General features: G+C 42.0%; 1 pseudogene; it reads left to right on the forward strand.

The window, feature by feature from the left end:
- Window positions 1-58653: 58653 nt before the first annotated feature.
- On the forward strand, window positions 58654-59105 carry LOC102736077 (small ribosomal subunit protein uS8 pseudogene; annotated as a pseudogene).
- The last annotated feature ends 85074 nt before the right edge of the window (window positions 59106-144179 follow it).

Consider the following 144179-nt stretch of genomic DNA (forward strand, 5'->3'; position numbering starts at 1 on the left):
GCAATATGTTTATTTTTAAGTTGTAATATCTAAATATTCCTAACCACATCAGTCCCTAAATTAAAAAAAAAAAAATACATTCTCTGAGAATAAAATTGGAAATACCAAAAGCCCTAAAGCTATTTCGGCTGACGGATCAGCCCACATTTTCATTAGAAACGTGAATACTGTGCATGACACCATGAATAAGGAATAAGGCTTTGTTCAGCAGAGGTATAACATTGGGGTTTAGTAATCTGTCCCTTATTGTGTGTCTAAATTAGAATGCCTGGATAATAATTTAGCCTAAGCCACCAGGAAGAGATGGTGACTTATATAAATCATACACCACTGAGTATACAGCTCGCTAAACAAATACCAACAGAAAGAATAATGTTTGCCTAATGGTGGTAAAATGTCAGACAAAATGTAGACTCAGCAAAGCAGTCACCATCAGCCTACACAGAATAATCCCATAAAACATCACATTCAAGGGCATGGGCATCTCCACTGTCTTCCCTTCTGTCTCCCAAGGGAAAGGAGGTGTTTGTCCTCAGTTATGGGGAAAGCAATTCTGTTGTTTTATGTCTAGATTAGGGTTTGGTGGGGAAGAGTAGAAAAGATGGACTCAAAGAAAGAGGACTGGGATGGAAGGAAGGAATAAAACAAGAGAGGAGAAAGGAAGAGGACTAATCTTTGATTAAGTGAAACTGATTTCTTTTGGATGGAGGTCATCACTACCCACTAGGATAAAATAAATCAATTTCTGCCCTGCTCACTACTCTTCACACAGTGTGTACTTGGAAGGAAGAAAAGGAGGAAGAGACATTCCAAGAAGATTAAAATGAATTATACCACATGTTGTGTCTCAAATACTCACCAACAATAATACCCTAGTATTTTCTGAGTATAGTTTTAGTTCAGTTCTTATTACTACATTTTTAAAATACAAAATAAAAGATGGAAAGTTTACTCTCTGATCTCTGTTACTCTCAACTCTAGCCTGGATTTGTTGATTTGTTGATTTGAAGACAAATATGGGAAGACAGTGTTCTCCTTCCTAATCACCATCTACATTGTGAATGGCATTTCTTGTAACAATAACGCTATATTCAATCAGCAGTAGCTCATGTACACTAAGAATCTGAAAATTTATTAGAAATGGTTATAGCAATGTTTCTTAGATTGCAAGGCATAATTTTTTTTTGTCTTTTGGGTCACTCAATTTTGCCTTCCACTTGTAGGTACAGTGGGAGATATTTTCTGAGCTGTGACTTTGAGATTTAGACAAGGGGTATAATGTCTAACTATGACTGACATTTGAATCTGAGTTTGAATATCTTATGGGTGAATACCAAAAATATTTTTTAAAGGAAACTGAAATATTTATTGAGTATGGCTTTGTGTCCATCATTATGTAAGAATAAAGTGAAACAAAGTATATTTCCTTTCCTCAAGGATCTTGCAGTCTATCTATGCCAGATGTGGAAAGGTGTGAAACAACATAAAACATTTTACTGAATATACAGAATGATTAAATGGTAAATGATCACAGGGCATATGTGTTCTGAGTCTGTAGCAAGGAGCTAGTAGGACAGCGTTAAACTAAAAATTATCTCCGGATGTTATGGAAAGCCTAATATCTATCGAAAATATAACTGAGGTAGGAAAACATGTTTGGAATTTACAAATAGACTTTCAAGTGTCCCAGGGTTTCATAGTTTGTAATTTGACAGAGGACTATTTAAATTGGTGGGAGGTATAATCCGTTAGTTTTGCAAAATGGATTATTCCATTCATTATAATTTGAGCATGAATCATGAGATAGAGAGGCCATGTTTTAGTGGTGATTATGGGGAAGCACAAAGGAGATAAATCCTACCACTGAGAGCAGTCGTCTTGGATGTCCCGACTGAATCACATGACAGCCGTGCACTTGTGGCCAGATGGTGAGTGGAGCCTGTTGTAGATAGCATTCCATGACCTCCACATGTTCTTAGGTGATGCCGTCTAAAAATTCTTGAACACCAGTGAAAGTCAAGTGAACGGAAGTGATGAGAAACACTGTTTCCCCATCTCTCATAACTCAGTGTCTTAGTTCCCAGCATCCTGAAGAGGAGTAGATGAAATAATAAATGTGAGCACACTGAGCAACATTCCCAGCAGTAGATATACTTTGGATGAATCTTTATTTAATAGTCTTTTTTCACCACCTGGAATGAAATAAATAATTGCACAATTTATTTTAATGTGTACCCGATCTGGAGGTCCAAGGCCGCTGAGTGCACTGTGGTACCTAGAGCACAATCGGTTCTGCTGGATGAGATTCCTGCAAGAGAAATAAGAATTGAAGGTGGGAAGGGAGCAGAGGCCCCAGGCTAGAACAACCACACATCGAGGCCATCTGACCCATTTCTCTTCTTTTGCAGTAGGGGGAGATTGATCTGGAGAGATCAATTAATCCTCCACACATGTCCACTCAGTCGGAAACCCAACTGGGTCTAAAATCCAGAACATCCAACTTCCAGTGCTGTGTTCCTTCCTCTGATGCCACTCATTGGCTCTCCACTAACTTCATGCTTAGCGCAAAATTAACAGCACAGAATGTTCGTGAATGTCATTATGGATGACAATACTAGAGTATAAGGCAGGAAAGTTGTACAGTTGATATGAAGTAAACATGTGCTTTCAATGAAGATTTATGGGCAATAAAAGGAGAGATGTCTGAAATAATGAATGTTCCACAGTAGATTTCAATGCCTGTGTCCACTCTGAGTTGGGTGGGGTGAACACACCTGATACATGAGCCTCCATGTTCTGATCATATTTTCCTCAAGAAAATGGTTTTGCTATTATGAGAGCTAATCCAGGGTAAGTGGATGCACTTGTGAGACTCTACTGATCGTGGTGAAATCTCTGGTCCCTGTGAGAATTATCCTTTTCATTGAAAATCAATTTCTCATTATGGTTTTTTAACTGGCTTCTTTCTCAGGAAACTGGTAAGAAAATTAAGGAAATGGTACCGTGAATATCCCTGTCTATAAGGACAGGTGCATTTAACATCTTAGTTAATAATTTGGCTTCCTGGGCTTATACCTTGGTCTTGCGAGGTTGGTGGATGTGAGTCCATAATGAAGAAGTAAATAACTTCTGAGGTGCTCAGAAGATGCATTCTGGGTTTGTCAAGCTAAAGGCCAGATCATGATGATGGTAAATTAATGAATGCATATAGTTAGAACCCCTTTGGTGATTCATTTGGGAGGCAATGACCAAAGTGTGGTGACCAAGCTTCCCAACTTCTGGAGTTACTTTGTAGACAACTGCACCTGGCCCCATCTACTTCCCAACCGTGTGTCATGCTCCAAATTCTGGGAAAGTGAAACCTAGCACTGCTTCCTCGTTACCTTATTTAATAATTACTTCACTCCCCTAAAAGGACCCCATCCTGTCAGAATTTCTCACTTTCCCCTGAAAATGGAGAATCAGTTAATTGACTGGGATGATACTCTTTGTCATCAGACATTTTGAATAAGTAACAAGCTTGTGTCTGGGAGTAAAATCATGAGGAGTCCACGCTTAGGCTCTCGTTTTTCATCAGAGCTAATTGAAGGACCTAACTCTAGGAGACCACAGCTAAAGGAAAGTTTCTTTGTTTTGTTTGGTTTTCCTTAGCAAATGTTTCCAAAGAAAGACACCCATGCTCAAGCTGGAGAAGCAAGTATGGGTACTTGCAAATTACCGTTCTTTAAATTATGCAGGTCTGTTACATGGCTTTTGTATATATTCTACATTTCATTAAAATATCTTTTTAAAAAGCAGCTGATTTGTTTTTCTTGAGCACAGCACTATTTTTCAAGCCAGGCGTGTAAACATTACCATAGTCCCAGTAGGAAAGTGCTATTTGTAGTACCTGCAGTGCCTGGGGCTCCAAAAGCACTAGATCGATCTATTTATTAAACTCAGTAACAGACATCTTTTGATGTAAGACGAAAGATGTTAGCTTGCATCGTGATAAATGTGCGATTCTCAAAATATCTGTAAACAAGAAAATGTCAGGGCTCCTGCATGGCAGTCTAGGTAAAAGAATTCACGCTGTATTTGGGATAGGCATTGTGGGTGGCCATCCAATCCCTGATCTTGCTCCAGGGTCACTAAAGAAAAAGTGATCATTGGGGTCCTCGTGGTCCCCTGAGAGGCGGGCACAGCTGGTAGCAGAGTGGCTAAGAATGAGGTCTGGAGCTAGGCTCCTAGCTCCAGAACTCTGCTCCAGGATCCCATAAGCACCGTGAGTCTCCACTGACTCAGCTGTGGAATGGTGATAACGATGAGATTCTGCTTCTTAAGTCATTAACCTAGAGCCTGGCACAGAGTAAGGACTCAAGAAATGCTAATTAGGCCATTAGCAATTGTTTGTTGAAACACGACTGTGCTCTACAGTATATATTATGGAGAGCAGCTGAGTCAGATTAAACACAAATGGTGATTTTAGAAACAAATAGCCATGCAAAATGCCATTCCGCCAGACAAGTTTAAAACACATGAATCGTCGGTATATTACACTGGCCATCAGATATCACTTGGAGCACGTAAAGGCATGGAAGCCCGGAGGGGGCGGAGAGTGACATAAGCGTGCATTGAGAAGCATTTGCGCTGGACTTCCAAGGATGGGTAGGATTTGCATTAGCAGAAGAGAGACTATCCAGGAAAAAGCAAGTGATTGATGAAAGGTACAGCTTTTCTGTCATCAGATATGTGGATCTGGAGAAGTCCAAACTGGAAAACTCTGGTCCAAATCAGGTGTGGAGAGGTTCATTCCAGTCCTGTGGGCAAGGAGCTTGGCGGGAACGTCCCCATGACCCAGTGGGCTTCCTCTCTCAGAATTTCCAAAGCTTGCAATATTTCATAGATCAGATGGCAGTTTACGTCAAGAGGAGAACAACACCTACTGGTTTTTATTCCCTCGAGATTTAGAGCCCAAAATTATAGTCCTCAGTTTAAACTTCCAGCGTCAACCCCAAAGTCAGTTTGTGGTAACATTCTCCTAGTCCAGGGACATCACAAGAATTCAGCAAGGTCACTTCCGGTAGCATACAAACAGGAAGTCAGGCATAGAAGCAGAAGTGAGTAAGAGATGCAAGGACACCATTGCATAAAATCACCCAGAGGCTGGAACCCCAAATCTCTTATGCAGGAGCTATACTGGGTTCAAATTCCAGGCCTATAGCACCTGCAAATCTAGTGGTCGACATGTTTTTGTTTTTGTTTTTTCCCTGAATTTCTACAGGGTAAGGCTGGCACGGTCACAGACCCCACAGAATGTTAGACTCCTCTTGAAATTTCACTTGCTTGCTTAATCTTTCAGTCGAGCATTATTTTTTTAGTGTCTCCTGTGTGTGGAGTGTTACTGGGAGAGGAGGCCGTGAAGCTGAAGGAAAGAGCGAGTTGTACGAGCAGATTTTAGCACCAAGAGGTACAGCGAAGAAGAGCTCATAAACTCTAGTGCATCATCATAACTGGCACATCCCAGGTCTCGCCGCAGCAGGCTGTAGGGACTTGGACTGAACAGCGGTGAAACATGTAATCACACAGATCACAGTGTCATAAACCTGAACATTATGTTACCTTGCACTTCAGTAAAAAAGACCTAGGCATTGTTGTAATACTTACTGTATAACTTTAAAAACAAACATTCAGGAATCCCTGCAGTGAAAATGATACAGCAATTTTTACTGTTTAAAATTTACTGCAATCCAAAAATAAAATAGAATAAAAAGCTTGACATCTGCTCATATTCCTCCCCCCCGCAAAAAACATGATTTGTTATTGCTGTTTGTTCAACAGAATGCCTAACATTATAGCCCTATCCAAATGAATATCTAAGCTAGTAATTTTGTCTCTCCAAAGTAATCAAAGCCTGGATTGCTAAGCAGGTAAGATTCCCATAACAGTCATTAGGACTGTAAGGCATGTTGGAGTGTTTGAACACCACAGGAGTAGCACCCTCTTACTTACTGTGCTCTCCAATGGTCACCCTTTACCATGCTTTCCTGATTGCAGTCCTTGCTACCCACGTTTACCTAATTTGTCTCTCCCTCCTACCTCTAAAGATCAGATTACTCTTCTCTCCTGTGCATGTACTCTCTCCAGTGATTCTCCGTTAAGTGAATGAGTAAGTGATTGGCATGTGTGGACCTCTGTAGCCTCATCTCCTTCCAGCTCCCTGTCTTGTTCCTTAGCATTCTTACCCTCTACCGTTCATCTCTAAATTTCCACGTCCTTTCTTAGAACCATGTCCCTGCTGTGCCTACAGTGAAAATTCTTCTGGTGTTTTCAAAACTTGTTGGGCTTCAAAATGTCCCTCAAGATCTAACTAGACTGCAGCTTCCATTGTGCAAGAGCATCTGGCATCTCTCGATCCATGGTTGGCTCTTCCTCTGAGTGCCTACGGTTTTGGGGTTTTGGGCAGAGTGGGTGTGAGAGTGTACTGCATGCAATCATTTATTTCCATGTCTGCTTTCTCCCAAGATGGTAACTTCCTTAATGTTGGAAAAAATAGTGTATTGATTGATTTATTTTTATCCTGAAGTTTAGGGTTGCTCTGAAGACAGCGAGGGCACAAATAAATTTACTTCTGTAAATTCTGTATCTCATAGAAGACTGAAATAATTAGCCTAGAAGATTGTATGTGGGAGTACGGATCAGTTCTTTGTGGGATGAAATATGAAAATTAGGCTGCAGAACACAGGGCTGAATACAGGCTTCTCTCCATTCTCTAGGGAGTTGGAGGAGGTGATGGGCCTCAAAACTACTTCTTTAGATCATCCAATAGCTTACAAGTGAGCGTTTCCTAAACCTTTGTTGGGCTATTCTCCCAGGCACTATATTTTGTACACAAATTATTTGAAGATCCTTAGCATTAAAAAAAAGACAACAGCAAAACTTTTTCTTACAGGACTTTTGCTTCTCCATAACTCTGACCATAATTCTGAAATAAAGAGAGAAAATTGTCATATATGGCCTTGACTATGTTGAGGTACATTCCTTCTGAAAGCTTTTCCTTTAAGATCCAGAATAAGAAAAGGATGCCCACCCTCACTTTATTTTTTTTTCTAATCCAATATAGTACTGCAAGTTCTAGCTAGAGAAATCAGGCAAGAAGAAAAAAAAAGGCACCCAAATTGGAAAGGAAAAAATAATATGATATCTGCTTGCAGATGACATATAGAAAACTCTAAAGACTCCACCAAAAAACTGTTAGAACTAATAAACAAATTCAGTTAAGTTTCAGGGAACCAAATCAATATACAAAAACATGTTGTGTTTCTATACACTAACAATGAACTATCCAAAAAGAAAATTAAGAAAACAATTCCACTAACTCCAGGATCGACAAGAATAAAGTACTTAGGAATAAACTTAACAAGGAGATGAAATATTTGTACACCGAAAATTATAATAAACTGATGAAAGAAATTAAAGAAGATACAGATTAATGGAAAGATATCCCATGTCTATGGATTGGAAAACTTAATATTGTTAAAATGTCCATACATTCAAATTGATCTACAGATTCCATGCTATTCCATCAAAATTCCAATGGCATATTTTATAGAAATAGAAAAAATAATCCTAACTTATATGGAAAAACAAAAAACCTATAGCACCCAACCTATAGCATCTGAATAACCATGAGAGAGAACAAAACTGAAGGCATTAGACTTCCTGATTTCAAAATGTACTACAAAGCACAGTAATTAAAACAGTATGATACTGGCATAAAGACAGACATACGGATCAATGAAACAGAATAGAGATCCAAAAATAAACCCACATTTATAGGCAACTGATCTTTGACAAGGGCACCAAGAATATGCAATGGGAAAGGACAGTCTCTTCAACAAAACTGGACACCCAGAAACAAAAGGATGAAATTGGACCTCTATCTTATGCTATAGAAAGAAATCAACTCATAATTGATTAAAGATTTAAAGGTAAGACAAGCACAGAAAACATAAGAAAAAATAGGCAAGTGGGACCATCTTAAACTATATCAAACTAAAAGCTTCTGTCCAGCAAAGAAAACAGTCAACAGAGTGAAAAGGCAATCTATATAATGGAAAAACATATTTATGAACCATATATCTGAGAAGGAATTAATTTCCAAAATATATAAGAAATTCCTATAACTCAATACCAAAAAGATAAATAATTCCATTAAAAACGTGCAAAGGAATTGATTAGACATTTCTCCAAAGAAGACATACAAATTGTCAATAAATATACAAAAAGAGCTCAATATCTTGATTAAACCAGAGAGGGAAACAAACCATAAGAAACTCTTAATCTTAGGAAACAAATTGAGGGTTGCTGAAGGAGAGGGGAGTGGGGAGATGGGTAACTGGGTGATGGACATCGGGGAGGGTATGTGTTGTAATGAGCACTGGGTATTATATAGGACTGATGAATCACAGACCTGTACCCCTGAGACAAATAATACATTATATGTTAATTAATTGAATTTAAATTAAAAAGAGCTCAGTATCACTCATCACCAGGGAAAAACAAACAAAAACGACAGGGAGATATCCCCTCACACCTGTTAGAATGGCTATATCAAAAAGAAAAAGGATAAATGTTGGTGAGGATGTGGAGAAATTAGAACCCTCTTGTACTGTTGGTGGGAATGGAAATTGGTGCAGCCATTATGGAAAATAGTACGGAGGCTCCTCAAAATATTAAAAATAGAATTACCATGTGACGTAGCAATCCCACTGCTGGGTATAGACCCAAAAGAATTTAACTCAGAATCTCAAAGAGATATATGTACTCGCATTGTCATTGCAGCATGATCCACAATAGCCAAAGTATGGAAACAACCCCTATGTCCATCAACAGATGAATGGATAGAACAAAGGTGGTATATACAGACCATGGAAAATAATCCAGCCTTAAAAAGAAAGAAACCCTATCATTAGCAAAATGAATAAACCTGGACAACATTATACTAAGTGAAATAATGCAGTTGCAGAAGGACAAATACCATATGATTTCACTTCCATGAAGAATCTAATATAGTCAAACTCATAGAAGCAGAGAGCAGAGTGATGGTTAAAGGGGCTGAAGGAAGGGGATAAGGGAAGTTGTTGTCCAGTGGAAATAAAATTAACTTACACAAGATGAGTTCTTGAGTTCTGCTGTCCAACACAGAGCCTATAGATAACAGCACGGTGTTGTGCATTTAAAAACTTGTTAAGAGGGCAGATCTCAGACTGAGTTCAGAGGAGGGGGATTCAGGAAATCTTTGGGTGGTGATGGATATGCTTATCACCGTGTTTGTGGTGATGGTGTCACGGGTGTATGTTTGCCCCCCAGCTCATCAACATGGATACATTAAACATGCACAACTCTTCTGTGTGATGTATGGAATTGTCGAATCACTATGTGGTACACTTGAAACTAATAAAGAAATATGTGCACCTCTTTGTATATCTCCATACAGGTGGGGGAAAAAAAGAAAATGGAAAAAAAAATATCAAGAAGGAAAGAAAATTTAACAAGCTCATGACTAAACCAGGACATCTGTCTTCAACGAAGAGGGATGGAGCAGTAGAGGAAGGGGGGCATGCAGGGACAGCGTCAGGTCTACACCTCCGGCCGCTCTGAGCGACCACTGTGTCTCCATCAACAGCAAAGACAACAGGGCCACTGGAGTTGCCCAAGAGGAGCCCAGGACTGGACACCTACGTGGCCACTCTGGGACTGTGGCTTAGCAGTGGGAAATCAGAGTGACGCCATTGAGCCAACCAGAGCATCCCCAGCAACGAACTAATGAAGCTAAATATCAGGTGTGAGTAGTTTCCAAGGTAGTGCGAGTCGGAGAGGGGTAAGTACATGCTGAGTGGAGATTTCTGTGTGCGTCCTTGTCTCTGGCCCTGAGCAGATCAGGAAGCTACCCCTGGGGGCTGCTGCAGAGCACAATGTCTTGTCTACGGCAGATTCAGTTGCCAAGGCAGATTGTCGCTCTGGATCAGTACTCGTGTGGTAAGTTAATGGGAGCATCTAAAGTGTAGAGCAATGATACCCTCTTTCAGCAAAAAGACCTCAGGATGGTTAACACAAATAGCACGGATAGAGTTGGTAAACGGTCTTAAATGTTTACCATTACATTTACAAAATTCACTTCTCATCTGGCTCTGCTGTATGGTACATACAATGACTTTGATAATGACATTCTCTCTCCAGGGCCCCAGGTGCTCTGTTTCAAAAAGATGGAAACCATCTTAATGGTTTGCCCTTTTGAACTCCAGAATATTTGTAAAGTCCTTTGCTTTGGAGGAAGTCTGATCTAAGCAATTGTCTCTCATTAACGCCCATATCTTATTAGTATAAATATGGATGAGGAAGGAAATGTTTCTGGGTTCCAGCTCTATTTCATGTGGCAAGACAAGTGAACAGGGATGCTGAAGAGAAGAGTACTTGTGATTTATCTCGAGAGGAAAATCTCTCCGCTTCAACTGATCACATGCCTCAGAGAGCCGCCTCTCCTGTTCCTGTCTCTACAAACCGGCTCACAACCACTCCCCTTAGTGCTTACCCAGTGAGTAGTGAAATGACAGCAGGGTTGAGCAACAGGGTCTGAAAATCCTAGCCTCTGAGACACTTGAAAACCTGAAAAGTTAAAAAAAAAATTTCCTAAAAAATTAAAGAAAAGCAGGAAATAGGTTTTGAGAATTTTGTAGTACCTGGTCAATATTCAAGCACTTCCTCCCTCCCTCACTCCTTTCTTTCCTTCTCTCTTTCTTTCTTTCTTCTTTTTTCTTTTTTTGTCTTTCTTTTTTCTTTCTTTCTCTCTCTCTCTTTCCTTCTCACCACCTTGCCCAATTACCAGAACAGATAGAAGGAGGGGAAATTAACTGAATGGAAATCTAAGCAAATGAAATGTTTTTAAAAACTTCACTGAAAGAGCAATTATGGATAGGTTGACCTGACTTCACTGAGGGGCTATCTGACAAATACCCTGCAGTTACTCTGCAATCAGTCTCTTCAGGCCTGGGGAGAGGGGGGAGGTGGCTAGCGGCTAGACTGCTAACCTTTCAGCTCCAGGGGGGCAATATCTACACCCAGGCTCTACTTGGGTCTACTGATAACAAAGGCAAGTGTTCCGGAGTGCAGGACGGTGTGCCTCCCTGAGTCCCTCACCTGTGATAGCATTCCAAAGAATGTCATTCCCATAGCCAGCCTCCTTGCACATAAACAAGCAAAAAACAAGTGCAAAAGCAAACTGGCAAATCAAAGCTATCCAAACATGGTGGAAAGATGTTGGAGCCAAAGGACCCTGTCTTGGTGGTATTTAGAAAGAGGGTGCTAACTTTGCCTGAAATTTAAAATTGGGATATTAGTGAAATCTTAGGTCTGAAGCACAGAAATCCACTGATGTTGACAAATCAGGTTGGACGCTGATGACTTACTTGGGAACAGTTGCAGGGTGTTGGGACCTCTGTATAAACTCCTACCTCCCCACAATCCAGCATGTTCCACATTTAGTAGCCAATACCGCCTGAGCACCCCAGACGTGCCAGGCTCTGTTCCAAGCAGGGTAATGCCAAGCTCTGTGAGGGAGAATCTATTACTCCAAACTACGTACAGATTAAACATGGGAGACTCAGAAGGTTTTAAAAACTTTCTCAAGGTCATTCTGTAGTAAACAATGTAACCCAGATTCAAGTTTAGCTGTTTCCAGATGCTAGTCTTAACAATTAATGAAGTATTGCTTGACTAGGAACTGTGTTTCACACCTTCTGACAAGGTGTCCTGTAATGTGACTAAAACAGTATTTATGGCTCCCGCCTGGACAGAGGTTACTAGTGGTTAAGAATATGTAGATCGATCGATTGATCTATCTATCTATCTATCTATCTATCTATCTATCTATCATCTATCCAGCCATCTACTTATCTACCTCCCTACCTACCTGTGACCTCTCTCCATAGATAAAGCTATCTGGCTGCAGATAAATGCACATCCACATCTCTCTTCATAATGACTGTAATTGTATGGCCCAGAGAGATGGGTCTGATCCAGCTCTGGTTAGACATCTGCTGTATGAAGCATGCCACCCTCTGGAAACACACTGCAGTGGTCCGGTGAGCAGACGCTGGACCCAGGTTGGGTGGATTTTGGTCCTATTCTAGCCACTTAATGCCTGAGTGACTTGGAATGACTCAAGTAATCTCTGTGCCCTCTCCTCCTCTCTAGAATGGGAATAATTGCATTAACTCATAGAACCGTCAAGAGTTAAATGATTTAAGGTGCATAGAGCCTTCCCCAAATTTCCTGGCTAATCGTGCTGTGCTTGTGTGACCAGTCATGGAGGAACAGGGAGGGGAGTGGGACTGGGAAGGACCCGACCCATGGGGGGAAGGCCACCAGGCTGTGAAGGAGGGATTCGATTTGGACAATTGAGAGAGAAGAGATGGAAAATTTTGGCAAAGGGGGACAATACAAGAACCCGCAGAGAAATAATTGAGCATCAGATGACAATGGGACAGAGACAGCTCTGTCCAACTAGCAGTGGGTGATTGTGTATAGGCTGGAGGAACACTTGCCGAGCTTGGATTACATTTCTCCCTGAATCTGATTCCAAAAATTCTCTTAATTTTAGTTGGAAACCAGTAAATCAATCTGCAGAAACAGACTCCTCCCAGCCAATTTGTGTTTTAATTATAGCTTTCAGGAAACACAAAGACTCTATCCACTGCAGTGATTTTGATGGTAGGTATTAATTCCTCGTTGGAAGGATTTCTAAACAGCCTCACACTTTTGTGTCTCCATAGATTCATGTCATATCAGCATCTGCCAAGAGTTTTGGTGCCTATGGCTGGGTTGATAGACAGAAAGTCGACTCAGAAACCCATGATTTCCTCCACTTAATTCATCTGTATTCTCTTAAAACAGTGGGGATGAGGAAATGGTGGGGCTTGTCAATTCCCTGGAAATCAAGAGGCCAGCCTGATTCAACTTCTTTCGTTATCACTTCAGGAAAAGAGCAAACAAAGCCACTTACCGTTTGACTACAGTCCAGCCAGGTGTGCAGTTGCTACTATGAATTGTTAATTTTACTACAGGTGTCTGCGAGAGGAAAAGATAATGATGTAACCTTAAAACACTCTCTCTTCTCTTCTCTGTATCTTGAGTTTGCCATCCTCACCTGTGCTCAGCAGGTGATTCGTGCCCCTTGAGCATCCCCCTCCCAGCAGCATAATGGAAGGAGATGCCACGTGGTTCTCTTCCCCAGGAGCACGGCCATTGGAACTCTCCCAATGTGAAACAGAGCTCTCTGTGCACAGAAGACGTTTTTTACAAAGCGATGAGTTAGGGGTCTGCCCCTATCCTCTAGATAATGAACAACTTAGATAATATGTGGGATTCTGATAAAAGCTCCCATTTATTACAAAATAACCGAACTGCCCGTTTGTAAATTTCTTAAGAAAGTTATTGTTTTATTTATTTATTTATTTAAGATTTTATTTGCTTATTTGAGAGAGACAGCACAGTTGGGGGGAGGGGCAGAGGCAGAGGGAGGAGCAGACTCCCCACTGAGCAAGTAGTGGAATGTGGGGCTCAATCCCAGGACCCTGCGATCATGACCTGAGCCGAAGGCAGACGCTTAACCAACTGAGCCACCCAGGAGCCCGGAAAGTTATTGTTTTTTAAATTGTTATTTTTTAATCCTGAGACAGTGCTGAACATGTAGGTTGGTGGTGAATAATGTTGTTCTATTTGTTATAGTGATTATTATTTAAAGTGGAATTCTATGGGATTCTATTTAAGTAATGAAATGAGAAATATGTTCTACAACATTAATTCAGGAAATATTTACTAATGACCTATGGATTTGATAGGTAATTATGGTCTTAGTGTCTTTAGTAGGACCTAAACAGGGGTTAGTCTCCGAATTCCCCTGAAGGTGAAGAAGCAAAAAACTTACTTGATTGCTCAATATTTAGCACATGTGGGTAATAACGATCTCTCACGCCAGGATTGGAGCTACCAAGCATCCATTCTCAAATTATGCCTTTTTCTCTGCATGTAAATTTGTCTAGACACAGAGAAATGAATACACTGAGGGTTGAATGTAAATTTCCTGTTTGGCCGTTGACTTTATTCCTTCAGGTATGTTTAAAAATCTTTGTCCCTGTGCCCTGAGTTTTGTTGTTACAAGTCGCTCTCTGTTTTACTCCCCTTGTGTTTTCCAACAGACCTCTGGGCAACTGCATCTGTCCCCGGGCCTCTTTTCTTTTGCTTGCTCTTTGAACTACTGAAGCTTCTATCTTCTTGGCTCAAGAACAACATATCCACTAAGAGATATGACCTAGATCAGACCTGGCAAAAAATTGATTCAATTCTGGCACATCAAGCTTCAACCCCCAACTCTTCTAAAATGCAGAATTGCAAAATTTCTATGGCATCAGAGAAATATCCAACTGGACCAACACATATATCTGTGTTTATCACCTTATAGAAAACTATATCAGTTCAACATACAGAAAATACATAATATGTCTTATAATCTGTGAGGTGCTATCCATTAAAAGATTTCTAAAATTATGGAAACATATTTTATGTAAATATTTGTGTATACATGGTTTCTTTCTTTCTTTCTATTTTTTAAGATTTTAAGTCATCTCTACACCCAACGTGGGGCTCAAACTTACAACCCTGAGATCAAGAGTTGCATGTTCTACTGACTGAGCCAGCCGGCGCCCTGTATGTGTCTTTCTTATTCATTGCATTGTACCCCTGTTCTCGGGAAGTTCTGATAAAATTACTTTCTTGTTTCTTTCTCCATCACAACCATCCTAAGTGACCTTGCTCTGTAACCCCAAGGTGTTCTTACTTTTCTTCCATCCTCATACTTTCTCCTCCCTGCTTTCCTTAACTATGGCTCAGTCAACTTACAGATGTAAATAAAAACACCGGACACATTGTAGTGCTTCTGAGGATTATTTGAATGAAGAGTTACGTAAGTATTCTCTCTTCCCCTCTCCACACAGACACACGCGTTTCAGCCCAGAGACCACCTCTACTCACTATCACAGAGATCTTACATAAAGGGATTTAGCATAAAAGAAGAAGAATGATTTCATCCCTGAGGCTGAGCATTAGCAGTGTTGTGTTGAGAAATCATGCCCAGAGAGGAGGATCATTTCCCACTGGATTGAAAAAATGTAAAATAGCTATTCATTCTTTTAGATATCTAACCAAAACAGAATTTGAATGTATGATGTCAGGAAGTATGATTTTATTTGGCTTTGGTTTAGACACTATTTCTTTTTAAGAATAATAATAATACGTAATGATAATAGTAATGATGTATTGATGATGATGATGATGAAGATAAAACCTTTATCAGAATCACAGTATTTTAGAGCCAAAGGAAAAGTCAATCTAAAATTTAAATACCCTAATATAAGATAAGTTGGGCTGAGTGAGAAAATTAAGGAAATATTCCATAGTCATTCAGCTATGAAAAGTAAGAAGATAATTTTAAGTTTCCTTCCTCAAATTTGTGTCACACATCATTATTTTCTTTTCTTTTTTTCTGTTATTACTTTCTAGTTTTCATTGTTTTCCCCCAGCTTTGGTCATTCCATACTAAGGTGATCCCTGAATTTTGAGACATTATGTACATGAGTTGAAAAAACAACTAGCTCATCAGAGATATGCAGTGAGAAATGCTAAGGGATTGAATGTCCTGTGTTTGGAATCGATCATCTGGCACCTTGAGGTGATATCTTGTGCCTTCTACTACGTATCTCTACTAAGTCTGTAATAAGTAGACTAATATTTACTGCTATTTACTGCAAGGTATACATTACAAGTGTTACTTGGATATAAAGTCTGTATTATCCATTCTACCACATAGAATACTTCGTAGATTTTATCTTGTTTATTTATTTCTTTAAGATTTATTTATTTATTTGAGATAGAGAGAGAGAGTGGGGAGAGGAGCAGAAGGAGAGGGAGAGAGAGAAACTCTAAGCAGACTCCCCAGTGAGCTTGGAGCCCGACACAGGGCTTGATCTCACAACCCTGAGATCACGACCCAAGCCGAAATCAAGAGTTAGATGCTTAACTGACTGCACCACCCAGGCACCCCTATCTTGTTGCTTTAAAACAAAGTTGTAGTTCATTTGTCCCATTTTCTTCTGCACTAACTATTCAGTGAGCGTGACCTGCCTACTTGGAAAAAAGCTTTGCCACAAGATTCTCATATTAAAGACAAGGCAGAAGAATCACAGCAAATGAGTATTCTTACGAGAGTTTGTATCAGCTCGCTCTGTCAAAATCTCAGCAAGACAAACAAGTAGTACTGTCCATATTTTTAGCCTTAAGTATTGCTTTTGAAATTTTAATATAGAGATGACAATTCATGACATAAACAAAAATATTTCAATCCAAAATTTTAAACAATAGACCATTAAATACACAGAGGCTGTATTTTAAATTTTCTCTTAAATTGTTTAAATGTTTTCTTTCATATTTAATATGAAAACTGAATTGAATACTATGGGAAAGAAAATAAGAAATATCTGCCAAAAATACGTTGGTTACCAAAAAATAAAGCACACGAGCTGAGGTAGAACAGAAAACTAAGTGGGCGCCTGCGGGAGAGAAAAAGGCCAGATGGCCAATGCACACGTGATTGAGCACTGGGGGTCACCTCACCTCCAGCACTGAGACCATACCAGGAGCTGCACTTAGATGGCATCCTGAGTGAAATCGGCTTACGCCAATACAGTGACACCTCCAAGCAGAGTAAGGGATTCTTATTTATTTGGATTAAATCAGAACATTCACATGAAAAAAAAAATCAAAATGTATGATAAGAGTCCATGCGAGTCTGGAGCGCCTGGGTGGCTCCGTCGTTAAGCATCTGCCTTCGGCTCAGGTCATGATATCAGGGTCCTGGGATCGAGTCCCACGTCGGGCTCCCTGCTCAGCAAGGAGCCTGCTTCTCCCTCTGCCTGCCGCTCCCCTGCTTGTGCGCACTCTCTGACAGATAAATAAATAAAATCTAAAAAAAAAAGAAATATAGGGGCGCCTAGGTGGCTCAGTCGTTAAGCGTCTGTCTTCGGCTCAGGTCATGATCCTAGGGTCCTGGGATCGAGCCCCACGTCAGGCTCCCTGCTCCATGGGGAGCCTGCTTCTCCCTCTGCCAGCCCCTCCCCTGCTTGTGCACTTGTGCTCTCTCTGACAAATAAATAAATAAAATCTTAAAAAAAAAAAATTGTTCATGGGTCCATTCAACCTGATGGTGTCCCATGTACCCTGACATTCTGTCCCCGCATATGGTTGTGGGTATTTGTCCTTTTAGGTATAAGCATGGCTCACACACCTCTGAACCATATTTTATCAGAACAATATAGCACAGATCTGTCCACATCCTCACGTGAAGAATGCCTCATCCCTTAGACGGCTGTAGAGTATTCCATTGTGTGGATACACCATGATGAGTTTGAAAAGTCCAGTATTTTAGGGACAGTTCTCTGTCATTTCCATTACAAACAATGCTTTGCTGAATATTTTCTAGAATATTTTCTATCACACTTATTATATGTATCTGGAAAAGGAATTTTCTTAGGTTGCACCAAATTACCTTCATAGAATTTAAATGTTTTACAGCTGGGGTCAGTAATTTGCGGAACATGACCGAAATCTGGCTCTCTATCCATTTTTTCTTTTTTTTGTATGACCCATAAGCTAAGAATCATTTTTACCTTTTTAAATGGTTGTCCAAAAAAGTGTGTGTGTGTGTGTGTGTGTGTGTGTGATTGAGGCCCCCATATAGCTTGCAAACCCAAATCAGAAACACTGGTACATGATTTGCAGCACTCAGTACAAAATGAAAACCCACAGCACCTTGTCAAGAATTCTTAGGAATTTCAAGACAGCAACAGCAGAGCATTAAGCCAAGGGCAGGGCCCCTCCAAGTGAGGATTCTGTCTGCCCGCACAGGCTCTGGGCTCGCACACCGTCTGGCCCTTGGCCCACACCAACACAACCCCAAACGCCATCAGTGACAGGATAGCAGACCCTGTGTCCTCACAACTACTCAACCCGGTTTGCCGGTTGAGTAGTTACTTCACAAGGTAGAAGTTATTTCTCTGGAAATTTCAACTCAGATATGTGTCAGAAACTTCACGTTTCTGTGTGAGAATGTGATAACACACAGCTGGATCAGAGTCACAGGCATGCTCCCAGGAATGTGTGTGCACAAGTGTGTGAGTGTGGGCGTGTGTGTGAGTGAGCTGTGTGAGCGCATTCATGACATCAGCCCAGCGATATACGGAGCAGAGATACTTGTAAACGCATCTGAAAACAGCATGGTCACCCAAATGCCAGTTTCACAGGCATTTCCATTCTGTGCAAGAGGAGAAGGTATCCTTAGGGTCCAAGTATATGTTCTTTCTCCATGAACTGTCTTCATATCACATCTCTGGCCCCTGTAACGGGGGGCATTGTTAATCTCTTTCACGTTACACATGGCAGTTTATAATCTTCAAAAAATCTGTATTTTGTTCATGTGATGAACAACAAATATTTTCCAACTTTTCTATTTGTCTTTTGGATTTTATTTCATTTCTTTTTCCCAAGGGAATGTTACGTGTTTCATGGGATCAAATTAATCAGTGTTTCTCGTCTCCTCAGGGTTTTCACTCATGATTTAAAGCTCCAAGATTCTAGTTGTACGTAGACATGAAGAGCTTGATGGGTTCTTTTTCATTGACTAAGACTTTGAATATCTTGTCTTCCTGGAATTTATTCTGATATTAGTTAAGGAGTTTAGTGTTTTGGACTGAATAATATCCCCTCAGAATCTGTTGACTCCCAGAACTGTATTTGCAGATGGCATTTTAAAAGGTGATTAAGTTCAAATGAGGGCCCCAGGGTGGGTCCTAATCCAATTTAACTAACATTGTTATAGGAACTGGAGGTTAGGACCCTGAAACACACAGAAGGCAGACCGCATGACACGGGGAGGGGACGGCATCTGCATGCCCAAGAGAGAGGCCTCAGGAGATAAGAGCCCTGCCCATGCCCTCACCTCGGGCTCCCAGCCTCCAGGACTGTGGTATTTTGTTATGGCAGCATGAGCAAACTAACAACATGGGAGTTTATATTTGCTATATTAGGGGATACTTATTTAGTGAATCCAACAATATTTACTGAAAAATCTCTATTTCCCTACTCGTTAGAAATGGCATTTTCCATAGAGTCAAATCCCAGTATTATTTGAGTTTATTCCTGAGCATCCTACTCTATTGCGTTGATCTGTCCATCTAGCAAAGACATAATATCCCACAGTGATCATTACAACTTTACTATGTTTTACTCTGTGGCAGGACTACCTTTTTCTAATTATTCCTTTTAAAAATGATATTTTTTCTACTTTTAAGTAAATGCCCTAAATATTTTAAAAATTATTTAGGAAAAGTTGATAACTTAAAGATTTTGAACTTTCCTGTTGGAGAACATAGCATCGATTGCACTTATAAGTCTTCCTTTTGGCTCCTGAAAGTATTTTTCAGTTTCTTTGTACACACATATCACACTTGTTTCTCATACTTTATCCCTAGACGTGCTACTTTTGGTGTTTCTGGAATTTATTTTGTTATTAGATATGAAGCTCATATTATAGTCTACCTTGTTTGCATATATATAAAAATTACATCATCTGTTAATACACACAAACATCTGTTTTCAATAAATGTGCATATCAATTCTCAATATTATTTGGGCATTCTTGTAAAAGTCTATGATGTATTTGTGTACTTCTTAGGTCACCCAGATTTCTTATGGCATTTCAATAGAAAAAAAGACATTTATTTTCACCTTACATGTAGATAACAGAATCCACACAGAGGAATAAGATTTTATAACATCCTTCTAATACTTCTTTTGGATTTCTAGTCTCCAAATGCTAGTTCAATCATGTAAAGATATTATTTCAGCACTTTGTTGCCTAAAATTAAGAGTGCCGCTCTCATCTAGTTGTGATTCCAATTTTGATTCCTACCATTCAGGGACTTCACAGCAGCTAGCCATCTGAGAGCATCAGAGAAGGACCTTGAAATACCCTATTCTTCCTAGGGATATTTTCTTCCTGATGACAGTATTTGAATAAACCTAATTAATCCTTTTCATCCCAAAGTAAATTTGTTCGGCAGCAACTGGAAATCCTTATGTGATGAGAAATCTTACCTATATTTTTGTATCCTAAAGAATCCTAAATAATGATAAATATATACCACAGTATATATATTAATATATATAATAATGATAAATATAAACCACAGGAGAATATGCAAAGTATTCACCAAGTGAGGAAAGAAAGAAAGAGTAGCTCCTCAAGAATCTGCCTCGGTTGGTCTTTATTCCTGATTCCTGATTCTTTCAGCAGTATCTGCAATGGATGTCCCAAATAGGTTTTTGGCAATCTTGTTCTCAAAAGTTCTCACACACACACTTTATATAAAAAAATTAAGACATGGATGTTTTTGAATTAGCATCTTAAGGTATGAAGCTACAAGGCTACTGTATTCCTTTTTAATGATGTAATGTGATAGTATGTCCAGGACAATATTCTGAGTAAATATTAAACAATAATTTATGTATTTTAAAAGTACAAGAAAGTTATACACAATGAATCATGGAGCACTGCATCAAAAACTAATGATGTAATGTATGGTGATTAACATAAAAAAAAGAATAAAAAAAAACAAGAAAAGTACAAGAAAATACAGAATTAAAAGTTTATAAGGCTAGGGGCGCCTGGGTGGCTCAGTTGGTTAAGCAACTGCCTTCGGCTCAGGTCATGATCCTGGAGTCCCGGGATCGAGTCCCGCATCGGACTCCCTGCTCAGCGGGGAGTCTGCTTCTCCCTCTGATCCTCCCCCTCTCATGCTCTCTGTCTCCCATTCTCTCTCTCAGATAAATAAATAAAAAATCTTTAAAAAAGTTTATAAGGCTAACTCTTTTTCCTGAGTTGTGAAGTCAAATCTCCTAAGTGGTCCATAGAAAGTGAAAAAGAAACTTTGTCCATATTTGATGTTTTCTTGGGAAAATTTGCTTTGTTCATGTCTCCACGGCCCATCTAATTATTTATTCACAACATCCTGCAGCTCGATACTGGGCGAACTGCAATTGTGAAAATGACTCAGAAAAAAATGTTGGTGTGGTCCAGGTTTATTTGTTAAATTAAGGTGAATACAATCATTTGGAATATTTTTGACCCTTAATATAACCGATGGTACTATGGAACAACATGAAATCAATTGTAAAAATACTTCACAAGGTAGAAGTTATTTCTCTGGAAATTTCAACTCAGATATGTGTCAGAAACTTCACGTTTCTGTGTGAGAATGTGATAACACACAGCTGGATCAGAGTCACAGGCATGCTCCCAGGAATGTGTGTGCACAAGTGTGTGAGTGTGGGCGTGTTGTGAGTGAGCTGTGTGAGCGCATTCATGACATCAGCCCGGCGATATATGGAGCAGAGATACTTGTAAACGCATCTGAAAACAGCATGGTCACCCAAAGATATCACGACTTATTAAAATGAGTTCATATATACTCCATGAAATATTTATCATTTATTCTTCTCAAAATGTGTTAATTTTGTTTGGACATAACATTTGCTGGAGAATATCCAAAGCATTTAATACTCTGAACATCAATGTATGGTAAGATTGTTTAAGCAAGGACCTAAGTTAAAAAAAAGTGCCGAATAAAGTTAGAAACTCAAATTATGTACAGGGACCTTGTAAGTTACAGCTTCCCTGTTGGTAAAATGATATTTAAACATGATAAAATGATTTTGCTTGCCAGGGGCTCTTTGGGGTGGGCCACGCCGAGAGGGGAATAATCCTTAGCATAGCAGGGAGGGTGGTCTGGACCCGGTGAATCCCCCTGCTGAGGACCTCTGATCCCACACTGCCCTGCAGACCAGAACCCCTGCACCGAAGTCCAACTTCACAATGTCTGGAAACGACCCTGATCAGGCAATGTGCGCACATCAGATGTGACAGCCTGGAATAGAGAATGTCACTTGGGAGCAAGTGGAAGAAGGGGTATCTAATTCATCCCACTGAACAAAACACAGGGGTCACATTTTTTCCCCATTTCTTTTACTTATTCAGAAAATCAATCACAGTGGAAGGAATATTTATTACAATGAACAGATACTAGGCATCTTCTCTTGGAAATAAAGTATGGGCAATTAGGTCATTAGCAAATGCATATAAATAAATAGAAACATATTTATAATAAATTATAGTATATATTTTATACCCGCTCTTCAGAGGCCCCCGAAACCGTCTCTGGTGGAGTGCAGACAGAGAACCAGCTCAGCACTCTACAGGTTCTGCAGAACCAGGACTGTCTCACTATCACAGATCGATTTGAGGGCAAGTAGTGCTAGTAAACTGGACAGTTGGCACCAGGGCTTAAAGGTGACAAATGTTGCACAGAGGATGTTTTCTAAAGAAAGAAATTTCCGGGTCTTTTCTTCTCAGCTCAGTCAGAATTTCCCAGGTGAAGGTGTGTCCCAGGTACATTTATAACCTCGCTGACACCTGCCCGCCCCTCGTGTGAAGTGGACACCATCAGTCTCCATTGCTCTCCCAGGGTTCCTGCATCTATTTTGTGGGACCAGCTCCGATCTCAGACCAGAGGAAACGTGCTAAGTTAGCAAGCCTCTGCCAGTGCTGACCGTTTGTCCACTGGGGCTCTTTTTAGTAAATGCCAATATTTGGGACACATCCCAGGATGCTTTGTTTCGTTGATCTGGGGTGAGGTCTAGGCACAAGAACTTTCAAAACTTGAATAAGCGTTTCTAATATGCAGCCACATCAGGGAACCCAGCCCATGCTTTGGGTTCTCTCGTATGGACAATTTTATCTTGCTTCTCCAATGAACTCCTTACCCTCAGCCATGGTTATTCCATATTTCTTCCATCTCTGGGCTTCAGTTTTTATATTAGAAACCCAAAATATTGCTGCACTTATTCTAAGAATGGATTGCTTTGCTTATTTTATCAGGATGCTTGAAAAAATTGAGATTCCATTCGGGCTTGGAGTCTACCTCTCTGGTATCCATGACTTTTCTACATGTATCGTTAAGCAAAGCTTTATCTTTGATTCTGCATGAATCTCACCTCCTCACCACCTACCTATTAAGATAAGGGCGGCTCAGTTGGTTGGGTGGCTCAGTTGTTTAAGCGACTGCCTTCGGCTCAGGTCATGATCCCGGAGTCCTGGGATCGAGTCCCTCATCCGGGTCCCTGCTCGTCGGGGAGCCTGCTTCTCCCTCTGACCCTCTCCCCTCTCATGCTGTTTCTCTCTCTCTCTCTAATAAATAAATAAATAAATAAAATCTTTAAAAAAATAAGATAAGGACCATTGAGGTCAATTATTTGTAAATTACCATTTTTGTCTGGAATCTTACTTTTTTTTTTCTTCCAAACTTGACCTTTTCCACTTCATGTTCCAGAATCCATCTCCCTCCCTCCAGTAGGTAGGTCTGCTTCTGTCACACTCATGCTGATGTGCTCAGTTCAGGCACAACAAATGAGGCCATGACCAGGGGTGCCTGAGATGTGGCAGCAGGAAGCATCTAATACAGAGTCTCGGGGAGCTAGAGGGGATGCCCGGGCAGCAATGCAATGCTGCAAAAAGAGTGAACGTGTTTATGGAAATGGAAAATTGCAGAGTTCTCCAAAGATGAGCATCAGGGATTCCTATCTCGATCTGCTCAGCTGTTGTGGAAAAGACGTGCGTGGGCAGTACATCTCAGTGAGGCAGGTGGTTGGCTAGGTGTCTGCTCATCTTCATCTACTTGCAGAGGTGTTCTTATCAAACCACATGTAGGTAAACCGGCAGTAGAGAGGCGGGTTACAAATCTTCCTTTCCTTCCCATTTTTTTTTCTTCTTTAAATCTTAGCCAGCCATGAAAATGAAATGAGCTTAAATCTAACAGTTGAACGATTTGAAATCATTTAAAAATATTTAGGTCAAATGCTTATCTTTTAGACAGATTGAAATCTCTATTAAAGGAGGCCGTGGAAGGACGAGCAGCACCAGAGCCTCATTTTTACATCACATTACGGAATTCCAAAGTTAATTGTGTCTTTTAACCCTCCCTGTGCCACATGGTAAAATCCAGGACCTTTGCGTCTGCAAGCAAACGATTTTTCTGCCGTGGCACGGGAAAAGGGCTAAGGAACCAGAAAGGCAGGAAAATTGAGTTGGCATAATTCTTTATTTAATGTCACATTTCTAGGGACAGAAGAATTTATAGAATTTTGTCAGATGGAGATGAACTTCGAATATAAAGAGGGAAGTAGTCCATGTGTAAATAACAGGACATTGCAAAACAAGACACTGAATGATTTTAAGAGATTTAGAGCACGTTTGTGTCTTCTATTCTGCAGGACAATAAAAGAACTTTGATCAACTCATCTACTGGTAGGTACCTCTTTTTGTCTCTGGACATGCCTTAGATTTACTAGATGTCTATAAGTGCCTCGCCCCTCGTGCATCCTCTGTCTGCAGCCTGGGAAGGGCTGGAGGTGAGCACTGTGCGGACTGCATGCGCACTGGACTGCAGAGACCTGGCGGGACTCCACACTGTGTCCGGCATCTCTACAGGCCGTCTTCAAATTCTCTCTTGTTACAAAGCCACATATAAATAGAATGTGAATAAATACATAAATGCATTTGTTCGTGGAAATAGAATTAGCATGTATACAGGAATGTGATACACTGAAAAGTAAGAAAGACCAGTGTCCATTCCTATTTTTCTCTCATTTCTATATCACGTGCCACGTACAGGGTGAGTGCATGTCAGGGAATTTCTAACATCCTGAAGCCAGGCGCAGTGAGAGATTCATCACAGGGTGCCACTTAGTATATTGGGAATATTTTCCAAAACTAATAAAAATAATTGTCTGCATCTCCGTGGACATTTCAACATAGTGTTAACTCGGACCTTGACATGCGTACGTAGGTCACACACAGTACTTTCGTCACCAGAGTGTGCTTGAAGACAACGCAGTTTCCCGAGTGCTCTCATTTTGGTAATTTTTTTAAAAAGTTTTAGAACATAGTGCTAAAACAACAGGGCTGTTTAGAGCTGTTTAAAAATCTACTAGCTCTTATAAATTTATTTGGAAAAGCATTTTCGAAGGACTAAATACATCTATGATTAAGATAAAAGGGGAAAGTGAGAGACATGTTAACTCTACCCAAAGAAAAAGAGTAGACACCAAGGAAAATACGCAGATTTTATGATTTTTTTTTAAAGTGCTTTAATCCAGAAATCCTAAATTAAAAGAAAATTCTACAAAGAGCTATTCAAACCTCAGGGATGGTGAGAATTGAAGTCTCTTTGGTAGTCTTTACCTGAACTGTTCTCGGACATGCATGCATTTTTCTTTACTTACTAGTTTCTTGCAAACTAATACTTTTCATGCCCACATACAAGTCATTGCACAAACTGGGAAGCTACAGTTTGGCTGAGTAATTCCATGCTCACGTGAGGACTGTTATACCAAATGTCCACATTGCTCTACGCCTGGGCTGCTTCCTTCATGCCTTTTTTCTTTTTTTTTTTTTTAATTTATTTGACAGAGAGAGACACAGCGAGAGAGGGAACACAAGCAGGGGGAGTGGGAGAGGGAGAAGCAGGTTTCCCGCGGAGAAGGGAGCCCGATGCGGGGCTTGATCCCAGGACTCTGGGATCATGACCTGAGCCGAAGGCAGACGCTTAACGACTGAGCCACCCAGGCGCCCCCTTCATGCCCTTTAAATCCATGTAGAGTTCCATTACTGAGGAAGGAAAAATTAGCCATGGTCTCTGCTCAGGGTGTTCCATAATTTGATAACCTCTACTTCTCCAAGATTTTCTCTCTATGCAAGGGGGGGTGTTCATTTTTCATGTCTTTCTAAATATATTTCCCCTAACCAAAATTGCTTTTGATAGATTTTTTTTTTTAGAGTTTTTAAAAATTTATTTATTTGAGAGAGAGCAAGAGCGAGCGCGAGCGAGGGGAGGAGCAGAGGGGGAGGGAGAGAGAGCATCAAAGCATGGGGCTCCATCTCACGACCCTGAGATCATGACCTGAGCTGATATCAAGAGCCAGATGTTTAACCGACTGAGGAACCCAGGTGCCCCTGGATAGGTTTTTTTTTCTTTCCTCCTTTTCTTGAAGTTCATAATTTCTGAACTGTTCCCTCAAATTGTCTAAGAGCCTATGAGCTGAAGAAATAAGCTGTGTATAAAGGTGATATTGGTGCTGTTAACAAAGTAATTGCAAAGGCAGCTAACATTTAGGAGTGAAGTTTTTTGTCAGGGCACTGGGGCTTATGTCTGTATTCTTATTCCCAGTCCCGGGTGGGCCCCACGAGCCGAGGCTGTGTCTTGGGGCAGCTTGGAGGTGAGCACACAGCTGAGTCAGCCTCGGGCCCCACTCTCACTGGACGTCTTCCGGGCCGAGCAGACACCGTGAGTGAAATGTGACACTAAAAAAAAAAAAAAAAAAAAAATCCTGCCTAATCATCTTTTCTAACTTGGTTTCTTTGTAAGGAAATTTTAAATCATTTTGTGAAACCCGAGCAGGACTATTTATGACGGATCTGGCCTCATTAATATGATGATCCAGCTTATGGGTTCAGTTTGTTTTTGAAAATGGTCATTGACCAGATATTCTATTCAGTGGTTTGAAATAAATTTTGGAGAGGAGAACCTTATGATCTCATAAAGACATATATTAGTCAACCCAATCTTTTTTTAATAACTGGTTTAAGTTCCATTTTAATTGACATTCCAATAAGGTAGGGAATAAAGATTCAATTTCCTGTGCTAACATCCTGCTGACTTTTAATATAAAAGATTTATATAGAAACACTTGTTCTGTAGAATATATTTTGTAATTACACACTAAAAAACACATTGATGACACCTTCAGTGTAGAATTAATGATATTACAATGCTTCTTATTGATTTGTATAATGGGCAACATAATAAGCATTACTGATTTTCCCATTACATTCCAAATAAAAATGTTTCTCCAATAATAATACAAAGTCTCCTTAATGAAGGATTGTTGAGAACTTCAACTGAATCCACTGTGCTTTCACCTGCTTCTGCTAGCTTCTGGATGGAGCAACCAACCCTGAAGGCAGTCAAGAGAATGGTTTAAAACCAAGCATGAAGAATTTGCAAAGAGGGTGTTATCTGCTGAAGGAAGTTTTGAAAGTTTCTTTACTGAACAAATGACATAAATGAAATAATGTCCATGTTCTAATACACGCATCCTATGAATGTGACCTTGTTTGGAAAAAAAGGTCTTTGCAAATGTAATTAAGTTAAGGAGCTTATGCTGAGATCACCCTGGATTATCCAGGTGATCCTAAATCCAATGACAAATGTCCTCATCAGAGGCAGAAGAAGAGAAGACACACAAAGAGGCTGAGGAAATGTGACCATAGAGGCAGAGAGTGGAGAGATGCACCCAAAAGCCAAGGATGCTGGGGGGCCACTGGAGGCTGAAAGAGACAAGGGAGGATCCTCCCAGAGTCTCCAGAGGGGTGTGGCTCTAAAAAAAAAAAAAAAAAAAAAAAACTTGAGTTTGGACTCTTGGACTCCAGGACCGTGAGAGAATCAACTACTGCTATTTCAAGCCACCAGTTTGTGATAATTTATCCTGACAGGCACAGGAAACCAATCCCAGAAATGGCTCCCATCAGCGGCATGCCCAATGAGACAGACGGATCCTCTGAAAAGCTGGTAAGGGGCTTCCAACATGGCTCTGCATTATTGTAGAGTCCCTAAAGCTTTCTGGTGTATGAGTCCTGCAGAAAAAAATACAAACAAATTAAGAAACAACTTGATTTTACCTGCACAGGTGGGAGATTTAATGCAGCAGAGGCATTAACGAGACTGATCAGAAAAAGCAGAAGGCTGATATTAACATGGAAGGAAAGATAATACTGTCAGTTAGACTAGTATGTGCATTCCAGTGAAACCCCAACATCGTGTTCCTATCGGGAGCCCTACATGGGAAGTCAAATGAAAACCAAGAGGTTGCTTATTGTGCAAACATCGGAACAAGGGAGATGAGTTAGCCAACATCATTTGATGACACCCAAAAGCTAAATAGCCCAAAACATCTATTTCACTGTAACAATTTATTACCAATAAGATTGGGATACTACACATTCATTTTTAAGGCTGTCCTCTTTGATGTCCCTGGAAATATGTGTTTCTGGGTGTTTTCTCTTTCTTTCTCAATCCCCTCAATGAGAACCACAAGACTCCCTTCTGGGGACCCCTCCACTCTTGTGGCACATGGTTACCTTCATCAGACCCCTAACTGGTCTTCCTAGTCTAGGAGACCATTCACAGTCTTCAAGTGACTTCACAAGTTTTCTGTGCTGACCTGCTAGGAGTTCGCTTCAGAGCTCACCCTTCGGAGAGGTCTCACTGGCAGCTGTCCTCCACCCGGGCTGCCCCAAAACCGTGGTTTCCAGCTGCCAAGGCACAGGGGCCTCCGGCAGTTCTCTTATCTTCACTCATCGCTAACCCAAATCCAAAGTCACAAAATTCTGAAGATAAAATTAAATTGGATAGAAAAGGTAGCTGACCTTCAGATAAAGTCATTTTAAAGAGTTTTCAGTTAGATGTGACAAAATAAGAAGCTACAAATAAGGCTGCTCCAGAGGGAGAACTGATAAATGGCCAGGAAAGAAACGTCTTTCTCTAAAATTATCGAGTCTTTGTTATCAAGAGAAAAATAATCACGTATTAAGCCAAATATGCTCTTTGCACATTTCCTACTTTGAAAGAGGAACTCGTTTTCCCAGGAAAATACTACTGCACCTGGAAATACAGTTCATGCCATTCACAAGAGACATTTAAAGTCTTATTCATAAAAGGCCAAATATTAAGTATGTGCTAAAAACTGAAAATTAAGTTTTTGTTTTCAAAGAACTTCTTTGGCTGTCGTATTTACTATATTCTGGCTCTGTAATTATTCCGAATTTACCATATAAAAGACTTTCAATTACAGCTTGAGGATGAAGTGACTAGTTAGCGTGCATACAAATTGAAAATCCTAATTTCCTCTATTCTAAGGCCTTTTGCTGATGAAATGTAATTCTTATTTTTAGGTTTTAGAAGATGGAAGTTGTGGTCAGAAAAATTGCTGGAGCGTATTTGCGGTTCCACTTAAATTAAATGATACCCTATTTATTTCTCAAGTAAATTGGTTTTCACAAGTATCTACCAGCAGATTAGACACAAGCTTCTTTTCCCCCCACACATACATAATCTATTTTTGGTGACATTTTCAATCAGTGGTTAGGCAGAGGGGCACAGAAATACACTACATCATCAGAATATATTAATTCAGAATCTCCTCAGAAAGTAGTCCTCTGTGATGTTTCTCCTTCCAAATGAGTAGTCCAGGCAAAATAGCCTGGATTTCCTGAACATGCATTCTTTTTCCCCCGAAGCCTCACTCACACACACACACACACACACAAACACATTCAGGGCACAAACTCCAGTCGAAACTCAAATTGTATTTATTAGGGTTATGGTATTTTTTAGCTTTATTGAGTTATAATTGATATTCAGAAATCTGCACACATTTAAGGTATACATCTTGAGTCTGAACATATGCATATACCTGTGGTACGATGACCACAACCAAGGTACCAAACATATCCATGACCTCCAAAAGTATGGCTATGTTCTTCTGTGGTGTGTGTGTTTGGTGGTGAGAACACTTAACCTGAGGTCTACTCTCTTTACTTATTTTAAAGTGCAGAATACATTGTGTTAACTAAAGGGACAATGACGCAGAGCAGATCTTGACAACTTATTCAACCTATGCAATAGAAACTTTATACCCACTGAACAAATTTATTCTTCCCTCACTCCCAGCCCCTGGCAACCACCACTCTGCTCTCTACTTCTCTGAGTTTGACTATTTTAGATACCTCATATAAGTGAAATTGTGCAGTATTTGTCCCATGATGGACTTCTTTCATTTAGCATAACGACCTCTAGGTTCATCCATCCATATTGTGGCAAATAGCAGGATTTCCTCCATTGACTACATCAATGGAGGAAGCTTCTTCACAGCAAAAGAAGCTTTTTCACAGCAAAAGAAACAGTCAACAGAGTGAAATACAACCAATGGAACATGAGAAAATATTTGCAGATCATCCATCAGATATGGGGTTAATTTCCAAAATATATAAGACATTCCTACAACTCAACAGCACAAAGAACCCAAATAACCCAATTAAAAAATGAGCTAAGAACTTGAATAGACATTTCTCCAAAGAAGACATCCAGATGGCCAGCAGGTACCTGAAAAGATGCTCAACATCACTCGTCATCGAGGAAATGCAAGTCAAAACCACAATGAGAGATCCCTTGACACCTGTTAGAATGGCTAGAATCAAAAAGATAAGAGATAACAAATTCAGGTGGGGACGTGGAGAAAGGGAGCTGTTGGTGGGAATGCAAACTGGTGCAACCACTCCAGACAACAGTATGGAGCTTCCTCAGAAAGTTAAAAATAGAATTACATCATCATCCAGCAGTCCCACTTCTGAACATTTATCCAAAGTAATTGAAATCAGGATCTCAAAAAGATATCTGCATTCCCATGGTCATTGCAACATTTTTACAATAGCCAAGACCTAAAAGCAACCCAAGTGTCTGTGATGGGTGAATTAATAAAGAAAATGTGATATATATGTATATACACACACACACAGACACAGTGGAATATCATTCAGCCTTAAAAAAAGAAGGGTTATATTCCCTAAAAACTGGAGTGTATTGAAGCCAACTCGTGTGTTGCTTTTTGGAGGAAGGTTTAGACGTGCTTTAACAATTAGACTTTTGGATGCTTAAATCTATGTGTAGCATGGACTGCAGTAAGGACATGAGGATCCTCAGTGCTGTTCCTATAATAAAGACGAGGTTTGCGGACCTACATAGCTTAACTAAGTCAGTTATCTGTCATCACAATAACACTGCCAAACAAACAACCACAAAAGCCCTGTGAAGTATCTAAGTACGCCTGTGGGCAGTTCTCACGGTCGCAGGTGGGCCAGCTCAAATGCCAATGACTGACTGACACACGTTTCTCTTCTCCCCCCCACCAGGACCACCAGTACAGCGGGGGCACGGTGGTCTTGTAACGATGGCTATTGTCAGCGGCGAGTACAGACCCAATTGTGCAAACACTTCCCCAGCATTTCTTGCATCATATTTGTGCGGCCAAAGCAGTCCCATGACTGAGGTCAGGTCTAAGGTGGAAATCACAGCAATGTCCCACAGGGAAGGGCAAGGATGCCAAGAAGGACCATTGATTTCAATTGACTAAGTCTGCCCACAACTATTCACTTTGCTTCCACTTGGAAAATATGCTTAAACCCATCCCCAGGATTGTCCCAAACCTCATCACAGTATTAAATGTGCTGTCCAGGATCTTGTGACTTCTTTTAGATCCATGTGTCTGCTCTTGACCCAAAGAACTGTGAACTATAAAGACAAATGACCCAACACTGAAACACCCAATACATGTGGTGCAAAATGGGCAAGATAACCATGGTCCACATCTTCACTCGATGGGAAGACAGAGCTCCAGAGCCTCCCTGGTCCACAGCTCCTCCCTGAATCCTGGTAGGGGTGCATTGCGGGCCCTCTTTTATCTTGGGGTAGGGACAGGCTCTGCCCTCCGCCCAGGCTTCTTGCCTGTGTAGGTTTTCTGTGTTTTCGATTTAAATTGTTTTCCACATACTGAAAGACTTAATCTTCTGGTGTGTGTCTGTGTGTCTGTGTGTTTCAGTGCTTCTCTTTCTAGACACCACAGAGCTACTCTGAGTATACCAGGCTGTCATGGGACAATACGGTTCCTACAACCTCGTTCTGCTTCAGATGGCGGGTCTACTAGACTAGCTTAGTTCTTTCAGATGACTTAACAATAAAGATCATAGACTTTATTTTTATCCTGATGCTGTATTATAACTTAAGACTATTTTCTTTGTTGGAGAAATTGAAGGGACACATATTTTCCTTTCGCCCTCCCATCCCAATCCCAGAAAATCTGGATGTAGTAATTTCTCCAGATTAAGCCTTAAAATTGGCCAATTCTTTATTGTGTTCATCTCTTTCCTGGAGTATTTAAGTATCTTATCATAGGCAGCTAGTAAGAGACAAAGACACTTGCAGCCACCTGTTTAGAAGTCCCCTCGCCCCGTGCAAATCTGATGGACTATTAAGTCTGTGTGTGTGTGTGTGTGTGTGTGTGTGTGTGTGTGTGTGGTTTTCTAAGCTACCAATGCAGTATTCCTTCAGAATCTTCTGGACCATCTAAGGAGGAATAGCATTTTTTCAGCTCACTGTAATAACATTTTCCTCATGATTTCCCAATGTTCAATTAGTTTCTTCATCACTTTTAACTTCCAGCAGTCAACTTGTCCCAAAGAAAATGCCAATTATTTTAGGCATGTATGATGGCCCTTCGGTGTGATTGTATTACTGCTGTATTATATGTTGATCATCATGGTAGTGCTGCGTGAGAAATAGCCATAAGACTCCAAGGACATAAAATGGTAAGTTCTATTTCTCTCAGAAGCATGAGAGCTACTGTCTAGGCTGGGGTTGGTGGCATGTACTGTGGTCCTTGCTGGTTAGCTTGCATCCCTGGGAGCAGACCGCTGATTGTCCAATGGGCTCAGTGGGTCGATGGAGACCATTCCACTCCACTCATTCCTCCCAGCCTTCCTGGCACCTGCAGGCTAGCCTTGACATGTCCTTCTCATGGGCATGACAGAGGGCAAGACTAGCCTGTGTGGACCTACCCACACAAATGCTCTGCAGGGTTCAGCTTGCATCACTTGGCTGACATCCCATGAGCCAGAACAAGTTAAGCGTCAAGCTCAAAATCAGATGAGGAAGAAATGCTTCCTGACAAAGGGTGAGGGCGCAGGAAAAGAGGAAAGATCAAGGCCCATTTTGTAATCGATCACATAAATAAAGTCAGCTTCCAGTTTCTAAAGGAAGGTGAATTTAAACGCATTCATCCAGAGGAACTCAGTAACAAAGAGCCCATATATAATGACTGACAATACTACATCCTTAGAAAATTCAAAGAAATGTCAGAAGGCAGTCAATAAGGCCGAGGATGTCAAGTACACAGAAGCCATCTACACGAAGAACATCAAACAAAGGCCAGTAGAGCACAACCAAGTTCTTAATAAATTCTAGCGGGTTTTTCTTTTCATTCTAAAGGAATAAGTCTCTACTAAGTCTGCTCCTGCTTCACAGGAGAGGCAAAAGGCCCCAAGAGCACCTCGCAGACGTTTGAGCAAACCCCCAAGGAAAGAGGAGCAACTCTCATGGAGCTCCTTTAGAGCCAAATGTGGGTCGCTTGTGTTTAATGAGAAGACCGAATTTTGCTTTCTCTCTGAATTCACATATGCTGTCTAGAAACATGGGATTCGATTTTACCTTACATTTCCAGATGTTCTCACAATCCCTCATTGACAGCACTTCTCCTACAAATTTGTGGCCCCCACACACAGAGTTGCGCCTTGAACAACATGGGTCTGAAGTGTGCAGATCTGGTTTCCACAGATTTTTCAGACAAATACAGGTCAGTACTCTGTATTTTTTCTTCCTTATACTTTTCTTCATAACATTTTCTTTGCTCTAGTTCACTTTATTGTAAGAATACACTATTTAATACATACAACATACAAAATATGTGTTCATTGACTACTTATGGGATCAGCAAGGTTTCCAGTCAATAGTAGGCTATTGGTAATTAAGTTTTGGGGCAGTCCATCATTAAATGTGGATTTCTGGCTTAACCAGGGATGTTGACACCCCAAACCTCCAAGCTGTTGAAGGATCAACTGTGGTCATGAGTGAACATAGCTTTTTTTTTTTTTATTAATTGGGAATTATTCTCATGTGTTCCTCAGAGCACCTCAAATTCATATTTTTCAAGTACCCATACTGATGTAGCAAAATTCTAAGGAACACCTCAAGGAGAAGTCATTAATGCAAGCATAGTTTTTAAAAATTTCTTGTTTTTTATCAATCATGTAGGCCAAGTTTCTCTTCTACCTACTCAATTGTACAAACACGCCACATACACTCTCCCCAAATCCTCATTTGAAATGGATGTTCCAGGGAGAAGCCCTATATTCATCCTTTCTGCTCTTCTATTTCTGGGTGCAACGTGACCCTGATAGAGAAGTCTGATCAAATATAGGAACATCCAGAAACATATTTAAATGTATGAATCAAAAATTTTGCACATTTTATCATTATAAAGAAAAGAAAACCAAGATAAAGAAAATTACATTTATCTATAGTCCTAACACCAAATATACTCATTAAGTTATTATTTCTACAATGTACATGCCTTCAAACAAGAGAACTGAGGGTATTTTTTAACATATAAAATCCTTCAAAACTATATTTTAACATGATGGGAAGCAGTTCCATGCTCCAGTATGCCATTGGGAGATTTCTTTTTAACCCTGTTTGCCTGAGAACATAATGGCTTAGGCACATTATGGGCAATCCCATTGATTTAATTTTCTACTTTGGTGAATAGTTATCTCACAACTAATTAATTAATTAATATTTAAACTCATTTTTCATGTTTCCTCTGTTAGTCCTTCTCATTTCTTTAAACAAAAATACTCCAAAAACATTCTTTATTCTGAGACATTGAGATGGAGAACATATCCAGGGCAAGGGTTTTGTGGGAAGCCGGGAGGGGAGAACAGACAAAAGATGAGCCGCCACAGTCTGATCACAATTCTGACCAATTGTGACCAGATGCCCTCTTCCCTCGACACCTTTACCACCAACTTGAGTATAAAGGTCTCTGTCCTGTCTGAGTTGTATGCAGCTCATTCCCCTCATCATCTTCCCGACACTCCAGCGAGGGTCTCTGTCCAGAGATGCTGCCTCCCATCCCCCAGCCCCTCCACCCTGGATTGGGGGTCCCTGCCCCTGGAGCCTTGGGCCGGCCAAGGTTCCTACAGAAGACAAGCTTGAAGGCCCCTGAGGGTCTGCACATCCACCTGCGGGCTCCCCGCCCAGTCCTGGAGCCTGGCATCAGCACCATTGGACTCAGTGATAGGCACTCATGCTGGGCACCAAACTATTCTCACCCGAAACATGCAGATAGTAGCAAAACCTACATGGCGGGGTCGCTTTGAGGTGTGTGCGAGTTTATATCTGAGAAGTGCTCAGAGCACTGTCTGCATTATAGGAGTGTCACCTGTTTTAGCACTAAAGACAGGACACTGTGGCCTCAATCACCCACGGCATCGGGTGGAGGTCACTCACCCTCCTTTTCCTCTGGCCCATGGCGGGGCATATGCCTCCGGGTCCCGTTCTCAGCTGTTTGTCTGGGCAGGCATGCTGGTCCAAGGTTCCCACTGCGGTCTCTGCATGTTCTGTCCTCCTGTCTTCCCTTCCATCCCTGCCCATGTCGTCACCCTCTCTCCTTTGTCTTCTCCTCTGCTGTTCCCTTCCCCTTTGGTCACACACAGACTCACTCACACAGTCATACACACACACACACACACACACACCCTATATTTCAAAGAAGAGGTTAGGAGGATGAGGCTCATTCCTACTCTGAGTTGCTGCTTACTGCCTTTCTCTGCTCAAGTCTGTTCACATCACATGAGCATTAGGTGGCCTCCTGTCTCAGGAACAGACCTTGCTCTCTTCCCACAAAGACTGAGAAACCACTACCTGGGTTGTGGCTCATTTTGTTCTCCAGAATTCCTCAGGGGACACTGTTACCTCTTCAGAGAGCTTCACTTATAATCTATGGCCTCAAATTGGACTCAATAATTGAAGATGAAGCATCACACAAAATTCAAACCCCATTCATTACAAAAACTCGTAGCGAGGTATACAGGAGAAACTCTGCACCCTGATAAACACTCTCCTTGAGAATCCCTTACCCTTGTCTATACAGAAGGCTGAAGGGTTGAGTGCTTTCTGCCTAAGGGTGGAAGCAAGCATGTCTGTTCTGACTATTTCTGTCCCGGAGGCTAAAGCCAATGGGATAAAGCAAGAAGATCTATAAAGGGCATAGATTAGAAATGAGGAAGCCAAACTGCTTCTTTTAATGGACGAATGACATACACATAGAAATCCCAAGACACTTAAACATATTTTAGAGCTAATGAGTTAGCTTAGCCATGCCATAGGACGCAAGGGCAATATAAAACAATCAGATCTGTTTCTATATACCAGCAAGAGCAATCGGAAATTGAAGTTTTAATAGCAATTGAAATATCAATTTTTTAAAAAGTAAACAAAAGATACCTAGAACGAAATGTAACAAAATATGGATGAGATCAGAAAAGTACAAAATATGCTAAGGAAGTTAATGATGTAATATGTATGTATGTTTTTGAGCTGTAAGATATCTATCTATCTACGGTTCATGAACTGGAAGAATCAGAATACTTAAAATGCAACTTCTATCCAAATTTATCTGTAAATTCAATGCAATTCTAATCAAAATCCTGCCAGTCTTTATTTATATATAAGTCCACAGGCTAATCTCAGAATTTATATTGACATTCTAAAGAACTTACCGTACCCGAAACAACTGTGAAACAAGAGAGCAGACCTGGAGCGCTGATGTTAGCCCCTGCAGGACCGGCTACACAGGCAGGGAGCCACGTCAGTGTCTTATTTGGAAAGAACAGACCCATAGATCAGTTGAAGAGAGTGCAGCAGCTATGTTGTACGTTGGTTTTGACAAAGAGGCCCAGGTAATTCAATGGGGACAGGTAATCTTTTCAACAAATGGTGCTGGAAATAGACATCCACACAGAAAAATAACCCTCAACCCTTACCTCGTGCCACACACAAAAACTAACTCAAAATTGCTCAACATTCTCATGTAAAAGTTTAAATTATCGAATGTCTACAACTGCACTGTTCATCATGGTAGCTCCTAGGCAGGCGTGATTATCTAGCAATTGAAATGTGGCTATTTCTATTTGGGATGTACTAAAACTCTAAAACACATACCAGATATCAAAGATTCAGCTCTGAAAATGTAAAGTATCTCATTTATAACATTTATATTGATTACATGTTGAGAAATTACTCTTTTGGATATCTTAGATTAAAAAAATATTTTATTAGGAAATTATTTTTTTTCTTTTTTTTTTCACTTGTTTTACATGGCTATTAGAAAATATTAAATTGCATATACAGCTCACATAATATTTCCATGGAACACACTGAAGCAGAAGAAACTTGGGAAAACTTTCATGACTATGGGTTTGGGAAAGATGTCTTAAACAAGACATAAAAGCATAAACCATAAAGTTGCTTGATAGATTAGACTTTATACAAATTAAAATGCCTACTCTTTAAAAAGACAGAAAACTTAAGGAAACAAAAAAGCAAGTCACAGACCAGAACAAAATATATGTGAGATATATATCACAAAGAAGATTTGTATGTAGAATATATAAAGAGCTCTTACAACTCAATAACAAGAAGACATACAAACCAACTTTTAAAAATAGACAAGCTATTTGAACAGACACTTCAAAATAGAAGATATATAAACAGCCAAAAAGCACATGGAAGGATGCTGAGCATCACTAATGATCAGGGGATCTGTTTTAAAACCACCATATGGAAACAATACATACCCTTCAGCATGGCCAACAGTAAGAAGACCAGTAATACCAAGTGCTGGTGCAGATAGGGAGCAAGGGGCACCGCACCCTTCTACGTGGGTGGGGGGATTACACAACAGTACAGCCCCTTTGAAAATTTTGACATTTTATCATAAAGGTAAACCTGAGTTTATAGTGTGACTCAGAAATGCCATTCCTATGTATTCACCCAAGAGGAGCAAAAACACTATCACACAAACTCATACTCAAGTGTTCATAGACTCTCTTCAAAATAGGCAAAATCTGGAAACAAAAAATGTCCCTCAACAAGGAAATGGTTTAAAAAAAAAAAAGTTGTCTCTTCATTCAATGGAAAAGTAATCAGCAATCAAAAGCAATGAGCTATGGAAGCATGTGAACACATGGATAAATCTCAACAATAGTTTTCTGTGTGAGTTCAGACACAAAATCACGCACTATTTGTGGCAAACTGTAGACAAGATGAAGGAAATCTGTGCTGACAGCAAGGTGAGCAGCACTTGCCTGGGGCCTGGCCCTGACCCAGGTTTGCAGTAAGGTACCCCACAGAACTCTGGAGGATGGTTTTTTGTGTAAGATCATGGTTACACAGAAGCAAAAATCTAGTAAAACTTATCAAAATGCACATTTAAAATGTATGTGTTTCCAAAAAAATGTACAAAGCACTATACAACTTTGAAGCCCCCCCCCCAAAAAAAAAGTATGTATGTCATTATATGTTAATCATACCTCAAAAAAGCTAGGAAAATAAAAGAATAAGGTAAAGCCATTTCTTTTTTTTTTTTTTTAAGATTTTATTTATTTGACAGAGAGAGACACAGTGAGAGAGGGAACACAAGCAGGAGGAGTGGGAGAGGGAGAAGCAGGGTCCCGGCCGAGCAGGGAGCCCGATGCGGGGCTCGATCCCAGGACCCTGGAATCATGACCCGAGCCGAAGGCAGACGCTTAACGACTGAGCCACCCAGGCGCCCCTAAAGCCATTCCTCTTAGAAGAAAAGCAAAACTTCCCATTGATAGAGACTTTTAATGTCCAAATTACACCTAGGAGGAATGCACTCTTAATATAGCCACGTTACAGATAAGCTGGCTGAGAGAAATCAATAAGTAGCCAGGAGTGGAAATGCAGTATTCAACCTTGCTATCTGATCTCCAGGGCTTAATCCCTGTCACACAACCTTCATGCTGACCTTGGAAGTTGGGCACGATTCTGGAGGCTCTGGAACACTCAGCATATTTTTACTTCCCTGGCTGGGGTAGCCACAGATGTTGCTGGGAAAGCCCATGACATCCTGACCTGGACTGGCAGGGAGTCAGACACACCTATTGAATTCAGTAGCGAAGGAGATGTTAGAAAAATGTAAGTCAGAGCATCTTTTTTCACAGGGGTTTCCTAAAATGGGTTGATCAGGAAAATAGATTAAAAATATAAATAACATAATTGTTGAAGTTGAGGAATAAAGTTTCTTAAAGAAAGAAAAGAAAGAGCAAGTCTCCAAACGCTCAAGTAGTAATTCATCTAATTTCCCAAAGAAGCTTGGAAACATTGAAGAAATTATTTCGTTAGCTGATGGTATAGCTTCTGAACAAACTCATTTCTGTATTTACCATTTCTATAAATCCTAAATTAAATACAAAGCAATAAACAAACCAAGAATCTGGGTCATCTTAAGCCTATTAATTCCTAAATATGAAAACCATGTCTTTCCCATCTATAGACATCCACAGACCTATATGCATCTGTACACGTACCCAGGACTGACGCCAACGAGATAGGACCACTTCACCCCCATCCAACAGGAGAGGTGCAGCATCAGATTGCCAGGAGTCCTCAAAATGCCCGAAACCCCACCAGTCGGCATGGAAGGGTCCTGAGACTCCAGGGAGAGATACACTCTAATTTTTGAGACGGGTGAAAGAAATTGCATTTTGATCTTTTATGAACACAGAGGTTAAAATAAGACTCCAAAGAGAAGTTAAACCAACATAAAGCTCCAAAATACTCTTTGACAGAAAATATATCTTAAAAAAAGTACTTTCTCTGAAAAGCAAAATCTTGAAAATTATATTCTAAATATAGACACCAGAAGTGGATTTTTTTTTTTTAAAGCACCGAAGAAGGTCTATTATGTTGCAATTTCTTCAGAAACAAAGGATTAATATTGATGCCCAATCAATAGATAAAACACCTAACAAGTTAAGTGATTTTAAATTGGACTTTAGGCAATAATACAGAGTCCTCCTAAAGTCCTTGTTCAGGTGGTTCTAATGACGGCATTTGTTAAAAACGGCTTTCATTTTGTAGTTTAGTAGAAAATCAAATATTTGATTGAGTTCTTAGAATGTCTTTCTTGAAGGAGGTAGACTTTTCCATCATTGAAGATAAACCCATGCTTGGGCGCCTGGGTGGCTCAGTTGGTTGAGCGACTGCCTTCGGCTCAGGTCATGATCCTGGAGTCCCGGGATCGAGTCCCGCATCGGGCTCCCTGCTCGGCGGGGAGTCTGCTTCTCCCTCTGACCCTCCCCCCTCTCATGTGCTCTCTCTCTCTCATCCTCTCTCTCAAATAAATAAATAAAATCTTAAAAAAAAAAAAAGATAAACCCATGCCCCTTTTCTTCCTTGCAGCATCTGGTTTATGGGAGCGACATCCAGGGTGTGAGCCGCACTGCCACCATCCAGCAGGTGCCACCGATAAACAGAAGAGGCGCGTGCTCGTAATTAACAGTGGGATCCTGCACCATCTTGAAATCAACACAACACATTAAAAATTAAATGCGCCTCGTGGCTTTGGAGGCAATCATTCTACAAAAGGCTCTGAAAGAGAGAGGAAGTTTTCCAACATTTTATGTTTTCCAAACCCAGAGGGATTCTGAAAATGATTTGTGTTTGTGTGGTTCTTTATGAGCTGTGCCCCAGATCCTTACCTTGGACTGCCATTAAAATATGCAGTCATCTGTATAAAAACAGAAAAACTGTGGACACATCCTAGAGGTAGCCTCAAATTGTCACTGTCAGATAAGTGCAAACGACTTTTGGCATCAACTGTATCCAAAAGGAGCCAGAAATCATGCAGTAGCACTGAGGATAATAAATGCTTTGTGTCAAAAGTGAACAAAGATGAATTCCTGGGCGCCTGGGTGGCTCAGTCGTTAAGCGTCTGCCTTCGGCTCGGGTCATGATCCCAGGGTCCTGGGATCGAGTCCCACATCAGGCTCCCTGCTCTGTGGGAAGCCTGCTTCTCCCTCTCCCACTCCCACTGCTTGTGTTCCTGCTCTCGCTATCTCTGTCTCTGTCAAATAAATAAATAAAATCTTTAAAAAAAAAAAAAAGATGAATTCCTGTTTGTCAGGGGAGGGCTAACGCGCAGCCCACATAACCAGACCTTAACACTCCGGTAAATGCAATTTTGGGGGGATAAATATATGTAGAGACACGCATATATATACAGTGTGTATAGATATGTATATGTAGTTTGTGAATGTACATATACGCATTTTTATAGTATGCACATATGTGTATATGTATCTGCGTGTGATGTCTATGCTGTAAGTGGTGTATATATATGTATACACATTATACATCCAATAAATGTGTATGTGTATATATGCAATATACGATTAAGGTAAATGCAATATATTTTATGACATACTATACGTACTACATTGGATATATATGTATGCATACTATGTACATACACGTACGCACTGAATAGAAGTTTGAAACCAGCCCTGACCTATGGATAGTAGCAGACAATTGTCAGATATGGTTTGACTTGAAAATCACCAGCACCCTTCCCTGCTGTTTCCCCAAATCTTCTCCAGATGTTCCAGTCTTGGCATGAGGCTCGCTATTGAATGACGTCTGAGGACACTTCTCACCAGAGAGCATATGTGTTGCTTTGGAGAGGTCATAGAGTAAAGCGGCCAGCCATTCCAAAGGTTTATAAAAGTGGTCTTGGAGAGAACACTGTCCCTGCGCAGTAAGAGATCCAGCAGGTGCCTTCCGATGAGGGCTGGGGAGAGGTAGTGAGCTGCCACCTGGGCCTGGTCGAGGCTGGGGAAGCAAAGCAAAGGGGAGAAACTGGGTGCCAGGAGAAGTGATCCTATGTGCGCTCTGTGGGGCAAATGCTGCCTGCCAGTATTACCTGTGTGGGTCAACCGAGAGCCCCCAGAAGAAGCTGAGCTTCCTTGAGAAGGAGCCCAGCACCTGTGAACGGAGGCTTCCCTGCGCTGGCCCTTCCCGAGAGCCCACCGGCGGGATGGGGATGGGCCTGACTACCCCACAATCGCGTGAGCCAAGTTCTCCCCCAAAATCTCTCTGTGTATCTCGGGTCGAACTCTGACAGATGCTATGCTTTCAGGGACATGGTTTCACTAAAGAGAGAACAGTCGTCTTCGTAACTCCTATATCACATGACTATGAAATTAGATCTGTAGGTTAAATGAAGAATCATTATTTTGTAAAGCTGCCATGAAGTCTAAATTTTAGAGTTTTGGTTGAAGCCCGAGTCTATGCAGATATTGTGTATCATTTTTATTACTACATGGTACCGGGAAATAAATACTATAACTCGGAGCTAGGAGTCCTGGGTCCATCTCCTGGCCTGAGGACCTTGGGAAAGTCATCGCAGTGCCTTAGGTTAGGTGGACTGACTGGGAAACAGGACGTGTGGCATCCACATCCCAGTCCCGTGAACAGTCTGTGTGAGTGTGTCGTGTGAACAGGAAGCTGCGTGTGTCTCAGTATCGCCTGAATGGGGGCTGGTCTGCAGGCCCCCGAGCCTGGAAGCTCTCCACATGTTTCGTATTTCCAACAGAGGGGGTCCAGCCCCGGATGGAACTGCAGACAGGCCGCCTCCTAGAGCAGAATGGCCCCATCTCTTCTTCAGTTTTGCCTCAAGTTCCCAGTCGGTTTGAGGGGTTTCAGTTCCATGAAGCTCCTGGCACTCTTGAATTCTCCTTGATCCATCCCCAAATTTCAAACTGACCACCGTCAGCCCCCTTCCCTGGATGCGCCGCAGGTGCGGGCTCACCTCAGAGACCGCATCTCATTCTCCGTCTGCTCATCTCATGAGGTGCCGCGCGAGGACCTAACTTTTCTTCTCAATTAGTGGATGAGGAGATTGCTCCCCGGGAGATAATGCCTCTGTTGATGTGAGAATTGTAAATCACCTTGAATCTGGGACAAAATCTAAGAATAGCTTTGTCCTAAGATGTGTGAGGAACAAGAATATCACTTCAAATTTAGCGTTCCCTGATCTTCTGGCTAAAGTGACAATCAGGCACTGGGTAATTTTAGGAAAGTCAAGAGAGAGAAGATGCCTTGCAAAATGCAGTGTTGAGATCGGAAAGACGGAATCAGTGAAGGAGAGATGGAGCTGGTTTTCCTTCCAGAGTGGAGGGTTTCTCAGGGTGAGGTTGACACAGATACTGAGCTATTAACATGGTAAAAGGGTGTAGCTCGAATTTTATCCTAGAGTCAAAGGGGTCATGGAACGTGGAAATTGTAGCACCGTGAGATCATCACAGTGAGGATGCTGATTCCGAGCTCCCATTTCCATCATTCCTCTTCCGTCATTTAGCTAGCGGCTGTCGGGGACCTCTCCTGGGTCACCCCGCAAGGTTCCTGGGAACACAGATGAGAAGACATAATACGTGACCACATAGAAATCGTGATGTACAATTGCTACATTATTAACCTGTGGAAATGGGCATGTGTTTATACGTCAGAGGTCTGGCTGGAAAGGGTGCGGCGTCAGCGGCCTGGAGGTATCTGAATGCCCTTTGGCTCTGAAGCTGGCCATGCCCAGGTGTGGGGTGTAGGGCCATAGGGGTATGGGGTGTAGGGTGAGGGGTGTAGGGCCGTAGGGGTATGGGGTGTAGGGTGAGGGGTGTAGGGCCGTAGGGGTATGGGGGTAGGTATGGGGTGTAGGGCCATAGGGCTATGGGGTATAGGGTGTGGGGTGTAGGGGTCAGTGCAGCCCACACGGAGGTTCTCTGCACCACAGCCATGGGCTTCCCAGTGGACCATTTGTGGGTTTTGTCTTCTCAGGTAGGACAGTTTAGAATTACCCTGTAAAGGCTCCACTTTGGGGAGGGAGGGGAAGGAAATTTCTAGTTCTTTGCTTGTCCTGGTCCCACTATAACTGAGTCACCCCATACGCCCTTATGGGCCGCTCCCCCTGCTCTTAGAGGTAGCATTGTCATCCGAATACTCTCACCCCTACACTCTCTCCCCAGGTGCACGTGTGCACCCACCAGTCGGCATCCTCACTGTCCCACAGGCTCGTCACCTTCCTCAGCACAATCTGCTGCCGTGGAGCCCCTGTCCACTCGATCACCTTCAGAGTCCAGCCGGCTGTCCACCAGGTCCTGGGGTGGATGTGACTCGGGGGCACAGGCTGCTGGTTTGATCCTTCCTTCTCTGACCCGGGAGCAGCGACCCTTCCCTCCTGTCCCCACCTGGTTTCCGTGGATATCACTGCCACCACACCCTCACGGCTCCTTGGACCCGGGCTGTGTCCCCTCCAGGGCTGCACTGTCACCGGGCAGGGACACGGGCAGCAGACTCACCTGCCCTGCTGGCCCCTCGGGCACGTGTGACGGCAGGACTCACCCTGGAGGCGGCCACTCCTGGGTCCCTCCGGCTCCGATCTGCTCTTGGCTCCGGCAGGGCAGTGTGCCTCCCTGAAGGCATCACTCTGACATTAGCCAAAGTGAAGAGTGTTCAGTTTCCAGACCGCAAATTCCAGGGAGCAGAGGGTGCAGAGCTGTGGGACCGGCCCAGGCTCCGTGCAGGTGGACCTGCCCGCTGCCCGGCCTGTCCTGCCGTGGGGCCATGCCAAGTGTAAAACTGCACGATCCTGATGCTTTGTTCTGACTCCCAAAATGGCAGCCACATGTTCTAACGAAACAAAAGGTAAGATATGCTGCTAAACTTCTCTAGTAACTGTATATTTTTCTGACCACAGTTTGCAGCACTTCGAGTAATCGCTAGATGACGGTTGCAAAGTCTCCAACTGTCGCAGGCATTTAAAATAAAACAGTATAAATGACCTAACGAACTATGACGTAGAGGGCCCCCCTCGGAGAGTGTATTCATTGGTAGAGTCACATAAACTATTACTCAACATACTTTTGAATAATTTCTGTGAATATTAATAAAATATTAATCTTGCGAGTCATGGCTGTCATTTTTATACCTTTTAGCAGATAACAAACTATATATTTTCTTGTTCTGTTTAATAATTTTGTGAATTTTCTAAGTGCCATCAAGTCCTGCATTTGATAATGTCATCCCCTTAGACTTGGATCACCTGAATGGTTCACATAGTTATAAGTACGTAAAATATTTTCATGAGCCGGACCTGCCCCCTGGGAATTTAGGGGAGAGGACGAAATGGTGCTGGGAACTGAATATTTGTGCCCGCCCCCAAATCCATATGTTAAAATCTAACCCCCAGTGATGGTGTGAGGAGGCGGGGCCTCTGGGCGGTGATGAGGTCATGAGGGCGGACCCCCCAGGATGGGATTAGTGTCCTCATAACAGAGACCCCAGGGAGCTCCCCCGACCCCTACCCTCATGGAAGACACAGGGAGAAGACCCCATCTATGAACCAGGCAGGGGGTCTCACCAGACACCAGATCTGCTTGGACGTCCAGCCTCCAGAGCTGAAAGGAATATACGTCTGTTCTTTAAGCTGCTCGGTCTGTGGTGTTTTATAGCAGCCTGAACAGATGAAGACCACTGGCCTGGCCTTCTGTACAGATGACTTAGATCCCCCAGACCCCAATCACACACACACACACACACACACATGCACGCGCACACACGTATGTAGGTATGTATGTACATAGATATAGTAAACGTATACATGCACGCACGTCTATATGGATATCTCCTCTAATAGTTAACATTTATTATTTCATGATTTATTTATTAGGATCCTTGTAAAGATACAAGGTGTGTTATGTTAATGAGGTAACATGAATTAAATTATCTGTAACTTAGGAAAAAGTGATCCTTTGAGCACAGTTAACATAGAATGCACACATTTTGTGATGTTGGTTGGGAACCTGTGGTATTAAGATGGTAAAAGAGACTGCTCCCCAAAACCAATCCTGTTCTGTGCTCTGGAGGTGAATGCTACTACACTTGTGATTTCTTCCCCCAGAAGCTGCTCACCCCACAACCCTCCTCTTTGGGTAAACTTATTTCTTTTTCCTAGCGTAGTTTTAGGATCACAGTAACGTTGAAGGGAAGAAACAGAGATTTGCCATATACCTCCTGCCCCCACGTGTGCCTGGCCTCCCCCAATATTAACATCCCCATAAAAAAAAATAAAGTTTAAGTGAATGGGAAACTCTCCTGGCATTTAGGGGTGGGAGCCCAGGTGCTAGGTAGCCCAAGTAATGAACAGCAGTCTTTGGTCCCGCATGATTGGTGAGCATACTGCCAGGCACTGAGGAACATGAAGACGCTTTTGTAATTACCAGAATCTAGGAACTTGCTCTGTTCACATAAAAGCAGGATGCATTTTTGCACAGTTTTAATGAATTGTCTAGGAAGGTAATTTCGGTGCAAATTGAAGGAAAAGAAGTAGACTGAGCTTTATTTTGTTCACAGCATCCCAGGGGCGTTGCCCGTCTTTGTAGGAGATTGCCTGCCCACGGCGACACGGCTCTCGGTACTGCGTCCCCGGTGAAATATGGCTGCATGCGTCAGCTTCACAGCTATGCCAGTCGTGGTGATTCTGGACTCAGATGTAGGCACCTGACTATTTCATTATGATTTCTGGAGTGTTTAGGAACTGAGGAGTTTAATATTGGAATACATATGCTTTCTATGAAAAACAAAGACAAAAGTTACTACATCCCTCAGCAGAGTGGCACGTTTGTCACAGTTGATGAATCGATGTGGACATGTCATCATCACCCAAAGTCCAGAGTTTACCTTGGGGCTCTCTCATGGGGTCGTGCATTGCACGGGTTTGGACAAATTTGTGATGACATGTATCCCCTGGGGACATCCTCCGGGAGGGCGTCCCTGCCTCTTGCCCGCCCACAGCTGATGTTTCTTCATGGACCCTCTTCACCTTTGGGATGTCACAATTGGTTCACTAAAGAGCACATCAAACTGCATGATTAAAACTGTCCCCATCTTTTTTATTGGATTAAGAACACATAACATGAGATCCCTTGCCTTAAGTTTTAGACAAGCACTAACTACAGGTGCCATGTCCTACAGCATATCCCTAGAACTTACTTTGAGTAACTGAAACTTCATGCTTGCTGATTAGCATCTTCCGGTCCCACTCCCAGCCCCTGGCAGTCACTGCCTGACACAGTGAGTTGGACTGCTGTAGATTCTACATATAAGTGGACCTGTGCAGTGTTTGTCCTTCTGTGACTGGCTTATTTCACTGAGCACAACGCCCCCCCAGGCCCATCCGTGCTGCAGGGTGTGTCAGGATAACCTCCTTTTAAAGGCTGCACAACACTCCAGTGTGTGTATAATCCACATCTTCTTTAGCCGTCCATCCGTGGATGCACACTTGGGTTGCTTCCACATCTGAGCTGCTGTGAACGATGCTGCTATGAACATGGGGCACAGATAGCTCTTCAAGACTGAGTTAGTTTCTATGTCTGCCTCCCCGCTGGATAGTCGACACTGTAAATGCCTGGACCTTGCATGGTGGGTTTCTAGCAGTCAGTCGGGAATGAGATGAAGTTGAGATCAGTCCAGTTTTGCTCCACTAAGCAATACCTTTCAGCATGCCCCTGAACTGTGGGCCTGTCTTCGTTCCCCAGCCCCCATCTCTGGAGCACGTGAAGGAAGGGGGTTCCCAGGCGGCATGGTGCACGCCGCGCCGAGGAATGTGTGACATGTGGAACTCGGTATTCTAAGACTGTTCTCTGAATCTCAAGCCCCTGGCGTCTCCCGTCAAGAGATACCTCTTAGGGCACCTGGGTGGCTCAGTTGGTTAAGCGACTGCCTTCGGCTCAGGTCATGATCCTGGAGTCCCTGGATCGAGTCCCGCATCGGGCTCCCTGCTCGGCAGGGAGTCTGCTTCGTCCTCTGACCCTAGCCCCTCTCATGTGTTCTCTCTCTCTCTCAAATAAATAAATAAAATCTTAAAAAAAAAAAAAAAAGAGATAGCTCTTAAAACTACACCTTCAGCCCCCATTTAATCCTCAGTATACCCCAAGTAAGTCGTGCCATAGGGTCAAATTGTGTCTGAGGACAGAAGTGCATTGCTTATAGGGAATTGATAAGCACTCCTTTCCAAATACATCAAAGAACAGAAAGGCTTCATTCAGTGAATATCAATAAACTTTAGGGACCAAACCAATTAAGAAAGTTTATAAAACCCATCTGAGATAATCTTCTGATAGTAAGATTCTCCTTCCCTTATAGTTGCATGTAACATAATTATTTGTTGAAAATAGTTATATCCACTTTATAGTTTTATCTGGAGAGAATCCTGAATTTTACATTATATAAAAAATAATATACAAATTATATATATAGAGAGAGAGAGAGAGAGAGAGAGACAGAAGAAAGTCAGAAGGAGGAGGAAAAAGAGAAGGGAGGAGGGAGTCAGAGGGAGGAGGAGAATCTGAGGGAGGAGGAAGGGAAAGAAGTCAGAGGGAGGAGGAAGGGGAGAAGGGAAGGAGAGTCAGAGGGACATGGGGAAGAATAGAGTGCAGGGACAGAGAATCCCCAAGGCCTTGTTCCAGTCCCCTGGTTCAGTGATTCCTGAACTCCAGTATGTGTCTGTGTGTGTGCATGTGTGCACACGTGTGTATATTTCTGTGTGCGTGCGCCTATGTTCATGCACACACACAGACACTCGGATTCAGCAAGAGAGCTTTGTATTCTTATATTAAATTTGCTTTTTGGTCTAAACAAACTTGAGTCTAGTGTGTGTTCATTTCACCCCAAAAGCAATAACACACACCCTTAAGTATCTTCTTCACACTGCTCCCAAGTCTGCACTCGAAACCGTGGGTCTGGGGCGCCTGGGTGGCTCAGTCGTTAAGTGTCTGCCTTCAGCTCGGGTCATGATCCCAGGGTCCTGGGATCTAGCCTCGCATCGGGCTCCCTGCTCGGCGGGAAGCCTGCTTCTCCCTCTCCCACTCCCCCTGCTTGTGTTCCCTCTCTCGCTGTGTCTCTCTCTGTCAAAATAAATAAAATCTTAAAAAAAAAAAAAAAAGAAACCATGGGTCTGCTGCCCCCATGCAGGAGAAACATTCAGCCCTGAACACAAATGTCTGATTTTGTTCCCTCCTGCCTTCCACTTTGTGGCTGGGAAACTGGGCTGTGCTGGGGACTCTGAGCACATTGCTCTGTCCTTTGAGCACCAGGGTCCTCCATGGAGCTCCTCCTGTGAACACAAAGTGGAATAAGGCAGGTAAGGAGCCTGATCCACTGTCTGGAACACAGTAAGTATAAGATAATAATTATGATTATGATTATATTATTATAATTTGTTCTCATTGTCATCATTTTGAATATAGAGCCCGGCACAGACATATGGTAAGCATTCGATGCATTGTAATTATTAATATTATTATAAAAACATAAACATATTTTATTAATGTAAAACTGAGCTTTGGTTTTGATTCAATATCCAGCATCACACACAACAATGGAAACTAATAAAGACATTTTTATTAAAATCAGAAATAGGGCAAAGTACATAGTATAAATGTAATTATATTTCAGTCAAAATCCCAAATGGCTTTTATTTTGAAACTTGACAATATAATTACACATTTCTTCTGCAATAATAGGACATAATAATCAAGGAAATATAGAAGAAAGATAATGAGAGAGGAATTTCACAGCTAGATATTTCATAAGCTATAATAAGTTTCAAAGAAATATTAATTCAAGAACAGACATATCAATGGAGAACAGAAGTCCTAAAAATAGACCCATTTAAAAGGATATTTGATATATAATGAGTGAAATTTCCAATAATTTAGCAGTATGCCTAGTTAATGAAGAGCATTATGATAATTTGTTCATACATGGAAGAAACTCAATGCTATGACTTTTTCATACAATACATGAGCATGAACTATATAGATGGAGTAAATATTTAAATATAAAAAGAAGCCATGAAAATAATTGTATATTTAAATAGTAATATTTTGGAATGAAGGTTTTCCTTCATTCCAAATGAAGGTGAAAAATTTTCACATATCAAAATCCTTAGAAAAAAGATAATATTGATACAGTAAAAACACATTTCTGCATATGAAAATCACATTAAAATGTAAAGACACTTTTTTAAACAGAAAAAGGTTTAGAATTCTAATAAAAGCTACTTTGTGTCCCTGTATACAAGACCTTACAAAAATGAAAATTAGCAACAAACTATACCACAGCAACAAGAAAACATTGGAAAAGGATGTGCAAACGATTTTTTAAATGACCGTTTATATACATGAAAAACAAACATTTAACTTTACCGGCTAATGCCTACTGAATGTTGTCCAAGGGAGAATTGTCAAAATCTCCAGCTCTGTCTAATCTTGCATCATGCTTTGGAAGTTGTGTTTTTGCGTGCATACGCAATTAAGAAAGTTATGTCTACTCAATGAACTGACACTTACATGATTAAGAAATACTCTAGGTCATCCATGCTGATTTTCTTGGTTTGCTACCTACTTTGTTTGAAATTAAGGTAACACGTCTAATTACAGTTAGACTGTTTGATACTGTCCTGAATTCTCGGATATTTGCTTGTTTTCTTTCTTTCTTTCTTTTTTGACCCCATGCATTGTATATATATGATTTGGATAATTTCAATTGGCTGGTCTCTGATTTACTCACCTACTGAATTTCAGATCCAGCCTCTCATTAGGTGACTTTCCTTCCAGCCTGGAGGACTCGTGTGAGCAATGTGTCGCTGATGGAGGTGATTTCGTGTAGTGTGCCCATGTGTGTGTACATGTTAAAATTCCTCTTTTCACTTTTATATTAAAAACTATTAAAAATTCAATGTTTTCCAATTTTTCCTTTCAGCACTTTAAAGATGCTGGTATGCTATATTATCCTGAGAGATGGGAGCACAAATACATGCTCATTTTAGTTCTTACAACAGAAAAATTCAAACATAAATACGGACACAGGCTGATATATGATTAGCATGTGAACGCCACTGAGGAGGAGGCCAGCAGCCAGGACACCACGGGAGAATGAGCACACCCAGGGCCCACGTCTTTTTCCTTAGATCCTATTTTTCATTAAAGGAGTCAACACCACTTGGAGAAATCACTGGTTCTACGGCCGGGGCCCAGAAAAAGCATGCTGAGCCCGGAGACCCCTGTAGGAGCGGAAAGTGAAGATGTGCTCAGACCGCAGGGAGGCGTGGGGGGCCCCACGGGGGCACCTGCAGCCAACCTCAAAGCGTTCCCACAGCCGGAGCCGCTGCAAGCAAATCCTAACAGTTTCAGACTAAATATCCTTCTGTGTATACTGATATAAATAAATAATCGGGCGTATAAATAATAGATAAATAAGAGAGAGGGAGAAATCCTCTTTTCAGAAGAGTGTCAGATAAAATAGTCTACGTAGATTCTGCCTCCTCTATCACGCAGCTTAATTTCCTCTCCTTCCAAGAAAGAGAGCATGGAAAGAGAAAAATCCTAACTTTACAGTGGAGAAATCCAGCAGACTCTACTTTAACCAAGTGATTAATGTTAAAAACCACTGGTAGTAATTCATATTGATATTACACACTCTGCTATGTGATGTATTAGAGCTCTCCAGAGAAACAGAGGTATGTATATGTATGTGTATATGTATATGTATATGTATATGTATATGTATATCTATCTATCATCAATCATCTCACTATATAACCAACTGCATGTAACAGGAGATCCCCAACAAATGCATCTTCTTCTTCTCTTTCAAGTCTATGGGGCCAAAGCTGCATCTTCCAGAGGCAATGCATGAAAATCAGACCAAAAATAAGCAGCTCCTTAAAGTCTGATCAATTGAGAATTTGGAAGCTTGTAACTCATCCTGTGGAGATTGTTAGAAGTAAAAACATCCCCCTTACTTACAAAAACATCTGGTAAACAACATAGTTAACATACTTGGAAAGTCAGTGGGCTGGAAAACACGGTCCATGCAAGCAGATATGTGCTTAGGTTTGACAAGATCATAAAGGAAACAAGACTTGTTTAATCTAAGATTTACACAGAAATGCAATGCATTTTATCAGAGACCCAGAATAACTAATTAAAATGGATTCGATTGCAATTATTCAGTTGTATCAGAAGAAAGAGGGGGATATTGTGGCCAGCATTTCAAAAAATATCATCAAGCTTTCCAAACATTAGCATGCCAGTATTGAATATGATATTTATACAGCAGGCATTGAAGAGAAGATTAAATTGCCTTTTTATGTAAGAAATTGGATAAAGAACAGGAATCAAGTAAATCCAAAGTGTAATTTTCTTATGAACATGAATTGATAGGATGTGCTCAGGTCAAAGATAATGTGTGTCATTATATAGCTGAGGCAGGAATCTGACATTTCTTTGGCCCTGGTATAAAATTTAAAGTGACATGCCTTTATTTTCCACTGGGACAGCTGTTACAATTCTCCCATGAGAGCTGGCCCCAACTGGCACGTTTTAAATGGAAATACATGTGGATAATAACCACAGACTCTAGAGGAGTGCTGGCTAGGCAGGAATCAAATTAGGGGTAAGTAAAATCTTTGTTTATATTTCTTTTGCTTTTAAACCTTTCCAGAGAGTTGATTATATATTATTAGCATGGATATTTATGGATTAAGGACACGAGGAGCTAAAATAGCACACTTAGCTTCAAGAGATTCCCTGGCTGTGTGTGTGTGTGTGTGCACGTGCAGCATGAGCACACCTGTGTGCCGTCGTACATCTTTCTCAGTGTGCGAAAATAAGGATAGAATTCTCACCAATTTGTTCAGACTTCATCAGTCTGGAGCAAAGCTTATCTAGGACCTAACGCAATGCCTTTGAAATCTACTTTTGATCTACTTCTCTTCAGGAAGGAGCATAGTGTTTTCAGGAAGAGTCTGATACTCAAAGCCAAAGTGGCAGACCAAGGACGCTAGGGGCTCTTATCAACAATGGTGGATCTGGAAATGGTTGATTTTTTTGAGGATGGCTAAGGGTACACCCCTTATCCCATTGCATTCCCTGCCCCAGGAACTCCCTGCCACCCGGGTTCCCATGTGGCAAGTCTTACTTCCGAGTATAAGAGGAGTTCAGCACTGTCACAAACCAGGGGGTCGGTGGTGAAAGGGGCACTTGAGCAGGTGGCAAGTGAGACCCTTTGATTCCATGCTCGCTTTATTCATGCCGTGTCCCTTAATTCCTGTAGTGTACTGATGAGTTACTCCCATTTTACCGAGAAGGAAGCAGGTAGAGAGAGTTTAATTTGCCAGGGTCACACAGCAAGTCCGTCATTTGAATCCAGAACTGTCTAAGCCCAAAGAATATGTGTCTGTACCACAGTACTTTGGTTGTGTACTGTCTAATGAATATAAATTTTCCAGTTTTCCCTGAGTATTAGAAGTGAATAGCACTTGAATATTTTAGGAAACCTTCTTAGTTGTTTTGCAATAAACATAATTTTCCAGTTGACAAAAATAAACAACACTTGGGATATTTCCCCTGTGGGTAGGACTCGCATCAGGGTCTATGATGCTTGGTCGGGAAACATATTCACAGCACAATTAGGCTGAAAGCTGAGTCATTTGCCTTGTCATCAATGAGGAAATGGAGCTCTAAGCACTGTGCCTTCCGTTGCCATCTGACAGATTTGAATGTCCCCATGTGGTCTGTTGAGCAAGGGATGGCTTTCAGGCATGCACCGCTGGGCAGCTCTATGGGATAGCAAAAGTTCCCATCTTTGTGCAGAAGTGTCCCAAGTTTTCTGACTTCGAACCTCTGAATGAGAAGGCATTTTTGCAAATCGTGAATATAACTCTTGACTGCTTATAAATATCTCTAAAATATAAACCGCTCTCTTTTGTCTTGGAAAATGTGGCGCAGAATAGAGCCAGTACCCAATGTTTAGAAGAGTCGTCTCTTAGGATCCTAAGCTTGGTGGAAGACTTAGAGGTCATCGAGTGCACCCGGGTTCCCAGGATACAAGTGCTCGGGATGACACCCTCCTCCAGACGGCTGGTCATTTCCTGAAGGCTTTTCATTGTAAAAGTTTTCCTTTCATGGAGCTCTTACTGACATTGTTTTCCGGAAGATACCCACCTTGTCCTTTGTCTTCCGTTTGCACCACATCAGGTAACAAATATCTTTTGAAAACCAGTATTATTCTTGTTCCCTACTTTACTGTCCTTCAGATGAAATAGTCTTAGTTTTTTCAATTTTCCCACATGGAATTTTGTCCCAGACTCTGACAATTCTTGTCTCTGGCCTTTGCACCATTTCTAGATCCATTTGATAGTACATTTCTTATTCCATAGCATCCACATTAAAACAGAAGTCCAAAAACGGGCCAAAGGGCACCAAGACGTCACCAACCATGACCTAGAAATAACCTTAATAAACAGTGAGTGTAGCAAATTAAAAGGAAAACCTCTTTACCTGTCACTATTTTTGTCTGCTTCACCATGAATTGTGTTCATTTACACACTTCCTGGTATTTCCCATACAAATTCTTATGTCAAAAACAATTTTTTTTAAAAAATTAAGTTTTGAAATTAACTGTAGCAATTTTAAATGCTCTATATTGAATTTCACCTTCAAAAAAAAAAAAAAGGAATCATTGCCTCAACGAATAAAGCTAACTTAAAAAATGCACTTCCCTCCCCAGTATGTACCTTTTCCTATTTAGCTGATAAAGAATGATGATGGACTCTGACAGCAGGCAACCAAACATCTTTTTTGAATGTTTTGGTTATTTTACCCCTTAAAAAAATTCTATTTTTCTTGAGTGCTCAGCCAACTTTACATCCTCTAAATCTCTGTCGCTGTGATATTAGGACCTCTAGCTTAAAGAATTAAGATATAGGTAGACATAGCAATTTCCTGATTTCAGCCCTGTGAGGTTTTTTGTATCACATACATTTCTATCTTTGTCCCTATTAACCTGGCTCCCATGCATCCCCCGGGCTCTGTGTGTGGGGTTTCCTATGGGCAGGCACACAGCTCGTCTCTTACTATAGATGTGCCTCCTTAGCTGTGGTTTCACTTACAGGCGGCCAGCTGGGTCTGGAAGCAGGGGTCCTCCTTCTGACCTATCCTCGGAAGGCCAGGAGTAGCCTAATGCCAGCTTACACTGCCTGTGTGGCTCTCCTCACTTCACCCGGTCCCTCAGGCCTTGTGTCAGCTCGCATCATCACAAGAAGAAGGAGGATGAGTGCAGGACAAGAAGATATTTTGAGAGAGAGACAGGGAGAGACCACATTCACATCACTGTTAGTACAGTTTATTGTTATCTTTGCTCTATTTTATGACTAGTTATTGTTACTCTCATAGTGTATAAATTAAACTTTATTGTAGGCATGCGTGTATAGAAAAAAGCATAGTATATAAAAGGTTCGGTACTATCCATGATTTTAGGCATCTACTGGTGGTCTTGAGACATATTCCTTGCGGATGAGGGGAATGGCTGTATTATGTTTTAAAGTCACTCATTAATTCTTAAAAATAAGTAAATAAACAGAGAAAGAAAACCACTCATTAATTCTTGACAACAGAGTCATCTGCTCACCCTTAATAGTCATGTCCCTAGACTAGCACAAGTCTCATTTCTGCCCTGGAGTCTGTCAATGGCGATGAGATAAATTAAGAGCTTTTCTTTGGGGTTTTAACTGATTTGTCTGTTAGGGAGGGATGGTGATGGACGGGATCACTGGGAAAGCTGACCTCAGTGGGCCGTGGTGTGGTGCCTAAAAGACCAGAGAAGGGTTGTAGGGAAGGGTTGTAGCCAGAATGTGATGTGAATGGAGTTCTTTTTTGCTGCCCCATTTCTCCACTCAAGATATTTCGGTCATGCTCAAAGATGATGTTAGTGTTTCAGAGAACAAAGTGTCCACACAGTGGGGCTCCTCCATGGGCCCTTGCCCTCAATGAAGCATTCTCACCCAGTGACTGACCACATCGTGGCCCGCTCTCTGAAGAAGGGATGGTAAAACCCGGCCAGCATCACATTCAGTTTAGTAATTGCATTCCACACTTTGACGAATCTCAGTCATTGAAGCTGAGTAAGGAGGAAAGTATTTTAGACAGCAGAGCTTTGGAAGTAGCATGTTTTAAAATTATTTTGACTGTTGTTAACTTTTTTGTGCACTATTGTCTTCCAAGTAATAGGTAATTTGAGTAAGGTAGAGGAATATGGATAACGAAAACATTAAATTTGTTGAGACCCCCCGTACACACCTTAAGTGGAGCCTATTACCAGTCTTAGCACCTCTAGATTGAGAAGACCCAAGGGAGAAAGATGTCAGGCCGTATGGCTTGCATATTTAGCTTCAAGTGTTGTGCTCCAGCAGTAAACAAAATAGATCCTTGGGACACACTGGTTTTGCCATCAATACTTTACTTGTACTTGGGGAAACAAACACTGATTTAAGGAAACTGTAGAGTAAGCAATATTGAATAACTCATACCCATAATAGATGATATTAAAATAAACATGTAGCTCCAAATAGACCCGTGATAATTGTTGCATTACCTCACCATCAAAGTGCAGTGTGTTGAAATGTGTTTCCCCAAAAATGTATTCAAGTCCTGACCCACAGCAGCTGGGAATGTGGCCTTATTTGGAAATGGGATCTTTGCAGATTTAACCAAGTGAACACAAGGTCATAGTGGTATAGGGTCGGCCCTAATCCAATATAACTGGTAAATAAAGGTGAACTTTGGACACAGGCACACGTGGAAGCAGAGAGACAGAGACTATAGTAATGTGGCTTCAAGCAGAGGAACGCCAAGCATTGCCAATGCCACCAGAAATAGGAGAGGGGCCTGGGACAGTTCCCTTCTCAGAGCCTCCAGAAGGAACCAACACCGCCAAAACCTTGATCTCAGATTGCTAGCCTCCAGAACTGAGAACAATTTTATGTTGTCTTAGGCCACCCTGTCTGTAGTACTTCATTATGGAGGGAAACTAATCACATGGTAGACTTTGAGCTACTGGAATGAAGACCTGGGTTTTCCTATTAGGGCTCAGGGTGCAGATGTTCTTTGGTTACAATCACACCACACCCAAGTCAGAATTCTGTGCAAGGCCAGACACCTCTCCACACAGATTGGAAATAAAAATATGCAAGCATCTTACACTATGTATTAAATTTGACCATCTAAAATTAAAGCCATTTTATAAATCAAATTCAGCTGCCAGCTCCAGACTCCTACTATAAGTTACATACTGTGCTCCTACAGTACACCACGGGGAATCTAAATGTCACTGAATATTGTATATCTGTTGGTCCTAGTTCAGTACATTACTTCCCATATTCCTAGTACTATTCTTGTTGGTAAGGTGAAACAAAGTCATTCACTATACTGGAACTAATTTGAGGGGTGGGGTCCCCATTTTTCCGAATATTAACAAAAAATAAGTTTCTCTTCCACTATCCTCATCCCTTTTTTCCACCCCTTCCTTGGCCATCCCAACACCAAAGTGTTGGGGAAAGAGGTACCTGTGTGTTGCTTGCATGCCCAGGAGTGAGGAAGTGGGGTGTATGGAGGCTGAGGGAATGGGGGTCATGGAGATTGAAGGAAAAAGAGGTCACTCATGCAAGTGGGACATTGGACATTGAGAAAATAATGAAGTGATTGAACTAATGAGGAAATGTACTAAGGATAATTGCTACCATTTTTCTTCAGGTCAGAGGAGGAAATTACAACCAAGAAAAGAGGAAAGGCTAAATAAAGTTTTGAAGTGTTGGGCTAGAATTGCAGATACAGGTATGAATTTTTTTTTTTAAGATTTATTTATTTATTTGAGAGAGAGAGAGTATGGAGAATAACGGCAGAAGGAGAGGGAGAAATAGTCTGAAGCAGACTCCCTGCTGAGTGTGCAGCCCAACATGCGGCTCGATATTATGATCCTGAGATCATGACCTGAGCTGAAACCAAGAGTCAGATGCTCAACCTACTGAGCCACCCAGGTGCCCCTGAATTCATTTTTTAAAATTGCATAACACAAGTAGAAAAAGCATAGCTACAGATGTACTGGTGTGGACATATGTGTGTGCATGTACATGTGCATATTCCCTAGCTCCACTGCCATAAGCTGTAAACACACCTGAAATCCCGATGTTGGCTTCCCCTAGCCATCTTCCAATGAGGGGGACCAGGACTCCTTGGATAAGAGGCAGATTCCAGGGCTGACGAGGGAAATTGCAAGATGGATTTAGGATAACTTATGCCAGGAAGAACGGCTTCAAAGGATGGGAAGGACACAGGAGCCAACTGGAAGAGGCTTAGCATGGTTAAACTCAGGACAATGTAAGCATGAAAAAAATCAATGATAATGTGTTATGATTTGTTGAATAAAACAGAAATACATGAGTAAACAAACAAATGAATACATGAAGTAAATAAATAATACATGAAGAGGGAAAGCTTTTCCTTATGATAAAATGCCAACTAATAAATGCAGACGGAAGGTTAGAAATAAGAAATGACGATTTATCAACCAGCACAGTGGTTGTTGATACAAGCAGGAGACCTCAATGGGCGCTAATGCCGTGGAGTGGGATTTCTACAAGAAACAGGATATTACCTAAAAGTCTCCTCAGAGAATATATATTAATTTCAAAGGGGAAAGTGGTGACTTCATGCTTAAGAAGCACGGTAGAGGTCCTCTTTCCGCCATCTTTCCATGCCGCCATAATGGTGTGCATGAGTGTCCTGGCAGATGCTCTCAAGAGCATTAACAATGCTGAGAAGAGAGGCAAACGCCAGGTTCTTATTAGGCTGTGCTCCAAAGTCATCGTCCTGTTTCTCACTGATGATGAAGCATGGTTACATTGGCGAATTTGAAATCATTGATGATCACAGAGTGGGGAAAATTGTTGTGAACCTCACGGGCAGGTTAAACAAGTGTGGAGTGATCAGCCCCAGATTTGATGTACAACTGAAAGATCAAGAAAAATGGCAGAATAACCTGCCCCCGTCCCGCCAGTTTGGTTTCATTGTACCGACAACCTCAGCTGGCATCATGGACCATGAAGAAGCAAGACGAAAACACACAGGAGGGAAAATCCTGGGATTCTTTTTCTAGGGATGTAATACATACGTGCAAATAAAATGCCTCAATGGACCAAAAAAAAAAGAAGCACAGTAGAGCTGGTGACCCAGGCTAATATGCCCACTGGTGGAAGGAGGCGACGTAATGTGCCTCTTCATGGGGCAACTGAGAAGGGCATTCAGACCCTCCTGTTACCATGTGCCCTGAGGGGACACAGAAAAACCCCAAATGGACCCTGACCACGGTCCCCTTAAATTTATCAAGGTCAAAACAGGGAAACCCTAAAAAGCTCTTTGAGGTTGAAGGAGGTTGAACCACAGGACCACTGAATGCAGGGCGGGATTCTGGATCCTGAGCCTGGGAAAAGCAAAGGGATGTTGCTGGGAAGTTGGTGGAAGTGTGCATGGGTGTGAAGCATTGCATCAGTGTTGATTTCCTGATATAGAGGCTTATCTGTTGATAATATATGATTGTATCCCTGTTAGTTTGTGAGATACAAAGTAGAATTTTGCGAAGTCTGCTAGAATGAGTCTTAAAAGGTAAATCCATAGTACACTTTCTTTATCTTCATCTCTGCAGCTTGCTCACAGATGATTCTGGAAGAGACCTGATAATGGTGAGTGTGTGTATATGTAGATAGAGATGAAGATAGGATATGGGGGTGGGGAGCTCTTAGAACAAATGTGGTAAAATGCTAACAGCTGAGGAATTAGGGAGCATGAATCACAGGGATGTGGAAGTCCTTGGTACTAATTTTAAATTTATCTGTAAGCTAAAATTTGTTTTAAAAGAAAATGTGGGCATGGAGAATAAAATTAATCTCTTTAAAATGGAATGGCAAGTCAGATGAAATTCTAGACTGACCTAAACAGTTTCCACTGATCCAGAGTCATATGCTTTCTTATGAGGCATACTCAGGAAGGAGAAAGTAAAGCAACCAGAAGCAAGTGAAAAAATAAAGCCATTAAATAAGAATCAGTTTTGTCCCTTAGACGTCCTTATGAGTTGTCATCACATTATGTTCAGTGTTGATTCATATCTATAAAAGGGTTGCTGTTCCTCAGTAAGCCAATATTAAAACTGAATTTCTGAGAACCAGGTTATTGTTGAGGTAAAGTGAACAGATTTTTACAGGACAGACTAATATCATACAGGGAAAAGGAAACGCTGATGACTACACCGCATCTTGAATGTTCTAACATGAATGCAACAATTTCAAATTTTCAAGATGTCATTAAGAGATGAAATGGATGTTCTCTTCTGATTTGTTCAAGAACTCATTTGAATCACTCATATCCTGTGGAGAAGAGCAAACCTCAACCTCTAAATCCATCAAACTGACATACGACAAAATCACGGTTCTAGCCGACATGGAGTGGTCTTTTCCCTTCCAGGTCCTCCTTGTCATAACCGCAGCTCCCACCCAACCCACAACTGCATACAACACACAAACACAGGAAGACTCTACAGGAAGGGACCTCAGGACATGAGACATGACATGGGCAGTGAGTTTCTGGTAGACTCTCCAGGTTTCCAGAGTCCAGAAGGAAGGGCCACCGCCTCCTTCGGTTCCCAAGATGTGACTGGGAAATGTGAATTCTCTATCCAGTGAAATACGCTTCATGAATACAGAAGGCGGGTGGATGCAGACATTTCAAACAAGGAAAATTATCAGAAATTGCTGCTAAGAAACCTACCTAAAGGGAATGATAGAGGAATTTCTCCATGGGGAAAGGAAATGAGAGAAGAAAACGTGGAACTTCAGAAAGGAAAAAAAGAACATTAGAATGGGTAAAAACATCCATAGAAATATAACAGAAATATAAGTAACAGAGTAATATAAGTAAATACAATGACCTATCTTTTTCATGAGTTTTCCAAATCATTTTTGATAGGTTGAAGCACAGATTATCACACTCTGGGATGAGGTACTCAGTATTTGTGGATGTAGAGGAGGTAGTCAAATGCATATTTAAACCATGAAGGGATAAAGGGGGTCCAGTTTCTATATGTCTCTCCAAGTGGCAAAATGCTAATACCAGTAGCCTCTGATAGTTCAATGAGGTCTTGAAACACCAAACACACTAAGAGAATTATTCAAAGTGATATACTCAAAACACCGTAACTAAATCAAAATAGAATCTAAATCTTTCATATTTCTGATCTCTTAAAGATTTTTCATTAAAATAAGTTGTTGAGAAGAATGAGTATGTTTGATGCATAGTAAACTAGAAAACCAGAGAATCCTGGTTGGGGGGGTGGGGGAGGGAGAGAGAGAAAGACAGAGACAGCGATAGAGAGAGACAGAGAGACAGTGACAGAAAGGGGACAGATTGATTTTGTATTTTCAATATAGGGTTGAGAGAAAGAAGTAGGATCATAAAAACACCATCAAAAGCATCAAAGAGCTAACACAACTGTTTTCTGAAGCAGATAATGCATAGGTTACTGGGGCAAGTGTCAAAAATAAATCTATTTTAGAGCTTTATCTTCCTTAAATGAAAACGGTTTTCTAACTCAGCGTCTTTCACTTGTCACCTCCTTTCTTCACACTTATTTATTTACCAAATCCTGTTACTTCCGCCTCAGTAAGATTTCCTGAGTGCATCCCTACCTCTACCGAATTTTAGCTGAAGAAAGTAGAGACAAGCCCCAGCTTGAAGTCGCCTGGAAAGTTGTCACTAGAAGCAGGATTTCCCTCCCGTGGATGGTCTGGCTCTTTCCTCCCCCCACCCCTTCCAGCTGCCACGGTCCCCATGTTGGTTTTCTTCCTAAGCCACATGTTCACAGAGGATTATAGGTGGATCATTGATACCGTAATGTGGGTTTAAATTCGAAGGTCATTTCTTTCAGATGCATTTGCATCAAGAGACTTGTTTTCTCTTATATAAGTTTAGTTACCTGGGAAGATATGGGAGCAATATTTTGGGTTTAGAAGAGACCTTATTTTATTCACTAAAGGTACACCACCTTGTGGAGGTCGACCTCCCCACCTTGCGGCTGCCTCTGTGCAAGAGAGTAAGTCTTCAAGGGGATGCAGGAGATACGAGACTGGACACCAGCAGGCCCACAGAACGCCGTTGACCCGCTCCCTCAGCCATCCTAGAAGCGGGGACAAAAATGTCCTGTGAGCCCAGTTGATGCCATCACACATCTGTAGAACAGAAGCTATACTGTCCTCCACAGGCAGCAACACATAGACGTGGCTGGTCAAGAACCCAGGAGAGGAAGAAGGTTAAGAAATGTCTGCCATTTCCTATGTGCGATGCTCTCCAATTTCCCTGGGTAGTGTGTATTTTGATATATAGCATTTCTGCAAAATAGATCTTGATCCCCTTTGGGAAAAAACAGGGTAAACCACATGTTTCGTTTGAGTGTATCTTCTTGTGGAAGAAACAACTCTATCACCACATCCCAGGAGAAGCTCCCAAAAGCCAACTGTGTGATCAAAAGCACGACCCCGTCTGTGCCCTGGTCTGCCTGTTCCCTGCCAGCCTCCCAGGGATGGCCTTGGCCACTGTCTTCCTTAGCACGTTTGTGCTAATCAGACCATGGGGACCGTGTGAATTTTAAATTTAGAAAAACACTCAAGGCAAACATATCACTTACATAGCTGAAAATGTCGAGAAAAAGTGTGCTGAATTTGGAAATAAGGGGGAAGAAAAAGGCCATGTGGCTTCTCCATGTCACCTAAGGCTGGGACACAGTGTCCAAAAGCCAGGCTTTCTTGAGCACAAAATTTTTCTTTATTTACTATATACTGCTGGTTCAAGCCCTGACTAGGTAAAGTTTTTTTTTTTTTTTTTAATTAATTTTCAGAAAACTAAATTGATTTTTTTGGTAATAAGCAAATAATTTCCTTCCAGTAGAGAATATACTCCTGAAGGCTATGGTTTCACTGCCTTGCAGAATATGATCTGGTTTTCTAAATTAGCAACTGTCCGTCATGGTTATTTTGTGAGCTGACCACATGCATTCCAGCTTCCTGTTTACAAATACACATCTGCAAGATAGACTCTTCCCTCAGCTGCTACAGTCAGTGTAATCTAAATTATGTCTTGGGGCTTGAATGCACACCTAACTGATTTTGATACTTCTAATACCGAGTTTTAATCATCACCCCATACAAAACTCCATCCATTCTTTCTGGTAAGCATAAAGGGGAGAAGTTATATGCAGGACTACCCAGCATCCGGGACAGTAGGAATAAGTTAACTTTTGGAGACTGCCTGTGGCGAAGGACGTTTTGCACCGACGACTAACTCTTCTGGAAGTGCTGTCGGCCCCCTCACATGCTGGTGTGGAGCATCTTGCACGGTTGATAGAAGTACGTGCTGAATTCAGAAATTACGATGGTTCTGTCTTTGTTTCCTGCTTGGTGGGCACATCTTTCCCCTGGGTTCCAACCAGCTACAGAAAAGAGGAGAGATGACCTTTCTATTGATCTCACCTCTACTGATTGCGCTACTAAACACCAGGGCCCAATGGCTCAATGAAACATCAATACAACCGAAAAGGAAGCCTATGTTGAGTAAGAGTATTCTGAAGCATTACGCTGGGTGGGGTGGGGACTCCCCAGAGGGACACAGGGTCCAGGGCAAGGGGGCGGGGCACTGGGGGGATGTGTCCCACACTTTGAGAAGAGAGGGAGTGATTCTGTTTTCTTTGTTTTATTTCATCACCAACATTTGGTACAGTAGCTCTAACACTTCAGTTGCATTTTTCTTTGTGATTCATGATAAAATAAAGACATGAAAGAAATGCTCAGAATCACCTTCCTTTCCTGTAATCCGACAATAAAAATAATGTCTTCCCCGTGAAGGCACAGGAAAGGATGTCACATTAACCATCTGAAATGCATTTACTTTCTTGTCGATCCAGGAAACCATTCAAAGGAGTATTTGATGAGAAAATTGAATGAGCAAAAGGTTAAAAACAATTGGGATTTTTCAGAATTCTAAATTCCATTTGGTATACAACTATTGTTTCTGGGTGTCTCTTCTTTACTTCTATAAACCTCTACAAGGAGCTCTTTTCAGATGCAATCATTTGGTGACGGTATGTATACATATGTATGTATTATATTCCCTCTAGATATCAAGATGATTTTTAAAGATAGTTTCATTTTCTGCTTATGTAGACTACACTTTGGGTTACAATCCACTGTCAGTCCTTGGTCCATGCATGTACAGTGGTTCTCCCTACAACGTGGGGGATGAGCTAGTGCAAAGTGGCATGAACCTGTCCCAGCACACCACTCCCACCTAGGAGTCTATGCCCAGGATCTGTACTCTGCCTTCCCTCCTCTTCTTATACACTATTGAAATGATTAATTCTTTAGTGGATAGTGGAAACTGGGTACCTCTTTTGCACTTTCCAACTCGGGTGGAAAATAATACTGAGCTACATGAAAAATAGAATCATGTTGTGTGAATTCAGATAAGAGAACACGAAACACGGCAAATCGTGAAACTGTAGTTCCCCTGAAGTGATGCCCCATTCCTAAAGCTACCCCTGGGCACAGTGCCCACTGCCTCATGTGCGTTGTTCCGCTGAATCCTCAGAACTGTCCCACCAGACCCTCACTACACTTAGTCCCATTTTGTGGAAAAACAGAAGGAAAACTGAAGCTAAATGAAGTGTAATAGCTTGCCCAAGCTCACACGGAGAATAGGTGACAATACCCCTTAATTTCAAATGGATGTCATAGACGGGAAGTTCTGTGGTTCTCAGAGGGATAAGATAATGGTGGTTAGAACAGACTGAGAATATATGGATAAGACAGGTTTGGGGCTGTGGGTAAGATTTTAATATCTAAATGAGTATATGTAGTTATCAGAGAAAAGGAGTAAGTCTCACACTATATCAGTGTCTAGGGAGTATATTGCTAGATTCCTGTGTATTTTCATCTTTTACTTTTTTTTTATTAAAGATTTTATTTATTTATTTGAGAGAGAGAGCATGAGAGGGAGGAGGGTCAGAGGGAGAAGCAGACTCCCTGCCGAGCAGGGAGCCCGATGTGGAACTCGATCCCGGGACTCCAGGATCATGACCTGAGCCGAAGGCAGTCGCTTAACCAACTGAGCCACTCAGGCGCCCCAATCTTTTACTTTTTTGCACTCACCATATCATCACCCCAATTACACAGATGGAAAAACTGAGACGTAGATGATGAAGTCCAACATCTGGATTCTTGAGGGAAGGAGACAGAAAGCTGAGACATTTACTGGGGACATGCTTAAGGCTTGGCAAGACTTATGGATTTTGTCCTGAGAGAGAGAAGTAGGAAATTAGTGTAGACATTTAAACAGAATGATTAAATATTTAGATGACTATTAAGCTGCAAGTCGAAGGTCCCACTGAAGTTCAAGGATTCGCTCTCAATGCTACATCCCCCTTTGGGTAGCTTTCCTTGGGGGCACGAGTCAGACATTTTCCACCCATGACATTAGTTCATTAGTTCCCAAATATTCTTCTAGACCATGTTCAGAGATCGAGTATTGCTGCCATTCCTCCAAGCTCCCCATAGTTTTTTTTTTTTTTCCATTTACTTAAAATCTACAGTTTCCTAGAAGAGAAGACAGAAATGCAGGAGAGCAAACAAGTGAAGAGTCACAAGAGCCAAAGATATTCCAGAGCAGGTTATCTGCAAATCCTGGGACTTTCTCCTGCACTGTCAGCCTTGGCCTTGAGGGGCGCATGAGAGAGTTGAACAGAAAGAAGATAAAGACAAGTTATCTACACAAGATAATCATACAAAACACATTTTTTTGAACATTGTGTATGTGTAATGTGAATTTGAAGATTGAAATGTTGATCGAAATGTACCGATGATCAGACACTGTGCCGAGTACTTATGTGATTTACTCTGCACAACATCCTATGATGTTGGTGTAACTCTTACGTCTGTTTTAAAGATGCGACCCAGAGAAGGTGAGTGACTTGCCCAGGATCACACAGTCAAATCCCGGAGCAAACTTGGGAGCTCTGTAGCATTATCTCGCTCACACACTAGGCTGTACCCATACTTTCACCATGGTTCAGTTCCACAAAACCAAACTAGTGAAACCTTGCCACAAAATAATACATTTCTAGCCTTCACGTCCGATATCTACCTCTTACTCCCAACTGTTCCCTCTTACCTTGGTTTACCGCAGTCTGCCAAACAAACAAAAGCGGGTCAACGGTAGTAGTTCTTCATGGCGACACCACTGCAGTAGAAAGGAGAGAACACGTAACGGGCAGGAGACAGAGGGTGGGGCAGGGGCAGGTGAGAACCTGGGACCTCCTCTGAGTGAGCAGGCAGAAACACACACAATGCTGAGTGTCTCGGCGGCCGCACTCCACACCCACACCCTCAGGAAAAATGAAGACACAGCGGCTGCTGGGCAAAACCCAAAACCCTGGAGAGGGAGGGAGCCCTTTCAAAATGGGAAGCCAACTGCCAGATGATCGTGAGTTATGAAAAGAAGAACCAGTCCCAGGAGAAAAAAAATTAAACCTTACACCTGAACCAACAGGTAGCTACACCTTCCATCAGATGTCACCCAAAATCACAGAGCATACTGAGACAAGGACAATGTGTTTGTTAAAATGTCATTTTCCTCAGCAGCAAAAAATTGGAAAGAGAGGTGAACATGAGAGTTAGATATATCTCAATTGCTACCTCTTGAAACATTGCTTTTCTTATTATAATTTATTACAGATCCTGTTTTAGATCTCTGTGTGTTTCTTAAATGTATTTACATGCTTCATTGTACCATCTTGAACAAACAATAAAATACTCCCTTTTCTCCACTGGAAGTGAATAATTTTTTCATTTTAGTTGGCCAACACTAACTCTTGGAAGAATCCAAGATTTTGAAAGAAAATGCAGCCGGCCTTGAATACTGTACCCATCCATCTAACCAATACAAGGACTGAGCTAATTGTGGCGTGTTTGGTGGTGAATGGAGTCATACTATGTTTTTGTTTTTATGAGGCTTAGAGACTAGCAAGAAAGAAGTACTTTAAAAAAGTAATTATAACAAACTGTGAAGAGTATCACAACGGGGGCTCGTGTGGCACCACTGGAAGCAAAGAGCAAGGGGCCCATGTGAGTATAGAAGTCATGGAAGGAGTGCCATTCTGAGAACAGGGTATTTGAGCTGAAGCTAGATTAATTAACCATTTGGAAGCAGAGCTTATGGCAGAGTTTGAGAACCAAGTGAAGTCTAACATCTGGATTCTTGAGGGAAAGAGACAGAAAGCTGAGACATTTACCAGGGACAAGCTTAAGGCTTGGCAAGACTTATGGATTTTGTCCTGAGAGAGAGAAGTAGGAAATTAGTGTAGACATTTAAACAGAAAGAATAGTATCAGATTTCTATTGGAAAGAGGATTTGAACAATGATGCAGGGAACGTGTCATGGTAGTTCCTAGGGATACAGCTGGAAGGTCATAGGATCTGTTCAGATAAGGGGGAGATAGTAAATCAGGTGAAGATAGGGCAGGGAGGTTGACAAGAAAGGGATTTTTTTAAATGAGAATTTAATAAAATAATGAATAAACATGTCTGCCCATCAGTAATTCAATAAATGTTACCCTCTTGTTGAATAGTGTCTCATGCATACTATCAACAATTGCTAATGTATATTGAGCAAAGATTTTGTGCCACGTATTGTGCTAAAATGTTTGCATGCCTCGGCTTAATCTTTGTTATTTTCATCAGTGTAATTGGGATATCTCTAGGTTTGAATTTTGAATCCATTAGGGTCAGATCTACCTAGAATTCATTGAGTTTCTTGGATTTCTGCATGAATATTTGTCATCGAATATTGTTTTCTCTTGCTTTATATTTCTCTCCTCCTTCTGGGACTCCACTCATGCATCGGGAAGGTCTGCTTCATGGAGTCCTGCAGGCTTCTGAATCTCTGTGTACTTTTCTTCCCTATTTATTTATTTATTTATTTATTTATTTATTTAAAGATTTTATTTATTTGACAGAGAGAGACACAGCGAGAGAAGGAACACAAGCAGGGGGAGTGGGAGAGGGAGAAGCAGGCTTCCCACAGGGCAGGGAGCCCGATGTGGGGCTTGATCCCAGGACCCTGGGATCATGACCTGAGCTGAGGGGAGACAGTTAACGACTGAGCCACCCATGCTCCCCTCTTCCCTCTTTTTCATTTCAGCTCCCAACACTGGACTATCTCTATTGACTTAGCCTCCAGTTCTGCAAGCTCAAATAGGTCATTGGGCCCCTCTAGTTAAATTTTCATTTACATTACTATATTTTTCAATTCCAGATTTTTTAATTTGGTTCTATTTATAATTTATATGTCTCTGTCAATATTCTCTATTCGGTGAGACATGTTTTATTTTATTTTATTATAATTTGCTAGACATACTTCCCTTTACTTCTTTGAAGATATTTATGATACTTTATTGAAAGCTTTTGTTTACTGTATCTCTCAGGTGCATATTCTGCTGGCTGCTTTTCCCCCCTCTGTATGTGGTGCATTTTCCTGTTCTTTGCTCATCTTACATGTTTTCGTTGTTGAAACTTAACTGTTTTGACAATACATTGTAGCAAGTCTGGTTTTGGATCTTTTCCCCAGGGTCTTTTGGTTTTGGCAGGCATCTTGTGTGTGGTTTTGTTTTTCGTCTGGGTTAATTCTGTAGTTTCTGTATTGCCTTCAGTTTGTTGCTGCTGAGTTTACTGTTTTTTTTTTTTTTTTTTTTTGAGCTTGTTTGATTTTTAAGTCTGGTTTAAACTTACCTCAGGGTTAGTATAATTTAGTTGTCTGCCAATGAAAGGTTGGAAGATTTGTCTCAAATGCTTTGCCTGTTTGTCTCTCACCCTTGGCCAAGTGGATCTATGTGGGAAGGCATGCCTCCAAACTTTGGAAAGATCACAAGACAGCCTTAATGCTCTCTTTCTGCTTGGACAGGGCTTCAGAGTTAGCTAGATAAGCATTGGGAGCCTCCTCCTAACCCCTGTCTTCCGGAGGCATAGACAAGGACTCCCCCATGCACACAGCCTTCTAGATGTCTGAGAATATGTCAAAGCTTTTCAAAGCTCCCTGTGGTCATCAATTCTCCAGAAATTCCTTTTAAATTCCCAGCCAGGCTCCTGTTGCCCCAACAGAGATCCTAGCCATGGGCAGCTGCAAACGGAGCAGATTGCTATTGTTTTGGTAATACCCTTGGATAGGGCTCTTTGTATCCACTGGACTTAGCTCTGAATTCAATAAAATAACAAAAACACACTAATAGATCCAAATCACAGCTAATTATGAATATGAAAAAAGCAAAAATAAAATAAATGGCAGACATCTTTTACTATAGTTCTTATATATTATGAGACTCATTTACATTATCATAATTTTGGTTGTTCCCTGTTCACTATGGTTTTATGGACTCTATATGTTTCCCATATGTTTCATTGTTTCTTACCCTTATTGCACACAATAAAAGATAATTGAGTCTTTAAAAAAAGAACAGTTTGTAATTGATTCAAGAATATCTACTGATGACACAAAACAAAATGGGAAAGATTTGGAACTGAATTAAAATGATCACATATTATTCATTAGACTACTATGTTCATGTACACAGAGAGTTAAGGCTTCCATTTATTCTTGCATTTTTATGCATGGACAACATTTTCATTTTATTGAAATGTACATTGTTCTAGTTATTCATAGTGTCTAACAAATTTCCTAATTTATGTAACTCTGACAAATTGCAAAATAATTGATTATAAACAATATTCTGATTCATGAATTTGAGGCTAATGATGGAAAAAGAAAATATTTGAAAACTTTTTTTCAGCATTGGTTACCCCTAAATACCATTTGTTTCTAATTAAATTCTTACTTGAAGGTACAGCAAAAAATATAGAGATATATATATATTTTTAATTTGATGAAATTTCAAAGCCAGACAGAGTAGATCAGGGTTTACAATTAGATCAGGGTTTATAAATCCAAAATTGTTTTGAGTAGGTAATCCTAAATAGTAATGCTTTCAAGGTGATTTACATAACAGAAATCATCATTTCGAAAACTGAAACTGGTAAAAATGATTCCTCTAATTTAGTATTCAAGTCTGATAGTCCAGAAAAATCTGATGAATCTACAAATGGTACAAATCTCAAAATGGTGCACAAACTTATTCTTAAGGAGATGAGTTATCAGATTAAATAAGAGACCAGTTTTTCTGATTCCAGCAGGATCAGTGGCCTGCTAGGGTGTTTCATGCAAAATCATGGACATGGGTTTTGCATCTTACAGCTGTCTCTCTGTGCCAGTCAATCTGCTTCATTTTTCTGCTTCTCAAAACTTTCCTACTACTTTAAAACATAGGTTGATGTATTTTAATGGTGTCATCACTTATGTAATTCTTGCATGGTAATACTCTTAAAATACTTGTCATCACCAAACACTTACAAGGCAAGAACACCTTTTACCCTTCAAACGACGGTGCGTGACTCTGATCTTATGTCGTTCACAGGCTGTGGTGGTTGCCGTACTGGAGGGAACATGCGTTCGCTCAGCACTGGAGCTGAGCCACTCATCTGCTCCTTCATCTGCCCCTTTCTAAGTCAGCGGTTCCGACGGCTCGGGTGGTACCGCCCCAAGGCGGCCTGTGCCCAGCTGTCTAGAGGTGGAAGCTTGAGAACAATTAAAGGCAAAAGAACACCCTTCAGAGTCCTTTGTTCTGTTGTTCCCATTCTAATTCAAAGCATACACATGGCACTCTAATGAGCGCCCTGATTCTAAAATTGCCCTCATTAATTTTCCATCTCTCAGTTGCTCTGTGAATGACTCACTGCACTGTGGGAAGACATGTACTCAAGCTGCTTCAGAACTGCGCCCCAGCCTGCTTCCCAGCCCGCGCCTCCTCCCGGTGAGCGTGTTACCTTCGCAGACACAGGGACCTTAGGTACTCCATGAGACCTGCCGTCTTCCCTGCAGATCCTCTTCATTCCCGAGTCCACTTCTCCAACTGTGCTTTCTACTGCCCGGAAAAAGAAGACCCTTTTTAAAGTACCAAAGAAAGAAGATTTGTATCCGAGGAGGAGTATTTCTCTGAAGGTCAAATCAAACCTCATCTGGGCAGAGCCTGTGATGTTCACCATTGCATGTCTTCTTCCTCACCCTCGTGGTGCAGAAACCATCTACTTTATCCCCTTTATAGGGCCATTCTTCCTAATTCCTATTTTGGACTCCTCAAATCATACATGAGTTGAAGCAATCTTAAGTCAAGCGATCCCACTTGGTGGTCGCTGGTTTTAACCCACTCATACCATTGAAAGATACAATTAAGTACTTTTTCTTTCTGAATAATATTATGATGTCCTATAGTTTTCTTAAAGAAACTTTTAATTTTAGAATCGTTTTTCATTTACAGGAATATTGTGAAGATGTTATAGAAGGCACGCATATGACCCACTGCCTGTGCCCTCTGTTACTAATATCTTAGTAGATTAATAGGGCATATTTATCACAATTAATGAACCAGTATTGATACATGATCATTAACTAAAGTCCATACATCATTCATATTTCCTTTGACTTCTACATAATGTCCCTTTTGTGCTCCAGAATCCCATGAGGGACGCCACATGACATCTTCCGGGTTCCTCTCGGCTCTGACGGTTTCTCAGACTTTTCATTGGTTGAAATGGTCTTGGCAGCTTTAAGAAGTAGTGGACAGTATTTTGTAGAATGTACCCATTTCAGATTTCTCAGATGTTTCACTCATAAATAGACAGAGATTATGTGTATTTTGGAGGGAGATCATGAAGTTCTATTCTCACCACACCTGGAAGGGGCAGGTACTGTCAACAGGACATTTCTGTTGATGCCAAGCTGGAGCACCCAGCTAAAGTGCTGGGTGCCAAGTTTTTCCACTGTAAAGTCCTCCTTTTGTACCATCTTTCAACACCTGCTCCTTGGGAGGAAGTTGCTATGTGGAGAGCATGCGTGCAGAATGGGGACTTACAGCCCACCACCTTGAGGGTGCGGTGTCCAACCATTGTTAGCAATTCTTCTGCACAGGAGATATGTCTCTTGTTCTCCATGTATTTAAGCTTCTCTTCATATCACTGTGGGCTCGTGGATATTTATTTTATATTTTGCATAATAACTCAATCCATACTACTGTTATCTATCTTACTGCACAGATCATTCCAGCTTTGGCCATTGAGAATTCCTCAATGGACTTCTGTGTTCCTTTGACAAAGCCCATCATTGACTCTGTGTATGTGTGTAACACTTTCTTATTTTCTGGCACTTCCAGATGCACCAGGCTCATCTTGTACATTTCCTGCCCTGGTCCCAGAAGCAGACTCATCTCCAAGGAGCCACATTATTGGGGAATGGTGACAAATCCAAATGTAATGTTGTGCTCATTGCTAGCGGGGTGTGGGGGGCATTCTTTCTAGATCTCTCAGCTGACACAAGGAGGAGATGTGTGTGCATGGTAACCCCTGTATACACACAGGTATATAAATGCTTCTAGATGTAATTCTTGTCTCTATATTAAGCTACACAGGAGTTCATAGTGCTGTGTCCAATTCTGATCCAGCACTACATGAATCCTCCAGCCTCCTCCCTTGCTTTTCTTCAACCTCCGCACCGCAGATGAGAACACTAGCTCCTGAGAGCTGCCGTCTGCTGCCCATTTACGTAACTGCTCGAGTCCAGTCTACACGGGTAGTGGTTCCAGGGTTGTTCATTTGTACCCCCACGGGAAACAACTTTATCAACTGGTGTACCATGTTGTACACACTTTGTATTTGGTCTCAGATTCCACTTGCTTCCAAGTGACTTAGGTCAGTATTTCCCCCACCCCCGCAGTGAGATCGCTTCCCATGACTGCAATTGAGTTTGATTGTTTTGTCCCATGCTGCATTCCATTCTGGGATTTCTTGATGTAAGTGTAGATATGCATATTAAATTTGCACACATTGAGGTCTGCTCTTCGTGCTGTGAAGCTGTAAGGATTTTGACAAGTGCACCGTGGCATATCCCCACCACTGCAGCGCCCACCCGATGGCTTCACCCCTTGTTTTACCTGATCCCCCATCCCCTCCTAAGCTCCTGGCAACCAGTGATCTCTTTCCATCTCTCAGCCATTCTTCTCTTACAACCTCCTATCAAACGGCTCATGTAGCACTCGGCCTTTTCAGCTGGCTTTTCCCACTTAAACTCACTCATAGCTCTGCGTTGCTTGATGCCTCGTTCCGTCTATTTGCTGGATAGTGTTTTCACTTGTCCCATAGTTTGATTATTCATTATCCTATGGAAGGACATCTTTTTTGTTCCAATTTCTGGTGATTATGAATAATGACGCTGTAAGCGTCATTTGTGTGCAGGATTTTGCTGGAACACAAGTTTCCAAAGCAGGTGGGAAATCCCCCAAGGACTCGATTGATGTCCACGCGGTGTGCACATGGTGCGACTAAGCTTTGTGAGCTCCCAGCCAAGCTCCGAAAGTGCCTGTACTGTCTTTCCTTCCTATGCTTGTGAAAGCAGTCAGTTGATTGTTTTTGTCTTGGTTCTGCTTTTCACCATCCAAGTCCTGGTTTTTCATAAGCATCACTCATGTGTTATTAACTTGTTGTGATGCTGTTTTTACCGCAGCGATGCTTCCTTTCTCCTTCTGACGCCTGTTTGTGTTTTCCCCCTTTCCCCTCCTGCTGCTATTTTATTTTCTGTGAAGGCAAGTATATATGAGACTAGCATTAGTGTTCAGATTTTTTGTTTTTGTCTTGCAAGTTCTGTTTCTGTTCTCCTCTCCCAGCAGAAGCTGGGAGAGCTCCCTCTGCTCAGCTGCGTTAGTCCCAACCTGCTGCCCTTCTACCCGGCATGTGCCTCCAGTCCAGCCGTGAGCTGAAGAAATGAATTCTCTCAGCAACTGATCAGACTCAGTTAAACTGTTGAGGTCAGTGTCAATTCTGAACATGGTGGATATAGATGGAATAGGTAAGCTGCAGGCCAGTCCACATTGGGTGGAGAGGCATCTGAGGTGAAACAGCGTTGTTATTATTTCATCGGTTAAATGCCCTGCATGAGCATAAGGAAGTGCACATAGATTTTATCCTTCTCTTTCCAAAATACTGTCATTACATAGCTACAGAAGTCACATGTGAGTCAGCGAAATGTTTTTATAAATGAGAATCGGATTAAAAGCACATGATTATGTACAGGAAGTATGGTGTTCAAGTGAAAGTATAATTCAGAAAAATCTTCACGAAGATGCTTATAGTAAGGGCTGTCATTCACTGTGGAATATGTCTACATTCTAGGCAATGAGTATAGGGAAATATAGGAAGGTGATAGGTAGGTAGATGGATGGATGATAGATAGATGGTAGATGGGTGATAGATTGATTATGATAGATCATAGGTAGATGGTAGATAAATGATAGAGATATGTAGATGGGGATGTATAGATAAACCCATATCAATATCCATTTTGCCAAACTTACTTTCATACAGCGTGTTCAGCTACATAATACTGTTATTGCCCATTTTGCTGCTGATGAAACCAGGGGGTTAGCGAAGGTGAGGTGAGCGGCAGGTCTGAGGTCCTTTCCTAGGGAACAGGGAGCAGAATCATATTTGAATGCAGTCTCAAGACTTGGTACTCACCCTCTACAGCCTTGCAGCTCTGAAAAAAGAGTACCATTTGCTCAGCGGGCGTGAAGTCCGTCAGCAGCCTGCAAGGCGGGCGTCACCACCCCTGTCACACAGGTGTGATTGCTGATGCTCTGAGATACGATGTTACCTGTCATGGGTCACCCCCTGGCACAGGGCACAGGGCACCTGCACTGGCTGGTCTGACTGGAGCCTGCGCTGGTCACCGGTCCACCCGGTGCATGGCCTCCCACCCAGACTCACCGTGGCCCCCTGGGTGGCCTGCACTGGGCGAGCCCGGCCAGCCTCAGAGCCAACTGCGGCCGCTCTGGGTCATACAGGTCAGGCGTGAAACCAGATGCTCCCCAGTCCTTTGTCCCGCCAACGAGAGCGAATTTCGCCCATGACCTTTTCTCTTTTCCTGAGTGTGCTAAGTGTGTGTAGGTCACATGTGCTAAGTGTGTGCAGCACAAGGGTGGGGCTCGATGTCGTTTTTCAGGAGACAGTTCTTTCTAGGAGTTGAGCGGAAAGGAAGCCCGGATAGCAAGGGACATCACAACCACACAGGCGAGGATCAGGGGGACTCTGAGGGAAGAGCGTGTGCCCTCCCCCCTGGTCACAGTCACCTTGAAAAGACCGTTTTCAAGTGTGGTTGACATGACCAGAGGCTGGCCTGTGGACTCATCTTATTTAGAGAGAAATGCCCCATGTTCCAGGTAATGAGGAATGAATGCTCCATGGGATTTGTGAATGCCTGCACCAGATGACTTTGGGAAGCAAGCTGCTGTCAATAAAATAGAGTCGGACAGACCATTAGGATCACCTCGAGCTCTATGTTATGTGATAAGATAAGCAGGTTTTTTCTTGTTTCTTTGCTGATCTTTCTCAGGAGAAAATGGGCCGGTGTCCCTGTGGCCACGCCCTCCCCGAGAGGCTCACTGCCCGCAGTCCAGGGTGAGCCATGGAGCGGATAAGCCACAGTGTTTGTTAACACCCCCCCACCCCAGTGACAGGTTTGCATTTGAAGGAGGGGCTTCCAGAAAACGATTTCTTCACCCAATGTGGCAGGGACACCTCCTCAGCACCGAGCCCCTCCCAGACGCATGGAGCTTGCATGCCAGTGGGAACCCTAAGAATTGATTGAGGAGACAGTTTTGTAACCAGGAGGATCCTCCAATCACCCTTGCAACTGTTTGCCATTCATGCCTAGGTGGACCTGGTCGTAAGAGTTATTTAAACACAGTTGTAACCACAGTCTAATAATGCAGGAGCGGGAAAACTGATGCATTTTTAAAAAATTAGTTGTCATTCGCAACAGAGTGCCCTCTGAGGACAGACACACCCGGGTGGTGTCTCCTTCTAATATTGAACAGGCTCCATCCAGACCCTCACATAAAACGTCAGGATTAAAACATTCGTGACACAGGAAAGCCTGCCCTTATATTACGACAGAATTGAATTCTGCTCAATAAAACCCTCTCTCTGATTCTACCCACATTTCTGGAAAGGCAGATGATTGCTGTCTTATATCATTATGTTTCTCCCTCTCCTGCCAAGTCAAGTGATTGGAGGCAATTCTAAAACTTTCTGTCCTATTGTTCCAACAGGTCTGAGAACAAATTTAGAAATGCATCACGAGCATCGAATTTCACATTCTCAAAGCTCGCCTTTTAACTGAGGAAACAAAGCACGCCCTCCTCCCTCCTGCAAGGAGAGTTTGGGATTTGGACAAGGGAAGAACCCATTCCCGACTCCTTAGGCATAGCCAGGTCCTCCCTAGGGACGTTGTGGCACAAGACTTGAGCCCTGCATCCGGATCTGTGAATGTGAGTAGCAGAGACGCAGTCAGGGCGTGCTAGACCCAGGATCCTGGCAGCTCTGTGCGACGGGGCCCAAGTCGTGGGGTCAGGTGAGGAACAGGGAGGTCAAGGGACCCACCTCTGCAGACGCTGGGCCAGACTCTTCTGCAGCAAGAGGCCTGACTGATAAGAAAGTAGAGCATAGGGAAGATGCAGTGGGACTCACGGGGGGCAGTTCATCTATGACCCTTGATTACCTTGATTACCTGAGTTTCTGGATTGCTGTGAGTTTTCAAGGAGTGGTAAATAAGGTTCCTGGACCACAGACCCACTGCTTATGCCCTTGGAGGCTCCTCTATTCATGGGGGACTCAGGCCTCACTTCTTCCCGTCTTCCTCCCCTCCCCCAGTCCTGCAGGACTTTCTCTGCCCCTTCAATACCTGCTGTCTTATCTTGTCCTCTCTGTCTCTGTCCCTCCATCTCTATCTCTCAGTCTCTGTCTGTCTCTGTCTGTCTCTGTCTCTCTCCGTCTGTCTTTCCCTGTCTCCTGTCTTTCTCTCTCAATCTAGGCTTTTCTATTGTCAATTCTCTCTCTATTCATGAGACCCCTCTCTTTCATTGACCATCAGTCACCATAGGAATATGGCTTCTATTTATCAAACCCAGAGCAATTACTTTTAATATAAAAGAAACAAACAAATATAAAACTTAAAGAAGGGAAGTGCACTGTAAGTCAGGAAACCAGCCAGGCAATTCTCAGGGAAATGTCTCCTTTCAGTGCACATTGACTGTCTGAAAATCAGCCTTATTGATGGTTTGTAGTATTTCCATCTTCAGACAAAGAGACTGCTGTTCTTGGGACCGTTGGCCAGGCCGGGCCGGACAGACGGGCAGAGGCCTGAATGTTGGGACTGCCCATCGCCTCCCCTGCAGTCCTCAGACACAGGAATTGCATGGAGGAGCCCTGAGTTGTGGTGGGGGCTTCCGCCTATTGTCCTCCTGGATGGGAGGTCAGGGAAACAGAGAATAAGAGAGACACGCATATGAATGTGGGTCTCACCAGAAGGGCACAACCAAAGTTCAGGGCTGGGGAATTAGGGAGTTTGACCAAGGGGAACAGATTGCATCTGATCTCACTCATTATTCCTCCGGGGCTGAGCTGGATAAGAAAATAGGCCCGTCATCTCTGCAGCACAGACCACTATCAATTGTGAAACAGTGACAGAGCTTAATTATAGAGCCAGTTTCCATGCATTTTACCTGCCTATTCATTCTGATGCTCATTTAAACCTACTGTTTCCTTAGCAACCTCTCTTTTCTCTTCCCCTCCATTGTGCCTTATCAGTTAACGTGCTGTTAAAAATGTTTTAAGGGAAAATTATAATTTATAACAATTTATCTTGTTTAACAATAACCTGACCATTATTGTCACTCTTTTCACATGGTAAATGGTAAAGGTAAAGCATGTTGATGACACCTGTGGGAGGTCAGCCGTGGACGGAGTGCAGAACGACCCACTGTGAGGCTGGCGAGCTTGCTGGCGACCCTCAGCAGGTGCCAAGCTGGCCACCACGAGAGGGCTCAGCTCCCGGAGGGCGAGCTGTTGCCCAGGGCTGGACCTGCCCTGGTCGAGAGACACAGAGAGGGAGTGACCAGAGGGACAGACAGCTTCTTAGAAACCTGAGTGTCACAGGAGGCCGCCAACTGAATCTTACCTGGAAATATGTGGCTGCCATAAAATTCATGATCCAGTGTCTGTCACTCCCCAGCTGGGTGTCCTCCTCACGGGCTTCTCTGTGTGGCTCCAGGGGATGGAGGGGGCAGCAGGGCAGCTCCAACCGGGTCTCCAATCTATGGGAATGCTCTCTCTCTAGCAAACAAAAGGGAACAGACGCAGGACCTTCCAGGAGGCTGACCAAAAGCTGTGCTTGTTGCACTGGAGGGGCCTGAATCTGAGGACATGGGCTCACTGGCAAAGCGTCAGTTTCTAGCACCTGCTTTCCCGGATGGCGTGGCTTCCCCCCGCCCAGGCACGCCGCACTGCACGCGTGCGACTGTGGTCGGGACAGCTTCGTCCCTCAGCGTTGAGAAGAGAGGCTGTTTCACTTGGCATTTGCCCGATTCCCTGGTATGGGGCGGGGCGGGGGGGACATAGAAGACATGAAAATGATTGAATACATACAAGTTAATCTCCAGAATGGACACCTGATGAAGCTGAGATGCACAGAGAATTGTCATGATCAAAGGAATATTCACGTGAGGAAGTATGCTTCCTCTTGGGGCTGATGGACGAATTTGAATGATCTCTCAAATCAAACGAATATTTGCTTAGCATCTGGGCCATTTGGAACATAGAACTTTGGTCAAACTCTTCACCATGGCCCATCTTCTGTGATGGGCAACTATTCTAGTCTTTGATGAGAAGGGATGTCTGGGCTGATTATTCTGGTCGATAAAATTATAATTGTTCAGTGCAAACAGGACCAGAGTAAAGGAAAGGACTTCTGTGTCCGTAGCTGGAAAATACCAGCCCTTGGGGTTGTCCCACTGATTCCTATGCGTGTAAGAAAACCAAATGAGGTCAGACTGCCGTGGAGACACACATGGAGACACAGGAGATGTCTTGGTGGTCCCACGCGTGCAGAACTGGATGGAGTGCCCAATGACACAGGAGTGCCAGGTGCAGCCTTCTAAGAAGCACTGGTGTATGCTGGGAGCCTTCTAAGTATCGCTGGGACCTGTGATGTGCTTGAACCTGTGGGTTGACTTGCCTTTGTTGCCCTACAAATCTAGAAGGTGGTTGTGCCAGCCCCTTTTCCAGAGAGAACGAGACTATCCTCAGTTTCTGATGATGTTCCCGAAGATCTCATGACTCACCGTTCTCAGCCCTTCCTTGCTTTCGGCCAGTACTTTTCCATTTGCTTGGCCACAGCCCGTGCCGCTGCTGATGAAGGGAATAGGCCACTCAGTATCTGCGTTTATCATTCGCATAAGCCTGAGAAAGCCAGGCTGAGAAGCCCCAACCCCCAGAGCACAGCAGGGAGCTGATCCTATGCAGGGATTTGGGCAGTGTGGCTTTAGGGATTGGTGGATGTTTAGGACTGTTTAGGAACTGGGTTACCTTTTAGCAATGAATGCATATTCTTTGCATCTGCCAGTTGACCAGCTTTAAGTAGAAAGGGGGAAATCTCTGATTGGCTGGCTTCAGGAGTGGTCAATGGAGCAAGCTTTACAAAATAAGAGTTGTTCTATATATGTTTTTACAACATCATATATTCTAATACATGTCATAGTATGATTTTCCCTTTGTATTAAAAATTATTTGCAACTCGCACAATATATTTGGGACTTGCTTTTTTTTTTTAAGATTTTATTTATTCATCTCAGACACACAGATACAGAGAGAGAGAGAGAGAGCATGAGCAGGTGGAGAGGCGAGGGAGAAGGAAAAGCAGACTCCCCGCTGAGCAGGGAGCCCGATGCGGGGCTCGATCCCAGCACCCTGGGATCATGACCTGAGCTGAAGGCAGATGCTTAACCATCTGAGTCACCCAGGAGCCCCATGGGACTTCCTTTCTTGCTAGTAGTACATATTTTTATCCAAAGTTTTGCTGTTCTTGACTCTGCTCTAATAAACCCCACTGGGCAACTTTATAATGATTTCCTTAAGCTACATTCTTAAAATCGGAATTACTAGGCCAAGTAAAATGAACAGTTTGATGGTAATCGCACACATATACATCTGCACATGTAGTTGCCATGTATTGTTATTTAACTTTTTATTGGATTCACAGGAAGGTGCAAAAAATGTACAGGGAAGACCGATGCGTCTTTCATGCACTCCCTGCAGGGGCCAAGGGTAGCATCTTGGATAATTAGAATACCACATCGAAACCCGGAATTGAAATTAGTGTAACCCACACTGCTTATAGAGATTTCTTAGTCTTATAAATACTCATTTGTTGCACGTGTTTAGTTCTGTGCAATTTGATCACAAGTGTAGACTTGTGTTATCACCCCCACAATTACGATGCCCCCGCAAGTCTTCCCTGGCAGCCACACCCTCCTCCATCCCATCATTAACCCTTGGAAACCACTAACATGCTCTCCATCTCTACAATTTTGTTATTTCAAGAATGTTCTATAAATGGACTCTTGTAGTATGTAACGTTCGGAGATTGGCTCTTTGCTCAGCATATTTCCCTTGAAATATGTCCGAGGTGTTTGGACCACAATTGGTTTAACCCTTCATCCACTGAAGGAAATTTGTGTGTTTTTTCCAGTTTTTTCCTATTATGAATAAGGTGTCTATGGACATCCACGTACAGGCTTTTGTGGAAGCCTAAGATTTCATTTCTCTGGAATTAGTATAGGAGAGAACAACTGCTGGGTCCTCTGGTGAGAGCATATTTCGCTTTGCAGGAAACGGCCAAATATTTTTCACATGGCTGCACCACTTTGCATTCCCACCAGCAATGTGTAAGTGATCCAATTTATTGGCATCTTGTCCAGCACTTGGTGTTATCACAATTTTTTTTCTTAGCTATTATAATAGGTGTGTAGCAATATCTCATTTTGGTTTTGTTTCCCTCGTGGCTAACGAGGCTTAACATACTTCCTGTGCATAGTTGGTCATCTGTGTGCTCTGTTTGGTGAAATGTCTGCCCATGTCTTGTGCCCATTTTCCAAACATACTTTTCTAACTGTTTTAATTTTGAGTTTTGAAAGTTCTTCATTGATTCTAGGTACAAGGCCTGGGTGTTTTACAAATATTTTCTCCCAGTCTATAGCTTGACTTTTTATCCCAGGAAACACGGGATCTTTCTCGGAGCAAAAGTTTTTAACTTTGATGTAGTCCAATTTATCAATTTTCGCTCCTAGGGATCATGCTTTGGTGTCAAGTCTAAAAACCTCACCCAGCCTTGGGCTCTGAATGTTTTCTCCTATGTTGGTATTTTTCCTGCCAGTGTTAGAGTTGTATGGGTTAGGGGTAAGTCCATGATCCATTCTGAGTTGATTTTTGTGCAAAGAATGAAATGTATGTCCAACTGCTCAAGCACCATTTGTCAGAAAAAGTTTTTTTCCTCCATTGACTTTCTTTTGCACCTCTGTTAAAAAACAATTGGGCATACTTGCTTGGATCAGTTTGATGTGTTTTGACCCACATTTATGAATTTCTTCTATACTTATTTTCCTGTATAAACCCATCATACCTTGAGCCAATTTTAATAATTAATATTTCCCTAGGAAATTGTTCATTTTATTCAAAATTTTTAAATATACTGTATAAAATTAAAATATAAGAAAAGACAATCTTTGTAGCATATATTTATAAGGGTCTAAACAATGTGTGAAATTTATGTAACCGCCACCACAGTCAATAAATGGAGAAGTTCCATCAGCCCCAAAATTTCTTCCTGATGCTATTCCTTTGTAGTGAGACCTCCCCAAGACTTAATCTCTGGTAACCCCTAGTGTGGTTATATTTGTGCCTTTTCCAAATGCCCCATAAATGGAAACATACATTAGTCAGGCTTTTGAGCCTGACTTCTTTCACTTAGCGTATTGTATTTGGGGGATCATCCATGCTATATCAATAGCTCATTCTCTGTTATTGCCAAATAAAATCCCACTGGGTATAGGTAGCAGAGTTTACGTATCCATTTACCAGTTGAAGGACATTTGGGTTATTTCCAGTTTTTGGCAATTATGAATAAAGCTGCTAAAAATTTTTGTATATAGTTTTTTATGTGAACATATTTCATTTCTCTTCAGTAAATACTTAGGAATGGGATTGCCAAGTCATAGAGTAAAAAGATGTTTAAGTTTATACTAGACCTCCCAAGGGTTTTCCACAGGTACTTTGCAAGTTTGCATCCCATCAGCATGGATGAGAGTTCCAACTGGCACTGCATCCTCATTAGCATTTTGCCTATACTCCAATGTCTGAACACTGTTGTTTCATGTATTTTGTCTGGTGTGTTTATGGTAGAAGGTAGGTATCCATCATGGGTAGAAGCAGAAATTTCAGCCCCCAGATTTTAATCTTCACACTCAGAAGCTGACCTTGTTTCCTATTTATAACTGTGAGAGGCAATCTGAAGATAAATACCATGAACTCCCACCAATCCTCCCCCCACCTGCGTATCTGCTTCAGTGTGGTTACCTGCCTTCCCTCCTCTACTATAAATGACTTGCCCATCTTTAGACAAGGTCATACCTTTAACTTGTGCACTTGGATTCACCCACTTTTGTCTTCATTATGAAATGGCTCCAGGAATTCACCCTTCTTTCCCATACCTTCAGATTTCCCCCCTCTGGTGGATCCTTGGATCAACATACAAAGCATGTTATTTTTTATTTTATCTTAACAAAGCAAAGCAAAAAGCAAAAAGAAAATCAACTCTGGCTCTAATTTTTCATACCAATTATTTCCTATATTTTCTGCTCTTCCTTTAAGCATAACTCTTCCAAAGACAACCCTATTCGTTCTCCCTGACTTTGTCCATTCTCCCTTGAACTAATACCAATCAGACCTTCATCTAAATGCCTCTGGGAGAGTCCCTGTGAATCTGCCCTCTGGTCCATGCAGTGCCAAATCTGATGGTCCCTTCTTGGCCATCATCTTATTTGGCCCCAGAGCAACATCTGACAATGTTATCTCTTCTCTTCCATCTGGTGGCTCCCGCACATCATGGACCTTAGATTTCCTGCTAATTGTAGGCACTTAGTCTCCACTGTATTTTAAAGACCACTTGAACAATGGTGACCCCCAGATTTATATATCCAGGGGAGAACATGCTCTAAGCAGCACATTATATCATGCATTTGAATAGCAAATAGGCACCCCAAACTTAATATTTCCAAAACTAAACTCCAGATTGCCCCATCTCTCCTTGCTCCTGTCAAGTCATTTCTCCTAGTCAAACCCTCTTCAGGATGTTCAGGCTCAGAACTCTGGAATTTTTCCTGACTGCTCTCTTTCCTTGCACACCTCAACAAACTCGTCAGCTAATACCGTTGACTTGGCCATCAAAATGTATCCAGTGTTGGACCACTTTCCATTATTCCCATTGCCTCTGGGTCCCTACACATTCCATCCATCCCCCATTGGTACAATCAAAATGGCTTTCTAATTGTCTCTTTACTTCCATGGTAGACCTCTTTAAATTATTCTCAACCCAGTGGTGGAAGAATTCTTTCAAATGCCTATTCAGACCTTCCTCAGATTTCCTGTTGCACTCAGAGTGAAAGCCATCACCATAGATTGACTCATAAGGCCCTACTCCCCTAGTCCCAAGCTCCTTTCTGAAATGCTATTGGGTCTCCAGTGACTGTCCCCATTCCTGCTTCTACTCTGGCCACACCTATCTCTCCACCCACCAGACCTCCAGCCATCAGCCATGCTTCTTTCTCCACCGCCCTGAAGCTCCCTTTCTAAAAACCCTTCCCTCAGATGCCCCTCTTCCATCTCTTCTCCTATGTGATCAGATGTCACCTCCTCAATGAGGCCTTTCTTAACCAACATATTAAAAATTTCAGCTCAGCCCTTCTGCTTGTCCTTATCCTATTTCCCTGTTTCTTTAATTTCCATGGCACATGACACTCTCCAATACATTTACTTTGTTAATATGTATATATCTATGTTATACTGTAATAAATTATATGTAATACTGTATTATATAATATATGGAGGACATATAATATATGTATATATTTATATAACCTATTTATACAATATATGATATATAATTGATATCCAATTCAATACAACAGAATATAATTCAATGTGCATTATATACATAATATATGTTATCTGTATATAATATATAATACACATACTTATATATTTAATTTATATGTAATTTGTTTACTATCTCTCTCAGAAAGTCAGAGGATTTGTTTTCTTTTCTTCCTCCCATTGCTGAGTATCCTCTGCCTAGGACAGTGACAGTTACACAGTAAAGGATCAATAAATAATTTCCAATAAATACATGCATTAATGAGTACATTTGATCCATTTATGTTAATCATTCCGTGTTTTTCACCTGTCAGCTAACTATTTTTTATTTTGTCACCTTTTCTATGGATTCCTTATTATTTCTCTATTTCCTTTGACATGCTTATGGGCACCAGGTGCTAAAGAGCATTAGAAACACAACCACTGTGTGGATCATCTTTCTCTGGAAGTCAGAGTGGGAACCTGGCTATCTTATCACACTTGCCAGAGATGGCCAAATTTCTCTTCAGGTATCATTTTAAGCTCCTTCTCTATCACAGGGGCGAAAGGCTTGTTTTCTAGTCTCCTTACCTAAAATGGTTAGTGTCATTTGCAATCTTCTTCCATCCAAGGGGCGTTCATTGATAGGACTGGGTTTCCTCAACTCTCTATTTTGTCTACTTATTACCAAATTGAGCACTGGAGTTGTTATGTTCTTTATCCCAAGTTCAGTATGACAGGGGCCCACTATTCAATTAAATTATTTCTCTTAGTACTTGGCTCATTTAAAATTTTTATTTTTCAACTGTGAGATGAATCTTCAAACAGATTGCTGTCTGATTCAATTTACTGGAGGAACCATAGAAAAATAACACATTATGCCTCCATGGTTTATGTCTTACTTCATAAACTGTTTTCATCTGTCATTGTAAAATACCGAACCTATTTCTCACATTAGCTGCTAACTATAAATAAACTATGGAAGAGGAGGAGATATTAACTGACAAGCCTAAAAGGAAAATCTTATCTTTGATGTGTTAGGCTTAAGAAGAATAAAGATATTTTAAAAATGCTATTAAACATTACAGTTCACACTGAATATACAGAGAAAACATGAATATAAAATTGCCAAGAACGAAAATGATCCACATTGAAATTTGTATAAATTGAACTCATATGTGAATAACTCAGACACATTCAAACATCAGACTATTTAGAGTAAAAGGCTGAGGAGAAATCTGGATATTACAATAAAAATGATTTTGTGACTGTATTGGATTGAAAAGTGTCCCTCAAATAGTCACTCAGATTCTGTGAATGTGGCCTTTCTGGAAATAAGGTCTTTGCAGATGTAATCAGTGTAAGATAAATTCATGCTGGATTTGAGTGGACCCTAATCCCATGACTAGTTTCCTTTAAGAAGATGAGATTTGGACAAAGACAGACACACAGGAAGAAGGTCACGTGAGGATGGCGCAGATGCTGTGAGCATCTATAAGCCAAAGAACCCCAAGGATGGCGGGCAACCACCCAAAGCTGGAAGAGTCAGGGCAGGATTCTCCCCTTTCAGAGGGACCACCACCCTGTGGACACCTTGAATGTGGGTTTCTAGCTTTCAGAACTGTGACAGAATACATTTTAAAGGCATCCAGTTTGTGCAAACTTGTAACAGCTACCACAAAACATTCAGTCACTAACTGTGTTTCCAAGTTACTCTACAGTTCACTGGAAAAATTATAGGATATAGATATATAGGCACGTGATTCCTGAAAGGTTTCTGGGATGTTCTGTAGGAAAGTCTGTGCAGATCTCTGATTCCAGAGCATGTTTCCAAGTCTTGAGTTCACCAGGGTTTTTGAAGTTCATGCCAGTCTCTGACTTCAAGCCGGACGTGGTTGGGAAGGGGGTGCCATCTCCAGGGAACAGTTAGGAGCAAGTCAAGAAAATTGAGAAGTGAGCCTTTGTCCCACAGATGACTGCTTACCCGTTATGTCACTCTCCCACACTGCATAAGCAGGATGGTCACAGACTTCTAGAATCTCAGAGCAAACATGCCATTTCATCCACCTTCCCCATTTTATTCAAAAGGACTGCTGTTCCCGCAACATCTACATGCTTGTCCAAGAAGCACATGAACCTGTGACCAAAAGTAGGGAATTTACACATGGCTGCATCCCCAGGCAGTTTCCCCGGGGTTCTCAGGGTGAGGCGAGAATGAAGAGGAAAAAATAAATGAAAAACGTGGAACCTCCCAAATGAGGACAAACAAATTCTAGAATGTGGGATTTCGAATGGATTGTGGTGCTGACTGTGGAATCAATGAGCATGCACAGACAACATACAAATGAAGAGGCTGCATGGAGAGGTGGGCGAAGCTAACGGGGCAAACGGGATGATGAAGTGCCCAGCGTCTTGCAAAGGTGACAGGTCAGGGTGAAAGCCCAAGGATGGAGGGACACGATCCTAAAACCCTGTAAGGGGCATTGCAGTGGGAGCCATGACTGTATTACGTCGAAAGACTTGGAGTCCAACCAGGAAAGAAATGTGTCTCTCTTCCCAGTGTCCTTAATTTTCTGGTGGTGTCTCCTGTGGGCTCAACCACCATGATTCCATCTGTCCAGGGAGTCCAGACAATACAGTGTGCATGGTTCAGCCTCCTTCAGAAGGAAGGGGGTGTACCCAAAATAGCAGACGTAGCAATCAGCGCCATGAGTGTACTCGTTTACTCCAAGTGCATTGAAATAAAACCTCATTGGTCCACATTTACCACTGACCTTCTCCAGGGAACGTGTGGAACCTTAATTATATTTGTAGCCACAGTTCCCAACACAACATCTGACAATAATAACATAGATAATATTAATAGAATCCTTACTATGAGCCAGACTTGCATGCAAAGTGTGTTATCTATTGCACATTATCTTCTTTGATTCTAATAATACTCTATAAGTAGGTACTACATTAATTTTTGGTGGATAAAAAAATGTCAATGTATTGCTCATACAGAAGGTTGCCGTATATAGACATTTCTCCTAGTTCACACTCTCCAATAGCCACAAGCCACACGAGGCTCTTGAGCACTTAAATACGGCCCAATCCAAATTAAGGTGTGCTGAAAGTGTGTGACACACCCTGGGCTTCAAAAACTATGAAAAAAAATAATGTAAAATGCCTCATTACATTTTTTTCATTACATTTTTCTATTGATTACACTTGGTACATATTGTGTAAAGTAAAATAAATTACTAAAACTCATTTGTTTATTTTTACCTTCTTAATGTGGCTGCTAGAAATCTTAAAATTAAATGTGTAGTTTGCATTTGTGCTTTGCATTGTATTTCTGTTGGGAAAGAGCTGCTCTATGTGCTTTGCGTAGACATTAAGTGGCAGAAACGGAGCTAGACCCTAGAGCTCTCACCCAAAAGTTCATGGTTTAAGCACCATGCTATGAAAGGTCTTAATTCTTAATAAGTGAATGAATAAGAAAGAACTTACCACCTTGTGAACCTATACTAGTTACTTTCTATATCCTGTTCCAAACAACCCTGTATGATAGGTATTATTATACCCATCTGTTAGATGAGAAAAAATAGCTAATTTCAATGTAACATACCCTTAACTACAAAGCCAGTAAGTAGGTAACCAAAATGCAAATCTAAGACAGATTCTGAAGTCCGTGGCAATCTATGCTCTTGAGCACAGTTATAGGACCTTCTGGGTATGAATGTTTTTAAAAAAGAGCATGTTGGAATTTCAGAGATGAAAACAGATAATATTTCTATATATACTCAACATGCTAAATTGTAGAGACACTTAATAACTTACTCTATAATGGAGCATGATTAGCACTATAGAGAACTTCTCATCCATGAACTGGTAGATTAAGAGATATTAATAAGGAAATCTACATGATGAATAGCAGGATGGAAGCACCTAGCTCATCATCAATCATGAAGCATTCAAAACATATGAGACACATCCATCATGCAGCTGCCAGGAGCTTGCACACACCCGCTCACAAACACAGGCAATCCTCATATGGTGGGGGGCTCACCTCTCTACCACACGAGACAATTCAGTGCTAACCAGGAAAGACGGAGCGGAGAACTCACTATACAATCTGCTCACTGATGATATACCCAGAATCTACAAGGGGCTCTGAGTTACGGAGGAAGCATAACAAATAATGAAGTCCTTTTCGATCATTCCTTTTATTTATCAGAATTAAAAATTATACCCAAGAATGTATACTCAAGAATCCAAAACTGGGAACAGCCTTCCCCGTGGTACTGTGATACTAGAGGAGAACACGCTTGTTTTGAGGTGTATTTCCCTTACCTCATGGATGCCGGTTTATTTTTTATGTGAACTCTGTTTCCCCACAATCTTTATGTATGCAGAAGAGAAATATTTTCCAGAATAGAAGTATTTACCAGAAATACCGTTCTCTTTTAATGCACAAGGGATATTTCTGTTAAGTTATTGTTTCATTGAAACATGCATGTTAATCATTAGCTTCAGAACAAAGAAACCCATTGTGTATGGATGGATTTTAGCATCTATAATACCCTTCATGAGTGATAGCTTCTGTGTGTGTGAGAAAGACAAGCCATGATATGACGGTGAATTTAATCTTGAAGGTGTGGAGACATCACGGTGGGAGAATATGAAGCAGGGTAGAGTGGGGTATCACATCTCCTTTCTTAAGAAAGGAGAACCTATGTCTTTTCCCTGCAACAACAGACACAGATCATAAAAACATTTCTAGTATATTTTAGAAACTTTTTTGAGCTCATCTCTCAAACAAAGCCAAAAATGGAACAAAACCAGATGTTGAATAAAAGCAGAGTTTGTGGTCAGGTGATAGAATCATGCTTGGATTCTAAATGTGTGCTTTCCAGACCGGTTTGCTCAACTCGAGCCATAAAAACGATGGCCATTCTATTTGTCCCTAGTTTTGCAACGTCAAGACTTCTTGTTAATTTACCTTCAATATTTCCCCAGCAGGAAACTCACTAACAAAAATCATTTCCGTTCTCCTCTTTCTTTCTGGAAAGCATATGGCCTAATCTATCCTGTGAAAACTCCAATTTATTTTAGCATTCATGAACCTTCATGACTAATTTCCTGAGCCAAACTATAATTACTTTAATTCTACACTGCTGGAGAGAATTTGAAAACAGGACTTCTTTAGAAGAAAATTAACTTATATAATGAGTGAAGAGATAAATCATATTAGCTGTGATTAAAGTATATTAACATTTTGGTTGCATATGAATAAAAATCAGACACAGTGAAAGCAGGTTTCTCATAAAGAGTCAATTTATGGAGATTTATGAAGATTTTAGGAACTTGCAAAATTTCATTACTTAACATCTCTATTAAGATCTTTACAAGCATGCATAATGAAAAGCCTAATAAAAGATTTAATAAATGGACTTTTGCTTAAAGTCGCACTGATTCAGTACAAGCAAAGGTTTTAAACCCATAATGGAGATTAGAGTGATAATTGTCAATTTAAAAATACATATGCTATCTCTGTGGCAAGAAGTGTAGTAGAAAGTAGAGAACCACCTTCCATCAAAATAAGTAATTCTGATTTCTCCTTGCTTCCTGAGTATGGCAGCTGCCTTAGGCTTCTGTGCCATTTACCTACAAGGTCAGGGGGAATAAACATGAATATGTACTGTGAAACTGTATTTTCAGTTCTTCCCATTTGATTCAATACAAGATCTCTTAGCGCTTTCTGTGCCTAAAACAATTAATTGTTCAACATAAACTGTAGACTTCCGGGTAACCTTATTTACTTTAAACTGGAGGATGGAAAGCATTGGATTCTTCTCCAGAAATGCTCTTATCTCCAAGCTTAACACAATAGTCCAATGACTTAATTTTCAGTATTGCTCCTGAATGGTGCACAGATATCTCAAACTAAGTCACAGAGAACCTCGTTGCCTAAAAAGTGCCCAGACAGCACCAGAGTCTGGGTGTCTAATTTGGAGATGAGATTTGCAACCAGCATTTACCATGGGGTTCCCCAGTTGCCAAGAAAGCATATGGCCCTCTTGGCATGGCATTCAGGACCCACCACTGCCACTGGCCAAGGGCACTTTTATCGTTCACTGTAATTTCCCCATATCTCCCAAACATTCAAGAGTGAGTCTTGTTTTCCAGTGCCATTCAGACATCGCCATTGTTTACAACTACCACTTCCTAAAAATTGCCAAATAACAGGCCATTATATAAAGCATGTAAGCTCTACAGTTATGCTCACTCTACCAAAAAATATGCATTTGTAGATTATCAAAACAAAACGGATACGTATTTTCATAGAGAAAATGCCAGACTAAAGTCCATGGAAATGTATCCCAGTCTCAGTATTCATGCACTGGCAATTTGATATTGGGAGAAAAAAAAATAGTTCATTTACTCATTTGCAGAGCTAAAAGTGACGGTGCTTTTAGTAGACAAACTCTCATTTCCACAAGTGTTGACTCTCAAACTCCTTAAAAATATTTATTGAATTGTATTTTTAAAATTCTGAGTGGTATTGCTATCAATACCAGGAAATGAAGAAATCAGATAATAGAATTTTCAGAGAACTCACAGAATAAATGGCAATGTAAAACCAGAGAGAAAAAGATAATTGTCTAAGAAAGACCAGAAAGACAAATGATTGAAGGTTTTCTGATATATGGTCAGAAAAAACATCCTACACAATCCTAATGCAGCGAAACAACTGTAATTCTGAGTAGGATGTACATTTTAAAAGTTGTATTTTAAATGCTTAATTGAAATACTCATAAATTAAGGGGGAAAATGGTAGAAAACCAGGGAGATAAAAAAGTAACAGCATAGGAGCCTCCCCCCAGGGAATCCTTGGTGTGATATTGCAAGACGCCCCACATTTTCTCAAGGTGGAGCCTCGACAGCAGACTGGGGAGCCCAGAGATCTGAGTCCTGAAGATACCCAGCCTATATGTTATGAAAAGCTTCCAATTGTGGACTTATTTTTAAATGATCCTGGACAGAAACAAAAGCAAATACTTGAGAGAAATATGCCTTCAAGCAATGATCACAGTGTTTCCTAAGATAAAGTACAACTGAATATAAACGTGATAAAAAACACACATACACACGTGCTCGGAAGAATAACACAGTGTGAGTAGGAGCTAGAAGAAGCCATAACCAGAAAAATCAGACACACAAAAAGATAGGGGGATCAGCACAAATTATAAAGGAAAAGATTGGTATGCTCAACAGCATTCACATTAGAAAATTTTATTTATCAAAAACATACAGAAAGGGTAATGCATCTTGTTTAATAAACAGTGCACTTCCCCTAAGATAAACAATATTCATCTATATTATTTTCTGAATGATTTAAAGGCTTATCATTCATATTTAAGTCTCTACTTATCTGGAATTGATTTTTATATAAGGTATGTTGAGACCTAATTTCATATCTCTTTATATGTGTAAACAAGGTATCCCTTCTGAATGTGATCACTGGAAAAAGAGTCCATAAAAATAAATTCACAACAAATCTATTCTGCCTTACCTTATTTTCTATGTATTTAGAATACTTAGGATTCATATATTTGCAGCACCAAGAGAGAAAATGGAAAAGCCTCAGACAGACTTGAAAGATAATAGGGAAATCGTGCAAAGATTAGATTGTCAGTGAGAGCAAAGTAGACTTTTATGGGCAGAAAGCTTTTCAAAAGAGATGGAGTAGACCCTGTCTTGTAATCAAGGTCAGATTTTCTCTGAGAACAGAGGGTTCCATGTAGCGGGAACTTTGTTGTGCTCAAACTGATAACCACAGCACACTGTACAGTGTTGGGGACGTGAGAGTGATAAACTAATTGTAAGTTGAGCAGGTAAAGAAATGAGCTTGATGTTCTACCATGTTCTTAAAGACACCGAAAAGTCCTCCTCCTTGGTCTTGGTGATTGGCTCTGATTTGAGGCATTGGGATACAGACAGTTCCATGGGCACTGCAGGCAGGGGCGTCCACGGGTTCCCACCTACAGTTCCTGGGGGGCCTCTGAGCACCAGGACACCATGCCTGTCCACCCTGTGTGTTAGCAGCTCATGGGAAGGGGCAGCCTCGGTGGGACGTAGGAGCACCAGATTCAGCCCCTGGACACACCGTGCCCAGAATTTGCTTCTACACAGGACAGTGAGGCAGAAACAGATGCAACCCTCTGGAGAAGGACACACTCATGGTGCAATTGTCTTCTACCTTTCGTGGGTCTCGAAAGAAACGCATTATTCGCTGTCACTTGTTAATTTCCCATTTAAGGCACTTCGTCCCTTACCTTATTGGACAAAATCTTGTCACATGGCACAGTGTGCCTCTGGGATGTCTTCCCAGACCCCCAAGCTGAAGGGTGGGACTGGCAGCTTTTTCAATCTGACTCTACGTGAAGATCGGAGTGATGGACTGATCAGGACCTTGATACTCCCACTGACAAGATCATGGGTGGAAATAGAAATGTTTTTGTTACTTCATCCTTTTCCGCAGGAGGTTGTTTTAATTGCTTAGGGTAAACTGAAAATGTTGGGTAAGTCAGAAATCATTTCTGCCTTCTGTTTCCAATACGGCAAACACAGCCAACTAGAACATTCCAGTAGACATCTTCGTCCTCTGATGGACACATCTCTTATGTCATATCGTTCACAAATCCTGAATAGCTCTAGAAGCCACTGAAAAATTATTATAATTGGTTTTCTCAGGTCTCTACACCTTGATAATCTATGTTCACATTTTAGTGATTTCGAGAGTATTTCTGCAATTATGGCTGTTGCTCATTATTTTTGGAAAATATGTTCTAGTTTTACTTACTATGAGAAGTTAGCAGGACATTCATAAGGTCACAATTAAGCGTGGAAGCAACCCAGTACTAGGGCCTGCAATTTATGTTTTGACAAATCTTTCTAATTACAAGCTTGGCAATGCCCACTCAGGTTACATCTAGACAAGAAAATGCAAAGGTATTTTCTTTGTCAAAATGCTTATGTATTTACTGAGAATGTGGGGGAAATGACCCCTGAAGCTTTCCACGAAAATGCTTCTATTTTCAGAGCGGCTTTGCAAAAATGCACTTTCCTTTGCTAACATATAAAAGACCCTTGTGAAGTGGCAGAGTCAAAAACTTTTACCAGGTGACTTAAAATTGTGAAATTACTACTTTCTCAGCAAAGTGCTGGATGAGTAACTTTCATTTTCTGAGTCTTTGGCGAGCATGTGACTACATTAAATAAGTCATCAATCTTCTTGCTGATCACTCAGAACAGCACTTACTCAGGAATCCACTATGGCCTTGCCCTCCGATGCCCCCCAGGAAGCCAGACGCTCATGGACCTCCTCGCCACACCTTCCCATGGATGCTTCTATCTACACCCCTTATTCCTTAAATGCATGTTTAACATCTCAACTTCATAAGAGAAAAAAACAAACAAACAAACTAGAATTATTTACTCAGATCAGCCACTCCCTTCCCCTAGGACATGAGGAGAATAGTAGATGCTGAAGTATAGAAGGGGATTTTGTTTCTATGCCTGAAATACTTTGACTGTTTTGGCCGACTTCATTGGTTAAACCCATCAAACTGCCACAGGCTTCAGAAGTGTTTTAAGACAAGAGAAGGTGGGGCCTTTCATGACACAGCCTGTTGGGGGTAGTGGAGTAATGAGGGTTCTCTCCACCCTATACCCTCAGATCTGCAAGGGCCCCTCCACCAAGTGTTTGAAATGAAGGACATCTAATTTCTTCAGATTTCCCAAACCATAAAACCAAGCAACCCTCAACATACTTAGCAGGTACATAAAATAGAATTCATTTTTATGGTTGATGAATTGGATGTACCCAAGGAAATTTAGCCCAACTGAAATTATGACCCACCATTCAGAGCTGGTCAGAACTCCAAACTGAAATCTGAAGGAAACTTTACTTTGATTTCATTACACTGTCAAAGAAACCAATAATTTTCTCCTCTCAAAAAAATAGATGGAACATAGAAGAGGACCCATATAATTTCTAAATACATAGAAACTGCAAGGATGATTGATATTTTTCTGGACCAAACCTGAACCAGACACTTTTCAATACTATCTTTGATTCAGTTCTAGCTGATCAATTCCAGCTGTGACAAGAGACACAGATGTTCGTATTTTTTGCTGCCTCTGGTCTTTTTTTCCTAGAGCTTTTCCTTAAATGGGAAGGCTGACTGAGGTGTCTCTATATGGCTGAGGAAAGGGGTTTTCAAAGAAGTAAGGGGACTAGAATAACCCACATGGTAATTAGTGTATCAGAGTTAAAAATATCAATATAAGCTCATGCTTCACTTGACGTAGACACAGATGGTCATATAGAGAAATAGTTCCAGGCGTGTATGTCCACCACGGTTGATGTACCCATGTATATCTCCTTGCTTTGTCAGCATGGAAGATGAGAAGCAAGGATTTCCCAGTAGCAGCAAGCTCATAAGCATCCAAATTTTGTTTCTCATACTGTTCTCCAATAAAAAGGACCAGAACTCCTTGGAGAAATGGTGAATTCTAGGACCAGAGAAAGAAATAATCCACATGAACCTAGATCATGTTATAGCATCAGGAAGTAAAGAAGTTCTCAAAAAAAAAAAATGTAGAATGCAAGTCAAAGAGCCAACTGAAGGAGCTCTCAAAGTCCAAAAGTTGGAACAATACGAGCAACAGAATATAAAAAGTATTAGTGGATTATACTCAAAGGATAAAATAAATATACATAAGTCCATACTGATATCAATAAATGATAGGATAAATAAATGAATTGTGAAAAGGAGATAAATCTGTCATGCAGAAGAACTCCGATTAATTTGTTGATGCCTCCCCACTCCTTAAAGTGGGACAGGTAACCGACTTCCTTCCAATGAAGTCAGTAGGGAAAGACAGGGAAATTCCAGTAACTCCCCAGTGCAGAAACCCGGCAGACACAACCACAGTCAGATTATCAAGATTAACATCAGCGTGCTAAGATGTGCTGATCCTTGTGCCCTTGGTATGAAGTTGTGTAAATGACACTATTCTCTATGATTTTCTTCTCCAAAATACCTAATCCCAGTCTAACAATGAGAAACACGTAAGATGAATCCCAACTGAGGGACATTTTACAAAACACCTGATCAGTCCTCCTCAGGACCATCAAGGTCATCAAACACAAGGACACTCTAAGAAAAGCGTCACAGCCAAGAGGAGCCCGAGGAGACACAGAGACTCCAATGTGACCTAGAAGAGAAGGAAGAGAATAGGCAAACGCTGAGGAAATCTGAGTACAGTGAGGACTTTAGTTAATAACAAAGCAATAATAACGTCCTGTTCATGACAGGACGTGATGATAATCAGTGATTGTGAGAAACGTGCCCATTAGGATGCTTAAAATAAGGGTAATGGAATGTGAGGTTTGCGCAAACTCTGTACTTTCTTTCCAGATCTGCAGTAAATCTAAAACTGTTATACATTCAGAAGTGCAGTCCTGAGTTGTGGGCTTCAAGAAAAGAGGGCAGATGGCAGAGCCACAGGGGAGGGCCAGCCCCCGCGGGAGTCCTGGGCCAGAAGACACCTGTACCTCTCTCTAAGCCAGGGACGGGGTGGCTTTCCCTGTGACTGCCCTGCCCGAAGCATTTGCATCGAAACAAGCTTTTGAGAAGGCTGCTTTCTCCGTGGGCTTTCCCGTGGGTACTGAGCACAAAGGCTGCTGGAGACTTGTTACATTTTTGTAGAGATGAGCGGGAAAGTTGAAGTGTCATTTCCACGGGCTGAGGTCACACATTCACTGACTTGTCCAGCGATTGCATGTGGGAACCGGACACTCAGGATGCCCTCAGCTCAGGGAGGCGGGAGCTTTGCACGCTAGCATGGGCCTCAAGTTCGCTCTCCTCACCGACCGTCTGCTCACCACCCAGGGGACGATCAAGGTTCCTGGGAGGTCACAGGACTTCACTCTTCTAACCCCACATGCAGCTAGCTGCATCCTCAAAGTCACTCTTTGGATCAGTAAAAGCTGACTTTGACATGGAAAGGGTTTACTTTTTGTCAAAACAAGTGGGTTTCCCGGTCTCCATCTATGTCTTGGGTCCGACCGTCTGTGCTTCCTAGGATTATCACTCACAATTGCAAAATGAGTCTTTCCCCAAATACTGGTTTGTTTCTATAGATGCAGCATGTGGAGGGTCCCAGCCAATAAGGCCAGGCGGTTTTATCTGTAAAGGATCTCTGATTCGGAGTTGATGAGCACGTCCCTGCTGTTTTGCTTCTCCTTATCACGGCACACTCTTGTTGAATTACTCTGGACTCACAAGCATTCCGAAAGGCAAGACCCATTGATTTCCTCATTATGTCAGGAAATGGCAAGTTAAACAAATTTCTAAACCCTTTCAAGCTCCGAGGTCTGTTCAGAAGTGATAAGATAGGACACCACATGTGAGGGGGTGAGTTTTTGTGTCGAGACCGTCCTCCATGGAAGTACTTTCGTCCTGGAAAGTTTTCCTCTCTGCACAAGGCATGGGGAGAAGGTGGAAGAGGAGACAGGACCCAGGGGCTTGTTCACCCTGATGGCGCCCCCCGGATTTCACGCGGCCAGACCCGGCGAGGAGAGAAGGCTCTGCACTCAGCTGCTTTCCACTCACACTTCTCCTGACCTCCTCTGAAGATTATTTCAACACAAAGATTAATTATTCTCATTAACCACACGTGGATGATGGCAAAAGCAAATGTGGCATCAGGACTTTTTAAATCCAGGGTTAAACGTGTAAAATGCTGATGACGTGAAAAAGAGTTATTTTTTGGCACCTAAGGAGGGGAGGTTGCCAAAAAGGAAATGAAGGTAGTTTGACTCCAAATGTTTCTTCTGCAGGCGACTGCTGGACATTAATCTTACAGATGCTCACTGCAGGGCAGGAATGCCAGAGGCTGGTAGGGGAAAAAAAAGGAAGAAGAATAACAGTAGCTTGGAGAATTATAAATTAAAAGGACAGTAGTGGGTGATCTGAAAGGTCAAAGGAATAAAAAGGAGGTCTTCTGAGAAGAATCAATTTCGGAACCCTGAGTGAGATGCTCTAAGTACGGGAAGTGGGAGAAATTTCATTCTTGTTTGGAGGTCCTTTTGACATTTCCATTAACTGGAAAAAAAATATGTATAATCTAATCCCCACATTTGATTTACAAGCAGGACAAGACAGCACATTAACTACCCCTGGACGTTACAGTTAAATAATACACACAACATTGATTGGACTGTAACCTGGTTTTTTCATTTTGTTTTGATTTTTGACTTCAGTAAGAATCTAAAGTTCCATGGACCATTGTGTACGGTTCCATTTCTGCTGAGTCAGAAAAAATTGAGAACACTGCAACAGACAAGCAGTTGGTTCCTAAAATTTTTGAGAGTTTTCATTTGTTTTTTAGTCAATGTAATTTAATAGCTGTTGATGAAAGATAGTCAGTGCACTCCTCTATAAATACCAGGCTTGGGACAGATGAAATGAACGTGTTCGTTTGTTGTTAGACCCTAAGTCTGTATATGACCATTCATCTCACACTTCACACTCTAAGCCCCACTTTTATTTTTTAGTGAAACAACCAGGAGTCTTAGGAAGGATAAATAGCCTCCTGCCTGTGCTGAGATCCCCTCCATGTAATGATCAGCGTGGAGTAGAGAAGGGTCCTCACTGCATGCGCTACATTCATAAAGCCCCTCTGCACATCTTCTCAGATTCTGAGACCTAACTGCTACTCTCACACTCTTCACAGAAAAATAAACAGATGATCAGAGCATTAAAGAACTAAGTTGACAGAGCTAGTTATCCTAGAGCTAAGACTCCATCCCAGGTTTTCTGGAATTCACTCCCTCGGGAGGACATGGTGGCCGAGCGCACCCACACATGATCCCCATGCTCTCTAGGACATCCCATAGAGTCGGGGAAGGAAATTTATTCCGTGGTCAACAAAATCATAAAGCCTTATTACACTTTAGATACAATAGTCACAATTTAATTAACTGTATCATTCAATTTATTTATGCTAGATGGGGGCTTTGTTTTCAATAATTTCCTTTCTTAATTTTTGATTTTAGACAGTCTGTTTAGAGTGGATGGAATTCTTTCTTTTGTGGCATTAAACACATGTCGAAAAGAAATACAAGTTCATAGCAGATGCCTCTGTGAGGTCAATGGAGATTTTATGGATTCCAACACAGGCATTTCATATTGTTTTCCATTTGGATTTTGGTGGGCACATTTCTCTTCTCAGGATGCATTAGAAGAGAGATTCCAGAAAATTCAAATCTTTCTGCAAAGTGACCCACGCCAAAAAATGTCTCACATGGCTGTTTTCAATATCCTTGTCTTCCCTAAAATAACTTATAAATAACAATATTTTGTCAGATCATCTCTGTAATGTTACATATTATCTTGACCTTCATAATGACAAGTTTGTAAAAATCCTTGGGAGTGAAAAGTGTTACATATATTCCTTGCTCACTTGAGGCATATCGGTTGGTCACATCCACGGTAGCATGGAGGGAAGGACAGGACATGAGGAGACGCATCAGCCTCCCGGGGCTGCACTGCTTCTGAGCTTACTGCTTGCTGGTGGCATATTTAAGGACAGGAGTGCAGTTAGGAAAGGCAGGCAACAACCAGAGGGGATGTTGTATACAGTTGAATCTAATAAATAAGAGTAAAATAAATGTTTCTTCTTCATACAGCAGTATAAGCAAATGGGGTGCAGAGTCAGAGAATGACCCCCAATACACACAAGCCCATCCCGCCCAAACCCTCCCAACACACACACACACACACACACACACACGCACTGGATCTACATTATCTAGCCAAACATGTAAGGTTCTCAGGCATGATCAGCATTCTGAGCTCCAAACTCAGGACTTTGGGGAGATTATGTTCATTTCAAGGAAATAAAATATCTACTTATTTCAAATAATGAAAATCACTTTCTTCCTCTGAAAATATAAGAAATGCAATCAAAGTAAATAGCCCCACTCTTCGTGCAGCCCTACGAGAGATTCCTGATTATCAGAAATAATTCTAAGAAGTCCCCAAAGATGAAGAACATGTCACAAATGAAGAACAATTTTCTTACTCGCAATTGTACCCTTGTTAGTTTTCACAGCTGGAGAGTTGGACCTTTAAGTTAGTTTCTTTGAAAAAAAAAAAACTTTTAATGTTATTTTATCTAATATTTTTATTTTTTATGCGACACAGATTTTACATCACCTCATACATAATGAGATTAATTCACCAAAGCCCAGCTCACTTCTCTTATATGTTAGTTGTTCAGATGATTGCATCTTCTATGAAGCAATGAGTTCCACGTGCATTTTGCTCGTTACCTCTGTTAATTCCCAGGAGTCTCCCAGATGGTCATTAATAAATAAAAAAGTAATAATTAAAAAAAGAGGGACCCATGGCTGATCACCTTCTATGTGATAGACATATTATTACATCACTGTTAACTGGCCAATTATTCTGAGAGAGAGAGAAAATATGACATGCATTTTAGAAATAAGAAGTCTAAGACTTGGAGGGCAGAAGCCACTTGCCCTGGTTGGACACAATCCAAGGAGGCAACGGAGTTTCAGTGAGGTCTCTCTGCACCACAGGGCGCCTGCTGAACAGAAAACCATGACCTCGCCTCAGAATGGTCATTTAAAAATACTTTTAGCAATTGCCAACTTTTGCTTTCCACTAGTATCAAAGAGAATAAAAAGCATATGGGATGAGCTTCAGATATGACCCTCACCCAGAGATCCTGCTGCAGTGGAGTGAACTGGACTTTGAAACACACACACACACACACACACACCCTAAAGAAAAGCTAAAATATCTATTTGCCCCAAATATTTGTGTAGACAACCTAAAAAATAAATACATATTAATTTTTCCACGAATTTATCAGTGATAAGAATACATTAGGTTAGGGCGCCTGGGTGGCTCAGTCGTTAAGCGTCTGCCTTCGGCTCAGGTCATGATCTCAGGGTCCTGGGATTGAGCCCTACATCATCTGGCTCCCTGCTCAGCAGGAAGCCTGTTTCTCCCGCTCCCTCTGCCCCTCCCCCTGCTTGTGTGTGGGTGCGCTCTCTCTCTCTCTCTCAAAATAAAAATAAATAAAATCTAAAAATAATAAAAATAAAAATAAAAACATGAAAAAAAAGAGATGTCCCTCTCCCACTCCCCCTGCTTGTGTTCCCTCTCTTGCTGTATCTCTCTCTGTCAAATAAATAAATAAAATCTTTTAAAATCTTTAAAAAAAAAAAATACATTAGGTTACTAAATAGGAAAAAAAAGTGTCTCTGTTGAAAATGGCAGCGCTTATAAAATAAGAATAAAACAATACTTTATTTTTGGCAAAATGCATATTTCAGTCGAAGGTGATATAAGAGTCATCAAACAAGATCTGGAGAAAGACATCTTGGTAGTGTGCACGAAGCAAATCCCTTTGCTGAAAGGCAGCTCAGGAAAAAAATATGAAACCTCACCACAGAGAAAGCAAGCAGACTCTTGTTTGTGTTCAGTATAAAGATTACAAAATACAGGGATGCCTGGGTGGCTCAGTCGGTTAAGCCTCTGCCTTCAGCTCAGGTCATGATCCCAGGGTCCTGGAATCAAGTCCCACATCAGGCTCCTCGCTCAACAAGGAGCCTGCTTCTCCCTCTGCCTGCCTCTCTCTCTCTCTCTGATAAATAAATAAAATCTTAAAAAAATATGTATATATATTAAAAAAAAAAAGATTACAAAATACAGGTGCGACTCTCTAGGGACCAATTGACAAAACTTCCACGGAGGTTAAGGGTCTGGGGATCGGGGCCACGGTCCCGCCAGGTGCAGCTCTGGCATTCCGGGGAAGATCAGTGCCCAGGAGTATAAGTTTCGGTGGTTTGTGGGTCCACTCCAGCGGCCGTGTGTTCCCTGAGTGGCTCAAAGTAAGTCTCTCACTTTGGTTTCGAAGGTCCCGTAGGCCAGGAAATACCAGGTTCCTGGGGCTGTGGACTCCAGCAAGTAATTAGTCTGGAGATTTCGGCCCATCAGCACTTGTTAGTACATTGGCGCAGCTCTGGTGTCTGCTTATCAGTTTACTATTGATCTTAACGGAAAGAGAGTTAAGGACCCAATTGTCTTCACCTCTGAAATAGGGCAAAGTGGACAAGAAATGGAAACATGAGCACATTTTGAAAGGTGGCAGAATCAGTCTCTCCCCTCTGCTTACTGCTAGAGCACGCCCATCCTGCAAAGAGCAATACCTGGAGGCCATATTAGTTGAATTCTTTTCTTTTTCTTTACAAAAGAAGGGCAAAAACCACTAAAGCTTAAAAAAATCTACTCCAACATGCCCTAATAAATTATTATTATTATACCCTTTTCTGTCTGAACTGGTGATCATCCCCCTCTGAATGGTTACACTGAAAAGGTTTGCAATAAAATTTAAGTTCGTCATATATTTACACTTAATTATGTTAAAGGAGGAAGAGGACTTAATCTACAGCTTGTAATTCCAGAATTGTCTAAATAATAAATTGATACCATGTACAAAAAAGTGCAATCATGGAGATGAGAATAATTTCTGACATGAGCAGAAATCAGCAGGAACAGCGGATCCAAGATGGTAAACTGAGTCCCACCCATAATCACGATCCTACACCAAGTGCCCCTTCCTGTGACGCATTCCCAGGCCTAGCCGGGGAGCAGGGGTGAGCTGCAGCAATGTAAGAACTCTTTCACGCAGTGCTGTCCCTTATCACCTTCGTATTGCACATTGTCATTGAGCTCCCTCTGCACCCATGGAAGGCACTCTCTAGACCAGATGTTGTCACTTTCTCCACTTCTGTGCTCTCAGTTGCTATTACCATTTGTTTCCTATTGCTATTCAAATATCTGCTGTTACTTCGATTTCCAGAATTGAGTCTTGTGCCCTGCCCCAGGACGTCCTATTAGCCTGGCTCTAGCATTCAGCACTACGCCTTGGAAGAAATAGGTCTAAAATAATTTTGATTTAATTATACTTCAATGTGGATGCTATTTTCTGAATTTCTAGATGTTTTCTGGCTTTTTCCCTCTCCCCCTGCATGCAGACCCTTTGAGAGCAGAGATCATAGGTCACACTGCCAAAACATTCATAACACCACCCGTGGACCCAGTTCAGAGCATCATCCTCAACACTGTTTGAAGGAGTAAGAGCACCCAAATCCTACTTACCTGACACAGCCAGTGAGTCAAGAACCTAATATTTTAAGGTGCTTTAAAAAAAAAAAATAGCCTGACAAAATCATGCAATCAGTGAAATGGGTAAGACTCATTTTTACTCCATTATTTAGTTTCTTCCCATCTTTCTGAAAAAGAAAACTAGGTCAGCAAAAATGTGAAAAAGTGTTGTATAATAATCACTACAAATCACTTAGAGTTCTGGTTCAAGGGGTTTTAACCTGGTAATAAATTATCCTTCTGAGATGAGACTCAGAGTTAATTATGTCCATTACTCTAATTTTATTTAATATCTGGAGGGGAAATAAGGAGAGGAGATCACAAATAACTCAGCCCAGAGAGCCCTCTATATTTTCCCTTTAGTATATTGAAGAATATTCTGAGCGTTCTACACCGTCGCCGGCAGCCGGGCCTTTCATTTTATGCTGAACAAAGAACCAAAAAATGAACTGGCAGGAGGGCGGAGAAGTAATTTTTCTATTTGTAGGCGTCTGTGCAAACTACCTCTTTGTCACCGTGGCTCCACCCAGGTCATTAGTAAAGGGAGAGTTCCTTCCCAGCCAGGCACTGAATATTCAGCCCGCCTGGGGGTGCTCCCTGCCTCGGAACTCGGGGCTCGGAAGCAGGAAGAGCCTAATTAACCAGAAACCACATAATCAATCAGAGTCCTCCCTGGAGGAGTAGGTGAGTCACAAAAATCATAAGGAAGCTTGATCAGGCATTCAGACCAAAAAATTGCTGATATCCTGTGCCTAAAAGCCAAATCCAACACCTATGCTTCCTCTATATACACATACCCGACAGACCTCAAACACTTCAGTCATTAAAAAGATTCAATTACGGTTATTAGCCTGTACTTCGTTGTGATGGAAATGTAACACGACTATTTAAGAGTGATTTCTAACCACCCAGGCTTAAAAAAATGGTTTCTCTAATAGACTGTCTCATCACACAGCAAGAATGCATAAATATTTGCATGGCCCTTCAGCTTTGGGCCAATAAAAGTTCATCCTATATGTCGTGGGCTGTGGTACAGACTTAAAATATACGCAACTGGAAATTTTCCTATGGTGCGGTAAGCTGTTAACATTTATGTCCTCCAAACTTAATCTCTCTCTCGCTCTCTCTCTCTTTTTTTTTTTTTGCATTCTTAATTTTTGGAGGATTAGGCCAGATCTTCTCTTTTATGCTGTTATCAACTGAAGGATAAACTTTTAATGCCTTCATATAAAACTTGAAGATTAGATGCATATGACGAACAGACAGGTGATTTGTGTAACAGCCCCACTCTGTTACAAGAGCCCCGGCTATTTTTCAGGAGCACAAACTGCAGATCCTCTGAGCCATGGCCCGTCTGCCTGGAGCAGGTCTAGAAAAGGAACATCTCAGTTTAAGGGGTTTGCTGAATGGTCTTGACTGGGTAGGTCACAGACACGACAGCTCTGAATTTTTGCTCTAATAGCTGCCTCTGAAGTGTTAAGGAAAATCCCCCTTTTCTCGCCTGGGGGCACATCCCATAATAAGGCCTGAGACAGGCAGCAGTGCTGATCGAGAAGATTATCAAGGACACTCTGCACGGGTAGTGGTCCAGCCTGGAGTGAGGGTGGGTTCACTGCCTGCACGCCCGGGGACTCCTCCTGTGGACGTGCGCTCCCTACCGTGTCCGCCGTGGCCCACGTCCACAGGCAAACACGATCATCCGTGGCCAGAAACGCCCTCTGGTGCAGATTCACGAGCAGGAAAGCGTCGGCCTCACTGTCAGGTATCACGCCCAGAGTGTTCACGACCCCCTCTCTCACTCTGCTCACAAACACCCCTACCTCAGCGTAAGTTCACTCTCTGCTTGCATGAATTGTTCGCAGGGATCACCAGTCACCGTGGCTTAAATCCCAAAAAGACAAGACCGTCAGCGGGGAGAGGCCCAACGTTACTGCTGCAGGTGGTTTGGGACCTGGCACCTTAACGCACGGCCGCCCTCTCGCTTCTCTGCTACCTGAGCTGGATGATCCGTCCGTCGGTGCTTCTGCCTTTGGTTTCTTTCCTCTTGGAATAACTTAACAGACCCGTCCATGAGGGTCTGTGCTCCTGCCTCAAAGGCCTCACTCCAGAAACGAGGGGCCTGTGTTGTGATGCGTCTATTCGGGGTTTCCAGGGACGGCACAGGAAACCTCTAGCTGCGAGGGCTCCTGCAGCCCCAGGCCACACGGGCCCTTTTGGGCTGTGCTGGGAGGTCAGCTGTGCAAGCCTCATGCTGGCCGGAGTCCCTTGAGCTGCCAGGAGGGCTGTGCCTGCACGGCGTGGAGCCCAGGTCAGGGCATGCCTGCTCAGTCCGTGGGGCGGCCGGGCTTAGATAGCAGACACTTCGTCCCCACGGCGCTGGAGGCTGGAAGTCCTGGAGCAGGGTGTCCACATGCTCAAGTTCTGGGGGGGCCTCTCCTCGGTTGCAAATGTCATGTTTCCTCTGCACACACTCAGAGAGAGAGGCTGTCTCTTCCTCTTCTTAAAAGAACAACAGGTCTGTAGGATTAGGCCCTCCCTCATGACCTCACTGAACCTTAATCACCGCCCCCAGACCCTGTCTCCAACACAGCCCCAGTGGGGTTCGGGCGTCAGCATAAGAATTTGGGGGTGGCGGGACACAGTTTGTCCATAACAAAAGAGATGTGATCAGATTTGAATGTTAGCAAGATTTTCCTGGAAAGAGAATACACAGCGAAGGAGCAATAGGTCTAGAAATGAGGGAAGTGAGTAAGGAGCTCCTTACTGGAGAAGTAAGGACTTCTTCCTTACATGACGCAAGGAAATTGTATTTCTCACTGAAGAAAGGCAATCACTGGGTTTCATGTTTTACTCTGGGAATGTGTAACCTATGCTTATAAAAAGCCTGCACTTAGCTGAATGCTCTAATACCACCATCTTGAAATCCTTAGTAATTTTATCTTTGAACTTCCTTGTAATTCGCAGCTGATGAGACAAGGAGCATGTGTATGAGCAGAGAAGATGCACCAGCACACACGCCCAGCATTTCGCGTTGCTCCACGCTCCCCCAGCAGCTGTGACACTCCATACACACTCTGGTGGGAATTCAAAGGGACCCAAAGTGAGTCCAAGACAAGTGTGAAATATCCATAATGAAGTCAGTGGGGCCACAACTGCCCTGACCGGCCAACCTTTCCCTTCAAGTGAGACCTGGCGTGGAACACAGGTACAAGGTCTGTGGTCTAAGAACATGAATAAGCAGGGGCTCTTTCATAACCTTCCTGACTTTTGCCCCTTCCCTGTATTAATCAAACATCTGTGCCAAAAATGTTGACGGGGGGTGAAAGAGAAAGATAGGGAAACCCATAGTTTTTCTTCCCTTGAATTCCGCACTGCTCACCAGTGAGTCAAAAGTAGAGATGAGGGGCACCTGGGTGGCTCAGTCGTTAAGTGTCTGCCTTCTTCTCAGATCATGATCCCAGGGTCCTGGGATCGAGCCCCACATCGGGCTCCCTACTCCACGGGAAGCCTGCTTCTCCCTCTCCCACTCCCCCTGCTTGTGTTCCCTCTCTCGCTGTGTCTCTCTCTGTCAAATAAATAAATAAAATCTTAAAAAAAAAAAAAAAAGTAGAGATGATGTTCATCTATTGAGCACATAACAAGAGCAGAAGCAAAAACAACCCAGTAACCTCTGTGCTGCAACATTTGCCCTGTTCAGTTAAGGATGAGGTACTTGTGCATGTATGAGCCACGAAACGTTAAGTTGTGCGATTTCAGGGATTCATCACAGGAATTAATGCTTTTATGTGCATTTAAAACTGGAATAGGAGGCTACAGATACGTAGAAGGTGAAGGAAGCCATAGTGATTGGTGTGGTCATGGGTCAGAGTTGGATATAATCACAGGTGGATGCACCAGACATGCACGTGGGCGTGCATAAACAGGAGTGATACACACATATACAGTGCTTTCCTGGGTCAGCTGAGGGGGCCTGGAGACCATGACCCCAGGAGCAAAGAGCACACCTTGAATCAGTTCTAACACCATTCTCAAATAAAAGGGGCCGTGCTCTACAGGGAAATGGGTGATCTAAAGACACGGTAGGAAATGTACAGGATTATCTTGCAACATCACAGAGTTAGAAAATCATGGCATACTCAAAGAAAAAAAAGCCAAGACCAAAACAACATTAAAAAATACAATGAAATGGGTATGTCCAAGGAACACAAGACCCAAAGGAATACTTTTTGGCTCAGAAATTGAATTCCTATTAAAAAGATATGGATTGTCAGAGTTGATAAAAAATGAGATCCAAAAGTCACTTCAAATCTAAAGTACCATCTATAGGGCACTCCATCCAACAATAGCAGGACACACATTCTTCTCAAGGTCATGTGGAACATTCTCAAGATTGACCATATTCTGGGACATAAAGTAAACATAAACATAAAATGAAAGATAAGGTAAACAAAAATAGAAATACAAAGTATGTTTTAAGACCACAATGAAAAAAACAAAAATCAACAACCGAAATCATTGGAAAATTCTAAAATACTTGGAAATTAAAAAAAAAAAAAGACTTCTCAATAAACTATAGGTGAAAGCAGAAGTCTCAAGAGAAATTTAAAAAAAATATTTTATTTAAATTATAACAAAAATAAGAGTTATTTAAATCTGTGGCTATACTGAAAAACAATGCTTGGAGGGAAATTTACAGCATTGAATGCATATATTAGAAGAGAATAAAGATCGAAAATCAATAACCTAAGCTTCCCCACTTAGGAAACTAGGGAAAGAAGAACAATTTATTTATTTATTTTTTTTTTTAAAGATTTTATTTATTTATTTGAGAGAGAGAATGAGATAGAGAGAGAGCATGAGAGGGGGAAGGGTCAGAGGGAGAAGCAGACTCCCTGCTGAGCAGGGAGCCCGATGCGGGACTCGATCCCGGGACTCCAGGATCATGACCCGAGCCGAAGGCAGTCGCTCAACCAACTGAGCCACCCAGGCGCCCGGGAAAGAAGAACAATTTAACCCTAAGGCAATCAGAACAGAAAGTAATAAAAATCAGAGCAGAAATCAATACAATTGAAAATAAGAAAACCATCAGGAAAGCCAATGACAATGAAAGCTGGTGTTTGAAAACATCAGTAAAATTGATAAACCACTAGGCTCACCAAAAATAACAACAACAAAAAAAGGGGGGGGAGAGAAGATCTGAATTTCTAATATTATGAAAGAAACGACTGATCCCATAAACATTACAAGAAGAAGATGAATGGCCTAAAACTGTTTATGCCCACGGTTTTGATAACTTACATGAAATAGACTAACCCCTGGAATGACGCAAAGTACCAAAACCCACCCAAGAAGAACTAGATCATCTCCAGGGCCTATATCTGTTAACAAAATTGAACTGAGAACAACCTTCCAAAAAAGAAATCACCAGGCCCAGATGGTTTCATTGGTGAATTCTATCAAACAGTTAAGATAGAAATGATACCAACTGTCCACAATTTCTTCCAGAAACAACACTTCCTAAGTCATTCTATGAAACCAGAATTACCCTAATATCAAAACCAGATAAAGACATTGCAAGTAAAGAAAAACACAAACAAATATCACTCATAAACCAAAATCCACAAAAATATATTAGCAAAATAAACATATAAACATATAAAAATAATTATACACCTTAACAAGGGTGGATTTATTCCAGGCATGTGAGGCAGGTTTGGAATTTAAAAATCAATCAATATAATCCACCATGTCAACCAGCTAAAGAAAAAAAATCCTATTTCTCAGTCCCAGAAAGAGAGATACATCTCAAAATCCTCCGAAGTCCAATTTCAAATTGATTCTGAGTTTCCTACTTGCTGAAACAAAGAGATACATACCTATCTGATTCAGTATGTGAGAGTCTTAAGATACAAAGCAGAGCAGCAATATTTTTATTATTTTGAGGATTTTTTTTCAATTAGACAAGGGTTAAAATATAAATTTTATACCATTAGTATCAGTTGAACTTTTGATTAATATTATTTCTTAGGTAACTCCATATTACACTCGATATGAGATGGAATTCTATAAAAGTAGGAGCTGTAAACACTTTCTAAGGATTCATTAAAATGTCAACATTGTATTTTAAAGATTTTATTTATTTATTTGACAGAGAGAGAGACAGTGAGAAAACACATCAGGGGGAGTGGGAGAAGGAGAAGCAGGCTTCCCACTGAGCAGGGAGCCCAATGCGGGACTCGATCCCAGGACCCTGGGATCATGACCTGAGCCGAAGGCAGACGCTTAACTGGCTGAGCCACCCAGGTGCCCCTAAAATGACAACATTTTTTAAGCTTAAATTAACTTTCTTTACAAATGTATATAAGAATGATATATAGCCATTATTCCAATTATTGCATATGTTAAGTAGAGCCTGAGCGCTTAGAAAATAAGTTCTCCTAGGCAAATGGTATGTCTTTATTTTGTGAATAATGTGAGGCTTGAATGGGACAATGTTATCTTCTTCATTTAATCACTAGGAAACTCAGAGTCTATTCTGAAATTTAACTTGAGTCACCATGGAAAACCTTAGGAATGATTTTCACGACCCAACTTTTCCTTGTGTTTAATATGACATTTTCTTGGTTTTTCAGGTAACAGATTTTCTTTACGTCTTCCTGTTTTTTATCTAACTGTATAATGTGACTTTCTGCTAACATTGAACCAATTAATTTTTGTTTCCTCTACAAACCTTCCATTATTTCTCCTCTTCTCATGTCTTATCATGGTTTTCTGCTCCTGGATCAGAAGCTGTGTCCTTCTCTGTCAAATGACCAACTCTTTCCCGAAATAATATCCAAGGTCATGCCCTAGGGCTTCTTCACATGTGTTGTTCCCCCCAGTTTAAGCACTCAGGAACAATTACTTTTTTCTCAGTAAAACAGTTGTTTTATGAAATAACTGTTAGTTTATAAAATGACTGTTTTCCTAGGTTGATTTGTTCAAAGTTATTTAAATTTCCCAGAGAGCAGGATGTGAGGAACTCTGTTGGGTCTATCAATGTCCAATGATACAATTTCTTTCTAAGACATGCCACTGACCATGGTCATTGCTGAGCTCAATTAAGCAATGCCTTCTGGTTTCTCTACTTCCTTGCTTGCCCATCAACCACCATCTTATCTATTTACCATGCAGCATCAAAGCACATATTTTAACAAAATATTGAATGTCAACATTCCTGTGCTTGAAACCTTACCATGCGGTCTCATTGCACTTAAAATACAGTCAATTCCTATAAGGTCCTCCTGGAGACTCCAAACTGTCTCTCCAAACTTATTTCTCACCACATTTTTCTTTATTCAGGAAGATCCATGAACATTGGACTGTGTCAGCTTCTTCCTTCCTCTCTCTCTCTGCCTCCTCCTCCCCCTCCCTGGTCCCCCTCCCCACCTTCCTCCTCTTCTTCTGTCTCCTTCTCCTTCCCTTCTTCTTCTTCTTCTTTTTCTTCTTCTCCTTCTTCTTCTTCCTCTTCTTCTTATGGTAATAACATTTAACATGAGCTTTACCTTCTTGACAGAATTTTAAGTGTACAATACAATATTGATAACCACAGCCAGTATGTTGTACAGTGATTCTTCACTTCTTTGGGATAAAAAAAAAAAAAAGAAAGACAACTTTTTTCAGGTAAATACTCAGAAGTGGGATTCCTGGATTATATAGTTATTCTATTTTTAAATTATTTTTTATTTTAATTTTTTTAAACCTCCATTGTGTTTTCCATAATAGTTGTACCATTTTACTTCCCCACCAACAATGTACAAGGGTTCCAATTTCTCTGTATCCTTGCCAAAACTTACAATTTTTTTTAATAATATCCATCACTCCTGGAAGAAAACACAGGGGGAAATCCTCATTACATTCATCTTGGCAATGATTTCTTGGGTATGACACAGAAAGCTGATATCCAAAATATATAAGGAAATACAAAACTCAACAGGAAAAAAAAAATCTGATTTAACAATGGGCAGAGGACTTGAATAGACATTCCTCCAAAGAAGATATACAGATGGTCAAAGCTACATGAAAAGATGCTCAACATCCCTAGTCATCAGGGACGTACAAATCAAACCCATCATGAAGCACCACCTCCTGTCTCCTTCACCACACCTCGAGCCCCTGAATGTGAAGCACCCCCTGAGACACCCCTCCTTTCTCCCCTCTTCCCAGGGCCAGCCCCTTCTCTTCCTTTCCAGGCTTACAGATGCTTTTCCTCACCGCCGCTCTTGAATCTTATCCTGTTGTTTTATTTTTATCCCCTTCATAACATTCATTTAAAAAGTATAACTTTTAAAAAATTTATATGCCTTCTACCATGCTTACTTTCCACTGGAATATAGGACCTATGAGGACAGGGCTGCGTCTTGTTTGCAGGTGTCAGCAAGCCTGACATAATGTTTGATATGAAGCAGGTGCTAACTCTATGGTTGTGAAGATGGTAATTCAGACCAGAACTGTGCAGCCCACACGAGTGAATGGAGATTGGGATTTCTCCCATCTGTTCCTATTTAAGTGTGGTTTAATGACTCTGAGTTTGGTACACTGCCGCATGAGCAGATGTGTGGTCCAGAACAATGATTTTCTGAATGGTTTTCAGGGCCCTCCAGTGTTCTCTCCTGCTCAGGAAGTGCTGCAGGACGGGGTGGACATGGCTGGGGAGGTGGGTGACCACAGGCCTCTTTGGGGCCCCCACCTCTGCTCCCACATCACTCCCAGATGCCTGGTGTTGCATGTCCTGCTTCCACGTGAGATCATGTGAAAAGAAGAATGTCTTGCTACCAAAAATATCCTTACAAACACAAATCTAGACAAATACAAGTAGATCCCTAATGAGGCTTTCATCTTCACATGCATTTTGATGAATAGAGACACCTCTCTGGATAACTCAGTTTTAACTGGAATACTGAATATATCTATAATTATAAGGTTTTAGACATGAATTAGGCAAACTATTTTATGAGCTTTACGGGCATGCAGAGGCATACTAAATGTGGTAGGGTATAAGTTGCTAAGCTCATCGCAGGCCACACTCCTTTGTTCCTCTTGGCTCTCCTGGTTAGGACATGCATGGTGTCCATTAGAGAGGAGCTCTGACCACCAGAGCCCCAGGATGAGCTCTATTGTCCTCCATGCCCAGATATATTTCAGATGGGCTTTTATCTATGGATTCACCATTTGGGAATGCTGTGATAATTCTATCAGAGAAAAGAACACAGAAAACCTTAAAGATACCCGGAGGGTTTAAAGATGCTCCTGATCCCAATTTTCATCTAACATGAGAACCAACCTCACCACCACCCTCACTGCCTCTTTCAGGACATCTCTTGAATGGGAAGTGGTTCCTAGCCACTCTCCCAGGCAACGCTGGTTGTTTTCATCAGATAATAGCATCACTCTGAATCCCAGCTTCACCTGACTTAACCGTGGGAATAGGCCTGAGGAAATTCTTGTAGGCCGGAGTTTACTTCTGTCCCAAATCTGAGAGCCAAAACACTTGTAAAAGAAGGTGCAGGGCTGATCATCAGGAAAAAGCCTGGTTGTCTGGGCTCTACACTAGAATGGCCTACAGCTCCAAGGGTGTTCTTTGGACACTCCAGTACCACAGGCGAAATCAACTCATGGATGGCAGTGAGTAATTGCATCTTGAGTAGTGCAAAGTTAAAAAATCTGTACAGAAGACTTATTTTGAGGGAGATCAATAACAACTGCTTATTGTAAATGTTACAGCGTTATCAGAAAAGCAGTGTGCATTTCGATGGAGAACAAAACTGTGAATTGGGCCCTGGTAAAAGTCAAAGAACGACAGTGTTCAGAATGTAATGGATTGCACGACTTGGCTCACTCGGAAGCTATGTTAATGCATGAAGCGCGGGGCTCCATGGAGAGCAGTAAATCCTAAGATCAGGAATGTCACACCGTGAAAATGAACAAGGTAAGTACAAGAACCATGATTGCGAGATGCAGCGGATTGGCTGAGATGGGTCAGGGTGTATCCGTAGAAGAGCGGACATAATTGGAGCTGCAGAATGTACCATAAAGGTAATAGGAAAGAAATCTCTGACTCTGTCTGAAAAAGTGCTAAATCACTCCCTCTCCCTCCCCATGACATCAAAGCCGCAGATGGCAAAGAGCCAAGGAAGCCAGAAAACATCATCATCTGCCCAAAAGCATTGTTGGTGAATTCCAAGAAGCTGCTAAAGATACCCAGAATTTTCCCCAAGATTTAACGTCTGGAAGTAAATCATTAGTTATGTAACTATATCGGAGGGCAGAGGTTAAAAAAATTGCTTAACGTACAAAAGAATATGAAAGTAAAGAGCAATTCCTCTATTCATTATTAATATTTGATTAGGAAAAAAAATCCCTGGGCTGGAAATCAATAGTCCCAGATCAGCCACTAATTATCTGTTTGGCCTTGGGCAAAATACTTAATATTTGTTGGCATCAGCTTTCTCCTTTATAGAACAAGGTGGGAAGGTGATGACAGCGAGCACAGAGGATTTTCAGGGCTATGCAAACACTCTCTGTGGTATGAGAATGAGAAATGTGCGTCTTTGCACCTCTGTTCAAACCCACGGAAAGCGCAACAATAGGAGCAAGCCTGAAGGTGAACCATGGGGTCTGGGTGCAGATGATGTGTCAGTGTGCTTCATCGATGGTGACAAACTACCCACCTGCTGGGGATGCTGATAGCGGGGGAGGCCATACACTTGTGGGGACAGGGCATCTATGTACTCTCTTAAGTTTCCTGTCAACAAAAAACTGCTCTAAAAATAGTCTTTTTAAAAAATACAGAGTCCAGGGGCCCCTGGGTGGCTCAGTTGGTTAAGAGTCTGCCTTCAGCTCAGGTCATGATCTTGGGGTCCTGGGATCGAGCCCCGCGTTGGGCTCCCTGCTCCACAGGGAGTCGGCTTCTCCCTCTGCCTCGGTCTGCTGCCCCCCCACCCCGGCCTGTGCTCGCTTTCTCTCTCTGTCAAATAAATAAATAAAATCTTTAAAAAAAATACAGTGTCCAGTGATTTTTCAGACTGAACTCCACAGCACTGCTGGTGCTGTGGGGAGCCCTGAGGACCTTGAAGGTGGAAGAACCACTGGGGGAGAAGAGGAAGACCCCCCCCCACCCATGCATACATGGTCATCAGAATTCTGCTTTTCTCTGGGGAAGGTCTCCTTTGAAGATGTAGTTCCATTGACGAAAACATGCTTGCAAGATGATGGACTGAACGAGCCCTTGTAAGTAATCAGTCATGGATTCAAACCCATTTTCATGAAGAAAAGTAAAGTGTGCTCTGAATCAAACTATCACACCCCTAACCTAATCTTCTGTAAATATAAGCACTTACCTTTTCTTGACCTTGACTTTCCAACCTCCAGAACCATGAAAGATAAAAGTCTGTTGTTTATGTCCCATTACCCCAAAACCCTGACTCATGATCCAGGCTGGAGGCCCACAGAGGGCCATGGCCCAAGGGTCTCCAAGGCCCATTCTCAAGAGTGTCTGGGAGGGAACGTAGCTGAAATGCTGAGATGACTAGAAGTCCCGTAAACACCAACTAGAGACTGAAGCAGAGGAAAGAAAGAAAGAGCAAGATCTGAAAAGTACTTCTGCAATATGGAAATAGGAAGCACTCTGAGAAGGTGTTCACTTGTGTGAGTTCCACGAGTGCCCCTTCCTGTCACCTCCTGTGCACAGGATTGAATGAAAGTTACTGGAAAAATGAATCCCCTGCTATTCTCCAACCCTAACCCCAATCCAGGAGAAGGACCAAGAAAAATCTTAAGGACACGCTGACATTCCTCTGTTCTGTGAGGCTCTTTCCAGCAAAGGCACTGAACCCACGGGCATCACGGGGCAGCGTCGTAAGGACAACACTCCGCCCCCCCAAGTCTTGGCGGGCACTGAGGATGCTTCTGTCTGGCTCAGAATCGCGATGTTTCAGCCTTCCAGCTTATAATTTCCCCTCACAGCTTTCCATCTCCGCTCTGGTCTCTGACAGTCTCATTTCTAGAACTCATTAAATATTTAATGATTCATCATAACAATTTTCTGTGTAATTTTATTGTCCACATTCTGGCATCAGCTTCTTGTCCCAAATAAAATAAGTCTAAATACCCACTTAAAGAAGGACATTTTCGTTTCCATTCTCACGGAATTGATAGTGTCAAAGGAGCTTGTCGCAGAAGATTTCCAAATATTACCGATGTTGCCTCACTGTTATAACTCTGAGCAAATGGGAATTACAAAACAAAAAGCCAGGAAAGCAGGGAAAATTCAACCAATATCACACTAACTGGAGAGGAAGCTAAGAGAGTGTGAAATCAAAGAATAATCAATTTCCTGAAGGAATAAGCTGCTGCTGCACATCATTACAGATTATTTCAAGGGTGTGAGAAAGACAAAGGCTGAAAAACTTTGAGCAGGAGGAACTTGGAGGCGCAGGTCTGGATTTTTCCACTGGAGAAAACAAGTCCTGCCTTGCACCTAACATTTATAATGAACTTCTACTTTTTTTTTTTTAAGATTTTATTTATTTATTTGTCAGAGAGAGAGAACAAGCAGGGGCAGAGGGAGAAGCAGGCTTCCCGCGGAGCAGGGAGCCCGATGTGGGGCTCGATCCCAGGACCCTGGGACCATGACCTGAGCCGAAGGCAGACTCTTAACTGACTGAGCCACCCAGGCACCCCGAATTTCTACTTTTTGACAGGATTATGTTATCAGGCAAAAAATAAAAATAAAGTAAAATTCCCACTTTCTTCTAACTGTGCATGAGGACACAAGTTCCAAAATATTAAGACAGTGTTTCCTGAGGCACACACAGGAGACTGTTCATTAGCATGTGTTACTCCTATATTCGAATCCTGTGTTAGTGGTGGCGTGGACCCTCACTCAGAAGCTCGGATCTTTTCCTGTCTCCCTTCCTTCCTCATGGAGCCCAGCATCGGCCACCCATCATTTCCATACCACTCTCCCATGCCCCCAGCTCCCTTGCCCGTCCCCCACACTCCATGACCCGCCACCTGTGTGGAGCAAGGGCCTTCTTCCTTCCCGATGGCATCCACACGGCATCGAACTGTGGGGCCAGTCTCGCGCAGGGTAGATGCGCTCAGCTTTAATCCAAGCCCAGGGCCCCAAATGAAGCCATCATACGCCACCCCAGTGCTGGAGGGATGTGCAGGCCCTGCTTTGTGCTGAGAATAGGTGTCAGAATCCTAAATAAATTCCAGCGTGTGTGTATCGTGCCACCACCTCCACCTCCATCATCACTGATCCCTGGACGTCACCCTCCTCTGCCCAAATTCCCACATGGACTCAATTCACATGTGGGTGCCCCTCCAAGAATCACATCCTCATTGTTTGTCTGTGCCTTTGAGTTTGCTAAAAATACTTCAAGCTCCTTGCTTCTCTTGGCATTGTAGGGAAATCCACAAGAATTTAAGCTAGTGAAAAAGGCCAAAGTCAACACAGCTGTCTAAAATTCCAGGTGGGAAACTGAGGAATCATGTGTTTTGCGGCGGCGGCAGGGTGGTCACTTCCCAGAGGTTAAGTGCATCCTGCTGCCTGCCAGTCTGCTTCTGTCTGCAGGTCCCCTTAATGTTTCAGGCCTCGGACACGGCTCAGCTGACATTAAACTCGTGCCTGAAGTCATCTCCACGGCCTCCTCACTAGCAGATTCTGGAAGCGGGTTACCTTCCTGCTGGCGTTTGCCTTCTTTCTCAACCCCCCTTTCTTTATCTTAATAGAAATGGCAGCGAAGTCATAGGAAGACTTAGGTCACACAGAACGTCCTACATCATTCGTCCTCACACCTTCCTATTAGATGCACCTTTCAAATCAGCTATACAGTTTTCCCATGATTCTGAAATGATATTCAAATTAATACAAAGGCTCTGTGTGTCTTTTCGTTTTTGTTATTATTTCTGGTAATGAGCCTTCTAAGAGGTTAATGCTTTTGTCTTGCATGTTCCATAATTATAAATAATATATTTAATTTATAAATTATCATAAAATTTCAGATTCTCCTTTGGTATTTTTTTCACCTAGAAATCCCCGCTTCTTTCAAACCAACAACTAGTGAACTCTCACATATCATTTTATAGTATTACAAATATAAGATCCTAAAAGTGCTGTCGCCATTAACAATTCATTACCATTAAGTAAAGCAATGGGCAATGCCGGGTGAGAACGTCTGTTGGCTCACAAACTGGCCCCCGTACCTGCAGGACAAGGAGAGTTGGAAGGTCGGTACTGTGGCAGTTAAATAATCAAGGGAACATGGTCTTGGGTGGTGGCAGGGTGAGTCCACCTCCACACCTGCCCACAGGTGTGGTCTTGGGTGGTGGCAGGATGAGTCCACCTCCACACCTGCCCACAGCATGCCACAGTCCTGAAGGTCCATGTAGGCGCCTTAGCCGGGCTCAGGCACATGTTCCATCCAGATGGTCTCAACACCACCTTTCCCTCTCAGGGCTGCATCCTTGAAAACCGTTCCAAGGTTCCAAGGACGGGAGAGGGTGAGGAGCCTCCGACCGTCTGGGGCTGACATCTCTCGGTGACCACCTCCCGTGGGAGGATGGTGTAGGTGATGCACACGTTCTAAACCCAGGTGAGTTTCAGTGTATCAAGTTTCCTACAGGGTTTCCTTTCATACATTCTTCCTGAAAGCCTGTTAATGAAAAACTAAGACAAACTAGTGAGCAGAAATGGGGCAATCCCACTATACCCACTCGGAAGCGTGCTCTTCCATTGAATTCAACACATTAGTTTGTGCCAATGTCCGCATATGATGACAGCCTCTGGCTAAAATCCAGTGAGGAGAAATAAAAGAACAGCATTCGTTCCCATTGAATGTTTCTCTCTTGACGAAACTCAAATCCCTGAACCTGAGAAGAGAGTTAGCGTACTTGGACATCAAAAGTATGTTCTCACAAACAGGGGCTCCCAGGGGGGCTCAGTCGGTTCAGCGTCAGACTCTTGATGTCGGCTCAGGTCATGACTCAGGGTCGTGGGATGGAGCCCCACGTTGGGCTCTGTGCTCACCGGGGAGTCTGCTTGAGATTCTCTCTCTCTTCCCTCTGCCCCCCATAAATAAATAAATGAATGAATTGAATGAATGAATGAATAAATAAAGATACATTCTCACAAACTATTTTATTTGGAATTTTGGGTCCTTTTTTTGAAACTCTATGCCTAGAGGCAACTGTCATATGTGTCTCCTCCTGACAGAGAATTCTATTAAGTTGATAGCTAAGTCTTCAAAACAGTAGTATGAAAATATATTTAAAGGTTTTTTTTCCTCTCAACTTCAATAAAAGCATCGCCTTCTTTGCTTTCAGTCGTTTTTATATGCATAAATATAACCCCTGTATAGCATAAATATATCCCTGTATAACCCATCCCTGTTGTGGAGTTCCGTCCTTTGGCTCTGGTGGAGGCGGCCTGGGCCGACAGGACTCCTGGGGGCCAACCTGCCATTGTTACCCCAGAGGAAAAACCGCCCTTGTTCCCCACTTGATACTTAGTCTCTCCTTTAAAAAAAAAAAAATCTAACCAGGATCTTTTATATTTGTTTACGAGACTGCTCATAAATCTTGGATTTTTCAGTAATGTCCAGGTAAAGGAAAATCCCCAAGTCATCCCTTGAATCTCTGGTTCATCGACAACCTAACGCAGCACTCCTGAGCTCGGCTAACCAGTGGGGATAAAGAGTAAACCGGAATGTCCCCACCATGGTTTTAAAGGAGCTTATATAATAGGAAGGATTCCAAAAATGAGGATCAAGCAAAAATACAAATAATTTCGCTTTAATGATAAGACACAAACACGGAACAAAAGCAAGGCATTCGGGTCATGGGGTGCCTGTAAGGTGACCAGGGTCGTCCCTCCACCATGTTCCCAGGATAAGGACCAGTAAGGATGGGTATGCGGGGCAGTGAGAGTGGGGGACAAGGAGGGCCTGGGTCACCCAAGGCCGAGGAGTTCCTAGAACTCAGGCTTTGTCTTCGGTGCAAGGACAGAACATGAAGGGCTTTAATCAGGGTGGTGACGTCCTCAGACACGTAACAGGGTCTGATACAGCAGACAGGGAAGCCGCATCTCACGGCCGGGGATTGACGATACCGGGAGAAGAACGCTACATGATGACAGCAAGCTAACTGCTAAGTTGGACGACTCAGGTGTTTTAAGTCCCTCAAATGCAATTAAACTTCAGGCCTTTAAACAATATATAATTGAATTCTATCCGAATGTGGATAACCACGTCTCATGTTCAGTAACTGCCATGTGTTAAGCCCACTCCCTCAATGCAAGTACAAGCCTGACGCTCGGACACATCGACTGACCAGAGAAAGGCAGTGCCCGCCATGTGTCTTCACACGAAGACGTGTACCTAGGCTTCCTGTGACCACGTTTGATTCTCCACACCAACTGCTCACAGCATAAGTTTTCTCACACTAAGACCCAACTTAGGCGCTCCTGACTCAGGCTCACCTGCTATCCAGTTCAAACTGTCCTCCTATCTATTTCCAACATTAGATTTCATACAACTTAGCTTCATTTTCACATGCTGCGTCCACAAGACACACGTGGCCATGTAAATCTAAATTAATTGAAATGAAATACATTTAAAATTCAGGTCTTTGGTCACACGAGCCACATTGCAACTGTTCAGTTGCCATATTTGAACCATATTCAACACGGCTACCGTACCAAGTAGGTGACCGTATTAGACAGGGCAGGCACAGGATTTCTCCCCTCTCCAAGAAAGTTCTGTTGGACAGTGTGTCATCACAGTGTTTTCTATAACACTGTGCACTGTAAGTCTTCCATGCAGCAAAGAAAACTGGGCTCAAGACACAGTGCGCCTATTTGCTCCAGGCAACACAGGTTTAAAAATAAATAAATCACTTAGAAGTCTCTCACGGATGCTGGAGCTCCCATCCCTGGTCCCGCTGTTAACTCAGCAAGAGGAACTGTCAGCCTCTGCCCCAACAGATACTCATTCAGCTTAGGAAGAGAGCCAAGCAATAATAGTAATTGTAATAGCGGTGATAATTATAGTTAATGTCATGCAAATTGCTGGAAAATGAGTGCTATAAAAAGACTAACTCCACAATGCCGCAAATATATTTCAGCGAAGGGCTTGTACACGATTGCAGACCAGTTTAATATCTCTCCAGTCTATCCCCTCTGCGGCGGCATCTCTTCTTACCCTTCATTTCTTTCCACACTCGTATCACAAACATCTGCAACGTTTTGACTGGAGAAACAGCTAACATACCCTGAGCACGTACTATGTGCTGGGCATTGAGACGAGTGCCTCCACACATCGGTCCATTTAATTCTCCACCCGCCCAGTGGAGGTGATGCCATTATTAACTCTACTCTTATAGAAGAAAGGAGCTGCTCAGAGAGAAACAGTAACTTGTTCACAGTCACACAAAACTGGAGAGAAACAGAGTTGAGACAAGAACTCCCTCAGGGTAGCCCAGGGCACCCATCCTTCATCACCAGCGCCCCTTCTAAGTACCTAACAGACTCAATAATGAAGATTTTTAGTTTCTAAAGAAAACTATGGGTGACCTCCCAGAAAAAAAAAAATGCAGGTACTCAAAAATGAAATTTAATTTCTGACTGCATTATGGACCTGAACTTACAAAGCCACAATCTACACAGTTCTTTCTATGTATCATAGCTTGGCCTTTAAAGCATTAACTTACTTTTTCGAGTCTGTCTTCCACCCCCTCTTAAACCTTATTCTGCAGTCCAATATTCTCTCTGGACTCACAGAACAAATCAACCAAGGAAATGTTCCACGTTTTTGTTCGTGTAATCCTTTCATTCAGAGAGTCCCCTCAAATGCTCGTTGGCACACGTGACTTGCCCACCGAGTATTTCTACTTCCCCTCCATAGGGAGGAGTTGCTTCTGAGAAGAGATGGTGCACCAAGGGGTACATTTCTCCACCACCCATGGGTCTATGGGACTATGGAGACTAGTTCTCATCAGTGAACATAAATGGGGTTGGTTTCTGCCACCTCCAGGCAAGGTGGTGCTTACGAAACAGTTGGCCTTCTTCCCAATTACCAGCCCTTTGCTGGCCTGATGAAGACTAACATGGCGGCCTTAGGAGCTACCTGTTAAAGATGGCAGACCACAGGATGGGAGGACAGTCTGTCCCTGAATGTGACCATGCTTGATTTTCCACACCACACACCTGTCCTTGGAGAGGAGTCTCCCCCAGCCAGGAATATTTAATTTCAAGTTCAGTTGAGGATGATTTAAATCTCTTTTTACCATAAATCCCTGAGATGCGAAAACTTACCTGTTAACATACCTAGAATTATTTTAGCGAATACATAAGATTGTAACAGGATGAGTGCTATCAGAGGAAAAAAATAAAACACATGGAATTATCCACCAAGAGGGCAACAGGGCACAATGCGTGTGATATTGGAGTCAGAAAAGTTGTAGCCCGAGTTATGCAGTGGCAAGGTATTTGATAAAGCTACCATCTGTGTATGCTGGAAAAACAGACCACGCAGCTGTGGAGTCCAGTAGCGGAGAATGGGCAGTTTTCTTGTATATTGGTTATTACATGGTTTCTCCTGCATAATATTACCAAAAAAATGATCTCAGGCAAGAACTGGCTGGAGTTCAAAAAGACATCAAGAGAGGACCTCCCATCATGTGGTCTACCATCTTTAACAAGTAGCCTCAAGGCTGCCATGTTACTTTTCATCAGGTCAGCAAAGGGCTGGTAAGTGGGGTACAAGGTCTTAGAGCATTGGAAACCCTGAATATTCCTTAACCCCAGATGCTAAGAAATAGGTTTGAGAAAAACTAAAAGTGTCAGACTCCCAGAAGAACTTCTCAGATGAATGAAAATAACAGAGTCCTGATTAAGGTGTGGTCTCTCCCACCGACAGTTCCAGTGGTCCCCAGGTCACATCTCAGTTGTGAGAGCAAAAGCAACAAGCAAGGTGTTAGAGTTTCATCTAAGAGAACATGGAAGGCACACTGGCCCGTGGGATGGACTGGAAACAAATGGATAGGAAGCTTCCTAAACCCTGGAGAAAAATGGATTGCCAAAGGAACCACAAGTTCAGATCGAAATCCTTTGACAACAGTCAGGCCTCCAGCTGCATGGTCCGAAAGCAGCAAGGTGGGTTCGCAGGGAACCCTCGTCCCATGGGTGGAGAGGCACAGAGGCTGCATAACCTTCCCTACTCAAAGAGGTGCCCCCTGGATGACATTTAGGGTTGGAGGGGTGACAGAACGCAGCACCCCAAAATATGCCACTTTGGCATGAGGGTTATCAGAAGCCACAGGCACTCAAAAACGGCAGGTGCAACAAGAGGGGTCTGACCCCCACCCCTCGTTTCTTCTAGGAGATGCAACTCCCATGCGAGAGACCTTCTCCCTGTACCAGGAGGAAACACGCATTCTGGGGAGAGGAAGTCTGTGAAACCTTGTTAAACTAACTCTTATCTTCCCTTACTCTCCCCACACATTCTAGTTCCTTGCCCACAACTGCCTGTCTGCTCGACCCACCTGTCCCAGCGCGTGGGCCTGGCCACTTCCCGGCGTCTCCATCCCTTAGCAGGGCTCCCACGGCATGGAAAAGTGACATTAAGTAAGTCCGTATGCTTTCCTCTTGTTCTATGTCAACTTAATCCTCAGGCCTGCAGGAGAGCCTGAGAGAATAGAGGTAACGCGTTGCCTCCCCTACAGGCTGTATGACATGTGAGCCATCAAATCAAGATCTTCCTAAACCTTAGTGTTCAGGACATCACCTGTGGGTTGCTGAGTACAGAAAAACACCCAGAAAACTTTAAATTGGATCTGGGAATGGGGATCACCATTTGTAAACATCATTCCAAGTCATTCTGATGCAAGTTTCACATATTAAGAGGCACTGCATGATAGTAAGCAAGGGAAAATAAGGTGGTTCCTATTAAATATTAAAATCGTATAATTAATTTTAAAGTGGCAATTAAAATTAAATGGAAGATTCTTCCTGACCAGAGATATAGTTTTAGTCCTTCAGTCTTTTCATTTTTTTATTTATTTTTTTAAGATTTTATTTATTTATTTGACAGAGAGAGACACAGCGAGAGAGGGAACACAAGCAGGGGGAGTGGGAGAGGGAGAAGCAGGCTTCCCGCCGAGCAGGGAGCCCGATGCGGGGCTCTATCCCAGGACCCTGGGATCATGACCTGAGCTGAAAGCAGATGCCCAACCATCTGAGCCACCCAGGCACCCCTGGGTTTTTTTTTTTAAGATTATATTTTTCTTCCTTTTTTTAAAGATTTTCTTTATTTGAGATACAGAGTGAGAGCTGGGAGACAGGGAGAAGGAGAAGCAGACTCCCTGCTGATCAAGGAGCCTGGTGCAGGGCTCGATCCCAGGACTCTGGGATCACGACCTGAACCGAAGGCAGACGCTCAATGACTGAGCCACCCGGGCGCCCCATCCTTCAGTCTTTTTAATATCACTTTTTTAATACCACTGATACCATAATCAGGATACATACACATATACATAGGTAGGGCTTAAAATCTCTCAATGCTAACACTAAGGGTTTTAAAAGTGCTATGTGACTTTCAGACAGGAATACATCCATCAAAAAGCTTTTCCAAGGGAAAAGAGGAAAATTATGCTAACTTGAAAGATGAATTATATCATTTTGTAAATCCCAGTCAAATGAAGCATTGAAATAGCATAAGCTGAACATAAAGCCGGATGAGGTATTATTTAGAAATGTCCTTCTGAATTATACTTATTCAGTGTGGAAAATGGTGTCTATTTCCTAGAAGACAACGTGCTATAGAAGATAACGTCTATGTTGTTTGAAGTTTGTAAGAAATAAATTTTCCCACAGTGATGAATGAGTAATTTGTGCCTGACGAAATGACTTTGTAATCGCTGAATGGAGATAAAAGAGAAATTTGATTATCCTAATTAATCCTATCCTGATGATACCGCAAAGGTGCCTCTGGAACAGCGTGGGGCGTGTGCAGGACTAATAAATACTATTGGGTTATTTGAAAAACGCTGCTGATTGTGAATTATTAGCAGATATGTTGTTGTCTTTGCAATGGCAGCCAACTTGGCATTTCGAGCGGCCGTACTGAGGGTGACGGGAGGCATCCGCAGAACGCACCGACCAAACCTGGCCGGTCCTGCTGCCCTGGGCACGGGGCAGCAGCGAGGAGCAGGGCCAGGGCGCTTTCCTGAGGGGCGCGGGGTCAGGATTCTACAACGATACCATTTGTTAGAAGCTGTGGCCTGAAAGCCTTCAGTAAAATCTAATTCAGGCAAAACAAACAAACGAAACGCACCGTAGATTTTAGAATCTTCTTGAGCCAGTACAGAATTAGGGTCTGAGTATTTTCTCATGAGTTCGAAATTGTCAGGACAAAGCAAATGAGGGGTGAGACGAAAGGATCACCACCCTGGCCCCAAACGTGACCGCCGTGCAGGTGCCCTTGTTCTTCTTTATTCCTCTTACCTGGGACAGTAGTGGATGTCACAAAGCCGTGGCTTCTCTGGGAAGCGGACTTGAGATGGGGCGAGTTCCTGGCCTCATCCTCTTGCAGGAAAGAGGAGGGAAGGGGTCAGACCGAACGTCTGGTGTGGTGGGCGTGCAGCCCATCTGTGCCCATCTGCTCCAACATGATGCTTTGAATGTCCAGGGGTAGGGTTTGCTATGTATGCAGATGGACCCTGGAAACTAACGGTGCTGGATAAGATGCATATTAAAATATATTTATTGCACCAATTATTTGTCAATACCACGAGGACTCCACAGTAGCCAAAATTAAATAAAAACAGGAGGAATAGAGTTAAGCATTAACTCTCAGGCTTTGACCTGAGGGCAGTTTTCAAACCCAAGTGACTCGAGCTTTAGATTTTTCAGCGCCTTGAGGGAGGCTGAGCAGGAGCTAAAGGCTGTGGTCCCCACACTCGGAACTCCCACAGGACGGCAGCATCTCTGGGACTCCAAGGGACGCATCTAAGTGTGATGGCAGAGAGAAGCTGTCACTCACCAGGAAAGAAAGGAAGGGAAAGGGTCTACATTCAATCTTACCACCGGGTTGCGGAAAAGATACTTCGTGCTCGGTGCCCATGGCCACAGTCGGCTCCTCCCTAGGGAATGCCACCGACACTCTCCGTACCTGGGTGGTCACAATAAAGCCTCCCCTGTGGATTTAATTCAGAAACCCCAGCCAGCAATGAACACAGTGAACTTGCATTGTCAAATGCAAATTCTCTGTGAGACCCCACATTGCCCCTCAGCAACTCCTCACAGGAAAACGTATATGTAATGTGAGTTCCCAGTTAATCATCGCAAGAAAGAAATGAAACAGCATGCCGTGCCCAAAACAGTAGGGCAAAAACTATAAAAGAGAACCAAAACTGAAAAACCTTCAAATATTAGAATAATCACGCCCAAATACAAAATAGTATGTTTAAAATATTTAAATTAATAAACATAAGCATTTAAATATGAGTAAAGACCAAGAGTCTATTAAAAAATCAGCAGGTGGATTTGAAAAAAAAAAGATATCAAACAGAATATCTCTAAATTGAAAATCAATAATTAAAATTGAAAACTTACTGCATATATTTAATCACTGATTAGACATCTTTAAAGAAAGAATAGGAAAACTGGAAAAAGATTTTACTGCACTTGGTCTTAGCCAAAAAGCCAAAAAGAGATTGGAAGAAATTTTTAAAGATAGTGCCCAAAATGCAGCACAGAAAGAGAAAAATTGAAAAACATTCAAGAGGAATTCAGGGCCAGGAATTCAATCACGCCACCAGCTCTCCTGGGTGTCCAGCCTGCAGACGGCAGACGGTGGGACTTCCCAGCCTCCACAGCCACTCGAGCCCGTCCCTCTCATGAGTCCTTTTTGTGCCTCTATCCATAGCCCATGGTCTGTCTCTCTGGAGAAGCCTGACTCACATGCAAGGAGACTCTGTCCTACGCACCGTACGGCTCCTAACCATTCCTGCGTTCCCAGGATTGTCCATTTCAGGGGAAACTGCAGAAAAACGCAAGCTCCCCTCACCTGAGGTCCCAGAGGTTGTACCCTATCACCCTGGACCCTGATGGGCATTCTGGGATTTGCCGTAAGTTCTCTGGATTTCCTCTTACTCCTCACATGATGGCATCTGTTTGTGCTGAGCTCTGTCACCTGCAGGACGGCGCTCACATCCTGAATCCCGGATGCTTAGCTTCATCGAGAACTTGGCTTTCTGATGGTTCACAAAAGGTGTGTCTTGTACTTTATTTTGCTATTGTCCAGTTGTTAGAGTGGGAGCGACCATCCCAGCTGTCTCCACTCTCCATAGATCTGACTTCCCCGTTCTTCTGCACACGCATCGACTGCGAAAGCTCTGTCCATCCTGGCAGCCGGCTCGGCACATGGTGCAGTCCTGCGGCTGTCCCACCTCGAACATGGAAATCATGGCTGTTCTTTTCCAACACTGGCGGCGGCAGCTCGGTGTGCCAGATCGTCACTGTACAGGGACCGGATTATGGCTCACGGTGCCAAATCTGAGTCAGAAGAAATATATATAATAATCCTGGAAAAACCTGGATGAGAAATCTTTTTTTCCTGTCTCTTTTGTTAAGTTGATTGCAGTGGTGTTGTGATGAGGACCTTTTTTGGGAGTAACAGTTGAAACTGTACTGTTGGTATTTAATAAACCTTGCGTTATTGCTCGTTAATATTTCACATGGCCTGATGGGAGACACTCCTTCAATGATATGTCCTTTAAAAAGTTCTGGCCGGACTATCTTTAGATTCCTTCAAATTATCCTAGGAACCCAAAATCGGAAAGATGGGGGTGCTGGTTCTGGTGACAAAATTATCTCTGCTGTAAACATTCACTCATTCCACTATTACTGCCCTATTTCAGACGTGGATGATCAATTCCAAGATTGTCATAATAGCCTGAGAGAGAGAGGAAGAGAGAGGGAGGGAGGGAGAGGGAAAGAGGGAGAGAGAGAGAGAGAGAGGGAGGGAGGGGGGAGGGGAAGGAATAGGAGTCAAACTTCTATTTCAAACCTTTCAGTGGCTCCCATTGTCGACAAATCAAAATGAATTTAAATATCTTCTTAGGAGAACAGCAGGCACGGTCTCTGTGAACCAGTTCCTGCAGGCATATATTCTATGTTGTAATTCCAATGTCAGAACTACCTACCTATATGGATATTTTGCTTTTGCTTTGCTTTATGAATGAGTAATTTGGGGGGAAATGCTTATAATGGCCTCTTTGATAACTCTTCAATAGACTACATCCAAACCCCACTTACTTCTTATCTGTGCACGCCTATTTTAAGTCAGTTTGATATGCCAGACTTGTTTTCCTCTTTTCAGAACTATGAAATACGTCGTCCTACGTGTTTTTTTCTGGTTGAAGTTTTCATAAAACGTAATTTCTTAGTATCATCCTTTTCAGGGTATGGAGTGGCAGTGACTTCAAAAGGAATTTTAAATAATGGTTGGAGAAAATTTCAAGACAATACACTCATGAGGATTAGCGGGAAATGTAAATAACTCTATGCATGAGAATTTTTAACAAGCTGAAGCTTCATAGAATTTGTTTGGAATGCCCCAGAATGATTGACACTTAACTATGTCTGCCCAGTGCTAAAGGAGAGTATTTAAGATAATCATTTTTTACAACTTCGTGATAAAATCATTTGCATGGACAGGCCATGCGGTAACAGCATGCGTTCATCTCTCAGTCAGCTCTGTATCTTGTTCCGTAACTATGCCAAACTACTGACCAGCTGTTAGAACCAAATAGTTTCACAGTTTTTCCTTTCATTTCTCCCTGCTACTCCCCCGGTGTCCTAAACTGACCACAGTGCCCCAGCAGCTGGGGGCGCCGAAGTCCCACTGCGCAAGGACTTTGGTGTACTTCAGGAATTCAGGAGAGTACTGGAGGGATGATGATCACACACTCCATCACAAAGAATGACGAGGAGTTATTGATGGCTGATCGCCTGTGCATTTACACAGTGATCCCTGCAGTTGTGTGTGCACATGGTGTGTGTGAAGGAGGGGATGTTTACTATTGCTACCCCCCCATATTTCAGAAGAGGAAAATGTCAGGTAACATGCTTTCTTAGCCATCGAGGCTGCTATAACAGGGCACCACAGACAGGAGGCTGAAACAACAGACTGGAGTCCAAGATCCAGGCGCTGACGGATCCGGTGTCTGGTAAGATCCTGCTTCCTGGCTCATAGATGATGTCTTGTCGCTGTGTCCTCCCCCTGGGGTCTCTCTTCTAAGGTATGGGGCCCCACCTCATGACCTCATCACCTCCCAGAGGCCCCACCTCCTAACATCAGTGCTGGGGGTTAGGTGTCAACATTTCAATCTGGGGGACATAAACATTCAATAAGCCCATAACACACGCTCAAGATCAAATAACAAGTAACTGCCAGAGTCCACATCCTTAAACACTGAGCTGCACCCTTCTTAGTCTACGTATAAATATTGCTCTATTTTATTATTACATGAAGTATCCTCACTAAATCCTAGAATGGTGCGTATCTGTGTGCATTTTATGTATTTCAGTAAGAAATAGGTGACTATTCACTTTATCGCTTTGTATCTAATTGTCATTTCAGTTGCCCGTTTGCTCCAAGATTCTTAAAAGACTTCAAGGCAAAGATTACTTTACACTTAACGATGTCTCCCAATACTCATAATAGCACTTGGCCCAAGGTAATAGCTTAATAATGGTTTAAAGAATGAATGAATAGCATCATATTCTTCCATGCAACTTGAGCTTAGGCCAAGAAAGGTCATGGTGCATTATCAAAAGTCTTTCAGATCCGGAAGACCAAGAGAAGTAAGATTCAAGCCTCAAGCCTTGATTGGCCCCTTTTCTCACCCGACAAAATCCGACAAAATCTGACAAAGTGTGCCTTCCGCTGAAGCCCTCCTGATCACCCACAGATCACAGCCATCCTTTTCCAGGAGCAGATGTGGGGCATTTCCAAAGAAAGGAAATTCAAATTGTGCTATAAAATGGCCCGTGTTGTCTTATATGTGGGTAGGTATCTTTGCTCTCTCCATTAGACTGTAATGTCTTGAGAGTTTGGAGGAGCCTGACTGTATTTTAAGCACAGCCCTGTGTCATTTCCCATCGCATAGTTGGTATTCTGTGAATTCCCTAAAATACAGTGTTCGACAAACCGTCAGAGATAAAAATTGTGGGAAAAAAACTAAAAAGCATATTTTAAAAGGGATAAAAGTAGGTATCGTGATGGAATATGAGTGAAAAAGAAAATGTGACCCCGAGTCTGATGAAGAATATCCTGTACAGATTCCACAGAATATCTCTTAGTAAAGGTAATAAAAAAGGTCCATTGATTAAAAGAAATTGAATCCATTGCTCATAATAGCATCTCATTGATTGAAAGGTATTCCTTGTAATAGTGTCCTTCAATGAAACACCTGTCACTCATTAGCCTTTCAACCCCAGGATTCTGTGAAAGGCATTTCTTGCTTCTACTACTGGTCATATGACCTCATCCGTAACATTTAATTAATTGTATCCATTGAATGTAGATTTGGGGTTTCCTAAAAATAGAGAGAAACCCATTACAAAAATAAGACATTTCTCCATAGAGTATATAACAGAATTTAACCCTTTGATCTGTATACCTGGATATATTTTAGCAAACTTGATTATCTCTGATAAATGGATTTATACAAATAGATAAGTTTTAATTTTAGAATGTGTATTGTTTGCATTGAGATATATTTAGAAGCTACCATAATATGTTCATTGACTCTAAGAATGCATCTTTACAATGTATCAGTAATCTTGTTCTAAAAGATGAATTAAATTATACAGATGAATTAAAATTATACAGTGTATACAAAATTATACACTGGAGTTCTAGGGCCCTGTTGGTATACTGTGGTCAGTTTAAGATGCCTGGGGAGTAGCAGGGAGAAATGAAAGGAATTAAAATATACAGAATTCTGTAAATATGAAAGTTAATATGCTAAAAAAAATTCAGCAAAGTTTTACCATTAGTGCCAAGCAATCAAATGCATGTTTTAACAAATAAGCAGCAAAATAAATGAACATTTATTCAAATATAATCTTTATTTCCAGCTACAAAAACTTGTGTTACTTTTGTAAGCAATAAAAGCGAAAAGGTAATATTTTTTAAATAAAATAAATGTATTTGCATTTTTAACAAAATACCTACACAATTTTATTATTCACTTAACAAATAAAATCTATGAAATACAATGGTTATATTTAAAAAAAAAACAAATGTATGCTCTTTTATGCCATGTCTCAGAAACATAAGTGACCTTTCCTATTGTCTATATTTTTTATGTAAATGCCTTAACCCTTGTAGAAGTAAAATAAATGATTAGCATTTTAATTTAGGTTAGAATTTGAATCTGAAACTAACTGAAATAAATTTTATTGCAAATTCTCAAAAGGAGTTTAGAAGCACTCAGATTCAATCACACTCAAGTCTTGACGGTGTTTTTGCATTAATATATCCAATCTTTCAAAATAGGTTTTAATGAATTCACAAGTTTGCAAATGATTGCTGATCTTAATGGAAAAATAATTTCAAAGAAAATTCTCAGCTATTCAAATGTCACTCATAAATATAGCAGAAAGAATTATAATGGAGGAGATAAACAGAAAGTTGTGGTCATAAGGTTTATCGACAAACCTGATAAGAATGAATCCATTAGTATGGTGGGGGATTCTGATTGTGGGCTTGTCCTGCACGTGGTGGAATGCTGCAGCTGATAATACCGTCCTCTGGCACTTCCGTAATTGATGGCCAAATCTATTCCTATCATGACAAAACAGAGGCCATGTCTGGATAATGACAAACAAGTTGTTGGAAACTGAAATAATTAGAAAAATTAGTTGGACTGCACAACCTTTTTAAAAATGTCTGGTATGTATTTTCATTAACTTAATATTTGATCAGAATTTTCGCTTACATGAATCAGAAAATCTCCGATTCAATCAATAGAATAACATTTCTGGTATGGTTGGAAATAAACCAAACATCATAATTCACAACCAATGGGTAGGGTGAAATCCAATGGCGAGTGATAACTCAAATTTCTGTCTAAAATGTCCCTCAATATGTAGAAGACAAACTTAAATGACATTAGAAGTAACTTGGTCAAGGTCCCCTGGCATTTATCAGACAGGTCGGAACATGGACTAAACTTTCCGAATGGACCAGCTGGAATGAGGGCAGAGGGAATGATGGCTTCTGCTTGGTAACCGTTGGCTCACAACCTCAGATTGAAGAGGTAGAGGAATGCCAGGAGTCTACGGGAGCTGGAGTCTCAAACACAGGTGGATCAACACAGTGTTCATTGGTTCAACTAAACCAGCAAATACATGTCAGAAGCACATGACCCCATGGGATTTCTTCACGTGTTCCTTCATTGACCAGGCATATTTGCAGAACACAGGCTCCAGGACACACTGAGGAGCCAAGGAGATTGTGGCTTAGCATTTTCGGTCCAAAAGACAGGAGAAGGAAAAAGGTTTGGTCCACTGGATCCTGCCGGCCCGTGGTCAAGATTGTGTTTGTGCGCTTCAAGATAAGGCAGAAATGAGACCAAACGTTGGTACCGAGAAAGCTTGAGGCAGAAGCTCTCGGACCATGCAGCCTGGAAGGGGGGCAGCTGGGTGACACAGGCAAGAAGCTGGTGGCTGCAGGGAGGCCTGGAGAGGGGCTTGGGAAGCGGGTCAGATGGGGCACGGAGGCATTCACAGGGAAGCCTCCTCCACGCAGAGCCGCTGCATTAAGACAGAGTAAAAGTAAGAAAGGGGAGCTCAAAATTAAGGACCATCAAACATGCAAGGAACACAAACCACTGTAAGCAAGGTTTATCTGTGAAAAATAAGCAATAGATTTAGGCCTTTCACCCCATCGAGCTCCAGATTGTCAAACTTCCAATTCCAAAAAACAAATCAGGACCCAAACCTGGAGTCACAAGGGTGTCAGCCCCATGAGCACGTATACGTCAGACTGCTTTGCTCAGTCCTTTTTCTCTACCACCCAGAACAGAGCCTGAATATAGCAAGCACAAGTAAATAATTGTTAATTAAAGGAATAAATGTTGTTTATTAATAAATAAATGCTATGAGGGAAATTCAAAGACAGACAACAAACCAAGAGGTGGCGTGCAAAAGGTTTCACCCACAAATGGAGAAAAGTCATCAGCAATCTCTTTACAGGAGAAGAAGCAGCTCAAACCCTCTATTAACATATGGAAGAGGCTCAGACTAAGTGGAAATCAGGTATATGCAAATTGAGATTCAAAAGAAATTCCGTTTCATACTCACCAAATTGGCAATATTTTAGAAATATGATAATATAAATTACTGGTGAGGAAATGGATCACTGGAGCTCTAGGGCCCTATTGGTAAGAATTCCAATTGGGAAGACTACTTCAGGAAACCATTTGACATTATCTTGTAAAGTTACCTAATTGTATCTTACCGCAGGGGGACCCTACCGCACAGCAACTGCTCTCCTAGGTGCATGCCTCGGAATGCCTTGCATGGGTGCACCTGGAGAATTTCTAAGAAGGGTTATAGCTGTGCTGCTTATAAAAGAAAAGAAAAACTGGAAACAAGGTAGGTGCTCATCAACAAAGACTATAAATAAGCTGCAATAAAGATTTCTACTAGTCGACTTTATGCAGCATAGCAAATGCACTCATCCACACATAACATGACTGGGTCCTAGAAGACAATGTTCAGCAGCAAGTAAAAGTTCCCAAGACTGCACACAGTAAGAAAACGTTTTTATGTGCCTCAGCGGCATAATATAATCTAGCAAGATCTTAGTGAGGCACACCGGTGTAAGATATATCTAGCAGGAGGAGTAACCAACACAGCATTCAGATGAGTGGTCCCCCCGCCCAGGGCAGAGATCACGGTGGGAGAGGAGCAGAAATGCCCAGGGACAGGTGACCACACGGGGGATGTGCCGGGTTCAGTCACTGATGTTGTTACGACTTGTACTCAAGATGCATACACTGTTTTGTAGATACTAAACACGACTTAGTGATATAAAGAACTCTGGGCTTGGATCAGCCATCTCCTTAGGACATCCAAGCACCCACCAGCATAGCTTCATTCTTCTTCCAGTGCGGTCTGGTTAGTTCGCTGTGGTTGAGCACCTGGACTGCCCAAACAAACTCAAAACATTCTCCATTTTGCATGTTTTAAAAACAAGCTCTCACACTGCCAATAAAACTCAAAATTTATTGAACCACTCTTCAAAGGTCATTCAAGGGTTTCATGCCCCACGGAACCCAACACAGACATTTCCCATGGCTACCAAGACTCCGGGATCTGGTGCCTCTTGCACCTCCAGCTTCGTTATCTCGGCTCTCTTCCACGTGGCCCATGCTGCAGGGGGACCCAGGGAAAGGCAGGTGGGCACCTGCCCGCATGGTGGCAGAGGTGGGGGGGGGGCGCACACTGTGGAATCACGCTGCCTCTACTCCCTGCTTGTTACCTCTAGGTATCTTCGTTTCCTTTCCCATTGAGCGCTATGTGATAGTCCCTACCTCACGGGGTTGTTACAGGCACTAAATGAGGTAATATTTGTAGTATTTAGGACATTTCTTTGGGAATGCGTGAGTTCTCCATAACTGTGTATTGCACAAAGTAAGTGGTGTGCGTCCCACTCTGTCTGCTCAGGAAGTCCTAGCTCAAGTTTAGGTCAAACCTCACCTCTGCTGCAAGGCTCGCCCTGAATTCCTGGGCTCTCCTAAGCCCCCCACAGGCCCTCACCTTCTACGGCTGGTAGAGCTCTGCTCCATAATTATCTGTCTCCTGCTCTGCGTCCAGAATCTCTTTGAAAGAAGGAATCTTTTTTTTTTTTTCCTTGTCTATTTTTTAAATGTCCTGGTGTCTTGGGCATTACTCTGGAAAGGGTTAACGAAGGGTAAACTGGGAAGTAAAGGGAACAGGAAGGCATGAGCTGGAAGGAAATAGATAAAATGCCATGGGCATAGGCCAGAGTGAGCCATGGGTGGTCCGTCTTGCTAGGAAGGTGAACATAGCTCTGTTGTTCCACATGGTGAGGGCTGATTGCTGGATTTTCAGGAATATTTCAGGCTGCTTGTCAAACACAGACATTGTGAGAAAGCAAGTTGCACGAACTTATTGTTAAATAAATTACATTAAAAACCAAGGTAATCTATACTCAAAATTCATTGTCCCTAATTATGTTGCTCTTATCTACATTCACGAGGTGATTTATATTTGTTGTATCTCTGTGATGGGAATGCCATCGAACCCTGTTGTTACTATGCATTCCTTCCCAACCTGGCAATCAGGGACGTCCCATTGGTGGCTTGAAAACCATGAGGACAGGCAAACACTAACAAGCAGGCCTTGATTTAATGTTTGGTGGATTATATAGGCTTAATAAAATGATGGGAAATGCTAAGAATGCAGATTAAATTTAAAAGCGTGTCATGTCTGCAGCTATTAATTTGTGAAGAGCAAAACTCGTGATAAGATTTTCTTCCATGATTTGACAACTATTATCTGAGAAGTCAAAGAACTCAGTTATACCTTCGGTGAAATAGTGAAGTTCTGACATATTTGTTTGATTTTTTGTAAACCAACATCCATGCCACCAGTGTGCTTGCTCATCAGGTGCAATCGCCTACAAACACAAGAGTTTGGCAAAAATCAATGAAAGCCATCTGTGGGAGAATCAATCAGCTGTATGGAATTTATAATAACATGTGTTGCATATGTGGTTATTATTTATGAGTTGTGTGCTACACCTCCTTTATAACAGTAAAATTACTAAATAAATATACACACACATATCAAATGTCCTCTTTTTCTCTGGGAGCCAACTGTTAAGCATTTACCAGAAAACCACAGAAATAATATAACACATATTTACAGAGCTACAGAAAATCATGTTGAAATTGTCAATGGAATCCGGTTTTGGCTGGAAAGCAATGACCAAAGTGCTCTGAAAAAAAAAAAAAAAGCTATACACAAATGGCACTGAAGAATGGGGAGCAGCAGACGACTTCAGATTCATGGTACGTCGGTCTGGGAGGGAGTGACAGTTCTATAGGTACAAATTTGGGTGAAGAATGGTCTCATGTATCAATCACATTGATTGAAAAGAAAAAGATGTGAAAAGAAAGAATGGTCTCGTGCAAGAATGAAGACTAGCTTTACATAAAAAAGCTAATATTGCTTAAGCACACACCATGCCAGGCATTTTATTTATTTATTTATTTTTTTATTTTTAAATATTTTATTTATTTGACAGAGAGAGACACAGTGAGAGAGGGAACACAAGCAGGGGGAGTGGGAGAGGGAGAAGCAGGCTTCCGGCCAAGCAGGGAGCCCGATGTGGGACTCGATCCCAGTACCCTGGGATCATGACCTGAGCCGAAGGCAGACGCTTAACGACTGAGCCACCCAGGCACCCATGCCAGGCATTTTAAATGCTGCCCCTTGCTAATCCCAAAACCACCCAGGAGTTGATGACACCGTTTTCTCTGACTTACACAGGAGAAAGCTGAGGTATAGAAAATTTTGTAGCTTGCTCAAATTCACACTGGAAGGGACAGAGATAGAATTCAAACCCAGGCCATATCTACCCTGAGCTCATACTTCAAATATCTCATTAAAAATATTCAGAAAGACTCAACCAACTTGGGTGAGAAACAGGAGGGCAGAATCTTTGGAGGGCCATGCACAGCTGAGCTCTGTCCTTCACAAAAGCTTTCATGAATCTAAAGCTGGGGAAAAATTGGCAATGTCATCTCAGTGAGTGACACCGAAGCCTTGGCTGGTCAGCAGTTTGAAGAACAGTAGTGAACATATCTGGGTGATTTGAAGAAACAAAGGAGAGCATGCGCTCACTGACCTCACATGCTCCCTTCCTACTCGCTCTGACCCCTTCCTCCCAAATAACAGTGACAAAATTATCTCTCAAGGTGCCACTCACATTTCATTCATTTTTACTCAAAGACTCCATTATCATGAGAATTCTCACAATACTGGTCTAGAACTCATGTTAAAACCGCATACTTACTTATCATGTAACATATCACGTGGCCCATTTCTTTAAAAAATGTCGTATTAGGGGCGCCTGGGTGGCTCAGTCGTTAAGCATCTGCCTTCGGCTCAGGTCATGATCCCAGGGTCCTGGGATCGAGCCCCGCATCGGGCTCCCTGCTCAGCGGGAAGCCTGTTTCTCCCTCTCCCACTCCCCTTGCTTGTGTTCCCTCTCTCGCTGTGTCTCTCTCTCAAATAAAGAAATAAAATCTTTAAAAAATAAATAAATAAAAATAAATTAAAAAAATAAAAAATAAATTAAAAATGTCGTATGGAAGGGTTTAAGAAACATTCTTCATGGATATCAAAATGCTTCCGAAGCTGCAAAAGGAGTCTGGCTTCTACATTTTACCAGAGCACTGGCCATTACTGTGGGTCTGGATTTGATCCCGTTTCTTTCCCGGCAGTCTCTGTCTGGCTCAGGTGTCCCCCCTGCCCCATCTCTGTGAGCTCTACCTCTCACCTGTGAGCCCCTCTGGAGGCCCACAGTGATTTGCACTCACTCTGCCATGTCTGAGGAGGGACAGAGGGCCATATGCAGAAGGGCTGCAAGGCCAACTGGAATAATTCTGCCTGATGACCCCTTTCTACGACAGGTGACGGTGTTTGGGGAGACCATCAGTGGGTGGAGTTCTAGTGCCTCAAGAGGCCAAAATGCCCTACCTACCATTACTGTGCATGCTACCCTTTAGGCTGACCACAGTCATTACAAAAAGCATTTCATGGTGGGCTTTCTTAATGTCCAAGCCATAACCAGCATAACTACCGTTCTCTTGTACATTCATCAAACATAATGTGCATTTGTGTACACCCATATGTGCATATGTACACATTTATGCATGTATATGTACAAAAGGATGGCATCGGGTGGTGGGAAACAGCAAGAGATTGAACTACACAGGGCACAGACCTCACTTTCCACAACCTTGTCATTTTACCTTGATTCTATTATTTCCAAGGCCAAATAAAACTCTTTCCATTGATCTGAGCAAAGGTAATGTGACAGGAACGACTCATCATGGGCCCAATTTTACTCCCCAAAGGCAGCAGAAGGAAAGGAATGTGGATTTTGAAACGGGGTAAATCTGGAATTCTGCTGCTGTCATTTACTTACCAGCTGAACCAACACGGGTACATAAGACCTACAGTTTGGAATTCCTGTGCTCCAGAGTTACAGTCTCCACAGTCAAAGCCAAGTTTGTCTTCAGTCCCCACAGGCAGAGTTGCTGGGCCAATACCTCCCGGCTCATCCAAACTCTGGGTCCTGGTGGGGTACCCAGGAGGGAGTAGGGATCAACTCAGAATCAGAGCTGTAATTCTGGGCTGCAAATACCCAAACTGGAGCAAACAGGAGATGGATACAAGTGTCAGCAGGGAACAAATTGTGGAGACTATAGGCAGGAATAAAGGACTGTTTGTGATGGGTTCCTTTAACTGGAGGCATGGTGCCCCCTAGCAAGATAGGCAAGGTGATAAAGCTCCAGGGTGGTCCCAAAGAATTACAAGAATTGACTGAGATGATGTATGTTTAAAATCATGTGGTGCCTCAGAAGGGCAAAGCAGATTCTTATCCAGATCCCCAAAACGGATTGTTAGAATGTTTCTCCAACCATTTGACTATAAAAAGAAGAGCCTTCAGATGAACTGTGCACCCACAAAACTGTGGTTCGGCTCATCTCCTCTGTTAAAATTCCTGTCTTAGTAACAAAGTAACAAGTTACACTGAGTGGCAGCTACCAGGGAACACAGTAACAAAGCAGCCCTCCTTAAGCCTCAAGGAGTTGCCTTCCTTGGTCAGGGACGGTGCCCCAGCTGTTCTTCAGACCCGGCACACAGGGACCCTGGGAACCGCCCTGGCTGAGGCAGAGAGTGGGCGAGTTGCCTACTGAATATTTCCTGGTGCAAATAAATTCACTAAGAGGAGAAGTCTTCTTGAGAAGTCACAAACATGAGTGCTCCGGGAATCTTGATTGATGAAAGTGGCCACACACAGGGAAAGCAAAAGTAGCATTTCTCTGCTCTGAACAGTCATGGGCTCTCTGAATGTAAATGACCTTCAGGGGGCTTCTTTGGCATTTATGCCACAACCACCAGCATTTTCCTGCAATTCAACAATGAATGAAGATAAATGCGAAGCTGATAGAATCTACCGGACCATGTGCTATCTCAGCTTTTGGGTGAACCAGGCCTTGCCCTTCTGTCTCCACCATGCCTACTGATTTTGAAGAATTTCTGCCTGATCACCTTGATACACCAAGGGACAGCTACCAGGGAACACAGTCAGAAAATAATGTGCTTATTTGGAATGCTGTGGCGGTCTTGCGCTTAGACAGAAACAAGGAGAGGGGAGTGGGACAGAGATTAAGTGACTTACAAATGGAAATTGTAGGGGCGCTTGGGTGGCTCAGTTGTTAAGCATCTGCCTTCGGCTCAGGTCATGATCCCAGGGTCCTGGGATCGAGCCCCGCATAAGGCTCCCGCTTGGCAGAGAGCCTGCTTCTCCCTCTCCCACTCCCCCTGCTTGTGTTCCTGCTCTCCCTATCTCTCTCTGTCAAATAAATAAATAAAATCTTTAAAAAAAAAACAAATGGAAATTGTATTTTGGATATCTCTGTGACAAGAATGGATGGGTACCAGCCTCCTGATACGGTCCCTACAGGAAAGGGCCTTGCTTTGAGAACCTCACTGACATCATCTGTCCTTGCTCACATAATGATTTTGCTGGGTCTTCTTGTGAACCAGGAATTTTTGAACTTTATGTAAATCAAACAGAATTCACTTCCCCACTCAGAGATCAGGTAAAAGCATGGCAGGTGTTCAAGTTTTCTAAGAGGGATGTCTGGTTAAATGGAGACTAGTATTCCTCTAGTCTTCTTAAAATGACTTCGGGCGCCTGGGTGGCTCAGTTGGTTAAGCGACTGCCCTCGGCTCAGGTCATGATCCTGGAGTCCTGGGATCGAGTCCCACATTGGGCTCCCTGCTCAGCAGGGAGTCTGCTTCTCCTTCGGACCCTCCCCCTTCTCATGCTCTCTCTATCTCATTCTCTCTCGCAAATAAATAAATAAAATTAAAAAAAAAATTACTTCTTAGGATCTCCACACAAGTATTTAAATCTCCACTGCTGTGGAAGCTAGCACTTATGGGGCATGATCAGTAATGTGGTCATTAAAGGTATGTTAATTAAGGTTATAAATAAATTAGCATTATTTGTAAGTTAATTGGTCAAATTAAATGTAGCATATTTCCATCATTGTTTGAAAAAATATAAAGGACTGTTCAGACATGCTTTCCTAAACAAAATTATCTTCTCTAAGAAACTGCAACACAGCAGAGAAAGGCTCCATAAAAAAGAAAAAAAAAAAGGTACTTTGAATGAAGACGTAGGCGTGAAGGAAATTTAAGAGTTATGATCAATTTAAAAAAAAAATTATTAAATGGCCCATACATGAAATCATATGCTTCTCATGACCCGAATACATTTTTCAGCCCAAGGGTAAAGAAAATTAACAGGGCTCGGTGTTATTGCCCCTGCTACTGTATGGCAAATTCTGTTTATATTACCGTGAATATGTTGCTACTGTAGTAATTTCACTTCTGCAGGCATTGGTTTATTTCATCAACATTGTGCGAGCCATTTAATACACAAGAGACCAGAGCAGCGCCAAAAACGCCACATAAATATACTTGCGTTAAAGAAAAAAACTCGGTAAAGGAAATTCCATAAACATCTATGGTGACTTAATTATCACATTTTATTTTTATGTGGCTTTATTATGTATTACAAGGTAGGCACTGCTCTTCAGCCAAATAATGTGGCATATTTTTAATTAGATCAAGGGACCAAAGCTTGAGTGACACAGAGAAATGACGCTCATAGAAAAGATGACACACTCTAACTTTCTCTAAAGGAAAAAAAAAAAAAAAAAGGAAAAGCTATTTCGTGGCCTTGAAGTATTAGGGTCATAAACTGATAAAATTATCCAGAAGAGCCTTAGAGACATCAGAATATTCCCCATTTAAGCGGCAATATGTTGAGGAATAAATTTCCATTTTTAGTAGCTCAGTTCTGCTCTCTGCAACCCCTAAAGGGCACTGTTGTTCGATGTATCTTTGTAAAGACAAAATTGTAGCTGTTTACTGTGCTTATTTAACCAGCTAATGTTTATGGCCGTGTCTGCCTCCTAAACACACCAACACTGCCCTCAATGTAATGCCTTCTGTTATTCCTTCCTACAGGGAATTTGGGTAAGGGTCAAGGAGAATGATATTCTCTAGACGTTCTGGGCTTCCTTCTTTGGCAAATGTATATATTGATAGATACAGCTAATTAAAACGTCTGAAATGAGATGGAGAACTTTAGAGGAGCATTTCATGATTTCATAGGACAAATATCAGTCTCACTGCACGGAAAATTACCCTCCAAGAAAGAAATCATGTCAGTTTCTTAATTTACCGAGATACAAGTGCCTTTAGGTGGTGACTACGTTACTTTCTTATCGATTTCATAAATAACATTGCAAAAAAGCCTAGCTTGTCATCGCAGTTAACAATAAATAAGAGCTTATTAATGTCATGCGTCAACCTAGGAATCTGTCTCAGAGAACGAAGTTCCTAAGCAATCGTTAATGCATTTTTATAATCCTGGCGAAGAGATACGGGCATAATTTCTTACCTGTAATTCCCTTTAATGCATTTAGGAAAGCTAGGATCAAAGAGGATATTGTTTAGATTGAACAACAGCCTGTCATAGTTTTAAAATAATATATATGATATTTTGTTTTAATATTATATATATTAATATATAGATGTTATATTTCTTGGATTAAGAAAAAAGCAGTCACCTCCATGAAAGAAAATGTATCTTTATAAAAATATATGTGGGGGAGGGGGATGAATAAGTGCGTTTTTAGGGCAGAACCACACTGTGCCATACAGTAATGGTGGGTACATATCATTATGCATTTGTCCAAACCCAGAGAATGCACAGCACCGAGAGACAGCCTTCCTGTAAACTATGAACTTTGGGTGATGATGGCGTGTCAATGTGGGTTTATCAATGATAACAAATGTACTATCAGGTGGCGGGTGTGGATAGTGGGGGAAACCGTGCATGTCCAGGGACAGGGGGTATAGGAGATATCTCTGTGTACTTTGCTGTGTACCTTTGCTGTGAACCTAAAACTGCCTTAAAAATAGTCTAAAAAAACCTCAATGTCATGTGGCTGCTAAAGTCAAAAATATTGGGGCACCTGGGTGGCTCAGTCATGATCCCAAGGTCCTGGGATCGAGTCCCGCATCGGGCTCCCTGCTCAGCGAGGGTCTGCTTCTCCCTCTGCCTCTGCCCCTCCCCCTGCTTGTGCTCTCTCTCACTCTCTCTCTTTGTCAAATAAATAAAATCTTTAAAAAAAAAAATAAGGGGCGCCTGGGTGGCTCAGTTGGTTAAGCGACTGCCTTCGGCTCAGGTCATGATCCTGGAGTCCCTGGATCGAGTCCCGCTTTGGGCTCCCTCCTCGGCAGGGAGCCTGCTTCTGCCTCTGACCCTCCCCCCTCTCATGTGCGCTCTCTCTCTCTCATTCTCTCTGTCTCAAATAAATAAATAAAATCTTTTAAAAAAAATAAAAAATAAATAAAAAATAAAAATAAAGTGAAAAATACACACACACACACACACACAAAAGCTTTCCTATCATATTATTAAATCAAACACAACATTTAAACAATTTTATAATGAACATCTTGTCACACAAATATATGTTGACTTGCCACAACTGCAGATCATCTGTCACGACATCTTTTGTTTTTAAAGATTTTATTTATTTATCTGACAAAGAGAGAGAGAGAGCGTGCAAGAGAGCATGAGCTGGAGAGCCACAGGGAGAAGCAGCTTCCCTGCTGAGCAGGGACCCTGGGATCATGACCTGAGCCAGACGACCTGAACTGAAGGCAGCCACTTAACCAACGGACCCAGGTGCCCCATCTGTCACGGTATCTATAGGAACACGATGCCACTTCTTTGTGAGACCCTCCAGGCTCCTCGCTGTGGACTGATTCCTTGGGTGGTGTCTACCCTCCAGACCGAACCTTGGAAGCTCAGCGAGCCCCCCTGGTGCCTGTCTTAGCACAGCGACGCATCCAGACCAGATTCTAAAGTGTAACCTTCTACCTAACTAACCAGTCACTTGGCACCTGCTCTTGAGATGTGGTCATAATCCCTGTGTTGCTAATTTATATATCTGGGTTTTTTTTATTTATTTGACAGAGGGAGACACAGTGAGAGAAGGAACACAAGCAAGGGGAGTGGGAGAGGGAGAAGCAGGCTCCCCGCAGAGCAGGGATCCCGATGCGGGGCTCGATCCCAGGGCCCTGGGACCACGACTTGAGCCGAAGGCAGACGCTTAACGACTGAGCCACCCAGGCGTCCCTAATTTATATATCTGTTGTAACATAGCTTAATTTATCTAAATTGAACATCAAGACTAAATGAGCTACATGCAATGGTGTGAACTGTCTCTATTTCCCACCAAATGTTGGGGACAGTGAGTCCATGAAATTAACCTAACTTGAGACATTCCTTGAAATAGACTCAACCGCTTAGAAACCACAAAGTCTCACTCAAATAAACAGGTAGGATAATTCATACCCTGTTCACATCGACACACTTCTATTTTTTGATGCTACTTCTAAAAATCCACGTAAGAAAAATAATTCAGAGAAATTCACCTAGAATTATAATCTATGACCCATATTTTTATCACTTTTAAAGTTAACCAATGATGGAAAACGTAATGATAAAGCATGCTGAGCATTTGGGGGTCCAAATTTTAAATGATAAACACTGCCATGGATGATGACAGGCTGAGCATTTTAGGAGACAGAGTAGCTACTGGATTAGGAAGAAAAAGCCATCACCTAAATGAAAGAAAGTGTCCTGTCTTCAAAAAGCCTGCCCTGGGAAACTTGCCATGCTGTCTCTCATTACATATTCTATTGGATTGTGATTCTTTCTCAGTTTTGGGGAGTCCTCAGGTAAATTTCTCTGAAATATCCATATTTTCACCCTTTGTCTGATAACAAAGATGGTTTAGTAAATATTTCAGAGCAAAATCACACAGGTGCAGGGCAGAGGCTTGGTGGCTGGAAGGTTGGTGATTCTGAATGCAAAGGAAGTAACAGTTTTTCTCTGAATCTTCTGTTATCTCCACCATACATTTATCGATTTAAAGATCAATTCTATTATTGCTGTGGAATATTATTTTAAGAGGAAGTATGGGTTGAAAAAGAGATCTCTTCAGAAAATTAAATACTAAGCTTGAGTGATACTGAAAGGAAAAAAAAAAAATACTCCTGAAATCAGTATTGTGGGAAAAAAGGGAAACTGTGTAAGATGAGAAGAAAGGATACAATGAAGATGGTAGCAGACATAAATGAAATAAGGACAAAAAGAAAAAAGAAATGAGTGAACTCTCCCTCCAGGACAAACCTCTATCAACCTGGTCAAAATGCGCAAAGACCACCATTCAGTCTCTGGAGATTGAGCGATGGGCTTACAAGTTCAGAATCTGTTCAGAAACATCAATGAGAGTCATTGTTTTCAATTGTAGCCGTTCTAATACGTGTATAGGGGTATCTTAACATGCTCATAGTTCGTGTTCTTTATGTCTGATGATGCGGAGCATCCTCTGTGCGCTGACTGGACTACCATCCATGTTGTGTAGGGGAACGTGTTTTTGAGTCCCACGCCCAGGCGTGGAATCCCTACCCCAGCCCCAGCCAGCAACCAGGAGAAGCACGGCCAGCCAGCCCCGCTCCTGCAGTCCCAAGCTACTTCAGATCCACCGGCGAGCCACTGTGCTCTCCCTAGAGAGACACTGTAGGTGAGTAATGAAACTTAGTACACCTCCTGATGTATGTACCACATCTGCAGTCTCTACATCTAAACGTGATATTAGTGGGGGTCCATCCTGTTCACTAGGCATGGCCAAAACCAACCCACGGTGCTCGCTGTCTGTTTGCTTCGTTCTTCTCTTTCAAGTCACTTAAGATGGGAGATTGCATTTCTAGTTTGACACCTTCTTTCTTTTCTGATATAAGTATTTCATGGTATCTCTTTCCTCTAAACACTGCTTTAGCTTCATGTCAACATTTTGACATGTTGTGCTTTCCTTTTCATTTAGTTCAAAATCACTTTTAATTTCCCTGGAGGCTGCGATGTGGAAACATGGGTGTTTTAAAAGTAGTTTTGTTAATTTCCAAGTGTTTGGAGATTTTCCTATTTTTCTGTTACTGATCACTGGTTTTATCAAAGTAGGATCAGAAAACATAAATCTGTATGGTTTTACTTTTTTTTTAATTTGCTAAATGTTGTTTTATGGACCAGATCACAGCCTATATTGGTGATTGATCTATGTGCACTTAAAAGTGATCCTTCTCTTTAAAAAAAAAATATATTGATAGGGGAAGTATATGACAAATGATCCAAAAAAAATAAAAGTAGCCCAACATCACTGACTGTTTGATATCAAGAAATTCTGCTTGGAAATAGGGTTTCTAAAAAGCTATAATCCAAA

This window comes from Leptonychotes weddellii, chromosome 5, assembly GCF_054177405.1.
Source record: "Leptonychotes weddellii isolate Sample4059 chromosome 5, ASM5417740v2, whole genome shotgun sequence".
In the NCBI taxonomy this organism is placed as follows: Eukaryota; Metazoa; Chordata; class Mammalia; order Carnivora; family Phocidae; genus Leptonychotes; species Leptonychotes weddellii.